Below are 144179 nucleotides of genomic sequence, written 5' to 3' on the forward strand. Positions count from 1 at the left end.
TAGGTTAAGTTCCTTGTTCCATCTTGATCCAGTCCCAATCATTGCGGGCATTTGGGGAATAAACCAGTGAATGAGCTTCTCTCTCTCTCTCTCTCTCTCTCTCTCTGTAGGTTGCTTTGATTTTGAACAAACAACAACCAATGAAATAAAAAATAATAATAACAACAGACTAAAGCAAAAACCATAATGGCAGGAAACATCACTAGAAATGAAGAAATAAATTTTCTAACAATAGAAACATTAGCATACTAGGAAAATACTAAAACTCTAAGCCTATATGTACCCAATAACACAACCTTAGGATATATAAATTAAAAAATTGGGAGAGTTCAGGGTTAGATTTGTGACATGGGGGTCAAGCCGCTGCCTGCAATGCCAGTATCCCATGTGGGCACTAGTTCATGTCCCAGCTCTCTGGTGATGGGCTGGGAAAAGCAGCAGAAGATGGCCCAAGTGCTTGGGGCCCTACTAACCTTGGTGGAGACCTGGATAAAGCTCGTGGCTCCTGGCTTTGACCTGACCCAAACCCAACCAATATGACCATCTGGGGTAAAAACCAGCAGATTTAATATCATCACTCTGTCTCTCCCTCTCTGTAATTCTGACTTTGAAACAAATGCAGCTTTCAAAATGAATGACAAAGTTCAAAGGTGAGGCATACAAGACACGTAAGTCCAAGGAACTTCACCCCTAGGTTTGTTCTTGAAAGAAATAGGATATGAATGTTTACAGCAGCACTGTTTGTAACAGCCTGAAATGGAAAATAAGCCAAATGTCCATCTACCATGGAATAAATTACTCTATATTCATACAATAAAATACCATATGGTAATTAAAGTAAATGAACTGCAACATAAATCAATCTCACAAACACGACACCAAGAGAGATTTACTCACAAAAGAATATTCAGCATGTATCTATTCATATAAAATTCAAAAACAGACAACAATTATCCATGATGTTCAAAATCAAATTGGTGATTACCAGTGGAGCAAGCAGGGTAGGAGACGGAAAGGAGTTTCTGGGACTGTTATTATTCTGTTCATCGATCTGGTTGCCAGCTTCTTGGAAGTGCCCACTTTGTGAAAAATTTATTGATTTGTACTATGATTTGTATGTTTCTAGGCCTGTAATGTATATAAGTTTTTTCTAAAATCAGCTAGAGTATCACCGATACCAGTATCAAAACATCTAAAAAATTAAAAAGAATAACACTTTACTAACATGTTGTCATGTATCTGAAATCATAAGTGGGAATTAACATTTGAGAGATTGATAAGGTTATCATTAAGCCAAAATAGAGAACCTGCCAAACGCAGGGAGACCTGGCCCCATTCTTCTGCCTGACCTAGCCCCAAACCATTTCAGCATTTGTGGAGTGAATCAGCAGATGAAAGATTCTCCCTGTCTGTCTCTCTGTATTAACCTCTCTCTGCGTGTAACTCTGCCTTTTGAATCAATAAATAAATTATTTAAAAGCAATGGTTATTGCACAGTATAGTGTTAACTGTAGGCATAGCATTGCACATAAATGAAATGTTACAACTGTTGAAGACAATATGTGGGTACCTCAAAAAATCCATGGAGAAATGAAATTGAAAGGAGTTTATTTTGATATAAACATTTTTGAAATATGTATACAGTTTAAGAGCCCGTGTAGAATTTAAACACAGGAGAAAAACCTTCACAGCTACCAATATACTAATTGTTTCAAAAGTATTCACTGTGAGAGAAATAAATCAAAAAATATTATTGACTTTTCTATGTTTTATAAAAAACAAATATAGAAATCATTTGCAAAAAGATATGAACTTCTTGTAATGAATGTATATGTGAAGTCAAGCTTGTTTGTGTTAAGTCTATGAATTTGTTTAGTAGCTACAAGCATTTTCATAAAGGAAGGAATTCAAAATGTTTACAGAAAAATGGAATTATGACAATGCAAATTTTCCATGAACTTTTTGAATTCCTATGTTTGTTGCTGGAGCTTAAGTCACACTCAGTGCTTCTAGTAGACATGGGATATTTTCTTCCCTGAAACTGCTACTCCTTCCTAATTTGTTCATTTCTATTCACGGTGTCATCATCCTCCCAGTCACTAATAATAGGAACCTGAAAATCATTCTGCATACCCTTCCCTTCCTTATCCCCATAACAAATGGAGTCACTGAGTCAGATCTCTCCCCTCATTAAATAAACATTTGCCATGGGCTGCTGTTTGCTGCATGATGACAGGCCCAGTCATACTCTGACAGTGTGAGAGTCACGAGTGCAGCTTGCAGGGCCTCAGGGCCGAGGACCCTGGTTTCACAACGTTCCCTTTATTGCCATTCTCACTGCACCTGCTTCGTGTCAAAAGCCTCAGACCGAGCTGCCTCGCCTCTCAGCTCTCCAGGCATCTAAGCTTCTCTGCACGTGCTGCTAGAGGAATCATTTATGTATCCTTTTATTCAGTGGTGTCTGTCAGGTACTGGTCAAAATGCTAGGAGTGCAGTGGCAAACGAGACAGCCAAGGCTGTCTCCACTCCCCCAGGGAGAATGTTTTAGTGCAGGAAGAGCGACACGTGTGTAAAGGAATGCATCGTGCCATGCTGGGAGTCCCAATTATCCCATTAAGTCTCTCTTTGTGTTTCAGTCCCAACTTTTATTTGCTCCTCAATGCTTGTAATAGACGCCTTTGGCACTCAGAGCCTTCATTTATTTGCCTTTTTCTCCCATGGTGACTTCTTTTTACAATTTATCTCCTATAGTTGGGCTAGCCTGTTCACAATCTCCATTTACTACTACTATACCCATGATTTATCTTTTGTAAATCTGTTTTTATTTATCTGAAAAGGCCTGAAAAGGAGAGAGATATCTTCCATTTGCTGGTTCACCCCTCAAATGCCAGCGACAGCATTAAGCCAAGCCATAACCAACACCTGAACACTCATCCCATGTCCCCTGCTGGAGAACAGGGGCTCAGCCACTTCAGCCATCACCTACTGTGTTTCAAGGTACAACTTAACAGGAAGCTAGGATCTGAAGCAAAACCAGGGCTCAAATATAGGTGCAAGTACCCCATGCAACATCTTAATAGCACCAAATGCCTACACTGACCATTCCTTCTGTGTCTCCCCTGTTCTCACTACATTCCTCCAACCTGCCTCATTCCATGCCCTCTCAAAGGGGCTGTGGTCATTCCTATGTCAGCCCAAGGTGCTTACCCTTCTCTGAGCATCCACCCCAGGTATTATATGTAACCTTTATTGAAAAAAAAAAGAAATGTATTATGTAGTCATCTAATCAGCTACTGTCATCACAGGGATTGCCAGCTCATGTAGGTCAAAAAAGGTTGCTCTTGCATCTCAGTATCTCAGACACTAATGTTTACAAAGGCATGAATGAGCTTTCCTTCATTTAGAATTCATATCTGGCCCAATATTTAGTCCCTAATGGTTTCAGTGTTAAGCCACCATTTGCAATCCCTGTAATTCCATGTTAGAGTGTGAGTTCTACTCCTGGCTGTTCTGCTTCCCATCCAGCATCCTGCTAAATGCACCAGGAAGGTAGCAGGATTCCCACAGTAAAAGCTGTTAATAAAATGAACTCACAGTCCAAAACTATGAAATGCACATGGTCCATCATGAGCTGATGTCAATACATGGTTAGTCCTCTAAGAACTTTAGAAAGTAGAATAGATGTTTGAAAACAAATTATGTTTCATATAATGAATGATATAGAAGGACATAAGAAAAACAAGAACCTATTACATTCAAACAGTATTAGGAAATTTTGTAAAACTCCCGAATTTTTTAGAACTAAGAAGTATTGTCAGTGAAATTAAATTTGTAAATTTTCAGTAAGTATTATTTGCCTAAAATCAGCCTACTTTTATATAGTGGAGCTAGAACACCAATGCTGCTCTACATAAAGATAAGGCCTGTGACCTTCGTCTTGCAGTGTGTCTTGAACTTACTGGACAAATGAATGAGCCATGAGGGCATTCCATATACAATGTCTCCTGCAAATCTCTAAAGTTCACTTGAACGAATGCTTGTGTTACTAACACTGAAATTAGCAAAGCGTGTTTATATTGGTGATGTTTACATGATTGGTTAACTTAGGTAAAGTTCATTTGATACAACTTAAAATTTGGATAAAGCTGGATCCATTTTACTTCAAGCTCAGACCATGTTATATTGTAAACTCATCTAAAATAAGCAGGTGTGAAAACAAAAGTAACTCAGGCATATTCTGATCACCCCTCAAAGATTTGCAAAGTTTTTACAATTTTGCATGCCACAGAGTTCTACCAAAATAAATCAAACAGAATCATGTGTGTGCTGTGTTTACTGCAAAAGGCCTCTACTAAACTTTTGGAAAGTTGTGGTGCCAGAAATCTCTTTGATACACAATCTTATGTCCATCATATTTCAAATATATTCATGGAGTTTTCTTTTTTTCTTCCTTGATATTTCACCCCAAAGTGGATGTTTGCATGCAGTAGAGGAAGGGAAGGGTATTTCAAGCCAGTTGTTCCTTTAAAAAAAATAAAATTTATTTATTTATTTAAAAGAGTTAGAGAGGGCCCGGCGCGGTGGCGCAAGTGGTTAAAGGTCCTCGCCTTGCACCCCCGGGATCCCATATGGGCGCCGGTTCTAATCCCGGCAGCCCCGCTTCCCTTCCAGCTCCCTGCCTGTGGCCTGGGAAAGCAGTCAAGGACGGCCCAAAGCTTTGGGAACCTACACCCGCGTGGGAGACCCAGAAGAGGCTCCTGGCTTCGGAATGGCATAGTATCGGCCTGTTGCGCTCACTTGGGGAGTGAATCATCGGACGGAAGATCTTCCTCTCTGTCTTTCCTCTCTGTATATCCGCCTTTCCAAAAAAAAAATAATAAAAATAAATCTTTAAAAAAAAAAAAGAGAGGGACACACAGACACGCGTGTGTACACACACACACATCTGTCATCCACTGATTCTTCCCAAAGTGGCTGCAACAGCCAGGGCTGAGCCAACCCAAAGCCAGGAGCCTGGAGCTTCTTTGTCTCCCACCTCAGTTCAGGGAGCCAGGTGGCACTTGGGCCATCTTCTGCTGCTTTCCCAGGCACATGAGCAGGGAGCTGGATCAGAAGTGGAGCAGCCAGGATTCTAACCAGCACTCACATGGGATGCTGATGTGGCTGGTAGTGGCTTAATCTACTTTGTCACAATGCCAACCCCAACTTCACTTTTTATGCTAAAATAATTCCAGATGAATCAGAGATGTGAATGACATAAAAACTGAAACTAAAAAAGCACCAGATGATAACTTGGGAAAATTTCTAAAAAGGAGTCTTGTAATGGAAATCGAGAAGGCACTTTTAACTAGGACTCAAGTCCTGAATCCGTGAAACATTCCAACTGGATCACATGTCCATGTTCGGTTGCAAAGGTAGCAGGGAAAAGCTGAGTTGGCGAGAGGAGAAGGAGCAGGATTGTGGGTAAGCAGCTCATAGGAACTGCTATGATCTCAGTGTCCACTCCTTACAGAATTCCTCCCTCTTGTCATGCCATTGCTTGATTTCATCTTCTAACATTTCATTGTAATTAGGTAAGTGAAGATGAGTGGTAATATGTCAAAGAAAATACTCAGAAATTATCACATGTGTTACTATAGAATATGGCATACATATTTTAGAAATACATAACTTTTTTTTCTGAAGATTTCTTTATTTGAAAAGCAGAGTTATAGAGAGAGGTAAAGAGAACAAGACAGAGAGCTCTTCTGTTCATTTGTTCATTCCCCAGATGGCTGCAGCAGCCACGGCCAGGTCAGGCCAAAGGCAGTAGCCATTAACCCCATCTAAGTTTCCCAGTTGGATGGCAGGGGCTCAAGCAATTAGGACATCATCTACTGCTTTTACAGGGACACTTGCCAAGAGTGGGATCAGAACTGGACAGGCTGGGACTGGAGCCAGAGTCACAGGCAGTGGCTTAACCCTCTGTGCTGGAACACCAGCCTCAGGTACTGTTGTTATAACATGGAAATGGATTAGTCCTATGCAATTATAGGAAACATGTTTATGTAGCCTAAATAAAAATGAAAAAAATTTAATATATCAACTTACAAAACATAAATTTAAGAAGAAAACAATTGCTATGAGGGATAGCAAATTATTTTTCATTGAAATTAATCATGGAATTTTATTCCTTTAATATTGAGAACTTTTTTCACACTAAACAGATCATATAATATGAAGATTTTTATACCTACAAGATATAAAGCAAATAAATACAACAACATAACTTTCAACAGTTATTTAATTAGGTGAGTCCATTCCTGAGGTATAATGATTGGTTTATTGAGCAAAAAAAGCCAAATAGATTTATATAGTCTAAGAATGAAGATTATGTAAGCAGTGTATTATACATGACTTCAGTCAGAACATTCAGGAAATAAGAACATCAGTACATAATGCATTGATGAAACTTGAAGCCAAAATCATCTTACACTTTGGTTAATGCCAAGTCTTAAATGAATGATTACTTCACTTGAGGAAAGCACAATTTTGAACAAGTCAGGCTGTGTGCATAAGTCATATATTTTTAGCTGACTAGGAAAATGTCATGGCATTTTTCAAACTCATTTTTTTGATTTTTCATCCAAAATACTTAATATAGTTCAAGCATTTCTAAATTGCACAGAAACTTGATGAATATCCTTGTTACCAAATAAGACTTAGAAATATTTATACCAAATGACAAAGTACAAATTTGGGAGTCAGTTCTCATCTTCTTTCAGATTCATTTAAAAAAAAAAAAAAAAACAGGGCCCGGCGCGGTGGCACAAGTGGTTAAGGTCCTCGCCTTGCACGCCCAGGGTTCCCATATGGGCGCTGGTTCTATCCCGGCAGCCCCGCTTCCCTTCCAGCTCCCTGCCTGTGGCCCGGGAAAGCAGTCGAGGACGGCCCAAAGCTTTGGGACCCTGCACCCGCGTGGGAGATCCGGAAGAGGCTCCTGGCTTCGGATCGGCATAGCATTGGCCATTGTGCTCACTTGGGGAGTGAATCATCGGACGGAAGATCTTCCTCTCTGTCTCTCCTCTCTGTATATCCGCCTTTCCAAAAAAAAAAAATAATAAAAATAAATCTTTTAAAAAAAACATACACAGGACAATGGAGAAATGAAAAAGTGAACATATAAAATTAATTATAATACTTCAGTCAAAAAGAACAAAGGTTACCCATTCTGAAAGAGAAATCTAGTTATCTAAATTGTCTCTATTGCTCAAATCCTATTGATAAAAAACTGTGGCTTAATACTGGCTGTGTCAACAGTCAACTCAGGCGACCATAACCAATGATCGGAGAGGGATGCTAGTTCCACATGAGAATGCCAGCATGCTGAGACCGCGCTGAGGGCTCAGCTCCTGCCAAGTACATCTGCTTTCTCCTGGGTTCCTCATGGGACAGGAAGCAGAGCGGGAGCAAGTTTTATCATGACTGCTGTAAGGCCACTAATTCCATTCATGAGGGCTCTGTCCTGTTTGGTCCATATGAAAATTCTTTTCTTTATTCAGCACAAATTCATAATCTTATTGAATATATTTTGGGCTATTTCCCAAGTATTGAAGTACTTTGAGGGCTCTGTATATTTAGAAACGTGACCTAGGACCAATGGGTGAAAGGCAACAGAAGCACTATTTAATATATCATTATGTACACCCTAGCCCTATATAATATATATAATGCCAAATTCTATGGACACTGAACAACGAAAAAGGTTTAGATTCTCAGCAAGGCCCTGTTTGTAGAAAGCTGCTTTGCATTGGGCAGAATTCTTACCAAATGACCTTCAACATCCTTTTCAATATTAAGACTTCAGACTCATCCTGACAGTTTCATGTTGGTCTTTCTTATTAAACAATTTTCAGCAGCTGCCTCTTGGTAGTCAGACAAAATCCAAAGATTTCTTACCAGCTTGGAAAAACAAGTGTTCATAAATTTGTTCTCCTAGCTTCTTACGTCTTTCCCACCAAAGACTGCTCTGATCGCCAGTCGCTACCACTATAGAATGTTCACATTGCCTCCTCATTGCCTCCTCACCTCTCTTTCTCTGCTCGCCTAGGGAATCGGCGCCTCTTCTTCCAACGTTAATAGGGTTGGCACTTGGTGAAGCAGGTAAGTGGCCCCTTGGAATGTTCATATCCTGCATCTGGAGGCCTGAATCCAGGTCCCTGCTGTTCACATGAGGCTTCCTGCCCTGTGCCTCCTGGGAGGCAGCCATGATGTCTTAGGTGCACAATCCCTGGGACTCACGTGGGAGATGCAGACTGGGTTCTAGGCTCCTGGGTTGGAGCTGGCTCAGGTCTGCTGTTGTAGGCATTTGGAGAATGACTTAGAAGATGGAAAAATCTATCTTCTTCTTTGTCACTCTGCCTCTCACATATAATGAGAGAGAGTTAGTTAATGGTAAAAGCTCATAGAAATTAAAAGAAAACCTTGCTCTTTTCTTGCCTGGCTCTCTTTAGCTGGCACTGCCGGGGTGGGCAGCTAGCCTGCCAGTGTTCCTCAGGATGCTTGGGTCCTACAGGGGAGTGCTGGGCTTGACTCCTGCTTCCGGCTCCGGCTCTCAATTCCAGCCCCTTGTGAGTATAGGCCCTGGGAGGCAATGGAGAAGGCTCAATGTGTTCCTGCCGCCCACACGAGAACCGCAGGAGTTTCCAGCCCCTGACCTTCGCCTCAACCGAGTCCCAGCCCTTGAGGGCATTTGGGGAATAACACCGGTAAATGAGAGTTCTCTCTGTTTTTCTGTCTCTCTGCCTCTCAGATGTATTTTTTAATTAGTAAAGGGTACTACAATAATGTATGAAACTTATCTTAGTGATTACTGCATTTTACATGAAAATGTATTGAGTGTTACCATTTCATAAAGTGGATGACATTCTCTCAAACCAGACTTTTGTCCAAGTATAATTTGTTGAGCTCCTATATTTTTCCACTAGTTCCTTATTTCAAAGCCTCATCAACACCTTATAAAGGTACGTGCTACACCTGCCAAGTGCCCCTCTTGTGACTCATATTTGGCTATAGCGTATGTCTTCTGCAATTTATCCTCTCAGGATTGTCCTCTGCTGGCATAGCAGGGAATTAATGAATCCCAAAGAAGCCTTTGCCAAAGATACAAGGCAGAGTAAGCATGTCTGGCCAGCTCCCTCCTCATATGGGACAACTTTTACAGGGTCTCCCAGAGTGTCTTCACGGGACTGAACCCCACCCGTAGCCCAGTAGAATGACACACCCTCTTGGCTTCCTTCCCTTCCCTGTTCCACTTCCTCTTTCTAAAATCAGAGCTTAGTAGGATCACCTCCCAAGTAAACACCATGCAATCTACCTCCAACAAAACCCAGCTGAGGCCAATAGTTAGTGCTACCCATGCGTATAACAGACAGGGAAACTGAGACTTAGAGAGGTTAAATAACTTGGTTTCAGAATTAGAAAGGGCAGAGGTGGCCCCGGAGCAGTAGCCTAGCGGCTGAAGTCCTCACCTTGCGCACGCTGGAATCCCATATGTTTGCTGGTTTGTGTCCCGGCGGCTCCACTTCCCATCCAACTCCCTGCTTGTGGCCTGGGAAAGCAGTCAGGGATGGCCCAAAGCCTTGGGACCCTGAACCTGCATGGGAGACCTGAAAGAAGTTCATGGCTCCTGGCTTCAGATCGGTGCAACTCCAGCCATTGCGGCCACTTGGGGAGTGCATCAGTGGACAGAAGATCTTCCTCTCTGTTCTACTCTCTTTATATCTGACTTTCCAATAAAAATAAAATAAATATATATTTTTAAAAGGGCAGAGGTGAGATTCAGTCTATCTGGCACAGTGTGCCAGATTTGGGGCTCATTTACTGGCACTACATTATTACACCGTAACACTTGTGTATACTCAGCAAAGACTGTTAGGTGTCTACAAAACCAAGGCACATTGTTATTCGTTATTGTCTCCCAAATACGCCTTAGTATTAAATGTTACATTTATTTATGCGGCTACTTAGATAAGTATCTGCCTCTTTTTGTATCACTGAGACCAAAGACCATGCCTGTTTGGGCTCACTGTGTTTTCTCTGGCTTTTTATGAACAGGTATGGGAATGGAATCGTGGAAGCTAGGTAGAGAGATGTATAAAGGGGAATGAATAGCATTGAAGCAGTGTTGGGGTGCTTGAGTCATGGCAATGGTGCAGTGCCTGAAGGAGATAACAACGTGACCCCATACCTCAGCCGTGACCACAGGTGTGTTGGTTCCCAGGAGCTGCTTCTGGATCCCGAACAATGAAAGATGTTACAGTTCTCTGTGACACTAGACCTTTCTGTTGGGAAGCAGTTTTCTTGTCACGCCTCACCTCTCCATGAAACCTGCTATTAAAGCTTCATAACCTGAGGTGAATTGGCTTCATCATTAGGACTCAAAAGGCTTACAGGTCTGTCAATAACAGACAATAGGCAGACTTCCTCAGCTACAAAAATAAACAATACACACACGAAAAACACTCCTAAAACAGGGACATGAGTCTCCTTAAGCATTTATTTATTGGAAAGGCAGAGTTACAGAGGAACAAAGAGAAGACAGAGACCTCCGTCTGCTGGTTTACGCCCTTCAGGGCTGCAGTGAGTGCTCTGGCCAGGCAAAGCTTGGAGCCTCAACCTTGAATCTCCACCTGGATCTTCCGCAGGGCTGGCAGGGGCTAAGCACTTGGCCCATCTGCTGCTTTCTCAGACGCATTAGCAGGGAGCTGGATGAGGAGTGGAGCAGCTGGGAGACGAACGGGAGCTCCTAGGGCATGATGGCATCACATGGTAGTTTCTGATGTACCGCAATTTCAGTCCCTGGCATGACTTCCTCACAGGGTCCTCAAAGTCTGTCACAGGAAGTACAGTCGCTCTCCTGTCCCTCCCTTCTCCTGGGATGCCAGTGGCCTCCCTGCAAGCACCAGTGGCTCTCCAACCAAGGACTTTCTTCTGCCATGAAGATGACAGCAGCCTGGAGGATCCTGTGCTGTCTCCCAGGTGGGACTGAGCCCCAGTAGTTTGTATCAATAAGTTGCTTTTTAACACACCCAGCATTAGCTTCTTTCTTTTCTCTGCTCTTTTACTAAATGTTCCTGGCATTGCTGTCCTATTCTCAGATAAACTGAGAGGACTATGAGCAGACATTTGGTGTAACAGGTAAAACGCCACTTGTGACACTCATACTCCACATCTGAGTACCTGGGTTCGAGTCTTGGCTCTGCCTCTAATTCTGTTTTCTTAATAAGTGCACCCTGGGAGGAAATAGATGTCTCTGTCACTCTTGTGGGAGACCTGGGTGGAGTTCCTGGTTTGGCTTCAGTTTGGTTCAGCTCCTATTGTGGGTATTCTGGGGATGCACCAGCAAATGAAAGTTCTGTATCTCTGCCTTTCAAATAAAATAATCAAATCAATTAAAAATTTCTTCAAGTCTCAAAAATAAAGAAAGATGTATGGGCTGTGCATTCGTGTCCTTTAAAAATAAATCCATGGTAAATAAAAAATAAGGACATGACAAATGGCAAACATTTCATAAAACTAAATTTATGTAATTCAAAGCATTTTCCTTTTTTTTTTTTCTGAAATGATTTCCGTCCCTTTTCTCTTCTTCCTCTCTGCCTGCTTGCCTTGAAATGCCCTTTCCTTTTATCAAATACAGTGGCAGGAAAAGGTAGCTAAAGGAAACAAAAAACCTCCACACTTCGCAAAATTGGAACATTCACAACAATCCGTAGTGTCTCAATTTTTCTTGAAGATTCAGTAAGTTCATAGAATTCATAAATCTGGAAACTCTTGCCTCATATTTCCATATCAGTACTACATGTTCTATTTTGTTTTTGAGACATGAATGAATAGAAAGTTGAGAAAAAGTTTTGCTAACAGGCAAAGTTGGAAAATTTTCAAAGCAGCATGTGAATCAAGAAATAATTATAGTTGGGAATATCTTAGAAAGCTATTTTTAGTTTAGTAAAGTTACATCACTCGTGCTTTTGAAGTATATAAAGCTCATACCTTGTTTATCTATAATTAAGTCAAGACTCTTCTTAACTCTTTCATTGCATAGTCATTTTAAGGGTCATTAAAAAGCATCATGTGTTCAATGTACTTCCTCAGTGTGGAGGTGAAGAGGTTAAGGACACTCTCAGGTAAAGCAAACTATCTGAGTTAGGAACTTTGCAGAACCCCTGAGGTGAAAAGGCCCCAATTCAGTAGGATTTTGGCCTGTGTTTTAAGTGATGTTTAAAATGTTGCTGACTTATGCAAAGAAGGGAGTGTAACAGTGAAGAAACTATGAACTAGGGTCCTACCCTCCCTGACTCACCACTTCCCCTGGCCTGAAACCATTCCACTTCCTTTTCTGCTTTGCTTCTACCATGGGGCATATTATGTAATGGAACCAAGGCATATGAAGGGAAATGGATTAATGTTCCTGTGTAGAACAGAATAATTGGCCCCAGCATTATGGTGTAGCAGGTAAAGCTGTCAGCTCTGACAACAGCATCCCATTTGGGTGCCAGTTCACGTTCTGGTTGCTCCATTTCGGATCCAGTTTCTTGCAAATGGCCTGGGAGAGCAGTGGAAGGGTCCAAAACGCTCAGATGCCCTGCCATCCATACAGGCTACCCAGATGAAGCTGCCAGCTGAGAGCTTTGGCCTGGCCCAGTACTGGCCATTGAAGCCATCTGGGGAGCAAACCAATCATGACAAAATCTTGATCTCTCCCTCTGCATTTTTTGACTTTCAAATCAGTCACTGTTTAAAAAAGATGATAAAACAAAGACAGTGTAGAAATAATGAAAGAGAAGTTTTCCAATAAAGGAAAAGGAACAACCTGCAAAATGAAGACGAAAGGATAAACTAAAGAAAAAGAAGACATTTTTCTTCTCTTTAATCGTTCAAGAGAAAGGGTATTTAGATCTAACCCTTGAAAGCCTCTTTAACCCTATGTAAGTTTAAATGTTCCAGTGAGGTCCTGGTGATTTCCTTTGAAGTCTGTTTTACAGCCTCAGAGCGCATATTCCTCTTTAGTTTCTTCGTGGTGTTTACAATTTTTATAAATCTTATTTCATTTTTATACCACATACTGTAATCCCTACGGATCTGCTTACTTTTTAACCAAAATATTTCCTTGAACCTGCATCTCCTCGGTGTTATCTTCTCCAAAGATCTTCCAAATAAGGACATTTGCACTCTGCAGGCTTTGAAGATGAGGTCAGCCAAATACAGTGGGGAGATGAGGTCTCCAAGTCGAGGCTTCCTTCCATGATGGCGGGGTCAACAAAGCCTTTTGACACGAATTAGATAAACTTGGATGCCGATTTGCAGAGCTGAGTAGGACATATTAGGACCGGGAATACAGTTTGGAATTCTTGAAATATGGCTATCAACTCTTAACCACTTCATGCTTGGGCCTCCCATCACGCCCTGCTCATCTATATGCAGGAAGCCCTTAGAAGCTCCTTAAAACTGCGTTCATAGTTATGTTACTGCATCAGAATTTCCATCCCACCCACACGAGGGAGCAACTGCAGGTTATTTTGGATGCACTACATTCAATTTGGGTAGCCAATGAAATCAGGATGAAAAAGTTCATTTTCGTAAATGTTCAGTTTCTTTTCACCCACACTTTATGTTCAGCATTCCTTACGATTTAAGTCTTTATTAAATACCGCCTTTGAATATCTTAAGTTCTGGTTTTAAAATGATAGATATAATTGTTTTGCTGAAGTTATTTTGAATTTTCCTTTTTTTAGTATTTTCTTACTTTTTTGGCATCTCTCTGTTTAACATTATCTGTGAATTTAGTCAGAATTATTTATTTCCTTTGGTTATATATCAACACTAACTCCTGTAGATGCCTCTAAGTAGATATATTATAGTTGGTTTTACTAAATTGTAATTCACTCTCTAATTCCTTAAGAATTAGAGACTTAAGACATGTATTTAGATCAGGAAATTTAGGAGCTTGAATTCATGGAAACATGGAAGTAAAATCTGATGGAAAAATAATAGCAAGAAAGACAGCACGAGACTATAAATGAAAGGGTGGTAAGTCAAGGTATGTGGGAAAAAAGGGAACAGATAGAAATAAAAGAAGTAGAAATGGCAATCCTTTTTGGAAGGGAACGGTTATTGAAGGCTCATTTGAGAATATGGAAATACACAAAAGCAAACAATCAAGATCTGACTATAATGTTACAATGCAGATACACAAAATACCTGAAAATATCTCATAAAAATACACAATAGTATCTTTGGATGAAAAAGAGTGTCAGCTTTAGAGCTGAGTGTAAACTAGGTAAGATACTGGCATTATTCAGATGTATACAGTAGATGCTTACTACTTGCAGTTTGTGAAGGACACAGATCTGCTTAAGGCAGGGTGCTGAGGATCCTTACAACTGCCTGAGGCAGTGGGGGAGACTGCAGGCTGCATGAACAGCGTCAAAAATATTCATGGAAAAAAAAGATATACATGGATTGCAAATATTTTTGGCCTAAATAACTTATCTTTAATCCTCTCTTCTGTGAACTTTTTAAAGAACTTTCCTCTGCAAGTTTTGCCGATCTTATACTCCAAAGTCTAACTAGAACATACCAATGTATAATTTATGTTAGGCTTCTTTAAGTGCCGAAGACTTTCCACTAAGGGAGGCAATTCTGTAATTAGAGCGAGCCTGACCGAGGCGCACAGGTAAAATGCTGGTGTGTGCGTTTTTGGAGTTGAGCAATGAAGGCAGAGCTGGTGGTGATCTATCTGCCTGCAGGGCTGACGGCGGTGCCTGGGGCGGCAGTGCCGCAGGACTGGGATGCTAACCTACCATAGGTTTTGAAGTGCAGGCTATGCGAGGAGCTGGGGGAGGGGATGTTTGTGGCGTTTACACATCAGTGTGCAGACTAAGTGATGGGCTAGTCTAACTGGGAGAGACTAAGTTTAAAAGGGAAAGGAGAGCTCTTGTCAGGTGGTTGAGGAAAGAGGTAGGCCGACACTCAGTACTACTGACCTACCTCGTTCTTTCTCATTCCTGACCTCCTTTCCAGAATGGAGCAGTTGAGCAATCCAGTACCTGCATCTCTTAAACAGCCATCTAAGGAATAATAATGACATGCGACCTCTCTTTCAGGAGCCTCTTAAGGTATTGTATATCTCCTTTATGATTAGCATTCTATAGTACATTGCTTCTTTTTTTAAAAAATGTGTTTTTAAAAAGATTTTATTTTTATTGGAAAGCCATGTTTACAGAGAGGAGAGGCAGAGATCTTCTATCCGCTGGTTGACTTCTTAAATGGCCACAGCGGCCGGAGCTGAGCTGACCGAAGACGGGAGCCAGGAGCCACTTCTGGGTCTCCTAACAGGGTATAGGGTCCTATGGCTTTGTGCCATTCTCAACTGCTTTCCCAGGTCTAAAGCAGGGAGCTGGATGGGAAGTGGAGCTGCCGGGATTAGAACCATTGCACTTAAGGGATCCTGGCGCTAGCAAGGTGAGGATGAGCTAATGCAGCCATCGTGCCGGGCCCAGTATATTGGTTCTTAAGTGGACATCCACAGGAGGGCTTCTTACACGGATTGCTGCAGTTTGATTCAGAAGGTATGGGGAGTCCATTTCTAACCAGCCTCTAGGACGCTGCTGGCTGTGCCTCCACGCTGAGCCCTCAGCCCCTGACTGCTCTACTCTGCCAGGTGGTACGTCTTTTCCCTGAGTTTCTGTCTCACAGCTCCTTGCCTTCCCCAATGTGCTTCCTTAGTGTTTGGTCATCCTTAGGAAACACTGATATGGAAGAACAATATTCAATCAGACTAGTGAGAGATCCACTGCCCTGCAGAGAATTTAAATTCGAAGAGCAGCTTTTGAATCCGAAAGGGAAAAGCTACCCATACATTAATTTCAGAGTAATGAGAGTAATCCCTCCATGTTTATGAATGTGTATGATTAACCTTTGACATTTGCAGGCTCGACATCTGAGGAACCAACCAATGCTGGGAGAAAAATAATTAAAAAAAAATACAAATAGTTTACAAACATTTGCTTTTATTTCCACAGCAACACAGTCTAGCAGCTGTTTACATAAACTTACATCGTGTTAGTTACAAGGAATTCACAGGAGTTGCCACTACACCGTTTTTTTTTTTTTAAGGTTTTTGAGTATGTTTTGCAGTATTGATGGAGGTCCCAGAATCAGAACGTAGTAGTTCATCTGTATATATTTTTAAAACAACAACAAAAAACCCCGTCTCTTCGGATGTTTCAAGGGTATGCTTCATCTGACTTTTTTGAAATGCCCTCGGTTCTGGGCCTGCTGAGGGGGCTCCACAGCGGTGGATCGCGGCCAGGTGAGGGCACAGGTGCAGCGGTCAGCGGCCCTTCCCCACACCTCTTCACCGAGTACACCTGTGATGGCACCGGTGTAGGTGGTGCAAACCAGTCCGCCCAATCGCGATCCTTCCCTTCCCCGCGTCTTCCTGAGCTCCAGAACCCGGCCTTGAAACACATTTTGCCCGCGTGGAGGTCACACAGCGTTGCCCGGGAAGCCACCGCCGGGACGCTGACAGCAGCAGCCTCCGGCCGGCCCGCGCACCGGCGGGTCTCCGGCCTCAGGGAGTTAAGGATTGGGCGGACGCCTCCCTTCCCCGTCCGAGCCCCGCGGGGCTGCACGCGCGCCGGCAGGGAGCCCCACGAGGGAGCCGGGCCGCGCTCGGGGCGCCCGGGGCGTGCGGGCCGCTCCTTCCCTGGCCGCTCTTCCCTTTCCTCCCGCTCCGCCCCGCCCCGCGCCAGCGCGCCTGCGCAGCCCCGCCGCCCTTCCTCCCCGGCTCCGCCCGCCTTTCTCTCCCTCTCCCTCCCCCCGCCCCCGGCCCCTCAGCTCCCCGCTCCCCTCTCTCGCTCGGGTTTCACCCAGGGCTGCAGGTAGTGAGCCGCCCCGCCGTGTCCCCGCCCCTGCTGCCCACCCCTCCCGGCTCCGGGCGCGGTGGAGGATGAAGCGGCGGCCGCGGCTCGGTGGCAGGCAGCGGCCCCGGCGGCGGTGGCTGCGGCGGGGGCGGCCGGAACTCGGGTGGTGAAGGAGCGGCGGGCGGCTGAGGGAGCGGCGGCGGCTGAGGGGAGCGGCAGCCGCCCCGGCCGCTTCCCCCTGGGCTTCCCTTCCTCTTGGGCGCAGCCAGGAAGTTTTCCGCTTGTGTGCGTGTGTGTGTGCGCGAGCGTGAGTGAGTGTGTGTGAGGTGAGGCCGGGGCCGGCGTTGGTGCCGGCGTCGGGCTCTTTTTGCCCACTCGGCGCTCCGTAACGCCAGGCGCCTCCCGAGCCGGGGCTGTGGCCCGAGGAGGGGGCGCGGCGGCGGGCTCCGTCCTTTTGTTGTTGTTTCCTCCGCCTGGGGAGCTCGAGGGGGGCCGCGCCTGGGTGGGGCGGCTCGGAGCCCGGGCCTGCCGGCCCCCGGGGCTCCCGGGCGGGCTGGGAGGGCTGAGCGGAGCGGGCTTCAACATGATGGCCGCCGAGGCCGGCGGTGAGGAGGGCGGCCCCGCGGTGGCTGCGGGAGCCGGAGGCGGCGCGGCGGCGGGCTCCGCTGCCTTCCCGGTGGTGTGCCGGGTCAAGATGCCGGTGGCCGCCGCCGCCGCCCCCTACCCCGGGCCGCTGGAGGCCGGCGTGGCCGCCCTGGGCTCGGGCTTCTTAGGCGGCGGGGCTCTGGGGGGAGCGGGGCTGACAGGGGGAGGCGCCGCCGCGGGAGACGTGGCCTTCGGCAAGGGGACCCCCGCACCCCCTGCCGCCGCCGAGACCCTCGGGCCGGGCGGCGGCTTCCCTCCGCTGCCGCCGCCGCCGCCGCCCCAGCTGCCCCCTCTGGGCGCGGGTCTGGGCACCGTGGACGAAGGTGATTCTCTGGATGGACCAGAATACGAGGAGGAAGAGGTGGCCATCCCGCTGACCGCTCCTCCGACGAACCAGTAAGTCAGCTGGCTGTGTGCGGTTTGCGGGGCCGGGGACGAACGCAGCTGTGATTTGTTGTGTAAAGTTGCGAGGCTTCCTTCGTTTCGGTGTTGCACGCCGAACACACTCGGTCCCCAAGGGCGTGCTCTCCCGGGCGTCTCTGCGGGTTTAGTGCCCCTTATGGAAAGATGTAAAGTTGTTCCGATGGGACCCCGGGGCTGAGGTGTGTCCAGTGAGAACCGGATGTGGGTCTGTCCCCCACTAGATTGCCCCGAGCTCGGAGCTAACCCCAGGCAGGCGCGGTGGACGTGAACTTGTGTGTGTTCGCCGCCGAGCTGGCAGTGTGTTGGTGTAGCCCATTGGTCGGGATGCAGTGTTTCTGTTGGCGCCGAGTAACCCCGCTCTGCCCCCGCGGAGGCAGGTGATGCCGCCTGGTGCGCGGCTCGCCCAGGAGACCGTGGGTCGGGGAGCCGGAGCCGGGGCGCAGGAGTCACACGTGTGGTGCTCGGCCCTGCGGCCCTGGGGCTTGATTGCTGTAATTGGCACTGTTAATGCGCTTGGATCGCTTAAAAATTTCAGCAGTATTCTGCCTCAGAGTTTCTGTTGGTGGGCCAGTAGACTGTTCTGTTTGGAAATGTTAACATTTAGAATGTACAGGAGAAATGATTTTTTCAATATAACCTAGTGTCTCTTTCCTAAATTTGCATTTACAATGGCTGGCTGGCCTTGAGGTGGGGGAAATGTTGGAATGGGAAGGGAATATAGCAGGCAGAACACCCCTCCCCCCCAACTTCGCACACCAGTCTTCAATGATTAGGATTTCAGCAACCTTGGTGAATGTCAGGAAAGAAGGTTTGGTTGTTGTATGGTAGTGAGGACGATTCGAGGGTTTTTGTTTTATTTTGCTTTGCTTTTGGATATGCTTCTGTAGAAGATTTAGAAAACACTGAAAAACTAACGAGGACAAGATTCTGTATTACTAACACGTTTTTTTACTTTATGCTGTATCTTTTGATACTTAAGGTGGGAAAGTAGGGTTCTGTAGGCATGTTGTGTTCTTTTTGTATTATTCAGGGTTCAGTTATTCACTTCATGCCTTTGGCTCGCTCACTGTCCGGGGAATGTTGTGCTTTTATAGTACTACTTTCACACCTTCCAGTCTTTAGGGGAGAAATGACAGGGATCAGAGGTCACTACTACTGCAGAGATGATAATAAACAGATTTCTAATATTTTTTTAATCTTGAAAGGACCCAGTCTTACAACAGAATTGATTTAGGAAATTGTGGTTCAAAACCCGTTGGTATTTAGAACAACTTTAGCTTACATTTAAAATTGAGTGGAAAGTACAGAGTGCTCTTGTTAAACATAGGAAAATATGGGTTGATGAGAAGTATGCATCATTTTATGTACTTAGAAGTAAAAATAAAATGTTCTAAAAGTGCTCTGCACTGTTTTAACGGTTTGCCACTTTTTATTTTAGCCGTCAACCCAGAGCTGGGAGGCAATATGGTGGTGGTCCAGGCTGCAAATTCTGTAGTTAGATGAGATTTGAATTGAATTCCTGATGCTTGGCTCCTTTCTGGCTGTGTGATCCTGGAACCGTCAGTTTTCCCATCTGTGAAACAGGAATTTAGCCAGTGCTGCTTCCCACAGGTAGTTTTAAGGCTTAATGAACCTTGGACATATTCAGCACAGTAACCGACCCGGAGTGAATGTTTAATAAGTAGGCCCTCCTCCATGTGTTAGCAATGGTATTGTCAAATTGCCTACTGATTGTCGATGTAGGACTTCCCTGCCTGTAGCTTTTTGAAGAGAATGTTTTGAACACCGTAGTAAGCCAACCATGATTTTTTAAAAAACATTTTTTGGGATTTATTTATTTGCGAGGCAGAATTAGAGAAGAGGAAGGTGAGAGCAGTTGTCTGCACTGGGTTGTCTCAGTGAGCAGACCTGGCTGCCCCAGAACCAGGAGCCTGGGCCCGAGTCCGAGTCTTCCACAGGGTTGGCCTTGGGGCTCTTCGCTTTTCCAAGTGCATTAGCGGGGTGCTTGGTCGAAAATGGTGCAGCCAGAACATGAACCAGGCTTAATCCAGTATGCCATAACGCTGTTGTGGCACAACTGTGATTAATTGCATTTTTAATTTTCACTTCTTGAGGACTTCCAGCAGTAGGTTGACATTTTAAAGGAAAAATTCAAGTGTTCTCTATAAACTTAAATGGAATGAAAAAACCTTGATAATTTGCCTAAATTATAGCCTATCATCTGTAAAAGCAGGGATGGGAAATGTTTTGGATTTTTATAGCACCATTTGTAGGCCATACAAAGCTAGCAGCCTAAAAATCGGTTTGCTTTAGATTTTCTGAATTTGTAGTTCCACCTGTCAGTGCCTTGTGGCAGTGCCAGGTTAAATAATCTTGTGGGGTTTATATGGCCAGTAGACCTTAATGTGTCCCATGCGCCGGAAGTTTCCCACACTTGTGTACTGAAACAAACGTCCTTGGACTACATTAGTGTCTGCCTAGCAGTTACTGGTCACCTTGGGTCATAGGGTTGAGTCCACAAGTCGTTTGTTAGACTCCCTGATCAGGGAGTTGAGCCTTGTTGGCAGCCCAGGCTGGACGGCCCTGATGACAGGTGGGTGTGATGCGTGCAGAGGGAGCGAGGTTGGAGTGGGCGCGTGGACACTGTTAGCATTAAGGATTTTGTGTCTGGTTTTCTTTGAGTGGAGAATCCTCACAGTTCCATGCTTATTGCTGAATATGTTCTTCAGTTTGGTGAAGACTTAGTTTCTATAATTTTAACTGCTTAGTTGGGTATTTTTCTTTTTGCAAGATTAGAAATGTCTCACATTTTCTTCCTGTTGTGAGAGCTTTTGTATCTAAAACTAAGAAATGCAGTGTTTCTGAAGAGCCTTAGACTCTGCTGGCCACTGAGACGCGTGCTGAGGGAGCTGCTTTCAGGGTCCTTGTCTTTTCTGTTTTCTTCAAATGCGTTAGGGGAAAGAAGTATTGGACCCAGTATACCTTTCATTATATGGAGAGATTTTTAACTGTTAGCCTGCGGAAGCGGAAGTCCTTGGTAAGAATCCAACCAGAAGAGGTAGATGGCTCGCCCTTACGGTGTGTGGAACGTTGAGTTGTGGCTGGCGGCTGTCACTGAAACTACGTTGCTAGAATAAGTACAGTAGTGGTTGCCCCTTTCAGGCCCCTGGCTCTTCTGCTTGCCGTAGTCTCTGCCTTCCCTACCTCCCCTAGCAGTTGTCTGGCACCTGGAACAGTTCTTAACCTGGAGCTAAGAGGCTTCTCAAGCCTGAAACTTTAAGGAAAGCAACAAAGTAAGAAGTATTGACAGTATTCTTATTATTTTACTGTCTTCACAAAAATAAAATTGTTAAATAATTACTAAAAAAGTTAGGGCAGGTAGTATTCATTAACTTTGTAACCACGTTTGCATTCTGGCCATGGGTGAGTTTTTGTTTCTTAATAAAAAGGGGAATGAGTGACTGCTGAGCAGGGCTTTGATGTGCCTGGTAGGTGCTTCAGTGGTTACCAGGAGTTAGATGTCCCCTTTCTTAGTGAGTGCCTCTTCCTGGGCGGTTCAGGTCTATAGGCAGTTCAGTAAGTGAATTAATATGATTGCAGTTAGATGAAGGTAGCTATCATGGGGTTAAGTGAAGGAATCGCAAGAGTAGCAGGTGTCCTTTTCTTACTGCTGAATTTGTCTTCTGAGTAAGTGCTTTTTGTTTTAATTTCCTTTACTTAATGATTCCATTAGGTCCAAAGGAATTACTAGTTTAGTGAATATAAACTTTTTGTCCTTAGTGAGGAGTCTTTTCTACAGACTTCGCTGTTGAGGGAAGGCAGTGCCTGAAGCAGCGCTGAAGGCTCAAGCTGGTCTGGGTGGTTGGTGAGCTGAACTGGAGAATGCAGGCTGACGTTACTGACAGAGACATGGAGGAGGACAGTCTTGAGTCAGGAAGAAAGGGCAAATAAAGAATGGGCCCTTCTGGTTGGTTTGCTCCTGTTTCTTTGCTGGCTTTAGGAAAATGAGCAGAATATCTTCAAGAACTCAGCACTGAAACACCCCAAACTACCTTTGAGAGCAAAAAGCTTATAGTGATAACAGTAGTTTATTTCCACTGACTACTGTTGGTTGCTTACTACCTAATAAGAACATTCTGATTGCTTTGCGTATATTGTGTTGTACCTTTTGCTGTTAATAAAATACTCTACAACTTAACTGCTAAAGCGACAGCATTCATTTATTTGATCTTGATTGTAAAATTCAGGGCTGAGTAGAGACTGCTCAGTGTATCGTTGGTCGGCTGTAACATCCAACGTGGCTTTTATAGATGTGTGTGTGTGTATGTACATATGTGTGTGCACACATGCGTGACTATGTGTGTATTTGAAAGTCAGGTATGGAGAAAGACCTTCCATCCACTGGCTCACTCCCCAGATGGCTGCCACAATGGGCTGAGCCTGGTGGAAGCCAGAAGCAAGGCCATCCATGTAAGTGGCAGAGGCCCAAATTGGGCCATCTTTTACTGCTTTCAGAAGTGGAGCAGCTGAAACAAACTGTTGCCCATGTGAGGTGCCAGTGTTGCAGGTGGCAGCTTTTCTTGCTGTGCCACCACAGCACCCCCAGGGTAGCTCCTTAGATCCCTACCTCAGCTGGTTGCCTGGAGCAGCTGTGGGCAATTGGGCATTTCTCCATGTCCCATCCTTGCTGTGTCCTCTCCATGCAAAGAAGCTTGGAGTTCTTCAGCAATGGGGCTCAGGAGAGAACCGTTCAAGATTAGCCACTGTGCTCCTCATTCTTGCTTATGTTTCAAGGTTAGTGCTGGTCCCATGATCCAGTACTGATACCGGGGAACTCTAAAAATGGTGTATGTTGGGAGGTGAGCCTTCTTGAGGTGCCAAAGTAGAGTGTGTCACATATTGCTCACTTATCTATGAGTCCAGAAAATACTGGAACATTGTGGGATGGGAAAAAGGGTAGGTTTGTGTAAATTCTTTCCATAGGTCCAACAGGATAAAATGCCTCTCATTAAATGATTTAAATATCACGCAGCAGCTGTTGCTGTTGGTTACCATTATCTTACTTGTGAACCAGAAATATTTGAATATGAGTGTTATGGCGCATTGCTTGAATGTGTAGGCATTAGTGATAGATGTATAAATTTGAAATTGCAGTGCATTTCAGTTTGAGTTTGGAGTTGTATTATGCCAAATCTAACACTATTTTTAATCTAATTTTAATTTTTGTACCTAGTAAATAGGTATCAGGTATAATTTATTTCCACAGGTGTTATCACATCAGAACGGAATGTGGTGTGTGATTTTGGGTACTCTGATTACATGATTTACAGTGACCAATGTAAGGGTCAGCAATTAAGAGAATACGCAGATTAGTTGGAAGGCGAGTATCATTAGTGGAATCAAGACAGTAAAGCCAGTCTGCAGATAATGTTGTATTGCTAAGTTCAGGTTCAGGATAACCATGGAAGAGTTGAGGAATGGGAGTAAATGAAAGGATGGTGTTAACACTTGATATCAAGTCTTCGTTTTCAAGTTCTAAAGAGGCATTTTTTCCTACAGATTTTGTAGCATTGATATTCAAGATTTTAGTCATAAAAGTTTTGAAGTTTTGAAGAGAATGTCGGAGTGCCTAAGGACAGAAGCAGACTCTTGTGGCCAGGTAGTAGTAGTATGGGGATAGATCCAATTCTCATAAATTTTCAGATGTGTTTAGGTTGTGCAATATTTATAACACATTTTATATAGTATAAAGAGGTATTATATGCATTTTTGTTATTGAAAAAATGCAGTTGCAATTCTGAAAGTTGAATATTCCTTATCTGCAGTGCTTGGGAACACAGTGTCTCAGATGTTGCAGTATTTGCATAGACTTTACTGGTTGTTCATCCCTGATCCAGCAACCGTTCTGTGCTTTCTTTGTCCTGCTCCTTTCCTGTATATAAAAGACAACCCTCCCCCGGCCCTGACACGGTGGCCTAGTGGCTGAAGTCCTCGCCTTGAATGCACCAGGATCACATATGGACACAGGTTCTAATCCCGGCAGCCCTACTTCCCATCCAGCTCCTTGCTTGAGGCCTGGGAAAACAATTCAGGACGGCCCAAAGCCTTGGGACCCTGCACCCGTGTGGGAGACCCAGAAGAGGCTCCTGGCTTCAGATTGGTGCAGCTTTGGTCGTTGTGGTCACTTGGGGAGTGAATCATGGGATGGAAGATCTTCCTGTCTCCTCCTCTCTATGTATCTGACTTTGCAATAAAAAGAAAGAAATCTTAAAAAAAGACACCCCCCAAAAGTTGATGAGAAAATGTAGTTAAAAGATACGATTAATGTGGTACAAAGAAGTTTTGAAATATGTTTGTAGTTTTTCATAATAGTGTGCCTTGGAGCTTGAAGTTGCTGGATGTTATCAACTGAAATCTGCCCGCAGCAGATACAGGTTGAAGCCTAATCTCCCCTTCCCCCCGCCCCAAGTGATCAAATCTGGAGGTAGGGCCTTAGAATTCATGAAGGTTGAATGAAGTGGTAAGGGGGTTTAGGGAGTCCAGTAGTTGTGACACCCTGTAGGAGCAGACCCACGGAGTGCAGGTACCCACAGAGGGCCGTGTGTCAGCGTGGTGCAAAGACAGTTTTCTGTAAGCCACTAGAGAAGCATTGTCAGGAACCATCCCTGGCAGCATCTTGCCTTGTTGCTGTCCAACCTCCAGAACTGAGAAAATCAAGCTGTGTTGTTTAAACCATGCACGCTATGGTGATGCATTATGGCAGCCTGACTTGAGAACACTCAGGTAACTTTCCATCTTTAAAAACAGAATTGGATTTCAGAGCAGATTAAATATGTATCAACTTGTTGAGAAGCAGGGTCCTCATTCTTCAATTTCTGTTTTTCACTGCATGGAAGAGAAACTATCTCCGCTCTTTGTTGGCTAGTGACTTGCATCTCTTTTGGTTATATCTGCTGCAAGGTGGAAAATATTATAGTGCATATCTACTTACTGTAGTGTGGCAGGCTCCTTTATCATGACCATGGGAACCCTGAAAAATCCTTTGGATGAGATGATATTTCTCCAGCAAATTTTCCTTATTTGTGTCCATTGTTGTTAGCATTCAGTATTACTTCTTTATTATGTTATAAATATTTATTAACTGATTGGAAAGGCAGAATGACACAGAAATCTATCAGTAGTTCATTTTCTGAATGGCTGTGATGAACAGGGCAGGAACGAAGACCATTTGGGTCTCCCATGTGGATGGCAGAGGCACAAGCACTGGGCACCCTGTGCAGCTTTACAGAGCACCTTCTCAGGAAGTTGGGTCAGAATTGGGTCAGTCAGAAGTTGAGCTGTCACTCAAATATGGGATGCTGGCCTTACATGATGAGTTTAACCAGCTGTGCAACTATGCCAGCCCAGTGTTAACTTTTTTATTTTTAGAACTTAATTTACATTTTTAAAAAATGTTTAGGCATTAACAAAGGGCCTGGCGCGGTAGCGTAGTGGTTAAAGTCCTTGCCTTGCACGTGCTAGGGTCCTATATGGGCGTCAGTTGTAATCCTGACAGCCCCACTTCCCATCCAGCTCCCTGCCTGTGGCCTGGGAAAGCAGTCGAGGACGGCCCAAAACTTTGGGACCCTGTACCCGCATGGGAGACCCAGAAGAGCTCCTGGCTCCTGGCTTTGGATTGGCTCAGCTCCAGCTGTTGCGGCCACTTGGGGAGTGAATCCTCGGATGGAAGATCTTCCTCTCTGTCTCTCCTCTGTATCTCTGACTTTCCAATAAAAATAAATAAATCTTTAAAAATAAAATTCTTTACTGTTTGGTTCAAGCTAAACCACTAACCTAGATATCCTCCCGAACTGAGGGCCAAGTTCTTTTTATAATGTGCTAGACTGGGTTTACTTTTAAGAGCTTTATGTTAAATATTAAAACCCTAACCCCTCTACCCCTCTTTTATCTTTATCTAAATATTTATCTCTTAATTTTTAAGTTAAAACATTTCTTTAGGGGCTTGGCGTGGTGACCCAGCTGCTGAAGTCTTTGCCTTGAATGCACCGCAATCCCATATGGGCGCCAGTTCTAATCCTGGCAGCTCCACTTCCCATCCAGCTCCCTGCCTGTGGCCCGGGAAAGCAGTTGAGGGCAGTCCAAAGCCTTGGGACCCTGCACCCGTGTGTGGGTGACCCAGAGGAAGTTCCTGGCTTCTGGCTGCTGGCTTTGGATCGGCACAGCACCGGCACAGAGCGTGCAAGGCGAGGACTTTAGCTGCTAGGCTACCATGTCAGGACCCTCCAGAACAGTTTTGTCAGATTTCTTGTATGGCACTTTTGTAACTGGGCTCCCCTACCTCTAGCCTTGTATTTTTCTTTAACTCTTGGACAGTCACTAGTTTGAGAGTTTGTCATGTACAAAGGTTGTAAAAATGCTGTCAGTCTCTGTTTAGCTCGGCCAGAGTCGCTTAGATAATTCCATCAGCATTCTAAGTTGTATGTATCAGTACATGGTTCCTTTTCATTGCTGAGTAGTACTCCTCAACAGGAAGATCCACAGCCATTGCTATAAGCATTTGTGTATATTCTCATGAACATAAAATTTCTGTCAGATGACCAAGAGTATTGGTAACAGTTACAACTTTTTTTCTTGTAAGAAATAGCCAGTATATTTTCTAGAATGGCTGTATCTGTTTACATTCCCTCCCTGCAATGTATTGAGTGGTGCACTTTCTCTGTACCCTCGCTAGAATTTGGTGTCATTATTAAAAAAAATAGCCTCTGTGATAGATACAGAAAAAAATCAGTCTGTGGTTTTGATATACTTTCTTAAAAGAGCTTATGAAATTGAAAAGCGGTCTGTGTTAATTTGCTGTTTGTGTCTCCTGATGGAGAGAGAACAAGAAAGAGAACTTGCATGGAAGGTGTGTTGTTCACCACCTTAGAGTTTAATTTGAGAAGCAGAGGGAGAAAGAGAACTATTAAGTGCATGAGCAGGCACCTTGTCCACTGATGCGCTGCCCAGATGTCCACAGTGGCTAAAGCTGGGCCAGGCTGCCCTGCAGGGCTAAGGTTCAGTCCAGTCCCCCTCACGCTTGGCAGACACCCAGCTACGTGGGCCATCGCCTGCTGCCTGCTAGAGGTTTTATGAACAGTAAATGGAATTGGAGGTTTCAGCATTTAAACCAAGGCTGTCTCATACGGGATGCAGGTATCTTAATTGCTTGCTAAGCAATCTGCCCCTCAGTTGAGTTTTAAGTTAGCTGCTAAATCCTGGGTTTAGTGGAAACTCATAATCACTGGGTTAAATACTGGTGGTTGAGAAATTGAACCCTCATTCTTACAGATGTTTTACTGCCATTTTCTCCTAATTGAGGAAAAATTAATCCAGGGACAAGTGCCATGATGTAGTAGGTTCAGCCTCTGCATATGATGCCAGCATCCCAAATGGGTACTGGTTTGAGTCCGGACTACTCCACTCAGTCCAGCTGCCTGCTAATGTGCCTGGGCAGCAACAGAAAATGATGTAATTTCTTGGGCCCTTACGCACACGGCAGACCCAGGTGAGGCTTCTGGCTTCCCAACCTACCCAACTTCTGCCATGGTTGCCATTTGGTGAGTGAAACAGTTGATGTAAGATTCTCTGATTTCTGTGTGAATCTGCTTTTCCAATAAAAATAAACAAATCTTTATTTTCATTTTTTTATTCTAAAGGCAGGGTTGCATAGAAGGAGAAATAAAGATCTTTCCACCTGTGGTTGATTCCCAAATAACCTTGGCCAGGAGCTGGGAGCTTCTTCTGGGTCTCCACATGTGTGCAAGGACCAAACTACATGTGCCATCAGCTGCTACTTTCCCGGGCCAGAAGCAGGGTGCTGGGTTGGAAGTGGCTGTAAGGGAAAGCTGGTGCTACAGGTGGAGCTGGTGCTACAGCTTAGTCTACTGTACCATATTGCTGCCCCAATAGAGAAATCTTAAAAAATTTAATCCATACATATAGGGTGGAATTGCTACTATATGTAATTCTTGGGGCACTATATTGTTTGTTGATGCCAAATAGAAAATTGTGACATTTTGTTAATTCATAATCATGAGAATTCTCTATCAATGCAATTAAAGAGCTGTGTGATTTGTTTTTATATGTTTGCCTTTTAGTCTTTGCCTACATTTGATTACTTTCTCATGAATTTGGAGGAAAGAAGCAGAAACCTCATACTGATTTGAAATTCCATCCTCCAGAAAATAGAATAACTGAATTTCTCTTTTGTGATTATTGGAAACAGGATCTTTGTATCATGAAGCCACTTTGGAAAATAGTAACATAAGTGAATAGGAAATACTAATCTATCTTTCTGCTATCTTGTATCACTTTATTTAGGAATAATGCTGATTGTTGCATAAGCACTGTACTGTTAGTTCTTTCGGGTTGCTGTGTCGTGGTCTGTCTGTAGATTTTGTTCCTGTGAGGAATGCCCTTCCTATCCTGGTTGCTTGAAGTACACTCATTCGTTCTGAACACAGCTGAAACCCTGCTGCAGAGTGGTGTGTTAAAAGACAAATAGAAATGTCTTCTCGGTGACTGTCATGTCGTCTGACAAGCTTGTAAGGAAGTGTTTTCTTAAGCAGTTAAGCCAGAATGTCTCAATTAAATAAACGTGTGATGGATTACAGAAACTTGTGGTTAGTAAGACTTGACAGTAACCTGCTGGGTGGCACTGATACTTAAATGATACGAATTGTGGCAGAAGATATAAGATAGTCATGTATTCTCAGAAAATGGAGTCTTGGTAAGGGTGTTTGTTAAAATGATTGAGTTCAATTAATATTTTTTAGTCCAAGAATAAAGCCTGCTTGTGTCTGGCACAGTTGTATAAATATATTTGTAAAATACGAGAGATTTTTAGGCCTGGCACAGTGGCCTAGCAGCTAAAGTCCTCGTCTTGAATGCACTGGGATCCCATATGGGCGCTGGTTCTAATCCCGGCAGCTCTGCTTCCCATCCAGCTCCCTGCCTGTGGCCTGGGAAGGCAGTAGAGGACGGCTCCAAAGCCTTGGGACCCTGCACCCACGTGGGAGACCTGGAAGAGGCTCCTGGCTTCAGATTGAAGCAGCTCTGGACATTGGGGTCACTTGGGGAGTGAATCAGCGGACAGATCTTCCCCTCTCTCTCCTCTGTATATCTGACTTTGCAATAAAAATAAATGTTTAAAAAAATATGAGAGTTTTCTCTATACCTTTGTCCAGATTGTGTGCATAAGCAGATTCCCTCACAAGTTTTATGCTGAAAAATTTGAAATTCGCAGAATTGGTGTAATATCATGCCAGGTAGCAATGTGTTGTACTTTTAAATTTGCCTTTTTAAACTTTATCCCTTTCTCTTTATACACATGTATATTCTTTTTGTCAAAATCTTTGAACGTTAAATGTAGACCTTTTTTTTTTTTTTAAAGATTTATTATATAGAGAGGAGAGACGGGAAGATCTTCGTTCACTGATTTACTCCCCAAGCAGCTGTAATTGCTGAAACTGTTCCAATCTGAAGCCAGGAGGCAAGAGGTTCTTTTGGGTCTCCCACGTGGGTGCAGGGTCCCAAGGCTTTGGGCCGTCCTCGACTACTATCCCAGGCCACAGGCAGGGAGCTGGATGGGAAGCGGGGCTGCCGAGATTAGAACTGGCGCCCATATGGGATCCCCGGTGCTATAGGTGAGGACTTCAGCCTCTAGGCCACCGTGTCAGCGCCCAGATGCAGCCATTTTGACGCTTTTGTCTTTAATACTATGTCTTGTTTCATAGGCGTAAACACAGTGCTCTACCAGACCAAATGTAATGAACTTAATACTATTCTCCTAAATTTTCTCAATAAGGTTGTGTATATCTTTAAACTTTTTAAGATTTATTTTTATTATTTGAAAGGTGGAGAGACAGAAGTAATTGGAGTGAGATCTTCCATCTGCTAGTCACTCCTCAAATTTTTGCAGCAGCCAGGGCTGGGCTAGGCTAAAGCCAGGAGCTCAGAACTCTTGTCTCCTGCAGTTGTACCTGAACTCTCATCCGCCTTCCTGGTGCCCAGGAGCGGGAAGCAGGCACTGTGATGTAAGGGGGGGTCCTAAGTGAGGACTAGCAGCAAAAGCGGGCACAAGATCTCAGTTGTCCTGTTGATGGCGCACATAGAGTTAAATTTGTGTAAGCACAGTCCCACTAGATCCTGCTTGTTTAAAGCTACCTTTCTCTTGTTAATAGTAAGTTCCCAGTTTTAGCAAACAGTGATGATTTTTTTTGTCTGATTCATTTGTCGCCTCCTTGTAAGGATGTACGTGTGATTTGGTTTTCCTATTTGTCATTCCCATGCAGTTTATTAGTGGGCATTCTGCATTACATAGCCTTGTGATTACAGTTTGCCGTCTCTGAGTTGGCTCATGGTTGAGGGTCGAGGGGGTGGTGATGTGTGCAACTGGGTTGCACTCCATGCAGCAGTTATTCTGGCTGTTGCTTACCTAATGAAGTCTATAGCTAGAAAGGTAATTGCCTTATTCTGGATAAAATGTTCCTCCTAGCAACTTATTTGTCCTCTTTTCTGTGTTGAGATTTCCAAAGCAGAGAGGGCAGTTGTATTATTAGAAAATTAGAAATTTGGAAAACTTAACAAGGCATTGTATTTAATGGTTAAAATGGTGATACACAGCTTCAGTACAACAGTGCACACTTCTAGATAGACTTGAAAAGTTTATTTTCTCCAATTGTTTTTATTATTTATTTATTTATTTATTTACTTTTTTTTTTAAAGATTTATTTTTTTTTATTTATTTATTTTTTTTATTGGAAAGGCGGATATACAGAGAGGAGAGACAGAGAGGAAGATCTTCCGTCCGATGATTCACTCCCCAAGTGAGCGCAACGGGTCGATACTATGCCGATCCGAAGCCAGGAGCCTCTTCTGGGTCTCCCACGCGGGTGCAGGGTCCCAAAGCCTTGGGCCGTCCTCGACTGCTTTCCCAGGCCACAGGCAGGGAGCTGGAAGGGAAGCGGGGCTGCCGGGATTAGAACTGGCGCCCATATGGGATCCCGGGCGTGCAAGGCGAGGACTTAACCACTTGCGCCACCGCGCCGGGCCCTATTTATTTACTTTTTTAGTGACTAAATTTTTTAGGACAGTGTTAGGTTCACAGAAAAGCTCTTAAGCTTAAGAGTTCCTCTTAAGGAAGAATTCCCTGTATGGCTCTCCATTCAGCCTGTCAAAAAATTGACATTCAGTGTAGTGATGCCTTTGTTGAAATTGATGAATCTGCTTTAGTATATCATTGTCTTTCTAAGTTTGTAGTTTACCTTGGAGTTTATGTATTTTCTTTGAAAGATTTATTTGGAAGTCGGAGCTACAGTGAAAGATCTTTCATCTTTCGGTTCATCCCCATGTGGTTACAAGGCCAGGATGATACTGGGAACTTCGCACATTGTCCGCTGCTTTCTCAGGCCATTGGCAACAGTAGCGGGGAGCTGGATGGGAAGTGGAGTAGCTGGGAAGTAACCGGCCCCTGTTTGGGATGTTTGCATCACAGGCATTGGCTTTAGCTGTTGTACAATGATGTGGTCCTCGAGGTTTATTCTTGCTGTTAATTTTCTGGATTTAGGCAAATGTACAGTGACACATTTTCCCCATTGTAATGTCATACAGAATAGTTCCATTGCCTAAAACTCCTCCACTCTGCCTTTTCATCCTTTCTTCCCCTGTGACCCCTGGCAACCACTCATCTTTTTACTCTGCATAGATTTGCCCTTTACAGAATGTCAAAGGTGTATGTGGCCTTTTTGAATCACATTCTTTTGCTGAACAGTATACATTTAAGATTCTTCCATGTCTTTTAATGGCTTGCTAGCTCATTTCTTTTTAACTCTGAATTATACTTCATTGTGTAAGTGCATCATAATTTCTTTTGTTGCTAAAGAATATTTTGGCTGCTTTCACATTTTGAAAGAAAAGTAAAAATGTTCAGGGTTTGTATGGAGGTTGGTTCTTTTTTTTTGGAGAGGCAGTTAGAGACAGGCAGATTAGACCCTCTGGCTCACTCTTCCACTGTCCTCAACAGCCAGGGCTGGGCCAGGCTGACACCAGCAACCAGAGGTTTCAACCAGGTCTACTGCTTGGATTCATAAATACGGGTACATGGACCATCGTTTGCTACTTTCTCAGGCACTTTAGCAGGGAGTTGGAATGAAAGATGAACAGCCAAAATTCAAACTGGTGCCCATAGGTAGAGCTGGCACTGCAGGTACTGAGAGCGCAGGCTCTTCTGGTTTGAATTCAGATGGGTACATACAAAGGAGCTTGGTTGCTGGATAGTAGAATATATTGCATTTTGAAAGAGGCCACCAAAGCTTACAAGGTGGGTGAGCCATTTGGCTTCTCAACATCATCTCCAGCGTTTTATGTGTTCAGTTTTTTAAATTTTTATCCATTCTGGTAGTTGTATCTTGGTGTTCAGTTTGTTTTATTTTGCATTTTCTAGCACCTATAATAGTGAATGTTCTGTGCTTATTTACCATCTGTGTATCTACTTTGCTAAGGTTTCTGTTCAAGTCTTTTCATCTTTTTAATCAGGTTGTTTGCTTTCTTCTTGCCAAGAAGAGTTCTTCCTGTAGTTTGTGTAACTGTGAGTTATGTGGTCTTTTTTGCATGTTTTCTCCCAGTCATGCTTGTCTTTTCATTCTGATAGACTTTTGCACAGTAGAAGTTTTTGACAGTCTGTTTTATCTGTGTGTGTGCTTCATGTAAGAAGTGACTGCCATACCATGGTCATTTATTTATCCTTTTATCTTCTAGAAATTATATAGTTTTCAATTTTGCTACTAGACTCATTTTACAGTAAAATTTGTGAAAGTTACAAGGTGTTTCTAGGTTTATTTTTTGCATGCAAGTATCCATTTGTTTAGCATCATTGATTCTAAAATATTATTCCACTGAATTGCATTTGTTCCTTTGTCAAAGATCAGTTGACTATATTTATTTTGATCTGTTTCTATATTATCTGTCTCATTGATTGTCAATTGCTTTGCCAGTCCCACATTGTTTTGGTTACTGTGGTAGTGTAGTAAGTCTTGAGGTTTAGTATTGTCAGTTCTCTGATCTTGTTCTTCAAGATTGTGTTGTCTCAGACAGGCCTTTCCCAGTCCATATAAATTTTAGAGTAAGTTTGTTAATATCCTCAAACATAGTTTGCTGTGGTGTGCACTGTGGTATTGTGTTGAGACTGTACATCAAGTTGGGAGTAGTTGACATGTTGACAGATCTGAGTATATGGTGATCATGAAATAATCTCAGTTCTTTTTCTTTCATCATTTTGTTTTCATCATGTAGATCTTATGTATGTGTCTATATACACATATCTGTATATGCACATTGTTTTGTACTTAAACATTTCATACTTTGGGGTGTTATAGTTGATACTGTGTTTTTTAATTTCAAGTTGTAGTTTTTTTTTCTGGTGTATATAGAAAAACCATTGAGTTTTTTGTTTTGGAACTTTGCTGTTACCTATTATCATTCGTTAGTTCCATGAAGTGGGTTGTTTTTGTTTGCTTTTTAGGTTTTTTTTTTTTTTAAGATTTATTACTATTTTTTTTATTGGAAAGGCGGACGTACAGAGAGAGGAGAGACAGAGAAGAAGATCTTCCGTCTGATGATTCACTCCCCAAGTGAGCGCGACGGCCAATGCTATGTCTTTCCGAAGCCAGGAGCCTCTTCCGGGTCTCCCACGCGGGTGCAGGGTCCCAAAGCTTTGGGCCGTCCTGACTGCTTTCTCAGGCCACAGGCAGGGAGCTGGAAGGGAAGTGGGGCTGCCGGGATAGAACCGGCACCCATATGGGATCCCGGGCGTGCAAGGCGAGGACCTTAACCATTGCGCCACCGCGCCGGGCCCTGCTTTTTAGGTTTTTAACATAGACACTTGTTTTATTTGAGCATGAAGACACTTTTACTCTCCCTTCCTGGTCAGTGTTTCTTAGAAATTAGAGTGTAATGTTGAAAACAGGAGTGAGAGTAGGTATTCTTGCCTTGTTCCCCTCTTATTTGGTAGCAAGATATTCATAGATTTTTTTTTTTTAATCAATCTAAAGAAATCCCTCTCCATTTGTAGTTTACTATGTTAGTCATCAGTGAACAAAAGCATTTGATGGTTCTGTGTCTGTCGATACAGCGTGTGGCTTAATCTGTAGCCTCTTCTTCCGGCTGGTAGATGTTAATTGGCTTTTTAAGTGTTGAGCCAGCCTGGATAAGTCCCACTTGATTGTTGTATGTAATTCTCTTTATGCTTTATTAAATTTAACTTGCTAGTATTGGTTTGCATTTTGTTGCAGTGTTTTTGACTGGTTTTGGTGTTGAGAAGTTCTGGCGTAATGGAACCAAAGGTGTCCTCTGTTTGTGCCTTCTGAAAGAAGCCTGAGAGCATTGATGATGTTTCTTGCTTAAATGTTCACTTATCTAGTGAACCTCTTGGGAGCTGGTGTTTTCTGATGGGGAGTAATTAGTTGCTGACTGAATTTAAAACATAACTGTTCAGATGGACTGTTTCTTGACAGAGTAAGCCTTTCATGGAGTTGGCCCCTTTCATCTAGGTCATGAAATTTGTGACTATAAAGTAATTGATAATATTTATCTTGTTAGTGGCATGGGATTATTAAACAGTACACCCTCTGTTACTGATCTTCACAAGTGAGTGGCTTTTGGTTTGGTTAAAAGTCTCTGTTGATATCCTGTATTCAATTTTGTTCATTTCTGATATAGTTTGTATTTGTTGTGTTTACTTTGAATTTCATTTGCTCTTATTTTTTTTTTTTTTTTTTAGTCCTAAGATTAAGTTTAGGTTACTGGTCTTGGAACTTCTTTTTTCTAATGTGTGATTCAACTATAAACTCTTAAGTCCTTTTTGCTGTATCCTGCAAATGTTCATTTGTATTTTCATTTTAATTTAGCTCAGGAATTTTTAAATTACTTTAGAGATTTCCTCTTTATCCTCTGGGGTATTTAGAGGTGTTTTGTATAGTTTTCATTTATTTTGGGATTTTTCAGCTGTCTTTTTTCCCTGATCACTGGTGTAAATCCATTGTGTCCTGATAGTAGATGTCAAGATGTGTATTAGAGTCCAGAGTTTGGTTTGTGTTGGTGAGTATTCTGTGTGATCATAGAGTGTGCGGCCTGCTGTTGGAAGTGGTAGTATATAGGTGTTAGTGACATGCAGTTGATGGATAGTGCTGTTGAACTCAGCTGGAACCTTAGTAACTTTCTGCCTGCTGGTCTAGTCTGTTTCTGGTAGAGGCATGTTCAAGTCTCAACTGCAGTTGTACAGTAATTCATGTTTTCATGTTAGTCTGTAAGTCATGTACTCTGTTGTTGCAATCATACACATTTTGTGCTTTCCTGAAATACTGACTTCTTTATTGTTATGTGGAACCTCTTCTTTATTCCTGACAGGTTTCCTTGCTCTAATGTCTTGTCTGCAATTCAGACATTTGCCCTGGAGCTTGGTTAGTGTCAACATAATTTTTCCCCATCCCTTTACTTGCACTCTATTTGTTTTTGTATTTAAAATAGGTTTCTTGTTCGCATACTGTGGCTTTGCTTTTTGACACACTATGTGGACTATTGATCTTTAAGTAATTAATGGTAGATGACTCATCTTTGTAACTTTTTTTTTATTTGTTACTATTTTTTTGTGTGAAAAATTTGTCTTCCACAATTTTTCTGTTTAATTTTAGTTGAGTATTTATGGCTCCATTTTTTCCTTTTTAGCATAGCAATACTTTTTAAAAAGATTTATTTTTATTGGAAAACCAGATGTAGAGAGGAGAGACAAACATCTTCCATCTGCTGATTCACTCCCCAAGGGGCCACAAGGGCTGGAGCTGAGCCAATCTGAAAGCAGGTGCTGCTGCTTTTTTTTTTTTTTTAAAGATTTATTTATTTTATATGGAAAGGCAGATATAGAGAATAGAGAGAGGAGGAGAGACAGAGAGGAAGATCTTCCGTCCAATGATTCACTCCCCAAGAGGCCGCAACGGCCAGTGCTGCCCCGAGCCAAAGCCAGGAGCCAGGAACTTCTTTCCGGGTCTCCCACGCGGGTGCACGGTCCCAAGGCCTTGGGCTGTCCTCAACTGCTTTCCCAGAGCACAAGCAGAGAGCTGGATGGGAGGTAGAGCTGGACCCTGCACAATAGCATAATGGTTAAGGTCCTTGCCTTTAATGTGCTGGGATCCCATACAGGAGCAGGTGCTTCTTCTAGTCTCTTAAGCAAGTGCAGGGTCCCAAGGCTTTGAGCCGCCCTCTGCTTTCCCAGGCCATAAGCAGGGATGGGAAGTGGAGCAGCTGGGTCATGAACTGATTCTGGTATTGGATTCTGATGCTTCCCGCTAGAGGATTTGCCAATTGATCCATAGATTCAGACTCAGCACATCAATACCAAAACCAAACAAATAAATAGTGTTTGTTTTGAAATTTGTAATGAATGCTTACAATTTATCAATGTTTCTTTTCAAATAACTTGTGATGCCTGACATGTAGCATAGGTACTTCATAGTCACAGCATTGTTCCTGGTTTGTATCATTGGTCACCTTTCTGTCTAGATGCATGTAAGGTGTAAGCACAGATTGCATATATTGTTGCTGTTCTGAACAAGCTGTTACCTATTATATCGATTTAAAAAAAAAAAGAAATGGCTTTGTCTTCAGTTATTCATTCTTCAGTGTTCTTTCTAACTTATATCATTTTGCTTCTCTGATGGATTACTTCTGAGATTTTGCAAAACGTTATCTACTGACAGCTAGTGTCTGCTTTTATTTTATTCCTAGAGTGTATTTCTCCTACACATTTGAATGGTAGTTTCACAGGGAACACCATTTTAGTTTGGTGAGGTTTCCACCTCAGCATTTTTATGCTGCTTAAATGGTTTCTGAGAAGCTATGTGGAATTTTTCATCTGTGGTCTTCCATAAATAGTTAACATGTGTTTTGTATCAGGTTTTATTGAGGATTTTCTTGTTCTATTTTTAATTTTAAGAAATTTATTGTTTATACCTTTGAAAACCCAAAGAGAGTGAGAGAGGGAGAAACACAGAAATCTTCGATCCGTTGTTTCATTTTCCAAATGCTGTAGCAGCTGTGGGGGTTGGCCCAGGTCAGAGCTGGGAGTCTGGAGTGTGCGTCTTCCTCATGGATGACAGGCACCGTAGGCCTTAGCCATCATCTGCCTCCACATGGACATGAGCGGCACTGGGGTTGAAGTGCAGTGTGACCCCGGGCACTTCATGGGGTGTGGGGATCCCAAGCAGCATCCTACTTGCTTTGCCCAACATGAGCCCCATGACTTTCTCGTCTTTGGTTTCTGACATTGGACTAGGATATGTCTTAATTGGTTTTGGCACCTGTCTTGTTGGTTTTAACATCTTGGACCTATGACTTCGTGTCTGACATTAATTTGATAGAATTCTTAATCATTACTATATTAAGTACTTTTCTGTTTTTATTTTGTAAATTATACTTTTGTAGTTTCACATTTCCTGAATGTTCTGTTCATTTCTTTTTTCAGTCTCTTTTTAAATTAATTTTAAGCTTTGGAGATAGTTTCTGTCATGGTTATCTATGTCATGTGGTTATCTATGTCATGGTTATCTATGTTGAGTCCATTCTGGTAATGAACTGATCAAGGTACTCCTAATTTCCATTACAGTGCTTATTTTTAGCACTTTATTTTCCTTGGAAGTGTCATATCTCTGCCTGCATTATCCATATATTTTCATTAAAATGTTTAGTTGGGCCAGCACCTGTGGTGTAGTGGGTCAAGCTGTGCCCTCAGGGTCATCATCTTGTATGGATGCTGGTTTGAACCCCAGCTGCTTTACTTAAGATCCAGCTCCCTGCTGTTGTGCCTGGGAAAGTGACAGAGGATGGCCCGATTGCTTGCACACCGCTGGGAGACCTGCAAGAAGCTCCTGGCTTCAGACTGGCCCAGCTTTGGCTTGGAGATTCATATTTTCTCTTTCTCTCTCTTCCCCCTCTTCTCCCTCTGTTCCTATTTCCTTTTCTGTGTAACTAACTCTGCCTTTCAAATAAATGTTAAGCAAATCTATACTTCTAAAAAATGTTCAGAATATTAATCGTGTTTTTAAAAAGCTCCCTGGGGTAATTCCCAGATATCTGCTATGTGTTTGTGATATTTGCGCTCAGTCTTCTAACGAAATTTTTCTGCTGAAAGCTAGACACAGTGTCCTGGGTAAAAACACATGCTGTGAGCAAGGAAAGTCAGGGAAGTGTCCTGGTAGGTGTCTGGCTGGTCTGTCCTTATGAGCCTGTGCCTCAGGGACACTGAACTTAAGCAGTGCTGCTTGGTGCCCTCACCATGCCTTTCCTCCTTGTGCGGCTTTCCGGGGTTGGAGTCGCCCTTTCCTCTCCCTCCAGCCGGGTGACAGCTTTGCCTGCTGAAGGCAGACCTAGTTAAGAGGATTAGAATGTTTCTTTTGCCCTCCCTCCCCACAACAAATTCTCGGGTATTTGTTGTGGGGGAGTGTTGGAGTTGGTAGTCGGATCAGGAGCCAGCTGTGAATGGGTTCTACTCAATGTTTTAGCTCCTAGCACTGTCCCTCATGAGTCTCCAGCATTTTCTCGGTCCGAGCTCTCCTGCGTCACTGGTTCCCAGGAGCTTTGTGTTGTGGGTTTCTGCCCTGATGAGTTAGGATTTTTCCGTATCTGTTAGTCCTTTTGTTGTAGGGAGTACTGGTTTGATCTGTGGTTTTTCTGAAAGCTCTAAGAAGAGTTAACTTTTAAGTTTGTTCAGCTTTTATTTGTTAGGATAGATCTGTGACTTCCAATTGCCTTATGTACCAGAAGGGCATTGGAAATGGCTTAGAACAGATTTCATCTTTTAAATTTTAAAGGAGTTGAAAGATTGGTTTGTGGGAATTTGAGGCTGACCATTTAAAAGGGAATAGCAAGCACACAAAAGGGAGCAGTTTTTCCAAAATAACAAAAAGATGCCATCTGGTAGAAGATTTCTTAGACATCTTTTAAAATGTCATTGAGCTTAGGTTTCTTGTTGTAATTGTAGTGTTTTTTAAAAGTGATGCTTAATTTCCAGTAATTGTTTATTTGAATCAAAAATCTAAAGAATTAACACAGACAATTTATCAGAAGAAAGCAGTTTTGGACAATTGCAAGCCAGTTACTAGGGGTCACCTTTTTTATAAACGTGAAGGAATTTCCTAAACAGTTAACAGTGTTCTTCAGTTGGAGGAGTTGGTGTTCTTTGGCCTTTTTGCTGGTTGAGGGATTGGAGAATGTCTTGTCTGCATTCTGTCTATGTTCTTAGAAATGTCGAGTGCAACATTAGTACAGGAGCTCTGAGTCTAATATCTTTACTTTTTTGTTTACTTTGGCTGCACTGAAGTGTTCAGTGCATCCTCTGCAGGATGTGTCTTAGAAAACATAATAATAGAAGCAGGTAGGTTTTTGTCTACCTGGTGCTTGCAGTGCAAGTACTCATAGTCCACAAGGCGAACCTATAGTTGAGGCTTTGGAAAACTTGATTTTGTGGTTTTAATGCTTTTAGTGAATCATTATGTTGGAAACGTAACTTAACATTTCTCCTGATTCAGTGTTTCCTTTTGTGAAATAACGTTAACATCTTTCTTTTTAAAATCCACTGTGATGCTGAAGTTTTATAATTGTCAAAAATGGTTTTGACTAAAGTACTTACGCAAATGTCTGTGATCAAAAGTTCACAGAAAATTCATGTTAAGGTAAAGCTGCATGAATCAGATGTTGTTGCCTGAGACAAGCCTGTCCTTTAGTTTTCTATAAACATTTCCAAGACCTTCATATATGAGGTTTGTAAATGGTGTTTAAGATTTGTGTATATTTAGAGTATACAGACGCTCATAGTGAAGTCTAGTTGTGTGTGGTGCTGGGAAGAGGTCAGGATTCATTTCTTCAAAATAAGGAATTTAGAGCTGGTGCAATGTCTCAACTGGCTGATCCTCCTTACGCACGTGCATTTCATGGTTGCAGGTGTATGTCCCTACTGCTCTGTTTCCACCCAGCTCCCTGCTTATGGCTGGGGAAACCAGGGGAAGATGGCCCCAAATTTTGGGATCCTGCACCTGCATTGGACAGGAGGCTCCTAGCTTCAGACTTCAGATTGGCTGAATGTTGGCTGTTGCAGCCATTTGGGGAGTGAACCAGCAGATGGAAAATCTGTTTTCTCTCCTTTTCTTGGTAAAATCTGCCTTTCCAACAAAAATAAATAAATCTTTAAGAAAGTAAAAATGGGGCCCGGCGGCGTGGACTAGTGGCTGAAGTCCTTGCCTTGAACGCGCCCGGGATCCCATATGGGCACCGGTTCTAATCCCGGCAGCTCCACTTTCCATCCAGCTCTCTGCTTATGGCCTGGGAAAGCAGTTGAGGATGGCCCAAAGCTTTGGGACCCTGCACCCGCGTGGGAGACCTGGAAGAAGTTCCTGGTTCCCGGCAGCACCGGCTGTTGCGGCCACTTGGGGAGTGAATCATCGGACGGAAGATCTTCCTCTCTGTCTCTCCTTCTCTCTGTATATCTGACTTTGTAATTAAAAAAAAAAGGAAAAAAAAAGAAAGTAAAAACGAAGGTAGCCTGTTGACCAATTTTCATCTACTGGGAAATTATTTTTTTCACCCTCACCATTGCCATAAATCAGTGGTAATATATTTGTGAATCTGTTACATTAAATTATGTTCTAGTGATTTACTTATTTTTACAATTTTTGATAATAAAACAATTATTCATTTTTGAAAGGTGCAGGGCAGGAATCATTGTGCAGCCCTTGCAGGTGTAGGGTTAGCGAGTTGAGCCATTGCGCTGTTCCAGTGTCCAGGATTTTTAATGGGCATGTGTTATTTAGGGCTGAAGTAACAGCGTGGCTTACTTTTTAAGGCCTTTTTAAACCCCTGGATTCAAACTGATAGTGTGTCGCTCAAGGCCTTCACCATGAATCATATTGTTGGTGTAAAAGGCAGTAGGGTACAGGGCTCCTAGTAATCAAGAGTGCTCCATTTAGATAGCATATCTCAAGGGCTTGAGCTTCACCCTTAGAAGTTGCACAAGAGTCAAACCTCCCTTCCACTCCCCCACCCCCCTTTTTTTTTTGCAATATCCTAAAGCTTAATCATGTTAAATTTTTCATATATAGTGTTGATATTAAGATGTGATAATTTGAAATTAGAACTGAAATGTGTTAACATCCAGTTTTAGATCTGAATAGGTTAGTGAAACTATTTCTCAAATGATCATTGCATGATGCTGTGAAGTGAGAAAGAATGATAGCTTAGTATATTTCAGTGGAATTGTGTAACCTTTTTAGGGTGGTCATTTCCTGCCTTCCTGCCTACCTACCTAATGTTTACTTGAATGGCAAAGTGAGAGATGTTAAGTCTGCTAGCTCAGTCCCCACTCCCAAAGAGTCAAGGCTGAGCCAGGAGGAGCTTGTAGTTTCATCCTGGTTTCCAACATGGGTTCAGGAGCCAAAGTACCTGGGGGCATTTTCTGCTGCTTTCCCAGGCATATTAGCAGGAAGTTGTGTCTGAAATAGAGAAGCTAGGGCATGAATTTGTGCCCATATGGGATGCTAGTGTTGCAGGCAGAGACCTAAACTGTTTGAAAAATTGGCCCCCAGAGATTCTGCATGAATCAATATTCTCTAAAATTACTATCAGTATATAAAGATAATTTTCAAATGCTATGAAGCAAATAGTATGCAGCAAATTTAAGATTTTTTTTAAAACCTGATTTCTGTTAAATTAGAAACTATAGTTACACAAAAGTATAAAATAGTGCTGTTCTTAGAAGTGAAACTTTTACATAAAATTGTTACCTATATTAATAACTCCATTATGATATTTTAGAATTAGTAAATATTTTATATTTTTAAAAAGATTAAAAAAAAATTTGCAAAGAGAGAGGGAGAGAAAGAAGGTCTTTTCTTCTGCTGGTTTACTTCCCAAGTGGCTGCAGCAGCCAAAGATGAGACAGGAGCCTCCACTAGGTCTCACTGTGAGTGCAGGGTCCCAAGTCTTTAGGCCATCCTCCAGCTGCTTTCACAGACCACAAGCATTGAAAGTGAGGCAGCTGGAACACGAACCGGCAGTTCTGTAAGGAGGATTAGTCTGTCACTGTGCTGGCACCAATGAACATTTTATTTTGAACTGTACAGTGTGCAACCATTAAAATAACTGGGATGCCTAAGTGAGCACACTGATTTAGCGGCCCTGGTTTTTCTGAGAACACGTTGTTATCAGGTCATTTTATGCTTATGGTTTGAGATATAAAAATTATTTTGGGCCAAGAGGTTTTGAAGCGGTTATCCTAGAGCAGGTTAGATTTTGGCTGTTCCTGGAGGAAAGGGTAGTAAATGATGCAGTGGACTGGGGGCTGTGGAGACACCTTACGTGGGAGAAGGCCCGATCTCATGAGACAGATGGGTTCCAGGAAGGGATTATTATTATTTCTGTGTAGGCACGAATGTCTCGCCTCCCACTTAGCGTGCCAGCTGTTTTCATGGATTTGTGCCAAATGTTGACTAAAGAATTGTGAAGGTTTCTTAAGTATCTAGTATCCTTGGGTATCTTTAATTTCTCTTGCAAATGTAAGAAATAAGTTAGGAGTGTGGTAGATTATGATAAGAGGATTAAGGGTATGGCACCCAAGCTGAACACTAAGAATGAGGTGGATTTCTGTAGATAAAAGGATGATCATAAGGTTATTTCAAGTGAAGGGATGGCATGAACAAAGGAATGAAAGTACTTGCTTCCTTGCTGAGGAAGCAGTGGTGCAGTGGAGACTGGCAGGTTTGATAAAGATTCTTGATTGAATGCATGCCAGCAATTTGAATTGTAATCTATAAGCACCTGGACTCCTTTCTTTATTGTGAGAAAAAGGTGCGTCTCGCATCTACTAGTTCTCTCCGCAAATGTCTACAAGTGGTACCTTGGCCAGGACTGAAGCTGTGAGCTGGGAATTCCATCCAGACTTCCATGTGAGTGGCAGGATCCTAGCTAGTGGAGCTAGTACTGCTGGCTTCAGGGTTTGCACTAGCAGGGAGTTGGAGGTGGGAGATGCAGTGGGACGTACTTACATGCTTGGGTGTGGGGTGCTGCTGCTAAACAGAAACTCAACTGTTCAGCCAGATAACCCCATTTCAATTTTTTTTATTTGTGCTGCAATCACAAACTAAAACTATGATATTACAGATTTTATAGATCTAATATTATGATGCAGAGATATAAGGACATCGAAGACAGTGGAACTAGAAGACAGTGCAAGAATTTCTTTAGGACATGATGATAAAGGATATTGACAGTGGAAAGGGGAAAGATGGATAAAGGATCATTGGAGGTGAAATTGTTAAGGGTGTTTTAATTGTTGGATGGAACACTAACAGGATGGAAAAGTGAGAGGTGGTGGGTTGGTTCTACACTCATACCTCATGTTAATTGATTTTGTACTCATGAGAGATGGTTCTTATAGCTTCTGTTACTGAATTGATTTTACTGCCAAGTGCGTATTAAAAACAGAGGATAAAATAGAGGTTAACAAAGAGGCTGAGGGAAGAACAATAGTGTCTTTTGAGTTGTTGAGATGTCCAGAGAGGTCTAGCAGCTGTTAGAAATGCAGTTCTACTGTTAAAATCAGTGGAGTGTTGAGAATGATTTACCTGGTAAATAATCTTTATTGGGATAGTGGAAAAGTATGACATATATATAACCTAGGTTATGTAACTAGTGCTCCTCTTTTTGTTTTGGCAATCTTAAACAATACCTTTTTGAATACTTTACCTTCTATTTAAAAAATTTTTATGATGTTTATTTTCATGGAAAAGCAGATCAGATTTTCGGAGGGAAGGAGAGACACAAAGGTAGTGAGTAGCTTATTCTGATTGCCAAGGAAACAACAAACTCACAGTTAAATCTGACCGAAAAGCATTTGCCTCTTCTTTGGGTCTGTCTTCCTGAGATTCTTTACTTCTCTCAGCTTTTGCAGCACTCCATCGTGTGTCAGAAGTGCTGGCAGCTTTGCGCACACAGGGTGGGAATACGGACATCTGCATGGCCCTTGCTCTGTCCGTCTTACTCCCTTGTGCTACTGCATCTCTGTTGAGCTTCCTGCACATAAGTTCTCATTTTGTGTCACTGTAAAGCTTTCTCTGTTCATCTGTAGATTCTTTTTTTTTTTTTTTCCTATAGGAAAGGAACTTTAGCAGTTAAAACTATTCTGTAGTGACAGAGTCCAAAATTGTTGGAAAAGTTAACTGAAGGTGCAGTTGAATACCAAAAATTTGAGCTACTTTTAGTTGTACTTTTACTGGTGGCTGGTGGGTGTTCTGTGCCTGTCTTCTAGATTTATAACGTATGGTCTGTAACTACTCTTCCTTGGTATAATAACATACTGGCTTAACTTGTATTTCCTTCCTCATTTACTGGTCTTGATTACTACTTGATTGAGAGAGTTGAGTACGTGAGTCTATATTTTTAAGTTCACGGATCACTTTACTTATTTGTGAGTTTATGGGATTAGACTATTTGAAGTTCCTTCTTGCATAGGAATTTCTTAAAACAATTTTCTCTAATGTTTATCTTGAAACAATGGTGTATTGTTGTTACATCATGTCAAGATTGTATAGTCTCTTTTTTTTCTCCTTAATTTTATTTATTTATTTAGAAGGTAGGGAGCCTGTGAGAGCAAAGGTGTGTATGTGAGAGAGAAAGCAAGCACATTGCTGCTAATTCACAGATTCGCTCTACCAGTGCCTAGTAGGGCTGGAGCTGGTGTGACTCAATCTGGGAGTCAGGAGCTCACTCCAAGGCTCTCGGGCACATGGCAGGTACTGAGGAGGTAGCCAGGAGCCTCATTAGCAGGAGGCTAGTCTGGAGCCAGGGCCAGGAACTGAGGGCAGCAAATCTCCTGGGATGAAGGCATCTTAGTCATGGGGCTCTCAGTTCTGGCTTGCAGGTGTTTATCTGTTTGCCCCACATCCTACTTTCTATTACCAGATTGAGTTGTTTCATAAGCTTTGTTCACTGGATCATAATCTTTCAGCTTGTGGTATCTAATATTGTAGTGTTTTTTTTACCATATAGTTTGGTAATGCTTGACATGTATATTGTTGAAGGTGGATCAAATACTAAGTTTATCTTTAACCTTCAGATTTAGTGGCTCAAAGATATATCAAAATAGAGGTTAATAAGTATTTTTTGTTACATTAAGTAGGTATTGAATTAGTGTACCCTCCAAAGAGATAATTAACCACTGTTCTTCTCTGACCTGCCCCACATACCACCCCCTCTTTTTCTTTTCCATTAAAGCACAAGCTTGCTTCAGGTAGTTTATAGTTATGTGGAAGTAATACATTGGACCAGGTAGCCACACGTCATTTCATGCATGTAGCGTAATGGCACTGTAATGGTTGAAGTTCTTAGAAAAGTCCAGCTGTTGGAAGGATTGAAAGCACACAGATGGGAGAGATTGATGTCAGGCTCTGGGGACTGATGCTGGTGTGTTGCTAGTAAGCATTCCGCCTTCTCTTCGTTTCCTCCTTTTCCTTTTGCACATTTTTGGAAAGGTGTGGCTTACTGTTTTTTCGTAGCCCTCACTTTTTGTTTTCCAAGCGGATGGGTATTATTGAAAGCAACACAAAAGGTGGCAGTGGCCAGGGCAGGTGCAGACCAAGCTAGGAGCTTAGGACTGCATCCCAGAGCCCCCGCGTGGGTGACAGGAGCTGGGGACCTCTCACTGCTGCCTTCCTGAGGTGTGTTAGCAGGGGGCGGAATGGGAAGTAGGGAGCCAGGACTTGAACTGATTAGCATTGCAAGTAACTACTTTAACCTTCTGTGTGCTAACACTGGTCTCACCGGAGTCTACTCTTTTTTTTTTTTTTAAAGATTTATTTTTATTATTTTTTCATTGGAAAGGCGGATATACAGAGAGGAGAGACAGAGAGGAAGATCTTCCGTCCGATGATTCACTCCCCAAGTGAGCACAACGGGCCGATACTATGCCGATCCGAAGCCAGGAGCCTCTTCTGGGTCTCCCACGCGGGTGCAGGTTCCCAAAGCTTTGGGCCGTCCTCGACTGCTTTCCCGGGCCGCAGGCAGGGAGCTGGAAGGGAAGCGGGGCTGCCGGGATTAGAACCAGCGCCCATATGGGATCCCGGGCGTGCAAGGCGAGGACCTTTAACCACTTGTGCCACCGCGCCGGGCCCGGAGTCTACTCTTAACCATTATATTGGGCAGCCTGTGTAGTGTCCTTGGTTGGTTGGTTTGTTTAAGAAGTTTGGAAGTACTATTTAAATGACTTTGCAGTTGAAACAGATTTTATTCCCTATTTTGCAAGTGATAGTAATGACTTACACACTGTAGGCTTTGTATTGGGGAAAAAATCCAATGCGTTAATTAAGACTCCTAATTTTCAAACTCATTGTTTACTTCAAATTATCAGGTAAATCACAGTATCAAGAATATTTTCAGGGACCTGCATTGTGATGTTGTGGGTAAAGCCATGTTCTGTAATACCAGCATTCCTATGGGCACCAGTTTGTGTTTAGACTGCTCCATTTCCAATCCACGCCCCAGTTTACAATCTGGGAAAAGCAGCAGAAGATGACCCAAGTGCTTGGACCCTTGCCACCCACACAGGAAACTTGGATGTGGTTCCAGGCTTTAGCCACCATGGTGGCCTGTTCTCATCTGAGAAGTGAACCAATGGGTGGAAGAGAACTCTCACTCCCTCTCCCACTTCCTCCCACCCCTTGTCTTCCTCTTTCTCTGTTACTTTCATGGAAGTATTTCTTTAAAACTTTCTAAAACATTGGGACCAGTGCTGTAACAAACCACCTATGGCACCAACATACCCTGTGGGCTCCAGCTCAAGTCCCAACTGCTCTGCTTCCAATCTAGCTCCTTCTAATGTGCCTGAGAAAGCAGCAGAGGATGGCCCAAGTGTGTGGGCCCCTGCCACCAACTGGCGAGACCCAGATGAAGATCCTAGCTTTGGCTTCCAACTGGCCTAGCTCTAGCTGTTGTGAACCAATGAGTAACTCTGGGAAGTGAGCCAGCAGATGACCTCTACCTTATCTATTCTTTCTAACTCTGCCATTCAGATAAATAAATCTTTTTAAAAAAATTTCAAAGATGATTTTCAAAGCTACTGTTAAGAGTAGAAAAAACTCTTTAATTAAACAGATATGCCACTGAATCTTCACTTCAAAACATGGACATCAGGAAAAGCTCAATTATATATGTAGTGTGTGTATAAATAAAATGTATACATACACAAACATATATATACATGTACATGACTGTAGGTTGATTATTGGATCTATTAATAGTAGTTTATGTTTGAAACTTAAGAGCTTTTGTTTTGAAAAGGACAGAATTGTTACTATTCAGGAAATCAAGTTTTTAAAAATAATGTCTGTCTTCTGTTGATTATCATTTTTAGTACACTAAAACCTCACAAAAATACATAAATGTGAAAACTGAAATCCACAAATTAGTACATTTTTTATATTTTAGAGAAGGTCAGGTATTTATCATAAGATCATTGTATAATGTTACCTATACCTTTTTGTGTATCATCTTATGGTGACCTTGTAAAATGGAGATTAAAGCCTGTCATTGTGCCTAAGCAACATAGATTTTAATAAATATCACACAAAAATATGAACTTGGTGAAATGCTCCTTAAATTTGTTCTTGTTATATATATGTTGCACTGCATTGATCATAAAAAATTTACATGTTTCATCTAGTGGTATCAGAATTGCACCCCTGAAATGGAAACTCATAACCTTAAATTTCAAAATTTTAATGGCAAGTGCCATTAAGTTTTAGTTCTTTAAAGATCTTTACTGGTATCCAACTTTTCCTTTTAGATAAAACAAAAAACTCAGAGGCAAGTTAAATTTCTGTGGTGTTTATCTCAAAGATAATGGTTCAATTAACTAAGATAGGATTTCAGAGAAGTACAATATTGAATGTTCTTTCTGTTCTACTCCTAATACTAATGATTTTGCTGTTAGGTTGTAATGAAACTCTGGGAGTAGGTTTTTATTTATTTTCAGTATTATGTACAGACTTCTGAGTAGGCCTATTTTTTGAAGGAAGCTAAACATAATTCAAGATTATACTTTTGTTTTTGATAAAGGAGAGAAAGAATAATAAGCCTTTATTTTAACCTAGCCTACAGAATCAGTTGTATTCATATGGTAGTGCTACCACTGGCTTACTGTGTAACATTTGTCAATGTAATAATTCCTCTGAAGCTTCAAACTGAAGTATCAAAACACATAAATATTCAAATAGTCACTTTGTGGATTTGTTATCCTCATATGACAGTTTCAATCTAATATGCTTTTGTTTTGATCAGAGCCTATGGCTCTTAAAGGCATAATTTAGTAACAGAATAAAATGTTTTCTTATAGGTTCCGTGTGACCTATTAGGTCAAGTTTTGATTTAATTATTCATTTCCATTTGCCCATCCTACTGTTATTTTTTTTCTTTAAGGATTTATTTATTTTTATTGGAAAGACAGAATTACAGCAAGGGAAAGACAGAGATCTTCCATGTGCTGGTTTATTCCGCAGATGCCCAAGAAAACCAGAGCTGGCATGTCTGCAGCCAGAAATCAGGAGGTTCTTCTGCATCTTCCACTTGGGAGCAGGTGCCCAGGCAGTTGGATGAGCCTCTACTGCTTTTCCAGGCCCCAAGCAGGGAATTGGGTTAGAAGTGGAGCAGCCTCGACTCAAACAGTGCCTTTTTGGGATGCCGGCACTGTAGGTGGAGACTTAACCTACTGTGCCACTGTACTAGCCCCAATCCCGTTATTTGTAAAAGAGGGTTTAATTGCAGTGTTTGTGCTTTTGGACAATCCTAGAAGTAGAAATGAAAGAAGTTCATATATGAGGTGATTGGACCAAGGCTTATGTAAGAGATTTAAATTTGAGTGAACAGATTGAGAAATAGTTAAAATTCTAATAATTGATTTGGAGTAAAATCTAATAACTTATGTTACATGTACAGTTTGTTTTTCAGCTACTTCTAATTATATATATTTTGAGTCAGCATAGTTCATTTTATGGTTGCTGTTTTAACTCTAGTAATTTCCCTTTTTCCCCTAGGTGGTATCATGGAAAACTTGATAGAACCATAGCAGAAGAGCGCCTCAGGCAGGCAGGGAAGTCTGGCAGCTACCTTATAAGAGAGAGCGATCGGAGGCCGGGCTCCTTTGTGCTTTCGTTCCTTAGCCAGACCAACGTCGTTAATCACTTTAGGTAAGTCTGTAGTGCTCACTGAAGGCTGTACATTTAGCTGTTTGGATATTCATAAAGATACCTGCTTTCAACAAACGTGGATGATCCAGTGATACCAAACAATAGAGAAACCTGTCCTCAGGTAGGGATTTACAGTGATTTAGAGTGATTTCTGTTGAACATTTTTAATTTAAAAGCATTACTATTAGTCCACCTTAACCTGAAAATCCTCATACTTTTAAATTGTAAAAAACCTGCAAATAAGCTTGAGTATTAAAGTAGAAATTAAAGAAGTGTGAACTCTTAGATGGCAGAGGAGGAAATACTGCTTGAAAATCAAGGTCTGAGCCTTTAATTCTTAGCTTCACCATTCTGGAATTTTGCAGTAACTTTAAAGGGACATGTTGATACCACAGTCTGTGTGTAAATACCTTTACATTTCTTATATCCTTTTTCATATTTATGGGAGAAATGAAAAAAAAGTAAGATAGTGCCTATATTAATTGACCAAGGGTTTGTGTACCCTTGACTTTTAGATTTTAAAATGAGTTTAAAAAATATACATATACTTACATATGTGTTGTTATTGTTATATTTTGTATAGATATTTTAACATGTGAGCTACTTTTAGTAAGCGTTTTAAAACTAGCTATGTAATTCAGTCTCCTATAGAAATGAAGAGAAATAAGGTTAGATTTCCAGGAATTAATTGAATTATATATATGTTCGTGGGTCTCATAAACCATGTTAAATGTATACACAAACTAGTATTCGTATATGTGATTGTTACATGACATTATGTTCGTGTGTTTTAAAAGCAATAATAAATAATACCCATTGTGAATATGCTAATGCTATTTTATTATAGGAATATTGGTAAAAGGAAAATATGAAAATTGTGAATTTATAATTTATGAAATTGAGTTTCCTGCTGGCTGTAACAATTTATATGGTGATGCGAGATTTTTTTTTCTCATCCACTTAGGATTATTGCTATGTGTGGAGATTATTACATCGGTGGAAGGCGTTTTTCTTCATTGTCAGATCTAATAGGTTATTACAGTCATGTTTCTTGTTTACTTAAAGGAGAAAAATTACTTTATCCAGTTGCACCACCAGAGGCAAGTAAAATATGGATAAAATATCATTGAAAACTTTTTTTTTTGCTTTAATTATGGGTTTTAGTTTCTTTGGAGAAGTGTGACATTAAGTTCTGCTTGTAATGTTACTTTGAACAAAACTGAGTTTTTTGAAATAGAGAAGGCAATTTTTCAGTAATTTTATATTTAAGCAGGCAGATTTTTTAAAAAGTAATACTGTATGGTGATGACTTAGCAAATATTTTTCATGTTTGAGGAGTAATAACTGGTTTCATATCCTGAAGAGAGATTTCCTATCCCTGAAGATGCTGCAAATATAGGATAATTTGTATTTCCTACATTGGTTTATTTAAGCCACAGTGGTCATTCCGATTACCTGATAAAAACACTGATAATACTTTTAAAAGAGTTTCTGTTAGTGGAAGAATGGGCTTTTCTAGGCCGTTGCTGCTGAGCGGCTCGGTAGAAATTAGTCTGGATGATTCTGCAGGATTATGAAGCACTGACTTTACTCTTCTGTAGACCTACTTTTGACATGACAAAGAAAGATCTAATTTTTTTTTTCAATTGATTCTAGCCAGTGGAAGATAGAAGGCGTGTGCGAGCCATTCTGCCTTATACAAAAGTACCCGACACTGATGAAATAAGGTATTTTATAGTATATTCTCATGTATAAGCGTTGAAATTGGCATTGCAGAAGCTGTGCTTTGAAGTTGTTTTGATCTTTGTGTAGGAGAATTTTGAAATTTCAGGAAATAGAGTGAAGTGAGGTTAATACTGGATCTGCGTTGCCTGTAGTGCTGCGTTGGTTCAGGCTGTAGATATGGTCTGTAGGAGAAACGGTTTAGCTTTCTTCCCATGGTCTCAGGTAAGCGGAGTCTTCCTGGGCTGCAGCTATAAATGACACTGAGAATTATTTGCTTTCTCTGATGTAATAGGTGAATAATTTTAAATGTTAAGAATATCAAGGAATTATAGAACATGATAGTTTGTTGTTTGTGCGGTGTACACTTTGACTTTCATGTAAATGAGAAATTCTCATTCTTTTTGTAAGCCATTTAATGCAAAGGAACTGTGTCTTAACCTTAAAATAAGAAGGCACCATCTGGTTAAATTACTCATTCTGAGTTGCTCTTTGAAATTGGTGAGAATATTAAAAATGTAGTAAAAATTTTTACACTGAAAATCTCTGGAAGTGTTTTTTTAAAAATCAAATTAGAGATTTAACCCTCAAATAGGAATTATATTTATTTATAGTTGTCCTAAAAGTAATTATTTCTCATTTAAATTTCATGAACTCATGTCCCATCATTTAAGTTGGAAATTCCAATAAAAGAAAGGAGAAAAGTATATATCATAACTGAGAACATTGGTAAATTCAATTTAGGGATTATAAATAACTTGTCAATTCCCGGAGGGATCTCAGAAAGTAGTTCTGGAAGTATGATCCATGTTACCGTGAAAATTTTGCAAGATCTATTTGAGCTGGTTCTTGCCTGAAGGGCCTTGACAAAGTTCCGAACCAGCGTGCATTATTTTCTCTCCCTTTTACTCATTCACCCACCAGCAGCCCACAATGACCAGGCCTGGCTGGAACAGAGCTGGATGTCTCAATTCACCGTCCAATGCTCTTCAGTGGGCGGCAGGAGCCCAGAGCCACTGCTTGCTGCCTCTTAGGATCTGTTTGGTGGGGCACACAAGCAATTAACTGAACCCAGAAGCTCTGAGGTGGGAGGGATATCCTAACTCAAGTTTAGCCTCCCATCCAACTTTTTTCTTTTTAATTCGCTGTTTTCATGAACACTTTGAAGTTCCCTTAGGATTATCTAGAGATTCATTATGAGGATCTGATTCCCGTAACTTGGTCCGTGGAGAAGCCCTGTGGTCTGCTTTCTGTGAGCTGGAGACTCAGGAAAGCCGGGATCTAACTTAATCCAGGGCAGAGGCTTCATACTCAGGGAAGTGATGGTGTGAATATCCCAGCTCAGCCAGGGAGGCAAAGAAAAGAGGTACGTTCTGCCTTCCACATGTGTCCCATTCAGGCCCTCACTGGACTGGGTGATGCCCTGCCACACTGAGAGGGCAGGATAATTTATAGGTAGTTCACTGACTCAAATGCTGCGTTGACTCACTACACTCTTCATAGACAAATGCGAAAGTATTTATTCTGGGTGCTCTGTGACTCAGTCGGTTTGACATGTAAAGCTAATCATCCTACTCCTTGGCATCAAAATTATTTCTAAGACACCATTTGCATTTTCCACTGTGATTTTTTAAAATTGATTTATTTTTATTGGAAAAGCAGATATACAGAGGAGAGACAGAAAGATCTTACATCCGCTGGTTTACTCCCCAAGTAGCCACAATGGCTGGAGCTGAGCTGATCTGAAGCCAGGAGGCAGGAACTCCTACTGGGTCCCCAACACGGTCATGGGATCCCAAGGATTTTGGCCATCTTCTGCTTTTCCAAGCCAGAAGTGGAGAGCTGGATGGAAAGGAAAGCAACCAGAACGTGAACCGATCGGTGCCCGTATGAGATCTCAGAACTTGCTGGAGGGAGATTCAGCTAATTGAGGCATTGCGCTGGCCCCTCCACTGTGAAGTTTGCAGTAATGGTACAAAGGGTAGAACTACTGGCCCTTGGATAGAAATCAGGCCAGTGGTCGACACTGAAGTGCACAGTGTTCGTCACTGCTCCAGGCTTGCAGTCAGTCAAGAATAGTTGCACATCAAGTGTTCTTGGTGACAGCCTGTGGTGCAGTGGATTAAGCCACCACTTAGGACAACTGGAGCTCCTAATTAGAACACTGGTTAATTCTTCTCTTTCATTAATACTGCAACTCCTCACTCGTGTTCCTGGAAAAGCAGTGGAAGTGGCTCACGTATTTAGCACTCCTATTTCACATGCGGGAGACCTGGATGGATTTCCTGGGTTCAGCTTGGCTCACCTCTTCAGTATTGCTGTTTGGGGAATGTACCACAGGATGGAAGATAACTCTGTCACCTTCTCTTTCCCTTCCTGTGTGTCACTCTGCCTTTCAAATAAGTGAAGATCCTGGTGAGGCAGAGAAAATATTTTAGTAAACTTCAACCTTCAGCTACACATTTTTAATACTATATTTGATGAAATAGGAGGTATACTTTTTTATAACAGAATTCACTGTCTTAGGGAAAAGAGAAGGTTGAAACTGTTACTTTTTGCACACTGTTTTTACTTGAGAGAGTGACTGACAGGCAAACTATGGTTATTCAGATTCCAGTTTTGACATCTTTTACGAATAAGAACAAAATGAGAATTTTATGTCAAGAAAATAACTGACAATGTTCTTACCATTGACAAAATGTGAGTTTTTGAGCAAAATTTCAAGTTGAGGAAACCTTGTATCAGGCATCAAGAATTTGACATCTCCCCAGCAGTGCCTTTCTGGTACAGTCAATTGTAATATTAAAGAATGAGATGTTTTGATGGTGTTTAATTTGTTAACTGTAAGATACGCATAGCTCAGTGAGCCAGGGTTTTCTGAATGATTAGAGAAGGTTGCTTAAAATTATATGTAGGGAACAAATCCAGAGTATAAAATAGTCTAATTGATGTCATTGTAATGCATACAAAATGTTCATTGATAACAAAGCTGTAGAGAGCTCGTTACAACTAAGCTTTAAGATAAAATACTGCTTGTGTTAGTTTAATATAGAATATTTATATTTGATATCATGGAATATCTAATTGAAAAGGTTATTAAGATACTTATTCTTGTCCTGCCAACATATTTGTGTGACGCCACATTTTCTTCATCTACTTTAAGAAAAATTTTATAGTAATAGATGGAATGCTGAAACATATGAGAATCAGTTTTCAAGTAAGATTTGCAAAAACGTAATGTTACTGAATTTGTAAATCCTGTAGTACTCATGTTCTTCATGTAAGAAGATACATAAAAAGAGATGAATAAATAATTAAAACTTTTGAATTCTGATGTGAATGAGTATCAGCACATATGTGGTAGATAAAAGCGATTTAGGATATCAGTGTTTCAGAATATAGATGAGTCCTAAGATTCAGAAAAACAATTAGAACTGATTATCTAATAAGATGGGAATTTAAATAATTAGAATGTGTAAATTTTGATATTATTAATTTATATGATGACTTTAAGAAATTTTGTATAAGAAATACTTTTAAGGTAAAAATATCTGGAAATTAATGATATTTAGCAAAGTACTTTAACTTCTTTTGGGGAAATATAAAGTAGTATGAATGAATCTTAGTTTGTGTTGGAACTGATGATGTTTTTTAATTTTTTGGTTTTGCATCATAAAATGTTGGTATAGCAATAGTAATGGAGCTTAAATATGACTCACTAAAAAATTATTACATGTCTATTTCAGTTGTTGTTTATATACTTTGTTTTTACATGTAGTAGGTGTTTTAATGTGCTTTTTATGTGGTTTTCAAGAGGAATAATTTATCTTGTTAAGGAATAATGTCTGCTGCCATTCAGTTGGTGATACGGTGGCCACCATTGAGAAAACTAGTATATCAAGAGAGCATGTGTTACTTTGTGATCATTCTATTTTACAGGGAAGTTGTGTGTGAGTTTTAATTTCTCAGATTTGTTGAAGAAACAGTGAAAGTTAAGAGCTGGTATACAGAAAATACAACTTTAAGGATATGAGGAGAGATTTACTTAATAGCAGCTTCTTAATATTAAAACAGGAAAATTGCTAAAGGAATATGACAGTATGTATGTAGGTACATAGCATCCTACAGATCTTGAAGCATTACATGTTTCTTTCAAGACTGAAATGAAAGATTTACGGAATTCCTGATGATTCTGTATTGAGGACATATGTGAACAATTTAGGATTGTGAGGATATTGAAAACACAGGTTGCAACGGGAAGACTAAGTTGTGCATGCATGCTATATTCTAAAATTGAAAAATGCACATCTTTTAGTAATACATTACTTGATGCCACATTCAGAGAAAGAATTTCATACTCATTGAAAGAGAGGTGATTGAGTGAATGACTTAAACTCTCATCAGTGATATGAAGGTTAATTTGACATAAGGATTTATATGATAAAAGTATTTGTGCTACCTAAAATAGACTTTTCTAAGTTAACTGTCTTGTATAAAGTGCAATGTGTTCATTGTATTTATTTTCTTTTTTATTTTATATATAATGCATATATGAAAGGTTAATACCATTGAAACCTAGATGCTTCATTCCCATTTTCTTGGAGTTGTACCCCAAAGCCTACTGCTTACCTGTCAGTTAGTCAAATTAGCTTACACAAATTCTAATTTGTTTTATTTTATTTCATTTTATTTTATTTTATTTTGACAATCTTTACATAGTTAATTAGGGTAAAAATGTTCAAGGGCTACAGGAAAGTGGATAAGACTAGTATTTTTTCCATATTGTTTCCTTCATGTTTAAAGGGGGGCATTAAGGGAGAAGGCCCACCCAGTTTCCCACCCTCCCTAGGTCCCGGATATAGGGTATGCTCTGAGGTTCTTGCTCAAGTGGTTTTGATATTTTAACAGTTATGAATTGCTGCCAATCTTGCCACTCCAAGCACTATGAGGTCTTTGAAAAATCCACTGATTGACATAGTCCATCATAGCTGAGCTGGTTGGTTGACTCGTTTTGTCTTTTTTTTCTTGGTTGGGGTTCTGAGTCCAGCATTTAGATTAGGAAGATCTCCAAAGAAACTTCTTGTATGTGCTAGCAAGTACAGGGCCCAGCACCATCCATTGCCCCAATCAGCTGGTGGTTGCAATTGCTCAGTTGGTTCTGTTTTCACTCCTGACTTCCCCTCGAACCAATGGGTGTTGCAGTCCAGCCTGGTTCTGCCCAGCACATACTTGGCCCTCACATAAACCAGTGGGAGCTGCAGCCTAGTTGGAGCGACCTGCAATAACCCCCACCAGGCCCACCCCCTACCCTGGATTGCCAGTATGTGCAGCAGTAATCCAGTCTGTCCCAAACCCCATTCCACCCCAACCGCTGTCTTAGTTTTATGTCCTCCTGTGGAAGTGGAAACCCAAGAGGGATGAGCCCACTATTTCCCTCCCAGGCCTCTCCCACTCCCAGATTCCAGCTGATGCTGTGGCTAAGCCCAGACAACCCTCGCCCACTCTAATTTTGTTTGCACCAGTAGGAATAATCAGCCCAGCCCGGCTTTTCCCTGATCCAGGCCACATGAGGCGCACAGGTGTGGTATCCCTGCCTAGTCTGGTCTGCCCCCATTGCAGCCTATGCTCTCCTGCAGGAGTAGCTGTCCAGCATAGGAATCCTCCTTTATTCCCCTGCCGGCTCTGCCCACTTCCTTTCTTGTTCTCAGGCTGGTTGGGCGCTGCGGTCCCTTGCTGTACAGGCAACCTCACCTTGGCATTCCGTATTGTGCACTAGTCATTGTTGTGACCGAACCTGGCTCGACCCACACTGGTGCTTGGATTTGCCAGTGGATGACGTGGACAGATTCAGCCTGGTCTTCCCCCGGCCCATGCCAATTGTATGCCAGGGGGTAACTTTCTGTGGCCTGTTCTGCGCTGTTTCCTATCATGTTTCTTGCGCTTACCTGCTGGGTCTGTGTCCTGCCAGAGGAGTTGCCCAGGCTCCTCCATCAGAACCTCTCCCATGCCTGATTTTGCGCATACCAGGGGGTCCATGTGCCAGCCCTACTCAGTTCACCTCCTGTCCTAACAGGAACAGTGGCTTTTCCTGACTGGCCTTCAACCCAATCTGGTTCTTGCTATTGGATGTTTCAGCCCAGCCATTATTTGTCCATACCCACATATGGCTCACACATGGCTCAGTAGGGGTTTGAGACCTTGCCTAGTCCATCGCACATCTGCCCTGGTCCTCCAGGACACCAGGCGGTGTTGGGGTCTGGCCCGGTTCGGTGCATCCAATCCCAGTACACACTTGTGCCAAGGGAGACTACAACCGTTTCCAGATCAGAATGCAGCCCCCATTCCAGGTCACACGCCCCTTGGCAGGAACCTCAACCCAGCTAGGGTTGTCCCCTTAGCTCCCCAACCGGGGCTGTTCCCAGCCATAGTTCACTCGCATGCTGGTGGTTGCTCTGACTCAGCTTGGCTCAGCCCCTCACCTGTCCCGACCTCTGCCTTAGACACTGTAGCTTAGCGTCCCTGGCTCCCGCAGACCAGTAGGTACAAGAGCCTAGCTCAGCATGACCTGTGCTCCCTCCTGGGTCTAGTTTTGCTTGTGGGCTAAGGTTTGCTCAGACCTGCCTGATCTACTCTGTTCCATTACCAGTTGACACATTAGCCAGCTGTTGGAGCTACTTTTGCAGGACAAGCCCCACGCCATAGCTTCTGCATGGCCTGGCATTTGGTGGTCGGCATTGTTCAGTGATTACAAGTTTTACAAAGGAAGAGTTACTGCCAGTGGGAATCTTTACGCATGTTTCAGGTCCTAGAAGCACAATGGGTTCAACCTGGAGCTAATTAAGCAGCGACTCAAAGAACCAAATCCCCAGAGTTCCCTAGCCGGGCGGCCAGCAGGTGGAGTGTGGCACCAAATGGCGCACTGGCCGCCTGGGAACAGCTCAACACGTGCACATGGCGGCTGTCTGGGATCCAGGCATGAGACGCCTTGTCCTGAGACCCACCAGCAGCCGGGAGGCTCACAAATTCTAATTTGAATCTAGTAATAATCCAATGATGAAGATAGTGTAGGTATACTTTATCCTACGAATTTCATGTATGAATGTATCAATTCAGATTGTTGTCTTTAAAGTTTTATATGTATGTGAAATGCTAAAAGAAGGACAGTAACTTGCCTGTAATTTCTTCATGTTTTTCCAGTATTGCAATGATTCTGCTTGTGGTAAATGACTATGCAGAACTCTGTATTTAAAATTATTAATTTTAATAATTTCATAATTCCTGTTTTCAGTTTCTTAAAAGGAGATATGTTCATTGTTCATAATGAATTAGAAGATGGATGGATGTGGGTAACAAATCTAAGAACAGATGAGCAAGGCCTTATCGTTGAAGACTTAGTCGAAGAAGTGGTAAGTTTTGTTCTTTTCAACTTGGGATCCTAAATATTTTGTAAGAATTTGAACAACTTCGTAATTGAGGAAACTATGAATAATTCCTCTTTAAGGACTTTTTAAGAAATTTTGCATTGATATGTTAATACTTTCAGTAATTACTGCTTATTTGTAAATAAAATAGCCATGCCAACTTGTTATAATATGTAAGTGCCAGTTTTCAGAAAGTTTTCTTGAATTTCTGTGGATTACAATTTTGTAGTTTTTATTAACCTCTTAGTCTTACTCATAACTGAAATTGTTTCAGATTTCAGCGTATATTTGGTTTTAGGGGTTTTTTGTTGCTTAAGATTTATTTATTTTACTTGAATGAGTTAATAGGGAGTGAGAGATATCTCTCATCCACTGGTTCACTACTCAAATAGTCCGAAACCAGGAGCTTTGGGTCTTCAATGTGGGTGCAGGTGTCCAAAGCCTTGGACCATCCTCTGCTGCCTTCCCAAGCCATTAGCAGGGAGCTGGATCAGAAGTAGAATATCTGAGATTCGAACTAGTATATATGGGATGTTGGCACTGCAAGGTGAAGACTGGCCTGATAAGCTACTGCACCAACCTCCAGATTCTTTATCTTCCAAATGTATAGTTTTCTAGCAACCTTGGAAAAATTAGTTTATAATCCTCATTATCACACACTGTTCAGTCTTTTTAACTCCTCCTTTTGCTGCCATTACATAATTTGTTATTAATCATCTCATTGTACAAATGATCACATGTGTATTTTTAAATAATGTCAACATTTTAGCAATATTTGTGCATCAAAGATAGGGTTTGGTACTACCAGGATATGCCAAACATTACAATTTTGGAATTCTTTCCTCGGATTTGTCTAGCATGAGGGATGGCTTTTTGTTTTGTAGTTCTCAAAGGCACTGTTTTTAAATTACACTATGGATTGGTAACATTTTGAAACCCATGCTCTGATTTTCTCTAGAAAGAAAGCAGCAGAGAATATTTTGTGTGTGTGTGTGTGTGTGTGTGTGTGTGTGTATTTTAAATTATTGGCCTATTGTGGCAGTCAGATCTTGTGCAGAAGAAAAACATACTGAGGAAAGACGGGAGGGGCTAAGGAAGTGATGTAATATATTCCACACTCATAGTCACATAGAAGAGTTGGTTAATACTCCTAATTGTTGGATTAATAGTCTGCACCTAATAGTGGGAGAGATACTTACTACATATAGGCAAGAAGTATTGAAGCGAAGACAGCTTATTCCCTTTGTTGATTTTCCCACAGATTTTGTCTTTTAAAAAAATATTTAAAAAGGGAGTTCAGGGAATACAGTTAAAACCTCAGTGTTGTGTTTTCATCTCGCTATACCATCCTCTTCCAGATCCTGATTACTTAGAGGAAATTACAGTATAGTTAAACTACCCTTGATCTCTTAGAATTCTAGATCAGATATAATAAGATAAGCTGTAATAAGGGTAATTGAATAGTGCCTAGTGTTGGCAGAAAAATACTAATTAACAGCCCAGTCTAGGATAAGGAGACATGAAAAACAATGTGGGTTAAGAGCTCAGTATAAATGAGCAGTGTGGAATGGCTGCTAAAATGAATATGACCCTACCTGGATTACTAGTGAGAGAGTGTCAAGTCGGAGTGCTGAACCCGTTTTGTTCCAATTTAGAGTGATTTTTGAAAATGGGATTCATTAAAAGATGTCAATTTCTTGTAGGTTGAAAAGTCATTTGGATCTTATCTAGATTGTGAATATATTCCAAGCAATTGTGTTAATGGTTGGATTTAAGTTTCCCCTATTGAATTTAGATTACTGTTCTTTAAGAGCCTTTATAAATTTCAGAAAATGTTTGAGGGTGAATTTTTGTGTGTGTGTGATTTGCTATTGTACCCCACTGCTTTTAATTGTCTGCACTGAAAAAAAAATAGGCATTGGTTAGATGTTGTTGAGGGAATCATGCCTCTCTATTTTCCATCTTCCTTTTTAATGCCTGCCTTGTAAAATGTGATTCCTTTTTAAGTGACTCAGTTGAGCTGTCACACCTTTATAGAGGCTTTATGTCTGTAGATTCTCTTGGGGCTAACTTGTGTCATATGTTCATATAACACTTTGTGACGTCTATTTTGCATCATGTGAAATTCTTGTGTAACAAATATGTGAATTTCTTTGGATTTTTGAAGAAAGTATATTATTTGAAAGGGAAATGACAGAAAAGTATCAGAGGGACAGACAGAAATCTTCCATCTGCTGGTTCACTCCCCAGATTACTACAGTAGCCATGTCTAGGCTGAGCTGAAGCTGGGGACCAGGAACTTCTAGGTCTACCATGTGCTGTCTGAGGCCCAAGCAGGTGGCCCAAACTCAGCTGCTTTTCTAGGCACTGGAGCAGAACCAGGAGTGTAAGCAGAGCTGCCCGCATTTAAACCAGCAGTCTGGTGTGTGGTGGCAACTTCGCATGCTGCAGCTTAACCCAGCACACTTCAGTGCTAGCCTTCTATTCAGTTCAGAGGTGTTTTTTTTTTTTTTTCATGCTACCTTGGATATGGTAGGTATTTTGTGACTGCTTTTAATTTGGTTAGATATTTAAATGAGTGAGGACAAAATTGAGAATTAAATACATGTGTAGTTAATTGGTTTTTTATTCTTCACTGTGTGTTCAGTGGAAATTCAGCGCCAGGTGTTATGTTAGGACAGCAAATAACTCAGTGAAATGTGTACTCAGCATTGTCCCATGCTTGTAATGATTGTTTGTGGTGGTGGATATTAACCAAGAATGACTAAGACCTTAAGATGTTTATAGCCGCTTTCTGGTACACACTAATGCATCTCAAAAATGGAAATAGAGAAAAAAAAAGGATAATAAAAAGGATGCCTTTTCTATACTTCTGTTTTTAGGAGTTCTACATATCTGGGGAGATTGCATTTCAGATGGTTGGTTTCTTGTAGCGTGTAGTAAGAAGTGACTAGAAAGAACAGGCTGCAGTGGTAGGGAGTGTGGAGAAGCCTGTCGCTGGCTCTGTGTGACCTCCTGCAGATGTGTACAGATAGTTGGGGACATCAGATGAGCAACATTTGTTTTGGTAAGGGACATGGGTTGTAGAATGAGGACTTTATTGATAACAAGGAGATGTTACAAGTTTAGTTTAAAGAATTTGTTTTAATTGTGTTTTATCAAAATGCAGGCAAGCTTCCGTGGTGAACCCAGGCTGGAGTTGGGGAGTGGGGCTGGGACAGAGAGGTCAGCTCTGTCTGTACAGTTTAGCAAAAAGGGGAGGGGATGTGAAGGAGCAAAGGCAGCAAGTGAAGGGAAGAGTAAAGGAGAGTGATGGAAACACGACTGGGACAGATCTTTCCTTGCATGAGGATAAATATTAAGGACAATGTGGTTGGAAGTACATTTTTAAGTTTTAGTAAAAGGAGATAGTTAATTGTATAATATACTCTCTTAATGTTTTCCCTTTAGGGTCGAGAAGAAGATCCACATGAAGGCAAAATGTAAGTTTGTGTTAATTTTAAAGGAAAAAATATAGTAAACCTACTGATTACAAAGCTAAATGTTTTCTCAATATACTTAATTTTTTTAATTTGGTCCAGAGAAGATCTAAATATTTTCTTAGGGACTTTGATAAAGTCTTATTTTTAAAACCAAGAGTGGTGACCTACATTTGGATTGGTGTACAGAAATGTTTCACCCAACTGAAGACTTTCTGATAAATATTACATGAATAACATTATTGTTACAATTTCTCATATTTTCTTTTATTGTAAGCACATCTTTAATAAATTTTACAGTTCAGGTTTTTGTTGTCAACTGTCATGTCATTTACATTTACAACAATGCCACAATCATTTTTTGAAATGATGTTTTTATTTTTTAAAATAAAGATTTTTAAAAATTTTCTTGAAAGAGTTAGAGAAAGAGACAGAGACATAGAGATCTTCCATCCACTGTCTCAGTCTCCAGATGGCTGACAGCCAGGGTTAGGCAGGCCAAAACCAGGAGCCTGGAATGTCCCCCATGGGGTTCAAGGCCCCACTTACTTGGGCACCCTGGCAGGGAGCTGCATCAGAACAGCGCATCCGGGGCTCCAGCCAGCACCCATGTAGGATGTAGATGCCACATGCTGGGCCCTAACTCCTTAGTTTAAGAAGACAAAAGATAAAGTATGTTAGTAGTTTAATAGGTACTGCTTCAAACAAAAAATGAACACTGTCCTTTTCCTTGAGTTTGTCAGGTTGGTATAGTTCCATGCTCATCACTCAGTCTACTCTCAGGTTTTTTTTTTTTTTAAGATTTATTTATTTTTATTACAAAGTCAGATATACAGAGAGGAGGAGAGACAGAGAGGAAGATCTTCCGTCTGATGATTCACTCCCCAAGTGAGCGCAACGGCTGGTGCTGTGCCAATCTGAAGTTGGGAACCAGGAACCTCTTCCGGGTCTCCCACACAGGTGCAGGGTCCCAAAGCTTTCCCAGGCCACAAGCAGGGAGCTGGATGGGAAGTGGAGCTGCTGGGATTAGAACCGGCGCCCATATGGGATTCCAGCCTGGGTTCAAGGCAAGGACTTAAGCTGCTAGGTCACCACGCTGCCAGGCCCTACTCTCAGGTTTTCATAGAGAATGCATAAGCCTCATGATTTCATTTGAGAAGACGACTTCCTATATGGCATAGGAAATTGTTTTGAGAGCAATATGAAAAATGAATTTGTCACTTTACAAGGAAGTGGGCTTACCTTCACTTGCCTTTGTACTCTCTGCCCCCACCCATACTGCCTCTCAACTGAAAAATGAAAAAGAGCCAGCTATGAAGCAAATCAGGATCAAAATTGTTGCCATTTTTACTCATAATTGCTATGAAAATTGTAGCTTGTATTCATTCCTAATGTTTTACACTTTGTTGCAATTGAGTATGTTTACTAATTGTAACAAGCTACAGCAATCGGATAATTTGATCAGTTGTATTTTCAGTTTGGATTTGTTGCTTAGTTTTGATCTTAAGGTAACAGCAAAACAGCTTTTGATTTCTATATGTATTAATTTGCTCTCTTTTTAAGATGGTTCCACGGGAAGATTTCCAAACAAGAAGCTTATAATTTACTAATGACAGGTACGTACTTCTACTTTTTCCAATGTCTTCATTTTAAAGAGTAAAAAAGTTAAACATTTATCGTGCTGTTTTGCCTTTACTCTTCAGTTAACGTTCATGGATATTTTAATGTCTTACAGAGTTCTCAGAAGTTGGTGTTTTAGAGTATAGTTGAAACAAACCTGTTATAAAACAAAGGGGTGCTGCCTTGGCTACCTTGTCCCCTTGGTCTCTCGTTTCTTCTGCGTGTTTGTGCACGTTTTCTGTCTGCGTTTCTCGCGGCACGTGCCCAGGATGGCACCGTGCACTGCGTTTGTTAGTGTATGTAGTGGGAATCGCTGCATATGTGCAGGTAGAAAGTTTCATTTGTTCTCTTTAATGGCGATAAACACTCCAACTAAACTAACCTAGCGCCTCTTGGAGATATATTGTGTCGTTTTTATCCTTCGTCCAGTTAACTGTAGCAAACTAACATTCTCAAATTTGTCTTTGTGAACTGGCGGAATTATATAATTGGATGTTACTTAGAATCTATTAATTTCCATGTTTGCCAAAATTTGTGGTTATAGAGAAAAGTGAAAATTGGCTGCTATTGTATGTTACTTTAAACAAAAAGCCATTCTAAAACAAAAAGTCATATATTCTAACTAAGTATTTGGGCTGATTTAAGCACCACATAGTTTTTTAGTTAACTGTTATCTTACAAAAGTTTGAGCCAAGTTTAATTTGTAATGTGTAGCTCAAGACTCTTAGTTTTTGAAAGATGACTATTTAAAAATTTCTCTGTTCAGTAAAATAAATTCTGATGATGACAAGCCCAGGTGAGATCTGCGTGTTTGTCTCAGAGCAAAGGGCACTGTGCTTTAACACTTCACTCTTCCAGAGGATTAGAAGTGGTTTTTTAAGTGCTTAATTTTACTAAGCTATGTTAAATAGTTTTAAAAGCTAGAACATGGTAATTCAATATGGTAGTAGCAGAGACCAATTGTTAAACCAGAAATACAGCTTAGGAAATGGGAACAAAAGTGTGCATTTTAGTGACTTTGCTGAATTTTGGAAATTAGTTTAATTTTGAAACTTGTTGCTTTGGGTAGTCGAGTCATGCACTCTTGCTGTAGACATGTAAAGTTGAAAGAGGCTATCCTTCAGTTTTTTCCATTTATTTTCTTTTGGTCACAAGCCATTTTGAAAATCTACTAGTAGGTTTTTTCTTCCCTGAAAAATATACATAAGCATTTTTATATATAATTTTAGGTATAATTCCTGTTTTCCATTATACAAGAAATATGGTTTATTCTTTCAGCTTAGAAACAGATTCCTTTTATTCTAATTAACTTAAAACTTTTACAGCTTTTGTTTCCACTGTGTTTTCAGCTTTGAAGGTTGTTGTTTTTTAAAATTATTGTTATTGAAAACGTGTATATACATATATAGAGAGAGAAGGAGGGACAAAGAGAAAGATCTGTCTGCTGTTTCACTCCCCATGTGGCCACAGTGGCTGGAGCTGAGCCAATCCTGAGAACCCAGGAACTTCTGGGGTCTCCTCTGTGGGTGGGTACAGGGTCCCGAGGCTCTGGGCCATCCTCAGCTGCTTTCCCAGGCCACAAGCAGGGAGCTGGATGGAAAGCCGGGAAGCCGGGAAGCCGGGACATGAACCAGCACCCAAGTAGGATCCTGACGGTGCATGCAAGGCGAGGACTTTAGCCATGAGGCTACTGCACTGGACCCTGAAATACTTAATGTGAAAATATTTATGATAATTTGCTTCTGCATTTCTTTATAGGATTGGGGCTGTTGTGTGAAATATAGTACATGAACACTGATTTTGATAATTCCACAAATATCTTAGTCTACCTTTGTAAACTTTATATTTTTATTAGTCATTACTTTAAACTTAACTGAAAACACTGATTGGTCTGTCCTAAACAGAACTGATTTTAATTTTTAGAATCTTATTAAGGAAATTACTAGCAGAATAAAACAGTTTTAGCAATATATGCTAGCCGCAGTGTTTATTCTTCCTAATTTATGACAAATATAGACATTGTTGAGCAGAATTAATTGCTGTAAAATTTCTGCTTTGCATGTTTATGTCATTAAGCTGGTAAGACAGAGAAACAGAATGAATACTTGCAAATCCCAAATTAGAAAATACAGATCTTGTCTTAGAAGACAAAAAGTTATTGGTGAAAATTTCCGTGTTTATTTTGTGTGCTTTTTTTATTACACTGTTTAACTCCCTTTCTTTTTAACTTTATAATTAGGAAATAAAACTAACAGCTTAATTTTTACAGTTGGCCAAGTCTGCAGTTTTCTTGTGAGGCCCTCAGATAATACTCCTGGGGATTATTCACTTTATTTTCGGACCAATGAAAACATTCAACGATTTAAAATATGCCCAACACCAAATAATCAGTTTATGATGGGAGGTCGATATTACAACAGGTAAGTCATGAGAATGTTTAGTTACCTTTTGTCAAATAATTGAGATGTTTGGTTCTATATTACATTGGATTTACATCTATATTGAAAGTTCCTAGCTTCTTAAAAGTATAACATTTAATGTAATTAATGATAGCCATGTCTATGAATTTGCTAATGACAAACATCAAAGTTTATGTAATTTTAGAAATTGTATATGCTGATTAAACACATGCTAGTAAAATGACCTTAACCATTGTTTCACAACGTTGATCTTCAGCGTTCTTAAAGTGTATTGTATGTGAAATAATAGTAAACTTCTTTCTTAAGAAAGATTAAATTTTGTTCTGATGCTGTCAAAATGGCCTTTTTTTAGTTCTTGAAACAAAGACTTCCGCTTCAACATTAATGTTAGTAATAGTTTAGTAGTAATTCCCAGGAAAGATGTACTTTTGTGATTGTTATTATTTATATACATTTATGGAAAATAAGATTACTCAGTATATCTAATGCTGCCATTCTTTGCTGTCATAGCCCATTTCCTCCTGCTTCTCCACCATCCTTCCCTGCTGTCACCTGATGTCCTGTCTTTTCCTACCTAAGTGCATCTGATACAACAACGTGGAAACGTTCCAAAACAAGCATTAGTTTACCTGAATTTTGCTTCGTAAATAAATGTGATTTTTTTTTTTTTTTTTTTTTACTATTTCATCTCAGGATCTCAGAAATGCTCTTATGTCAAAAGGAAAAAAAAAAGGGTAGACTGCAAATAATTTTTACAGTTTATGATGACTCTTTATTCTTCTAAAATAACATGACTCACATTCACTTTTTCTGTTTATGTTCACATTATTTGCCTTAAAAAAAACCCTGATGATCTTGGTAACAGGATTTATGTATTTTTATATATTGCAGTTTTGTAAGATTATGTCAATATAGTAATTTTCATTTTAACAGCATTGGGGACATCATAGATCATTATCGAAAAGAACAGATTGTTGAAGGGTATTATCTAAAGGACCCTGTGCCAATGCAGGTCAGTGTTTTGGCTTTTTTCACAATTAAAAATCTTTAGTTTTAAAATCCACTCTGATGGTTGCTGTGTTTACTCATGTAATTAGAATTGAATAAAAATTAAAGCTTCAGATTATTCGGGTTATTTCAGAATAATAATTGTAAGAGAATCTCTTAGTGTTTGTATATGTTGATTCTAGATAATTAGCAGTCTTTGGTGGCTTTTTGAGAATAAACAGTATTGCCAAGTTGCACTAAGTCAAGGAATGAGTTTGCTGGAGGCAAAATTGGAAGAAACAGGGATAAATCACAGCCAAGCTTATCTAGGTAAGCTTGGTAAGTAAAGAAAAAAATAAACATAATTATAGATGAGGATTAGGGCCAAAAGAATTTTAAACTATGTTTTGTTTTTCCCTTTAGTTGCCTATAGTAGTGTGATTGAGAGTTTGATCATGCGTGCATCCTTTGACTAAAGTTTGGCAAAAAGCCGAGTGGTCGTGGGATGGGGTGGAGGGGCAGGGAGATGGATGGCCGCACTCTCACATGTACAGATTCTGGAGAGAACACGAAGTGAATGCAGTCCAGGTCGGAAGAGAAATTGACTGGCCTTTGTTTCCTTTTCATCGTGTATGGAGTTGTCGGGGAGCAGGCAGTGGGAATTAGAAAAGGGGATTAAGGCTGTTCCCATGTAGGAAATGAAGGTGTTGATATCTCAGGTGTATAGGGAATCATCCAAGAGGTTTTTGGTACCCAGTTAAAGTTGTATGATGATGTCTTTAATGTCTCTAGTGTCTTAATTTTTTTTGTCCTCTTTACAAGTTTTTTTTTTTTTTTGGTGGTTATATGTATAGTCTGTTGCAGTGACTGAAGGGAAAAATCATTCTGAAACTGAACATGAATTCAAGAATCATCACAATTCTGTCACATTTTTAGTGTCTTAATTTTCTCATGCTTTTTTAGTAGAACGTAAGGCATGTGAACAGAGGTTTTGCTTCCTTTGGGCTGTTTCCTCCCCATGCTTGAAATAGTACCTGACATTAAGTCTTTAGTAGATGTTAATTGAATGAATAACTGCTCTCCAGCAGAACGCACCTACCATATCCTGCCTGTGTTGTGTTATATTGCAGTGTGAACTTTTCTCTTTGTCAGTCTCTGTGGAAATTCTCAGTTAAAAATCATCCCAACTTTCACTTTCTGGTTGACAACCTCTTAATAACTAGTCAACACAAATCAGCCATTTTTGTTGGTAGTTCTGATCTGTAAAACATGGTAAAAGCAACAATATAAGGTAGTATTCACTTTCTAGAAGGGTGTTTTTTATTAGGAGTCAGAAGAGCCTTTACCTCCATATAGATTGTATCAGAATACCACTGTTACATTCCTAATTCAATGGCTGTTTGAGTTAGTGAAAGTTTTGTTCCTAAGTTCATTAATATTTTCAACAAACTAATTTGAAAATTTTCCTATCCTGAATTTCTGCTTATAATTTTACAATTTAGTTTTTGTAGTTACAGAAATCAATTGCATGTTTTTAACGTTTTAGTTTTATATAAAGAGGACAAATTCCATGCTTCGTGTTTGCATCTTTAAGAAGATAATGCTTTGCAGCCTACTCTCTTTCACGTTCCCATCCTTCACCTCCTTTTAATTTTGTAATACACTTTCCGTTTACTTTAGAATCAGAAGCGCCATCTTCTACTAAATGAAGAACTCAAGTATAAAGTGAAGAACTGTTCCTCAGGAGTATAGACTATAGCTATAAACACAAGTTTCCAAATATCAGTCTAATTCATTTATGTTACTTTTTCTTGTACACTGTTAGACACAACAGATCAGAGAAAACATAGTTGTCTTTTGGAACTAATTTATTTCACTAATGGTAGTTGCATGTATTTTGTTGTGAAAGACAATAGAAAAGTTTCATTCTTCTAAGTGGTGTTCCATCATGCTTATATACCACACTTTGTTTACCCAGTAGTAACTTGATGGCATCTGGGTTGATTCCATATCTTAGCAATAGAGGATTGAGAGTTATTTCTTTTGGGTAGTTTCCCAAGCATAGGATGACTTCTAGGCCATGGTAGATAAATTTTCAGGTTTCTGGTTGTACTACTTTGTTCCCATAGCATGTATTAGAGTGCCCCTTGTTTCACATTCTTAACATTTGTTATAGTTTGATTTTTGGATGATAGTGCAAAAATCACACACACATACACATAGAGGTGTGTCTGTGTGCTGGTTCACTCCCCAAATGCTGGCAACAGCAGAATTGGGCCAGGCTGGAGACAAGGAACCTGGAACTCCATCTAGGTGATCCATGTGATCCAAGATTTTGTGCTACTGTCTGGAATGCTGCCTTCCAGGGAGTACATTAGCAAGATGCTGGCATTGGGATCAGAACTAGGACTCAAAGCCAGGCCCCCAGGATGGAGTGACGGCATGCCTAGTGACGTCCTAGCCTCTATGCTACATGCCTATCCTTGCAATGAAATATTAAGTGTTATAAGGTCACATTGAGAATGACCTAAATACTTAGTGTACCTCAGTCTTTCGTTGTTTCGAAGCTGAAATGAATTTCAGAATGTTGCCCTTTGCAGTTGTGCCTTAAAATGCATTGAATACCTAAAAATTACAGCTAATACTAATTATAAAACCATTTGTTTATTGCACAGAAAGTGTCATAGGAGAAGTTTAGAGAGTTAAAAACACTTACTGTTCTTCCAGTAGCATTCCACTCTGCTCTATTAGGGAAGAGACGAGCTGACTGTCTAGCAAAATAACATCAGTCCTGTGAGGTGACTTTAGTGTCCGCGGAGTCCCAGCAGTGTCAGCTTACCGCTGCACACAAATATTTGAGAAAACCTGTAGACAGCAAGGATTCTCTGCAAACCACACACCTCAATAGAAACAGTTCGCATTTTTCTGTACTATAAATTATTCACTTTAAAAGTACAGTAATCTTTTCTCTCAGCTTAATGAGGTTGACATTAGGACTGTTAGTGTTTGGGTGAAAGACCAAAATGGTGGAGTAAATGCCTTTAGGCATTAAGTAATCCCTGGCTGGACTCCTCTCTTCTTTATTCCCCCACCTTCTCACCTCCTTCTCTCACTCTAAATTGCATCTGGAATTTTAAGTCCCTCTTCTTCAGAATATATCTGCATATCGGGAATGTGAGTGAAGCTGACTCATCTCCATGCGTCTTCAGTTTGCCCGTTACACCTCACAGCTATAAGAGGGTTCCCTTTGAAATGAGTCAAATCATGTCCTTCCTGTTGAACCTTGGAAGATGTTCCAGATTTCATTCAGAGGAAAATGGAGTCTTTACAGTGGCAGTTATGTTAGTTATAGGAACTCTATCTGCTATTCCCCTCACTAAGCTTTTTTGCATTTGCTTTCGTGCTATTATTTGAAAAATGTGCTGGGTTCTTTTCATCTTTAGCATCTTTGCTATGTTTCTTAGGTTGGCTCAACATGATTTGCTCCTGACTATCTGTTTATCTGTCTTCAAGTTTTTGTGATTTTGTTCCCAAGTTAAATTCACAGTGTAAGTTAACTCTAGACACCTTACCTAAGACTGCAACATTCTGCTGCTTGAAAGGGGCTTAACCACCTTAGAACATTCAGTACAATTTATTTACTTTATCATTTCATTCCCTGGCATGAATATGGGCATACTCTAAAAGTCTAGGCAGTCTGGACTTAAAAGATAAGCTTTCACTGGTTTGTAAGTATTTAGAATCTATATATGATGTTGCATTAGGTTTTCCACGAACTTTTTGAAGAGCCCTTGTGTGAGTTCCATGAGGATCTGATTTGTTAACTGATGAATCGCAAGAGCTAGAACAAAGCCTGGCACTCGGAAAACATTTAATGAGTAAATTTATTACATGGAGTTTTTGTAGCCATAGCTTATAGTGAAGTTGGGCTTCAAGGGCCTAAATACCTGCTTTACTGAGAAAACTGCTTCGGCCTCTCACCAGATGGCCTAATTGCCTTGGAGAGGCATAGTTAAAAACCAAGGCCTCCCCATTCAGAACTGATGTTGAAGACAGGGAAGTTAAGGAATGTAGAAAAGAAATGGTCCCCACTATCTCACAATGATTTACTAACACTTGGAAAGTAAAGATACCTTCTTATGTATATTTTCTAATACATTGGAACATTTGAGTGTTTAAGGTCAGCATAACAGTTCTGCCTTAATGTTATTTTCTAAAGAGCTCTATATGTTGTCTTGAAACATTTAAACTTTAAAATACTGGTTTTGTAATCTATTTTAAGGGACAGACTACAAACATGTTCCATTCTACAACTGGTACTATCTACCATCTTTGAAAAGATGTCTGATTAACAAGTTTGCACTGTCAGCATCTGGATCCAATCCAGTGGCTTTTAGTTTTTTATCCTCTTAGGTCATTTTACATATAACTTACAGAAAAATAAAGGACTAACCCCAAAACAACTTCATTAGAAAATGTAATCAGAACTTAAATATAGCAAGTTTTGTTTCCCATTTTCTGGTACAGTCTTCCGTCCGTGAGGTGCTCGTACCTGGGAACTCTCCCCAGATAAATGCTGCCTGTAGGGTTTAGTCATTTCTCTCATGCCTATGCGTGCTCGGTTTTTCTTGCTTGTTATCAAATTGCAACTCCAAATTTAAGTCACTACTGGATTCTAGGTTACAAGTCTGTCCTTGTATTATTAGAATGCAGTACTTTGGAAAACTCCAAGGACTCATGATTTTGTTGGAGATTATAGTCTTCCTGAGTCCATAAGCAGCAACTATTTTTGCTTGGATTTGTAGAATTCTACTATTGTCAATTTTGTGAATTTTTAAGTTATCTACATTATGCATTCCTTTACTCAACTTTTATAACAAGCACAATGAACTTATGACTAGATACAAATCATATTAAGTAAATTTCGATCTAGCTCCCCTAAATTTAAGGAATGGTGATTTATGAATGGCCAACTTAATGAGATTGCTATATCCTGTATTTCTCTTGGAAATAGTATGGTTCATTCAGTGATTGTTGAATTTAGAGATTGAGTACATCACCAGCTGAAGTGTTACAGCCTGAGATTTTGCTTGTGAAAATCAGTTTTTCCATCACAATAGAATCCAGAGTGCTGTTCTTTTTTCCATTTGTCTTCTGATTTTTCTAGTAATTGTCAAACATCTTCCTCAGTATTTTCACTAGTGTCAGCGTAAAACCAAGAGTTTAATTCTCAACTGTTCTATCAAAGCTAATACAACAAAGATGGCTTTTTATTTTTTTCTAAGGTGTGGCATTACTTGGTAACAGTAAAAATGTGAAGTAGTGATGCAGTAGAGATAATTTATTCGTTGTGGAATTACATGTCAGGCTACGAGTTGGCAAAATTTTTCTGTAAAGGGCTAGACAGTAAAAGTTTTGTGTTGTGCGGTCCTTTCAGTCACCATCTCAACTATTGAATTTTGCCTGTGTAGTTGAAAGCAACCCAGACAATATGTAAATAAAACTTTATGTACGAAACAGGTACTGGACTAAAAGTCATAAAATGTAATCCTTGTACATACTGAGAACTCAAACTAAAAAAACAGGATTAAGTGCAGTGGATCCTGAAAATAAAACTGAAGATAGATTCTGGGAAGGCCCTCTTTATAGTTTACCTGACATTTTTTGTTATTGTTAAAGATTTGTTTTTATTTGAAAGGCAACCTTAAGGAGATAGAAGGAGAACAGAAGGAGAAGGTTCTCCATCAGATGGTTCACTCCCCAAATGGTCATCAGTGTTCCAAGGAGTTGGGTTTTCCTCCATTGCTGTCATAGGTCAGAAGCGGAGAGCTGGATCAGAAGTGGAGGAGCTGGATAGAGACTAACGCTCGGTGGGATGCTGGCCACAGGGAGGAGGATTAGTGTGCTGCTCCACCATGTGGCCCCCTGACATTTTGAAGGTTTTAGCTACTAATGTTAGCTCTGTTACAACATAAAGTATGCATTGCTTTTTTAAGATTTATTTTTGTTGGAGTGTGAGATTTACAGAGAGAAGAAACAGAGAAAAATGTTCTATCGGCTAGTTCACTCCCCAAGTGTTCACAACAGCCGGAGCTGAGCTGACCTGAAGCCAGGAGTCAGGAGCTTATTCCCAGTATCCCACGCAGATGCAGGGTCCCAAGGCTTTGGGTCATCTTTGACTGCTTTTGCAGGGAGGTGGATGGGAAGCTGGGCTGCTGGAACATGAACCAGTGCCCAAAAGGGGTCCTACCACATGCTAGGTGAGGACTCTAGCCACTAGGCTACTGTGCCAGGCCCATCCCCCCCCCCTTTTTTTAAAGATTATTTTTTATTGAAAAGACAGATTTACAGAGACGAAGATAAAGATGTGGCATTCACTGGTTTACTCCCCAAATGGCTTAAACAGTTGGAGCTGAGCCCATCTGAATTCAGGAGTCTCTTCCAGGTCTCCCATGTCGGTGCAGGGGCTCAGATAGAGCCATGCTTTACTGCTGTCCCAGGCCCTTAGTCAGGAACTCGATGGGAAATGGAGCAGCTGGGCCATGAACCAGTTCAGAGTAGGATGCAGGCACATGCAGGTAGAGGGATTAGCCTATTAAAAATGAGCATTTTCAAAGTCAAGCAAAAAAGGCAGGACCTTTGGGAGAGTTAAAACTTCACCCCTGACATACTTATAAAAGAATTGTACCATCATATTTGAATGCTGGTTACCGCACACGGTAAATACCCGGATGAGCTGCTAGGCCTCTCTTCTGTTTGGGTTTTGAATCTTTCCACATGTCTCAGTCCAGCTGGGTACACTTTTTATGTTCACTGTTTCCAGTTAAGATAGGACAGACTTATGTTTTTAAAATTAAATTAGTTGCGGTAAAATATACCAAAGCAAACTTTAGAATACATTGCATGTTCTAGAGAAATGGTAAAAAAAATCTTTGAGAAGATATTTGAAAGTAAACACTTAAAAATTTGTTATTGTATGTCTAGATTTAGTATTGCATGTATTCTATGTGGTCTTTAGCCAGCAAATTTTTAAATTGATAATTTTCCTTAATACTGAAGATTTATTCCAAAAGGATACTTTATTCTAAAATCAGGATCTTGAAGATTTTATCATAATGAAATCTTAGACCTTTGCTGCATTTCCATCAAGAATTCATAAAATAATTGTAATATTTTTGGAAATTCAGGATCAAGAGCAAGTACTCAACGATTCAGTTGATGGCAAGGAAATCTATAACACAATTCGTCGTAAAACAAAAGATGCCTTTTATAAAAATATTGTTAAGAAGGGTTACCTTCTGAAAAAGGGTGAGTAAGCCTTAAAGGTCAGAATTCAGTTTAATTCTTTTCCTAATGGCCTAGTTGATATAGAGTAACATGGTTTAATAGTTGCTGAGAAGTTTTTAGAGCTTACGTCTTCATATCCACTATCCACATGAAGTCCTCCCTTCCTGCAGAATTGTAGCAGAGTAAGCTTGCCGCTGACAGGTGTGCTCTGGAGCGTGCTGGGCGTCCGGATTGATTGATCGCCTTCTCTCCCTGTGCTGCCCCGCCCCCTACAGCAACCAGCACCTTCATGCTGTTGAAGTTTTCATAGATTTTCTTGAATTTGACATGTTAGAAAGTTAGGTGGGTGTTGATTAGAATAATTTTTTCCTTGAAGACCTGAATGACTCCAAGATGAATATTTGAATATTTTGATTATAGTGAAATCTCTGATAAAGGTATCATTAATTGTTGGAACTGATTAAAGTGGTAAAATGCATTTTTCTACAAATATGTTTTCATTACACAATATTTGGCACATTGATTAAGCTTGGAAATAAAAATTGAAGTACATACTTTTGGTAAGCAGTTTTTATGATTCTAACATATATGCTCACAGCTTATTGGTTAAAAGAAAAGGTGTTTTTTTTTTTTTAAACAGGAAAAGGAAAACGTTGGAAAAATTTATATTTTATTTTAGAGGGCAGTGATGCCCAACTTATTTATTTTGAAAGTGAAAAGCGAGCTACAAAACCAAAAGGATTAATAGACCTCAGTGTATGTTCGGTCTATGTTGTTCATGATAGTCTCTTCGGAAGGTAAGAAATTCATTCTATTCATTCTTTTTCTTTGAATTTTTAAAACAAAAATAATGTTCAGATTATTTCAGCTGATGGTGGATCAATTAGAGAAACCTAATATCATCTTCTAGAAATTTCAGATCTAAACGTAATTTTTGTGCATAAAATCCTTTGCTAAACTATAAAGTCTGCAGAATGCCGTGTCGTGTGGTGACCAGAGCCTGTCTCGCCGTTCCCTCCCTGTCCTCACCAAGTTTTGCAGTGACCTACTTCGGAGTCTTTCCACCTTTTCCTAATTTCATCACATTCTCCTGTTATGGTAATAGGCACACTGAGTTACACTATAAACCCTATGTAGCATGTTCCCAAGAAACTCGACTTTCAAAAGCAGTGATAATATGAAGATGAGAATATTTCAAATTTGAAGTACACATTTTTATCTTAAATTGAGCTCAGTCCTGAAAGTCCTAAGACAGTCACATTTTTGGTTCAGGCTTTCTTTAATAGTAATTTTCCACTTAGAATTTTTTCCATAATTACCTTTTATCCTAATCTATTAAAATGCAGATGTAATATTCCCCTTCCATATGTGCTTGTCACAAATGTAATATGAAAAAGTGGCCCTAAAATGAGTCTTGGAAGAGGGGTGTGAACATATCTGTATAGTTGATCAGAGCTTCCCAGACAGTGTGCCCTGCTTGTAGGTGTGCCTTGAGATGCTGATTCTTCTAAAATGCTGCAGAATTGCAACCGTTATTTAACATAATAAAAATATTTGCAAGGTTAGTTGGGAAGACAGCACATCTTTAAAAAGATATTTTACTATCTAATATTGAATTTGTGTACCAAATTATTTATAGTGCTTTACCACTGTTAGGTAATTACATTTGTTATATTTTGTTATCAGGGTATTTCTGGTCTTTTTCCAAGGGAATGCAAAAAAAAAAAGTAGATTAGTATATTTTGCCTCAATTTCATTTGTAACTTCTCTGTAATATCTTTTAAAATCAATATGTGCAATGCTTTGTAAAATTTATACTTTGATACAGTGGTAAGGTTTCAGTAATGCAGCCATGAAATTTTCTAGGATGTATGCAGCTAACATCTTACAATGTAACATGCAACAAAAAGGGTTTTCACTAAAAATTAGGATAGTTTTACATAAATTATGTATAATGATTGTTTTAAAGATTAGGGTAAGTGTTTTGATATTTTGATAAGCTCCTTTATAACTGTCTTGTTATTTTATAGGCCAAACTGTTTTCAGATAGTGGTTCAGCACTTTAGTGAAGAACATTACATATTTTACTTTGCAGGAGAAACTCCAGAACAAGCTGAGGTAAGATAAACTACTGTAAACCCATGTTTTACAGCTAGAATAGAAAAATGTTGTATTAAAAATAGACGTAAAAGGTTGCCTAAAAACTTTTAATTTTTAACAAATGAGAACTTTTTTTGTATAAAGGAAGAAATGCAGAAACACACTGAACAAAAACTCCATTTTAAACAGCCTTTAAATCTTGAATGAGGTGGAGTTCCGTGAGAATGCACGTTTGAAATCCTGTCTGTGGGCAGACCCTTGGTAGATACTCTCAGTACACGTTCAAGCGAAGTCAGGGTTGTGAAAAACCATTGTCATTTTTTAGTAGTTGAATCTCATGTTCAACAATTAAAGCTCTCAGTCATCAAGAGGAAAAATATCTTAGGAATTTTGTATAAACTTTATCCTCCACCCCTCCCCCAACTCTTCTGTACTTGTAACAGCCTTTTAAAGCAAAATGATGTGGGCACTGAATGTCCCTTCAAACATGTAAGTTTTGATTTAGTGATTCCTCTGCTATCAGTTGATCTGTGTGCAATTTATAACTTAGATCAAATAATTCTGTGAATGAAATGTTTTAAAAATGTTTTCTTTCAATCATAATTTTGTAGTTCTTGGTTATATTTTGTGCAAAATGGATACATTTCTGCTTCTACTCAGAATGTTCTTTAAAGGGTTAAGAGGAGCAAGGAAGTGGCTTTGCTGCAAAAAAACGTAATTTCCAAATCCTTGATCCTGAGGCAGGTGCTGTTAGGATTTTGCATCTTACTGCTGACCTGATGAATACGCCATTGTATTATTAGGCTCATAATTCAGTGTCATATCTCTGGTTTCCATAAAGCATCTCAGATATTTCATACATAATATACATACAGCTTTGTTTTGTAGAAACTTGTTTTTTTTTTTCCCCCTCATTTTTAGATGAGAGAAGGCAGGCTTGTAACACTGGACCAGAATATTGTTTTAAATGTTAGGGAAAAAAAAAATAGAAATTTAAGCTTCAGTCTCCTTTTATTTTACACTATTACTTATGTTCAAATAAGAATATCACACTTCATGACGTCTCACAGTGTTTTTGCTAGTCTGACTTAGGACATCTTCTGATTTCTACTTCCTTTTGGTTTTATTGGCATTTCCAATTTTCATTGATTTTTGGTGTGCTTTGTGCTTTCTCTTCAGTTTCTATAAGCTATGCTAATTTAATTTGCTGTGCTACAAGCACAGTTCAGATTTATAGAAACGTCAAGAAACTAAAGATGTAATTATAAAGCAGTAGTATGGAACCTTCCAGAAACCTGTAAGACAAAGTGAATATTAGATTTTTTAAAAGGCTGAATTGCTTGCTTGCTTCTCCAGAGCACTTAAACAACTAGAGTGTTAGGCTGACATTATGTCTTAAATCCTAGGTTTTAACATTCTTACCTCATGCCTGTCTTCAACTCAGACATCACATTACCAGTTGGTTTTGTAGTCTGCCCTGCACTCTGTTCAGTGTTGAGGTTCTGCTCCGCTGCAGTCGGCCTGAAGCGCTGTAACCTCAGCTGGTGGGTAGGGCTTGCACCCAGAGGGTGCTTGGTACAGTTTCTTCATCTTCATTTAGCAGCTAATTCGTGGCTAGTCATTGAGATTCTTACTCGTTCAAGGAACTTTTAAAATTATTTTCACTATTACTTTATGCAGCACAATAAAACATGTGTTGCCAGAAAAGAAAATGATAGTGTAGGGAAGGAAAAAACTATTGATTTGGAGAAAGAAAAATTGATGATTGGAAACCAGATAGATTTTTAATACCATGATATTTTTTTGTAGGACTGGATGAAAGGTCTGCAGGCATTTTGCAATTTACGAAAAAGTAGTCCAGGAGCATCTAATAAACGTCTTCGTCAGGTGAAACTTCACTTTAATTTCTTTATTGTCACACTATATGCTACCACTTTTTGTTTTTTGAGCTATTTTGAACATTTCTGGGAAAAATGTTATCAAACTTTGTAAAGTCAGAGAATTTCTATTACACTTTGTTTTTTGTGTGTAATACCAACTTTTGAAGAACTACAGAACACTGTTGTTCCTCCACTTATAATATCAAGCCCAAAATAGCAGAAAAATATTCTGTGGGCATTTACTTCGAACTAAAGGTGCTTTTTGGAAAGGTCATCTGATTTATACAGTACTAATCCCAATGAACTTTTGGGGGGTTTGCTTCTGTGTTGTTAGTCTGAAACCTACTACGTATGACTTCTACATAGTATTGCATCTTAGTAGGCAACTTACCATGCCCTAGATTTTGTGTGAAGTTAGAACTAGGCTTGCTTTTTTCTTTCTGTAGGTATATGAGGATGACTTTATAACCTTATTTCTTGGCTTATTTTTCTATTTATAATAACCACTAGATTATTATAATCAGGCAGATTTCAAAATTTGTGCAGTTTTGAGAAAAGTATAGTGTAGCATGGTGTATTTCTATTGACCAAAGTGACTTGCGTTATTCACGAGCATTTCTAATTGAACAATATAACATGGTGTTTACTGCGAGTAGACAGTGGTTAAAATTTAACTAGTCCCTGTAGCCAAAAACCTGGCCCTTCCTCCTCAGGATTTAAATTATGCATAGACACCAGGTATACTTGCACCTGTCACCTCCTAGTGTCCTGTGTGTGCCAGATGCTCTGCTGCACAGTGCGCGTGTTTCCGTCTGCAGCGTAGACTTCATTCTGAGGGCAGAATCTAGGTTTAAATTAAATTTTTTTGGAAACATACAGCAATAAAATCTTCTGGATAAATGTTAGTATTTCATCCAGGATTCTTAGTGGTAGTTTTTTCACTGGAGAAATCTCTTCTTAGCTTCACTTCTTATTGTTTTATGATAGAAAAGGTATATTTCATTATGTCTGCTAGAACACAAAAGGAGTAACTTGCAAAATAGAATTGTTTTAAATCAGAATTTTTTTACATGATCTCATTGTAAGTAACAATAAGGGGGAAAATGTAATCAAAACTCTTGATTTTCTGAAAAGAAAGGATAAAGCAAGTTATTTGGAGGTTTTGTTTTATAGTGATAGCTTTTGAATTCTGCATACTTCTTGATATCTGGAGAAACAATTTTTGTGTTTGTGTGTTGGTGGTTTATTTATTTATTTTCTCTTTAGGTCAGCAGTCTTGTTTTACATATCGAAGAGGCCCATAAACTCCCAGTAAAACACTTTACTAATCCATATTGTAACATCTATCTGAATAGTGTGCAAGTAGCAAAAACTCATGCGAGGGAAGGACAAAACCCAGTGTGGTCAGAGGAGTTTGTGTTTGAGTAAGTCCTTTAATCACATTGCATTCTTTTCTGGTTCTTTCTGTCTACACTTTTAGAACCAAGGTGTCACGTCTAGGTATTTTCATTACACATAATTTGTCCTCAGTTATACGTTTACCTTTCTTAGTAATCCATGCCCTTTGCTTTTCACCTAGTTACCAGAATGGCTTAGCATTGCTTCAAAGCCCAAGATACATTTTCTAATGCACAATGTGTTTATATTAGGGTTTCCAGATTTGAATAAATGATCAGTAGTTCACAAGTTTAAAGCTGATGGTAAAGGTAGTAACTTGCTTGTTTGGATTTGTTTATTTTACCAAAAACAAACAACAACAACAAAAAAAAAACAACAAAAAATGGTGAATCTAATTTTAAAGCCAGCACACTTTTCCCAGCATTGACAGGGGACTTAAGTAACTTAATGCCAGAACATTTTATTAATTCTTGTTCTTTCTTTTTTCTTTAGTGATCTTCCTCCTGACATCAATAGGTTTGAAATAACTCTTAGTAATAAGACAAAGAAAAGCAAAGACCCCGATATATGTAAGTTGACATAAAAATAAATAAAAAGAGGCATGTTTTAATATAGTTCCAAAGTTTGTAAGGAAGTATAGTCTTAACATAGCAATAATAATAAAAAAAAATACAAGCACTATAATTTGAGAGTTTCTTTCTTTCTGTACTTTTAAGAACAACCGACTGTCTAACCTCCCTTCCACAGTCATACAAATAACAAGAAAATAGCACTGTGGTCATCCTTGTGTAGGGCCTCTCTCAGTCCCTTCTTTCTGCTGCTTGGATTTTTCCTAGTTGCTTGTTTTAGAATGCAAATTAAAAGGTGATCTATTTAAACATTTCTTAAAACTACAATGGGCTATTAATTACCTTCCAATAGTCGAGTGCTCCCAGTTAAATTCTTGCTGTCAGCAGCATGCCTCTTCCTGTCCGCTGCTCACAGTGGGCAGTGGGATCAAGCAGCTCACAGCACTCAACTAGGTTAATGCCTTCTTAACACACATACACTGAGACCAAAGCTGAGTTTTTCTCCATAAATGTGCTTAATCTGTGTTTAATGTAATTTCTGTGTTATTTAAATGCTTAACATTGTTATTTTCTGATAAAACGCAAACCTCCAACTAATGACAAGGGAAGGGCATTCCTTCTGTCTAGACTGCCTTTTTTTGTCCATTTCCTTAGCTATATTTCCAGATCCTACAAATCTGCTCATGGGTTATTAATTTGGAATGGATTTCTACCCATCTAGGATGGATTAAATATTATTCCTCTCTATTCCAAAGGCATTAAAAGCACCTACATGTAACTTAGGTCTTGCTGCCTTAGCTGGTGGCATTCAGTGCCACAGGGGAGACTAGGGGACTGGGGAGAGTGTGCTGATGTAACTGACTGCTGTTATCTCAGACAGTGATCGTTTGTTTTTCTTTCCAAGTATTTATGCGTTGCCAGTTAAGCCGGTTACAGAAAGGGCATGCCACCGATGAATGGTTTTTGCTCAGCTCCCATATACCGTTAAAGGGTATTGAACCAGGATCTCTGCGTGTTCGAGCACGATATTCTATGGAAAAAATCATGCCAGAAGAAGAATACAGTGAATTTAAGGAGGTATTAAGCATTTATTGTTATATGTAAAATTATGGGGGAGAATTTTTAACAGAAATTAGAGTTAACACAAGGTCCATCACACTAAATGCTGTAGTTGTAAACATTACTGGCATACTAATACGGGAAAATTGCAGTAAGATAAATTTTGGTCTTAAAGGAATAGGAGACATGTACCCTTCAAGCTAATTCTATTTATTTGTTTTCAACAAAGATAGAGACAGGAATCTTCCATTTATTGATTTACTTCCCCAAATCCTTGTTAGGGCTGGGCTTGGCCAAAGCCGAGAGCTGGAACTCCATGTGGGTGTTCCGTGTGAGCCACCAGCTGCTGCCTCCCTGGGTGCCCAGCAACAGCACACTGGAGTGCACTGAGGAGTCAGGACAGAGCCAGGCATTCTAGATGGCATGCATGCATCCCAGCAAGTGACCGGATCGCTGTATCAAATGTATGCCCTTATTTAAAAATATTCCTAAGTTTTAAAGTTACAAAATGACATACTTCCCATTTTAGTGAGATTGCTTAATGCTGTAAGTACTTACAGTCTTCCTGATGTCATTTCTAGCTTATACTGCAGAAGGAGCTTCATGTAGTCTATGCATTATCGCATGTATGTGGACAAGACCGAACACTACTGGCTAGCATCTTACTGAAAATTTTTCTTCATGAAAAGCTTGAATCGTTGTTGTTGTGTACACTAAACGACAGAGAAATAAGCATGGAAGGTACAGTATTGCTGTGTTAGTGTGATACTTTTATTAAAAATTGAGTGTAGTATACTCCTACACCAAGAATGCATTAATTCTGTGTTTGAACTCATTAAAGTGAAATACTGCAAAATTATTTGTTCCAAATGAATGGACTAGCTGTGTTTCAGGCCAATCAGTTTATTTGTTTTGGGATTTTACTTTCAGAAGTTTAAAAATGACATTTAGGGTTATCTCTGAATTAGGTGGGCTGATGTTTCTAGTACAGGTTTTAATCATGGCAGATTAGCGGCCCATGCAGCCTAATTATTAAGAATAGCTGTGTGTACCATATTTGCTTTTTAGTTTTTTACATAGTGGTTACTGCCAACTGTTGTATTTCTGGCTTCTGACAGGTCCTAGGATGCTGGAAGTATTTGTTCCTATTCAGAAAAAAAAAATGTAAAAATGCATATGTTAAGAAATAGATAAAATAGTGGAGCAAATTTTATACCAGGACTGTTGCTCCTAACACTCTGCTTTTAAAATTTTATTAAAACAGATCACCCATCTTTTAGGCCAGTTAAGCAGTCTGCTACTGTAATGTTTTTGGTGATTGACTCGGATTTTTTGAAGCTTGGGGTCAGTGAGAACCAACTGGAAATGTTTTTTATTTGAAAGGGTGAGTTTACAGAGAGGGAGATCTTCCATCCATTGACTTTACCCCCAGGCCCCAAATGGCTGCAGCTACCAGAGCTGAGCAAACCTGAAGCCAGAAGCTTCTTCCAGGACTTGGGTGCAAGGGCTCATGACCTTGAGCCATCCTCTACTGGCTTCCCAGGCCATTGGTAGGAACCTGCATTAAAAGTGGAGTGGCGGGCCCGGCGCGGTGGCGCAAGTGGTTAAAGGTCCTCACCTTGCACGCCCGGGATCCCATATGGGCGCCGGTTCTAATCCCGGCAGCCCCGCTTCCCTTCCAGCTCCCTGCCTGTGGCCTGGGAAAGCAGCAGAGGACGGCCCAAAGCTTTGGGACCCTGCACCCGCGTGGGAGACCCGGAAGAGGCTCCTGGCTTCGGATCGGCATAGTATCGACCCGTTGCACTCACTTGGGGAGTGAATCATTGGACGGAAGATCTTCCTCTCTGTCTCTCCTCTCTGTATATCCACCTTTCCAATGAAAAAATAATAAAAATAAATCTTAAAAAAAAAAAAAAGTGGAGTGGCTAGGGCATGAACTGGTGCCCTTGTGGGATGCTGGGACTCAGCCAGCTGAGGATCAGACTACTGAGCCACTGGGCTGGCCCCAGCTGGTTTAATTTTATCACTAACTGGTCTTGACAAGTCATATAACCATTCAAGCCTTCATTTTTTCACATGAACTGAATATCCATCTACAAAGAACTCTTCAGGAAATGCAAGATGTCATTATAACCAGTACTTAAGTGCTGTATATAAAAAAGTACATTGGTATGACTGTTGAAGAAAATGACTGCATTACCAATTTGTTCACATCAATGTAGCCCTTTATAAATAATTGAATATAAATATTTGTATAGATGAAGCCACTACCCTGTTCCGAGCCACGACACTTGCAAGCACCTTGATGGAGCAATATATGAAAGCCACAGCTACACAGTTTGTTCATCATGCTTTGAAAGATTCCATTTTAAAAATAATGGAAAGCAAACAGTCTTGTGAGGTGAGAATTTCATTTTTTAAACATTTCTGGAAAGAGTGTATTTTAATATGAAAACTTCATGTAACTAATTATGGCTTAAGTAGTAACTCCATTGGTTCATCATGAGCCTCATGAAGGATGGCCTAGAAATGTGACCCATCTCTCCAGAGTCTGGCTTTGGGAAGCAGGCTGGGGCCTTCATGGCCACACTCCTACTGGCCGAGATTCCTAGAAAAGCTTCCAGGAAGGTTTCTGATTCTTTCACTTACAGCACTTGTCCCCTTGGAATGAATGGTAAAAACCATTTGGAAGGAGTTTTACATAGTAAATTATTCATACAAAGAAAAATAGTGATATAAATTGGGAACTGGAAATAGAACCTTGAACTGCAGCTTCTTGCTTGCCTTGATTCATTGTGTTGTTACTGCCAACATGCATTTATGCTGACTTACTCCTTCTCAGTTAAGCCCATCCAAGTTAGAGAAGAATGAAGACGTGAACACTAATTTAGCGCACCTACTGAACATTCTCTCAGAGCTTGTGGAGAAGATATTCATGGCTTCAGAAATACTCCCACCGTAAGTGGCGAAATTTTTTTTGACAAATTAGATTTTGCAAAAATCCCTGTTTCTCTAGAAAATGTGAAAGCTTTTCTATTAGCCTGATGTTATTTATACCCTGGACAGTCATTTTTAACATCTGCTCATGGTGAGTTACCTTTAGAGTCAATGTGGCTTATTCAGCAGCTTGGGGGAGTGAATAACATTTTGTTTGGAGGAGTCTGAGTATGTGTGCACTCTGTATTTGGATTTTATTCAGAATGTGTACCACACTGTCACTCGGCAAGCTTGACAGCCTCCACTGCAGTGCCCAGACTTGATGTCAGAGTCGTGTTAGTCCATCTGTATCTTAATTCTAATAGCTATCTCATACTTTCCTAACACAGAAGTTGAACAAAATGGTTAAATCTTTCCCAAATTAATTGTCTCGACATTTGAGTTTTCCTTCCTTTAAAAGTGAACAATTGGGTTGAAGTGTGATATTTATGTAAATTAAACTTTGGCTGCCATGAGATCAAAGTGTATCTGCTTTCCTTTTTGAGATGACTGTGTTATTTTGGCAGGACACTGAGATATATTTATGGGTGTTTACAGAAATCTGTTCAGCACAAGTGGCCTACAAACACCACCATGAGGACCAGAGTTGTGAGGTAAGGCTCACCCCTCAGCTCGTCTCTTCTTTCACTGTTCATGCTCCAGTGCTAGATTGATCACCGACTACAATTCAGAGCCTTGTTCTTTAGCTTTTAAAAATATTGAAGTGTTGCTGAGTATTTTCTGTTTAGATGGCTTTAAAAGTTTTTTCAAAGTTATGAGAGTTACTATAGCACGTTGTAAAAACCTGAATACTTGTAAGTAGTTTTAAAGAGCACACAGGATTGCACTGGTGCTGGGGAGCAAGCACAGTCCTGTATCGCCCACTGACTGACCTGGAACGCAGGCTGTTACTGTGGCTCATCTCCCCGCAGAGCCTCTCATTCTGGAACTGCTTGTTCACTGCATAAGCATGAGGACGAAAGGCTTTGGCAACTCATGGGGTTTGAGGAAGCAAATCTGGAGAGGTTCCTTTGCTTAAGATTCTATGTCAGTGGCTGGAGCAAAGCTTTGGAAATTCAATGACCTTAACATTGCATTATGCTTTTTGTTAAGCATACCCCAACCAATTCAAGAAACTGAAAGCATACTGATAAAATATTGCAGAATATAACATTTTTCTAATTATACATTAATACATACATTGCCAGTTGGATTTCTGTGAAAAAATTAAAAAGGAAACCACTAAAGGAACTAAACCATGAATCTAGAAAATGTGTTAATCTTCCAAACCTATCTTTTGTCAAGAGGTTTCTAGAACTCTGCATGCTATAGTCTCCTTGGTTAATTATGCTGTAAATATTTCAGAATTGTAGATTTTTCATAATTGGAACAGAAATAACCATGTTCAAATATTGTCAGAATATCTGTAAGTGCTAGAACACTTTCAAAACTTGCAAATAAAACTCATGCAGAAGTCCTCATAATTTAAGAGTTATGAATGAAAACACTGAGTGAAAATTCAACAGTTTGGTAATTTTTTAATTCCTACAAACTGGCACATTTTCTAAAGTATATGCTGAGAATTTGGGTTATTTCGGCAGAGGCCACCAGTTATTTAGTCTCCAAAAGGAATTTTATGGACTGTTTTAGAAGGGTGTTTTACATGGAGTATCTAAGAGGATAATTAGAACATGAGACAACAGGCATCTGAAGCTTCTCTATTAGGTAGCTGTGAATCTCAAGTTTCTAAGGACACTTAGTGAGGAGCCTGCCTGGGGTAAGTCAACAGAAGGCAAGAGAGGAAACACCGCTGACGAACTGAGCCTCTGTTAGAGTCGGTGTGACCTTGCAAATTTGGGAAAAAAGTAATATGAAAAGCAGTGATATGTTAATTAAGTAGGATCCTTTGGCTTGCTAAAGTTTTTTGTGTATAGGTTTCTCTATAAGAATTCAAATTAGAAGTTTTATGTTCTGAGTATGAAATTCACCTCTAATGTAACATGTAAGTAGTTTTCTACAAAAACAGCCGACCATCTTACTTCCCGTCTAGTGGTTTTGTGTTCCTGCGGCTTATCTGTCCTGCCATCCTGAATCCTCGCATGTTTAATATCATCTCAGGTAATCTTTCAGGTTTGGATAAATACTGAAGTTTGATGCTTTAAGAGTACAATTTGGCTTTCAAATTTGGAAACTCTGTGTGTTTAGCCTGTGTTCAGCTGCTTGAGCGGGAGTTTAAGATGAGAGTAGAATTTGCCTTTTCTCTACTTAACAATGTAGCCTGGCTGCTCCCAGTGGATATTAGAGTGGCCATCTTCCCAGTGAACCTGATTTGGTATTGTTACCTTGAATATAATAAGGAACTATCACTAATAGCAACTGGAACTATTTATTATTTAAAGCTTAAGACCAAATATGACTTAGAACCACCTATGTAAGATTACTGTTTTACCTTAACTGAGTTGTGATTTAGCAACCACAGAATGTTGCATTTCTGTCCTGTGAAAAGTGTTTCAGTTGGACTAAATAGTTACTGCAGCTGGAACAGGCTGGAATTCAGCTTTGTGAGTTGTACTGAAAGGAAAAAGAAAATGGAGTTTATTAGCAGTGAAGTGTTGCGATAATAAGTTTTAAAAGAACCCTTTTCATATAAAAATTACCAATAAATTACTTACTTTTTTGATAGTTCAGATTTGAATTATGTAGGAAATTGTAAGTCCTGAATTGCTAATGGTATTAAACTGCTAAACCTATAACGATGTGCAGTGTCTGGAGCCTGTGGCAGTGGGTATACTTGCCTCTTTCAGATTCGCCGTCTCCCATTGCTGCAAGAACACTGACGTTAGTGGCCAAGTCTGTGCAGAATTTAGCAAATCTTGTGGAATTTGGAGCTAAGGTAAAAACATCCTGATACTAACACTATAGAAGTACAGCTTAAAAGTTGTACAACAATGTATATCTCACAAAGATTACCTTTGTTTTCATGTTTGGATTTTCCATTTTTGACGCATGGAACTTTGAAATAGGAAGGCCAGTAAGCAAGAATTTAAGTGTACATTTATTTTACTGTAAACATTAAATTGAAACAATCAGGATCAGTCACTGATCAGATTACCAAAAATTCTGTGGCCGGTGCTCGAGCTGCTCCTGGGATCAGCCTGCTGGCCGGTCGGCCCTGTGGCCAGCCACTCTGACCTCTTCATCTCTGCTTTTAAGGGACAGAGTGACCCACAGGGAAGTGATTTCTATCTCATTCAGACCCCTGTACAGGTGACATACTTACCAAGAGATGATAAATGCGGAGAATTATCTGTCAAGGCAGTCCATGTCTTGCTGATTTTGCCACAGTCATGCTTGTAGATTTGTTCATCTATTGACTTTAAAGATTCTGGTAGCGCTCTGTATGACATGGCTGCCCTGCTCATCCCAGCCAGCAAAGGCTTGTTGGCACAGAAGATGTGGCCACAGGGTTTTTAAATACTCACATGGAACAACAGTTGCTATAGAATTGTCTCACTCTGTTCACTCACTCGGGCATTACCCTATAATAGCCGTGCTAATTATTTCACAGGTGGAGTAAAACTGATAATTAAACATGTATTATAAGCTGCTCTCTACCACCTGCCCAAAAATCGGACTATTATTTATTTTTGCAGATTTCTGAGGTATATTACTTTCTCATTACTGTATTACTCGTAGACATTCTGGACCTGCCTACTGAGACCCTTTTTTCCTTAAGGGTCTAGTATTCCTATTTTGTAGCGTTTTTTTCTCAGTGAGCTCAGGATTCCTAGCTAATAAACACTCACTACTGTGGCTGCCTGTGGAGTCCGTCTGAATAGCAAAGCAGGGTATGAATAACATGTTCTCCGGTTAAGGTCCTTATTACAATATCCATTCCTTCCAACCTTTCTAGCCATTGGTCTTGGTAAGTAATAGCTCTTTCTTTATTATGATTATTAAATGTGTAAGTATAAGATTTGTGTTTAGATCCAGGTTTCCCGTTCTTTCAATAGAAAGAACCGAGTTCCTCAGGGTCACTGTCTGTTCAGAAAGTAACTGCCACCGCCCGATTAGGTTAGCTCTGACCACAGGCTGCTGAGGGACGCTAGATTTCCAGTGCGTTTGCTTAGAGATCCAGGTTTCTTATGCAGCACTTTTCTTCTAGGAGCCATACATGGAAGGTGTCAATCCCTTCATCAAAAGCAACAAGCACCGAATGATCATGTTTTTAGATGAACTTGGGGTATGTATATAATTGTCAAATTCCTGATCTAGTCAGACTTTATACCCACATCTGGAGAAAGTCTTTTCCCTCCCTTTCTGGACAACAAAGATTTGTTGCTTGTATTTGTAACCAAGTAGTATAATAAATGGTTCATGCAACACTGTGGCTTTTAGACTAATGTCACCTTTTGTTTCTGCTTGGGTCCTGCATTTCTTAGCTAGTTCTGCTGGCAACTGTAACGTTGCTGTTTTATCTGAGATTTGAAACATAAATGACCCACATTTCTGCAGAGGCCATGGTTTCCCTAAAATAAATGGATTTGGTGTTAGGCTGATTCATTATGAATGTCCCTGCCCCATTTGGGCATTTACAAGTAATAAAACTGATCACAAGACAAAGGACGGGAAATATGTTCTCATTTTTAAGACCTTTTGTTTGCAACAAAAATATCAGCAGCTCTAGTAGGTAAGATAAAGCAGTAAAGTAGCACAGATGTAAAGTTAACTAGCAGAGCTTGCCTTGCACTAGGTCAGCATTCCGGTCAGCACGTTATGCCTTGAGAAGGTGTCATTCCATAGTGGAGCAGTCACTGTAAATCTTACAGCTGCACATGTGCCAGAAGATGACAAAGTGTTGGGGCTGTGCCACCCACATGGGTGACACAGATGGAGTTCTAGCTGCCAACTTGAGCCTTTTGGAGAGTAAACAAATAAATGGATGGTTTAATCCCTTGAAATTAGTTCGAGATGCTTTTAATGTCAGTAGTTGCAACCTCAGGTACAAACTATTACATAGTTCCATATTTATAATAAAATTTACGAATACAGAACATAAATCTGAATTACTAGCAAATAGTGAAGCCCTCTTTTATTAGAAAAAAGTAAAAAGTTAATGATTGGCTATAAACTGGAAAAATATTTGCCTGGTAACTTAAGCTGCCTTCGCGTGTTTTCAGATTCGCAGAAGGATGTCTTGGCCAGAGCCGTGACCCCACGCGCTTGCAGGCCGGCGTGCTGCTGCCTTCCCCTTTAACAGTCCAACTGTAGAGGTCACGGCCAGCTGTCAAGGCCCTAAGCCCGACAAAGTTCTTTTTTGTTCTGCTGCCTCCTAACCCTGTTTTCTCAGTTACAGACCATAACCAACACCATAGTATCTTTTGTGCCTAGAATTCTTTAGTCATTCTGCCTAATTATATTTCTATCATACAAAATTCAAGGTTTTTATAGTTCTTAACTTATGCAAGTATTGTAACCATTACGGGCAGAGTAAGGATCGGCATTGTGGGTAATCCACACCTGTTACCCACAGTGCTTAGGTGGGGTTTGTGTCCCCATCGGGTTCTCACTGCCTTTTGATAATTGTTTCTACTTTCATGCTAAACAGTGCTCTTGATGCATTTTAAAATTGTATGGGTCATTGAAGAAACTAAGTGCAGTCTTATGATTCCCTTTTAAGAATGTACCGGAGCTTCCAGACACTACAGAGCATTCTAGAACTGACCTGTCCCGTGATCTAGCAGCCTTGCATGAGATTTGTGTGGCTCACTCGGATGAACTGCGAACACTCAGTAATGAACGTGGCGTGCAGCAGGTATGGTCCGACCAGCCTGTATTAACAATGATGCTTCATTAACACAGCTGAACTCCAGTCACCTGGCAGACAAAGATGCACTTTAGGCACTACAGATCTTAATCAGGAGCCTAAAAGGTTAGCTGTGCGATAGTGGTATTCATTGCACATGTTAAATGGGCAAGGGAATTACCGTTCGTTCTTGTTGGCTGTACATCGTCTCCCCCTCACGCACCCAGTGACTGTCAGTCACTGTGAAACGTGAGAATTGTTTGGCGAGGTTGACAGGTATCTAGACATTGTGGAGTGTAATCTGGAGTATACTGCATGCTGTCATCGCATTGGCTGCCATGACAAAGCTACTGTACAAGAGCAGAACTGCTCTGTAGCCCCTTATTCTATTCTGACAGGACACGTTATCCTAGAGATTGTTAAGGCCAAAAAGAAATATTTTGTTCTCAATTTTTTCATGTTTGACTTTCTAGCATGTACTGAAAAAGCTCCTGGCTATAACAGAACTCCTTCAACAGAAACAAAACCAGTACACAAAAACCAATGACATCAGGTAGCAGCCTCCACACCGTGTTCTGCATGGATCCAGCATGCCCATTCACATCAGTATGACATCTCCTTTGCTCTTGCCAAAAAATAGCACACCTTTCCACATTCCAGTGATGTGTGAACTATGCAAACAGAACTCAAGACGCTGGTAAGGGTGCCAGCAACTCGGTCAGCTGTCTGTGCAGGGAGTTAGACTTGTTCCATATGGAATCTGTTTACCAGCCTCAGCCTTGGTGTGCAGACGACCTTTCAGGAAACAAGATGCTAGGACTACCGGGAACTCTGAAAATCTATTTTCAGTACATCAAATTGCCAAAGTTCTGCTGTCTCTTGGAGAAAGAACTATGGACTCAGCTGACCAGATGAAGCCTCCGCAGGGACAAGTGAGGGTAACCGGACCTCAGACTGTCCCTCCTGATGAGGACGAGGACCATCTGACTGTTCAACGACTATTTGTATTTAGTTTCCAGACTTTGTCATTATAATAGGAACAATCTTTACTGTATACTTTTTTAAAATACTGTGCTATTTCTCTTGCTGAAACTGTTGAAAGAAAATATATAAGAATGGATCTATTTCATCAGCTTTATTTTTTAAACATACCACATATTTTGTTGGAATTGTCAAATGCTTTTGTTAAATGTTTACAACCGTAAATAATTTGAATTCAATAAATATTATTGGTCATTGTACTGATCAATGCATGTTATCCATTCAACCACTTTACAGGTTACCTACTTTTATGCAAGAAAAGATCAGCACCTCCAATGCTTTTTGTTGGAAGCTCTGTCACCCCTAACAATGCAGACCGCCTCACTGACTGCAGCTATCTGCATACTTAGTTTTACTGCACAGTTTTATTTGCTTCTGTATGAAGTGCTTGCAAGGGCTAAGTTAAAGCCAAGGGATATCTTACATAGGTTAATTACTTCTTCCTAAATCTATAGTGAGGCCTCTCATTTTGGGGGACGCCATGGGAGAAGAGACCTCAGGTTAGAACGCTGCACGTGTTAGGCAGCAATTTACAACAGAGTGTGTGGCAGTGCCTTCTCTACTAGAAGGCAAAGGTCGTAAAATAGAAATTCTCACAAATGTCAATATTTGATTGTACTTTAAAATACAAGGGGAAAGGTTATCAACTAGTAGCAGAATGTTGCATTGTTTTTGGACATAAGTAACTTTGGATGTCACTGCTGAGCCATGATTGAAGCTATTCCAACAAACTTTTCGTTAGTATCAACTCAGTTCATCCCATCCTTTCTGCTTTTCCTGATTCTAGCTTGAAAACAGCAAAAAGGCCCTAACCCTTGCGCTAACCATCCTGGTTCACGTGCATTGAGCACACTGCTGTCTTTCCACCCTATGTGCCTTTTGTTGCAAAACACAAACTTTAAAGTCTCACCCTGCCTCTATAAACAACATTGTATTACATAAGGTAGATGGGAAAATTTGTCACGTACCTCGTACCTCCGTAGGCCTTGTAGAAACTAGCTGGGCACCTGACAGATTTGACTAATTTCTGTTACTAGGGCTCAATGGGCAGTTTTCAGAAACGTGAGTAATCTGGAAGAGAAAAAGCAGAGTGTGTGAACGGCCGCTGTTCCCTGCGGAGCCCAGCCGCGCTTCAGCTTTCCCTCTCTCTGGTCTCGTGTTTTTGTCTGAGTAGTAAGACCTCTCATCTCATATTCAAATATTCAAGCCTAAATTGTAAATAGTAGAAAAAGTGCATAAAACTCTGTTCAGATACCAAAATGTAATGAAAATGCTACCTACCCTCACAGGAAGCGTAGGTGCCGAGTTTGTTTTCTTTCAGATAATCTAAGCAGATCCAGTTGCGCTCTTCAGAATTCCTTCAGGCTGGTTTTCCAGGAGACATCTGTATAGACATCCACTTCTGCTCCTGGCTAGCAGCTAGCACGCATCCAGTGCTTGGTCGGCGCACGCACTACGCTCCCCGGTTCTGCGGGAGTGGCACCATCATTTCCCCTATCTGCCAGCTGGGCAACGCGCCCACAGGAGAGTCAGTGATGTACCAAGGTCACACAGTGACAGAGGCGGTCGTGACTCGGGCAAGGAGTTGACTGCCATGGTCTGTGCTAACACCAGCTCATTTCCACTTGAACGTCTAATGATTAAACTCAAAATTCCTAGTATGACTTATTTACACGGATTTGCTTATAGGTAATTAATAAAGTATACCACTTGCTAATATCTACTAATTTACAGCAACTTAGGATTCTTAGACAGCTAATCAGAAGTTTTTAAAAACTCACTCAGAAATGCTCGCAGTAACTGAGGACAGCAGGTCAGCTCCTCGTGCCCTGGAAGGGCGCTGCGCTCCTCAGGAGCCATGCACACCGAGATGCCGGCACAGCAGCCGGAGGCCCCATCCACCTTCCCACCAGGCGCCACATTCCTCAACATTGCTAAAATGACTCATTTTCCTGTGGTGCCTTTTCCCAAAAGGAAATGTGTGATTGTTACATTTTGTATGAAATCAAGGCAGATTAATTACAGTTAGTTCGCCTACCACAGAAACACTAAATTAGTTATGGTGGGGGCAAGAATATCCAAACTTTGTATCATTCTGAGCTTATTTTATTCTTTTATTTTACACATGGCTGCCAAAAAGAGTAAACAATTTAAATAACTTAGAAAATATTTTAAAAGTATGGTGTGAGAACACCCAATAAAGAGCCAAATGCTTCCTACTTTAAGCACTGACTAATTAACTTGGAAAGGTTTAGATGGAATCTACTAGGTCGTCGTCAGTCCAGTCTTCCTAGGGGGGAAAATGCGGTAGTTAACATCGGTGCATATCCAGGACTGCCGGCCCCGGGCCTCCCTTAGGGGAATTCTCATCACCCATGCTGATTAAAGAGAAATAAACCAGGAAGATTGGCAGTAGTTGCACCTTACAGAGCCCTGACATGTCCTCATCTGCTGTTCACTGAGGAACACAGCCTGACCCGCCCGCGTGCATTCGTCTCAACCTGCCAGCTGTTTTCAAAGGGGAGGGGGCTGGGACAATCTTCGAGGAATAAAATAAAGCAAAACTGGCACTTGTGTGTAGGCCTGCTTGCTTCTATATACTCAGAAAGGATTCTTACCAACTATTAATACTTTCCAGAGAAAAATCCCTTTACTAATGCACAATGTACATTAAAAAGCATGCAATAAATGAAGACTTCAAGAGGCCACACCTACAGAATGTCTGTGCGTTTAGAGCAATAAATCCCCAGAAAACAGACATACCTCCTCCTGTCTGGCTTTCTTTGCAACATAATCATCGTCTTCATAGCCTTTTCTCTTCTTCCTGGAATGAACGCCAGCAATGAGGAGTCATGCAGTGGTTGTGAAGAAAACTGACAAGGCTCTGTGCATCACATGCATGGCCTGGACAGACAGGAACAACTCACAGGAGGGTGACAGGAGCCATCGAGGCAGTGGGGCTGGCTGACTCGAGGACTGAAGCCCCACACCGCGTAGGAGACCAGGGCATGGTGCCCCGCTCCAAGGTCCTGACACCGGGGAGTGAACCAATACATCAGGACTCTGTTTCTCTAACTTTCAGGTAAATTAAAAAAATAAAGCATTCTGGCATTTAACAAACACTAATGATTAATAAGCAAAAAATGACTATACATACGAGTTTAGTCTTTGTATTTCTAGTTCCTTTGAATGATCAAAGAATAGTAAATTAATAGCCAAGATGAAAGTTAATATTTATAAATCTTGTTCTATACATGGCATTTACAATAATTCTGTTTTCACAAACCTAAAACAAATATTGACTGATTTAAACACATTAACATAAAAGCATAAGGCCAAATATTCTCCACCAAAAAGGAAAATGACTCACATTTAAGAAGTTGAATATTTAGACTATCAAGCACTACACATCAAGCAAAGCATGCGAGTAAATCGGTGAGGGTTCTAAGTAACCAGGATAGAGGAATTAGGACTTGAGCGTCAGTGTCAGCAATCACTGCTAACACGAAATGTAGACGAGGATATAAAGTGAAGCGCGCAAGCTTTCCTTCACGCTCAGAAAACGTGGGTCAACAATGACACGGGCTCCGGGTGCGCACCGGAAACCTGCTGGTCAGAAGGAACCTGCACATCACACAGGCATTTAATGCAGTTCTTATGAAAAATAATATTAAGAGAGACAAATAGTTTGTCCTGAGTGATGCTCGTGTTGGTGCATGAAGCACTGCGGTGCAAGCACACCACGGAAACGCCAGCAGGCCGACAGAGTGACTTCAAGGGTGCTGAATTAGTAAGATTTGGCCCCATGTTTCTGCATGTCTTCTGATTTTCATTTTTCTATCTGGGAATTCATTTTTACTGTATCTTATAAAAATATATGTTAGTAATCATTTTTTAAAAGCCCTTCAGACAGCTTGGACAATTTCATTCAGAAACATTTAGGTTGGTCCAATTACAAGAGAAAATCTGTTTCCTTACTAATCATCAGTAAAGAGTTTGAATATGTTGAATTTCCTACTGTAGCGAAACAGTACTTACCACTGCACTAGTTCTTCACAAACCCAAGACCCGCAATGAGACCAAAGGTGAAAAGGGCAGGGCAGGGCTGAGGGTTCCCTAGGGAAATCCGACTCCTACGCCCGCACAAAGGGCCACAGGACACGCGTGCCCAGAAGCGCCTGAGGACACCCACACGGCTCACGCGGGTGTCATCCTGTTAGCCACGTGGGACAGATGCTGCCCCCCCAGGACGAGCCGCACTCAGGGAGTGAGAAATCGTCACTTACATCGCCACGTTGAGTGCCAGCTCGGCTGAGTGGCAGCGTTCCAGCTTCTGTTTCAGAACCGCCACCTCCTCGGGTCTAGGCGGCTCATACTTTTTCACTAAGTTTCTCATGCCTATATGGAGGCAACAAAGGGTTTAATTTGAATAATTGCTGACTAATAATTTCCCAACTTATCATAGGAGAAAGGAAATGGCTTAAAATGTTCTATTTAACTGAAATTTTAGCATGATCACTTTTTTTTGTAGTTTTGAGGCTTTAAATATTTAAAAACTTCAAATGACTTAGAGAATATGCTTTTATCCTTTACCCCAACCACATTCATAACCCTCTCACAGAGGGCAGGCAGTGAGTCTATTTCTCGTTTCCAAAGCAGATGTGAATACGCCCTGAAAGGATTCCTTGGAGAAAATGCACAGGAATTGTGAAGACTGTGCTTCTCTACATTAAACCAGCTCACCAGAACTTTAAGCATCCTTTAGCCTATCTTGTTCCACAACTACAGTAAACCAAGAAATATCTGAACATTTGCTAGCAGATAAGTTGGGTGCCATGGTGCAGTGGGTTAACTTGCCAGTTGGGGTGCCCACATCCCAAACAGCAATGCTGCTTCAAATCCTGGCACCTTCACTTCTGACCCAGCTTTCCTGTGGCGCTGGCTCCTGCCACCCCTACGGGCGACACAGATGGCGCCCAGGGTCATCAATCTCAGCTGCTGTAAATATTTGTGGGAGTGAAACGGTGGGTACAAGATCTTTCTCTCATTCTCCTGTTCCCTCTGCCTTTTAAATAGATGAAAATAAACTTAAAAATGTTTTCAACAGATCCCCGAGCGGAAGGATGGAAGATCTGGGCTGATTAGCCAGTGTCCCAACTGAATAACCACACTACAGACTTTGCTAATATTGTAAACAAAGCAATGTTTTCAACAGAATCAACATCTGTAACTTAACACCTTAGAGTAATACCTGTGTTCTAAAAAATTATGAATATCACTAAATATTTTATGAACAGTAATTCTTTTGTATCAAAATGCCAAGTAAAACAAAGGTTCTGAGACAGTAAGATTAATAACGGTGTAAGCAGTAACAGGAATATGATAAAGCATTTTGTGGGCACCTTCGACCTACTAAATTCTATGGTCATGTCAGTTACGGCCAAATCAAATTTCGCTTTCACAGTGAACCCCCTAGTGGTTTAACTGGAGACCTACAGCCATGGACTCAAAGCACGAATCAAGGTTCAAAGACTCAAGGCGCAGGATCAAGGACCGCCACCAGAACCAAGAAATAACTGTCCCGAAGCACATAACTTTTAAAATAGAAAACACAAAAATGTATACCTAGGTACTGTAATGCAGATCAACCTTAAATTCACTCTTGATTCACTCATACTTTAATTACATTTCAAACTTAAGAATGTTTGAAAACACAACACAGGACCTTTAACCTTACAGAGAGGACGGCCTGGCAGCTATGAGCAGGATAGGGGCACGGCCAGGGGCAGGATGGAAAAGGCTGGCACATCCAGCTGGACTTCACATCAACTTTCAGAGCTGTTCCTCAATGCCAGCCCCCAAGATAATAAACCGGGCCGGACTTGTTTCCTGGCGCAGCCATAAATACTATCCCCAAGAGGGTGGATAAAGCACCTGATGTAGTCCCCGACATTCTGCAGCTTACAACGTCGCACTGAGCCAGCGACAAGGCCTTGGGGGCCCCTCCTGGAGTCGTGGGCAGAACCCCAGCACTGTTGAGTCTCCTCTTTCTCAGGACCCGTGCATTTAGCCATCACTGCAGTAATCAGGGCTGGCTGTTCCCATCTCCACACCCTTAAGTGTTCTGCAAAAATTCCTGCACTCTGGTTGGCTTGCCATAGAGGAACATTCCTGTTCTAGGGGTTAGTAGGAGCGTGTTCCCATCTGTCAGCAGTCCCCGTGGGGTTCCTGCCCCCCAAGAAGCCAGCGGCAGCCAGCACCACCCCAGGCTGACGGCCAGCAGGTCTCCAGACCAACACTGGAGAAATTTGGGGCATCCACTAAATAGGACTATAGTACAGTTATTCCAACTAGTTTATAAAAGTGAATTTCCACTTTTAAACACTATCCTTAGCTCCCTTTAGATTGTGTTCGTGCCTATTACACACACACACACACACACACACACACACACACACACACAACCCGCATGAGCAGCCGCCGCCTCTGCGCCTGCTACCTCTTCTCCACAAATGCATTCATGTCTTTCCTGCTTCCAGCATACAGTGAGTGAGAGGAAACAAAGAAATTAGCATGTTAGAGAAAATACCAAAATGGTATTTAAAAAATTCATTTGGAAAAATGTTGTTTTACTTACTTTTCATTATATCCAGTAACTGGGACAAGCAAGTTCTGTTTTCTCTCAGCATCAGACTCTCTGATAAGTAACTGACCAAGAAAGGAATGGTTTTATTCTTTTGAAAACACAGAGCATACTGAGAAAATACGACATCGGAAATGATTTTCCTCTATGTTTACTTCAGTGGCAATTCTAAAATGAATTCAGTTTCAAAAGTCTATGAAACCCACTGAAGTATACTCTACAACCTTGACAATGTTAAGGATCCAACCTTACATTAGAAGATATTTACTGTTTAGAGTCAAATTATTTAAATTTTCTAAGTTTTCACAGGAATAACAGTTTAACACCAGTAACAGTCGATACTATAATGTGTTTCCATTACAAATCCTTTCAAGTTTTTTTTCCTAAGAACTGGCCGACCAGAGTCTTACCTTTGTGAAGTCTTCTGAATTAACAACTCAGTAATGAGTTAGAGTTTTAATATTTGTTTTTTTAAAAAATCAACAGGCAAGATTATCAAAAGATGAGAAAGTTCAAACCCACAAGAACAAAGTAACAATAAAACATCTAGATAACAACCAGCCACATTTCCAAAAGGTTTTCCCTTTTTGAAACCAGCAGTCAATGCAAACACAACACTCCTACACCCCCACAGCCAGCTGCAAAGGAAAAACTAGGAAGCATTTCTCCAGAGGAAGGAAAAAAAAGCCAAGACACCTTATAGTCTGAGAATGCCACAAAAGTCTATTTAATTTGCAATTAGCCCAGATTACAATTTTGTGTTGCTAGTATTATAACTCAAGTTCTAAGAAGAAATCAACCCAAGTATGCTTCCTGTCACTGTAACTACACAACTCAAACTCTCCTGCAAGACATTGTGCACCTACACACACCCCAAAAGACCGCACCCCATCAGCCCACGTTCTGGGCAGAGGAGCTGCAGAAGGATGCTCCCCCAGGAAGCGAGGCTCCGCACCGCAGCCCGAGATCCTTTACGTGGCTGGCTCCCAGACAAGGACAGGAGTTTTACATCCTGTGCATTCCGAGAGAAGGCAAAGCGCACAGAGACATGGAGCAGAGGGCTTCAGCCTGCTGCCGTCCCTGAAGGCCACCACGACTGGAGCTCCTCAGTCTGCCCAGAGGGCCGCCTCTCAGCATGGGCACCAGCAGGAAGGATGCGAGAGCACAGCTGGGTCCAAGGAAAGTGCTTGGGCGTGCCATGAGCCTCCTAACCCACGCCCTGCGCACTGGGCCAACCACCCGCACCTGTTCATTCTGCAACTCAGCCCAGGTACAGCAGCACAAACGGTACACTCAACAGTTTCTGGACAAATAAATGGAAGTATACATCACTTCAGAATTAAGCATATATTTTTATAAAATTAGTGAGCTGTATCGGTAAAGAGCTACACCAGAAATAAAATACAAGTGCCCATTTCCTCATCTGAGATGCAGACATGCGGCGACATTAATAATTGTCTTAGGAAAGCATCCTGCTACATCTGTTCCAAAATGTGAACTATTACTGCCCACGCAGTCGCCAACAAGGAAACATATCAATATTCCTATTAACTGTAATAAAAATTAAACATCTGTTCCTATCTACTATTACTTTACACATTTTGAAATTATGGAGATAAGAATTATAAGCCCACAAAACAGTTTGGGTTTAGAAAATTTTATCCCTCTTATATTAAGCCATATCTAGCAACAAAATCAAACAGAGGTTCAATGGTCACAAATGGAAAAATTCAATAAAGAAAAAAAAATATTGGTTTTACTTGCTGTAAGCCTGTGCTTCAGTTATGTATGGTAACAGTAGTACGGGCAAATTAATATTTGATCCATATAAAGATACTGTTCTAAGGATCAAGTGAATTTAAGGATTTGGTTCTTTGTGAACACCTATGTATTAACTATATTATTTTATGGCTCCATTGCACGCAATTCCATTGGACAGTCCCTGAAGCATTATTGACTCAACACATCTTTGCTGAATATCCTGTGTCAGACACTCTAAGCAGGGAACAACTACTGTAAGGCAAACAGCTGCTCAGCAGTTCAGGAAACTTTCCAACATACACTTTGCCAAGAGGAACTATTCTACATTAATCCTATGTATCCCCTTGGCCCAGCAGCATCCGCTTCATTTTTAGTAATTTCAGCCAAGCTGGTAGCTGAGTAGAAGCTCTAGGGACCACTACCCTGCACACACAGTGCCAAGTGGTAGGCACTCCCCAAGTCTCCTCCTCCAGAGCCAGTGACACCCTCTGGACTCGCTCCAAGATCAGGCAGGGATCTGTGCTATAGGGAGACTTGCTGCGGCAGGCAGCACCCAAGCTCTTGTGGGCCAGCAGGTCCCTGAGGACTCTGGGCCCCAGGTGTGACACACCCAGTGCTGGCCGCCCTGAGTCGCTGAGGAGATGCCTCGATCCGTCCCCCCTCATCCCTGGCACACAGAATCACACTGCTGCTTCAGATCTTAGGACCGGCCTGACAGAATCCACCCCTGAGCACATTCCTAAGTTCCTGCCCCAGGCCAGCACCTGCAGAAAGAACCTCTGGCAGAGTCCTTGGTCCTGACTGAGCATGCTCACAGCAGGCCACTGGGATCCTTAGGGCAGCCACAGCAATGGCTTGCAAGCACCACATCTCCTATGGGCGCCGGCTCCACTGCTCCACTTCCTATCCAGCTCCCGGCCTGTGGCCTGGGATAGTAGTGGAGGATGCCCAGGTCCTTGAGACTGTGCTTACACGGGAGACCCAGAAGAAGCTCCTAGCTCCTGACAGGTTCAGCTCCAGCCATGGGGCCTTTTGGCGAGTCAACCAGCAGATGAAAGGTCTTTCTCTTTGCTTTTCTCTACAAATCTGCCTTTCAAATTAAAATAAGTAAATCTTTGCCAAACATAAAAACCAGAGATCCACCACACCCAACCTGGGTGACCCCAACTCTCACCCCACTCCTGAGCACAGACCACACATGCTGCCTACAGCTTCTTCCCATTTCTACTTGCAAAGAACAGTGATCCCACAAAGTCTCAAAGACAAGCTCAAAAATAAAAGCTCTAAGAGGAATAAGTGGTGCTGGCAGAAATGACCAAAAATAAACACACACACACACAAAAAAACATGAATAAGGGAGACAATATGATTCCCTCAAATGAAAACACCGCATTAGAATATAAAGACAGATTGATGAGATGCCTGAATTCAAAAAATGAAAGATTACTCAAAAGCAAGAAGCAGATGCAGGAATTCAAGACATGCAAAGCTCTTCCATCAAACTGAATCATTACAAATAAAGAATATGCCTTCAAAATGGAGAAGGCAGGCTTTATGACAGAACTGGCGAGGCAGAAGAAATTCTGGGGTAGAAGACAATTCTTGGGAAAATTCTCAGACAAAAAAAAAAAAAAAACAAAAAACAACCAACAACAACAACAACAAAAACCCCAAAACTGAGTAAAACCAAAAGAAGTGTCCAACAATTACATGATATCATCAAGCAACAAATGTGCATTTTAAGAATTCTTAAGAGATTGGATCAGAAAGCCTATTCAGTGAAATCGTAACTGAAAACTTCTTAACAGAAAAGTGGAACTACAGGAATCAAAGAACTGGGACAGGCAAGAGCACAAACCAGCTTCACCACGGCACATCAGATGCAGCCTTCCAGTTACAGTGCACAAAGACACGACACTAAAATGTCATATGAGAAGAGGAGGCTCTGCAGTCACAGCTGACTTCTCATCAGAAGCCCTAGCGGCTAGGAGAACACACACACACAGTCCAACACTCAGAAGTAACTGCCAAGCAGAGGGCTACATCCAGTGAGGATCTCAATTTCATATGAAGCCAAAATAAAAATCTTACAGACATACATTGAAAGAATTGGCCACGATCCACCCAGCCCTTCATGGTGCTTAAGGATGTATTACTACACACAAACAGAAAATGACAATCACCATCATCAATGAATGAGACGGTAGAAAATCTCTTAGAAAAGGCAAAAGGAAACCCAAAGCAAACAATGGTATTACATGTCGCCGTCCCGCAGCGACGGACTTGGTGCACAGAGCCGATAGTAACGCGCGTGGACCCTGACTGATGGCCAAAGCCAAAGTTTATTAGGGGCATCAGACTTTATACACTGAGAGTCCGTACTGTTTCCCTCTCTTGATTGGAATTCCTTTTGTTTTGTATATTACACCAGGTGTTCTCATTTACATGCTGTTTATACCAAAGGTAGCCATTTGGTTATTGTCATGCAAATACTGTCCAATGAACTGCAAACCTGTGCTCGCTGACCTTCCAGGCTCACAATGTCCTCCTACAATTACATATGAAAAAAACAGGACTGTCATTTGCTTTCAACAATATGTAAATGGTGTGAACTTTCCAAAAGATATGGGCCATCTGAAAGGATGACAGAATATGACTCAGCTGTTTGCTGTCTACAAGAAACATGCAAAGACACACACCGGTTCAAGGAGAATGGATGAAAAAGGATATTGGTATGACAGCAGAAAACAAAACCAAGCAAGTGCAGCCACTCTAATTGCAGACAAAATGCACTGTACCATCATTAAATCAACTATTAAGAGATGAAGAAATATTCACATAATGATCAAGGGATTCGTTAAAAAAGTAGTAACTACTGTGAATGTATATGTATCCAACACAAGAGAATCGGGTTATTTAAAACTGTAGCTAACACATCTAAAGGGAGAAATGGATTCCAATGCTATAATGGGCGATTTCAACAGCCCTCTTTTACCAATAAACAGACTGTCTAGAAATAGAGTTAACAAAGAAATAACTGACCAAATAAATGCTATGGGTCAAGTGAACTTGGTATCCCCAGGACATTCAATCCCCCAGATGCAGACAGACCTTGTCTCAGTTCATGGAACCTTCTGAAGGTCAATCCTCAGCACATTTAAACATAACTGAGATAATACCATGTATTGTTTTTAGCCATCATGGAATGGAGCTGGTAATAAGCAAGTCAACTCCAGAGAGCATGCAAACACAGAGACTGAAAAACACTACTGAATGAACAGTGGGTCATAGAAGAAATCTCAAGAGAAACCACAAAAATTCCTGGAAACAAATGAGGATGCAAGCACAAACTATCAAAACCTATAGGATACAGGCCTGGACGAGGTCCCTAGCATCACTGCCTGCATCCAGGCAGCAGGAAGGCAGCAAGCGGGCAGTTCGCCTAAAGCAGCCGAAACAGCAGCAAACCGGACCCAAAGGTAGTAGAAAGAATGAAAATCAGAATAAAAGTTTTTTTGAAACAAACAAAAAATGACACATAAGTTTAGTGAGTTGAAGAGCTGCTTAAAACAAAATGATACATTAGCCCAAATAACCAAAGGAAAGAAAAAGAGGCAGAAGAACTGAATCAGTAAATCCGAGCTGAAAGGCAAACAACAGACACTGCAAATAAAGAAGCTTGAGGAACTACTAGGAACAGCCACACCCACACACTGGAAGAAGTGGACTTCTCCACATACACCACCTACCTAAATTAAGTTAGAGGACACAGAAACCCTCAGCAGACCAAGGACTAGGACACTGAATTGGTCCTAAAGATCCTTCAAAGCAGAAACAACACAGACCCAGGGCTGAGTGGCTTCACGCTGAATCCTACTGCATTTTCAAGACCTAATTCCCAAGTCTTCAGAAACTGTTTTTAGCATTTCTGAAAGTAAGGGATGCTCCCAAACCTTGAGTGAAGCATCAGCATAATTCCAAAACCAGAAAGATACAAGAGAATGATGCTGTCCCTGATTAACAGATACAAAAATCCTCACCAAAATGTACCTAATTGAACCCGACAATGAGAAGGGGCTTTCCCCTGCACCCAGTGGGAATTTATCCCTTAAATGCAGGGATGGTTCAACACACACAAGACTATGATACATTAATAAGCTAACAATGAAAACATTACCTCAGTAAACACAGAAATCATCCGATAAAATCCAACATCCTTGCATGAAAAAAAACTTAAGCAATCTGGGTATAGAAGCAACATTCCTCAACAGTCAAGGCACTACATGAAAAACCCACAACATCATGTCGAATGAGGAAAGGCTGGAGGCATTTCCACCAAGATCCAGAACCAGGTGAGGATGGCCACTCTCATTGCTGCTATTCAATAAAGCCCGGGGAGTTCTAGCCAGTTAGACCAGAGAGACATCAGAGGGATACACATGGGAAAGGAGAAAGGCAAGCTGGCTCTCCTGGCACGTCCTAGTACCCTCTAAACAGAGGAACCAAAGCACTCTGACTACTGGAATTCCTACGAGTTTGGTAAAGTTGCAGGGTATAGTCAACTCACAAAATCTCTCTTGCATACACAAACCTCACAGCTGAGCAAGACCCTGACAGGTCAGTCCCTCTCGTGATAGTTACAAAAAATTTTAAGTGCCCTGGAATAGCTGTAATCAAGGCTGTGAGGAATTTCTATGGTCAAAATTACAAAACATGAAGAAACAGAATACGACCCCAAAACATGGAAAACCTGTCATGATCATGGATTGACAGATCATCAAAATGTTACATTAGTGAGAGCAATTTACAGATTCAACATGATCCCAATCAAAACACCTATTATCAGATTTAGAAAAAGTGTTGCCAAAATTCATATGGAAACAAGAGACCTTAAACAACTACAGCAACCTTAAAACAACAAAAACGAAGCCAGAAGCATCACAATGCCAAATGTCAAGACACACTATGGGTCAGGTGTAATCAAAACAGCCCAGTATTGGCACAAAAACAGATCTGAAAGCCAATGGAACATAACAGAAACCCCAGAATGAACACACACAGCTACAGCCAGCTAATTTGGCAAGAAAATCTAAACCAATCCTGAAGGGCAGTGCTGGACAAATTGGATATACACCAAGTGTGATACAAGGCCCTCACCTCCACCTTTTACAAAATCAACTCTAAATGGATCAAGAATCCAGGTAGATGACCCGATATCAAATTACTTGAGGAAAATACCAGAGTAATTCTACAAGACATAGCTATAGGCAAAGGTCCCTCGGAAACAACCTCAAAAACATCAGTAATGAAAACAAAAATAAACAAATGTCATACATCAATTTAAGAAGCTTCTGCAAAGTGAAAAGGCACGCAACAGAGATTATCTGTAAACTCTAAAATAGAGGATTACTAACCATGATCTATAAGGAGTTCGAGAAATTCAACATCCACAAAACACACAGTCCATTTAAGAAATGGGCACAAGACATGAACAGTCATTTCTTAGAGGATGAAATTCAAATGGCCAACAGATACATGAAAAAATGCTCAGGTTTACTAGCTATAAGAGAAATGCATTTTAAACCACAATGAGGTCTCACCTTACCCCACACAGAATTGCTATCATCTAAAAATCAAATTACAATAAATGCTGGCAAGGATGAGAGGGAAGGTACTCAAATCCAATGCTGGTGGAAATGTAAACTAATGAGAAAGACCGATTCCTGAGATATCTGAGACAGAACCTCCACATGTCTATGCTAACATGAGCGTCCAGATAACCCTCTCATGCTGACTTCATTTCCATTGGGCAAATTCCCAGGAGCGTGACTCAGTCAACCCAGATGCAGATCAACAGATGAGTGGATCAACAATGTGGTACATGCGCACTATGGAATACTACTCAGTCATATAAAAATGAAACTGTCTTCTGCAACTAAATGGATGCAACTGGAAATCATTATGTTTAGTAAAGTCAGTTAGATCCAAAAACACAATATCCTGCGTTTTCAGGAATGTGGTAACTAACTCACAGAATACAAACAAACCTAATCTAGAGGTATAAGACTGACACTCTGGGATCATGTGATTGGGTAAAGCTTTTGTTTACACATCTGAGGAACTTAGGCTTTTAAATTTTCTGTTTTTCTGTTCTTTGTTGCCATTAATTTCTATTTACCATTGGTTGATACTGTCATTTAATGGAATGTTAAACACGTGGAATAATAAATATATAGAATAATATCTATTAGAAAGTTACAGTAATCAAATTAGCATGCTACTGGGGAAAAAACAGAACTACAGACCAAAGTAAAGGAACCTAACCCTAAGAGTAAATCTACAAACAACTGGAGCGTGTTTTAAAAGGATGGTCTTTCTACAAATGGTGCTGTTAACAAATTTTTTACCTGGAGATCAGAATTATAAGTCTCACGTTATTGCTAAAATCAAGTTATAGGAACAAATGACTGAATCCCTTCTGGTAGCTTTCAGGAGAGGTTATATATATCTATATATATTTTTTTTACACACTCTAGCATCTGCTAAGCATGTTTGGTACAGTGCTCCACTCTTCCATTTTCCAAGCTGGCAATGTGGGCTGGCCCCCTCGTGCTCCCACAGCACTGAATGTTCATCTCCTCTACACGTACAGGACCTTGTGATGATAATGGGCCCATGCGGAAAATCCAGGAATACTGTCCTAAATTAGGATCTGCTAGTTAGCAACCTTAATTCCACCTGGTACCTTAATTCTCCTTTGCCACTTAATATGACTTAAAGATTTTGGAAATTCAGATATGGACAGATTTTGACAGGCCATAATTCTACCAACCAGACTGTCACACACAATGATTTCTCCAAGAACTTCCAGATCACTTCACTGGAGAACAGCGTGAGAAATCAAGATCCGGGCACAGGGATGCACATTACCTCTAGCTGCAGTTCCCTTCAGGCTCTCTCAGTAAGCAAGAAGTGTGAGTATACGTGCGCAACTGCATCCCTAATATTTCTGTGTCTTCACCTGTAACATCATGTAGGATCTAGCGCTTTCTGGGGGTCCAGCGTTATACTATCAACTCTGCATGGTCCCCTCACCCCAGTCAACTTTCCTTCAAGGCCAGCTTTATCACGGGGCTATCCTTATAAACAATAAATGGTATTTCACTCAACAACGTGTTCACACGTTGAAAACAAAAAACAAAATAAAAAAGACAAAAACATTTAATCTTGTACAGTTCTCTGTCAGCTTCTACATTAGGCATTCAACTTGACAGCCCAGAATTCCCTACTTTAAACACTGTCTTCTCACCATTCCGTTACTATTCCTGTTATTTATTAGTTTAGACAGTTTTATGGCACCCAAAATGTAACAAACTAATATTACATTTTTGCTTTTCTAAATATTTTGTTCTCTTGATATTACATATTGAGTTCCACTTATCACCAAGAATCTAATTCCAACCATCAGTAAACAATGCCAGCCAACATGAATCTGACTCATGTAAACTCTAACACTTGGGAGAGCTGAGTATTTCCATATGCTCAAGAATATAATGGAAAGCCTGTCTTTTACCATATAAAAAATCAAGTCAATATGAATTAAGACCTATACATACCTGAAGCTTTCAGACTATTAGTATAAAACATCACAGACCATTAGGCAAGGGTTTTACAGATCTGACCCCAAAAGTACAGGAAATATACAAATGGGATTTCATCAAAACAAGGAGCTTTTGCAAGGCAAACAATGAGACAGTCTACAGAACAAAAAATGTTTACAAGCCATACAACTGACAAGGAGCTAATCCAAGCTATACCAAAAACTAAAACACCTAAAGAAAAAAAATACAATTACAAAATGAGTAACAGTTTTAAACAGATGTTTCTCAAAGGAAAACATACAAATGGCCAACAGATATATGAAAAACAATCACTCACCAGAGAAACACAAATAGAAACCACAACGAGACAGCCAATTAGATCAGCTGTTACCAAGGACAAAGGGTAGCAAGTGATGGCAAGGGTGTGGAGAAAAGGGAACTGCGGATGGGAATGTAAATCAATACAGCTATTGTGGGAAACAGGACGAAGGCTCCAAAACAACTAAGACAGTACCACCGCGTTACCACCACGTTACCCAACGACCCCAGTTCTGGGAATATGTCCAAGGGAAACAAACTCCGGCTGTTAGACAGTTGCAGCCCCACATTCACCACACAACTATTACAACAGCCAGGAAATGGAATCAATTTGAATGCCCGGCCACCGATGAACAGGTTAAAAAGGTGACACATATACCAATGGAATACTATACAGCCCCCCAAAGGAATGAACTTTTAATTTGCAACATGAAGGAAGTGGAGGTCATTATGTCAAGTAAAATGAACCAAAAACATGTGTCTAAAAACAGATGATCTCACAGAAGAAATACAACTGTGGCTGCCAGATGCTGGGGAGACGAGGGAGGAGGAAGTGGGAAATGCCGATTTACGGCACTACCGACATCGGCAGACAGGTGAGAACTTCTTGGATTCTACTGCACAGGAGGAGGACAATTTTTACCATGTAAATACTAATTTTCTTCCAGTTCTTTTTACTCTGGCCTGTGGGAGGGTGTATTTTTTCTCTACTAAAGAAACAAAATCGCAACACAGGATTTCTAGATCTTCCCACTATAAAATGTTAAACGTGTGAAAGGATACGTTTACCCCAGCAGACACTACACAAAAGCTCCATGAATACACACAAGTTTGATGTGTTAAATTTTTCACATTAAAACAATTTCATTTTCTTAAAAACTGAGAATGCATGACCTGACCTAAACACAGGTGAATACCTTTCCATGGCGATTCCAGCCCGGGAGGCACTGGACAAGATGGCAGTGAGGGCGATCTGCGACGGCGTGTACAGGAGGTAGGCGTCTGTCAGTGCGATCCTGTTCAGGAAGTCGTCAGCTGTTTTCCTCAGCATTTCCGGATTCTCCACCATGGGGTAGCGAGTCTGGAAACAGAATTCTCAGATATTACCACGTCTGGGAATTTAGTGGATTGACAAACGGTCAACAATATTTACATTAGCCAGGAAGTGCTTACCACAGAACATTCCCATAAATGTTAACTCCTCTTGCTGTGTCCCACCAAGAAATGATCTTACAATATGAGTTTGTAGACATGATCACAATGTAGCAAAATTGCAATCATTAAGTTACGAATGTTTAATCTGTCCTCTTCAATGTTATCCTTTAACTCATGACTTTCAAATTTTTCTGAACACAGACCACAACAAAAATAGATGCTCAAAGACAACCTAAGTGAAGCTCCTGGCATATGACATGCTGCTCGCAGGACCCCGTCTCCAGGCACCTCTCCGCCAGAGCAGGGCAGGAGAGGCACTCAGGTGACACGGGGCATTCCCAGGCGGACGGCTCACTCAGGTGTAAGGTCACACTCGGAACCGCACTGTTTCAAGAAAATTCTATGGAAAAGTTTACCTTTGTAAAGAGGTAAATGGAAAGGAATCTTGCTTTGATTAAACAAACTTCACAACCAACCCTGCAGTTCCATTATCCCCCAAGGCTTACCCTCTGACTTGACAAATTCACACACTCTGAACACAAAGGCCCTTTGCCGAGCCTGCTCTTCGGGAGTCATCCGTCAGCTCCCCTCTCCCCAGGGCCTCCTGGCCTCACCTTCTCACTGAATTCTCTGCCCCAAGATGCTGCCAACACTTCATCTAAGCAAGCCCCTTACTTTGCAACCGCACTGATTTCTGGGGGCAGTCAGAAAAAGCCACGTGACGTTACCCATCATCTAACATGCCAAGCGACGATACTGTTTACAAAATGTGGACGTCCAAGTCTCCGCGACTATGGAAAACATCTTCACCGTCTCCACCTCTCTCAGAAAACAAAAAAATGTGGCTTCCTGCCATGACCAAATCCTTGGTGTCCTCCAACACTTTCAGCTCTCCCCTCCATTACAAGCAGTCACTCTTCCGTCTAAGGCCCGTTCTCCAACTCCAGCCCCCCTTACTCCGCAGGAAACCTAAACTATACATTTTCTGTTTTTTACTTGACTAGCTTCCTGCTTGAACATTTAAATACACATTGCTCTCTTCTATCAAACAAAACCAAAGCAAAAAAAAAAATTAAGTCTCCTTTCCCCATATTTCTAACAGTTCCCCCATCCACTTCAACCACTTCATGTTTTTTTCCTACAACACAGAAGTTGTTGAAGCCAAGTGATTGTAAGGCTAACCAGAGGCCAGCTAAGGCAGTGCTCCCAAACCTCCAGAGGGGGCGCTGCAGCCAGAGCTCCCTCCAGGCCACAGAGGCAGAGGACACTCTGACCTGACCCTGGGTAAGCCTACTGTGTGCTTGCCTGTAACAATCTTACACACACGAGGTACCACTTAGGTAAGTGTGAATTCACTGCATCACAAGTGGGCAACCTTCTCTTTGCACAAATTCACATTATGTGCAATTACTGTATCGGCAGGCTGAGCCATGAGTTTGCCATCAAGATTTATAAAGCTGTAAAGCCCAGCAGGCCATCTGCTAACCCTGAACAGGCCTCCTCTGCTCAGATCTTGCAGCACCGTCTCTGCAGCCTGGACTCTGCCTGCCACGAGTGGCAGCCCTTGTGCCTTGTCGCCCGGGATCCCTAGACTAGGGCTGGGAACTCGGGAGCACCATGCCTTCCTGACGGGACCCTCTGGCCAGGAAGGTCTCTCTGCCCAGGACGCTCACCTTCCGCAAATGCCTCCCCTTGCTCTGCACTTCACTGTGAACAACTCTGACCGTTTCCTCAGACCACCCAGCTTCTCAGGACCAAGCACGGCAGGTCGCCCTTGCTTTACTTACATGTGTGATGCTTGCTTATATTTTGGGACAGGATAACTCACACTACAGGAGTAACCTTGACTGCTTAAAAGCATACCCCGGTGGCCGAGTTAGAATTGCAGGTCACTTTATCAGCAACTCTGCAAACCCCATTCAGAACTGCGTCGGCAAGTTCTCCAGGTGATTCTGATGTCCTGAGTGTGAAATCCAGAGGTCCAGGCAAGAGTCACGCGCTGCATCCACAATCCAACATTACAGGCCATCAACTTGGATTTGGGGCCTGATGCGGTAGCCTAGTGGCTAAAGTCCCTGTCTTGCATGCACTGGGACCCCATATGGGCACCAGTTTGTGCTGCAGCTGTTCCAATTCCCATTCAGCTCTCTGCCTGTGGCCTGGGAAGGCAGTCGAGGACAGCCCAAAGCGTTGGGGCCCTGCACCCCCATGCGAGACCTGGAGGAAGCTCCTGGCTCCTAATGAATTCAGCCCTGGTCACTGCAGTCATGTGGGGAGTGAACTAGCAGATAGCAGATCTTTTTGTTAAGTCTGACTTTCCAATAAAAATGAATAAATCTTAAAACAACAACAACAACAACAAAGTGTGGCCTTGGCATTGTGGAGTGAGTTGGCAGCAAAGGGGCACATTCTGATAGTTCACCTTCACCAGCATGCTTACCTTTAGGTCAATGAGGAAGCCCTCAAATGGCCTGTAAGGATTGTGGACAATAAGATGGAAGTTCAGCTGCTGTATGAGCAGCAGCTCATATTCCAGAATCTGCTCCAGTGCCTTCTCCTGCCCGAGAGGACTCTCCCGCAGGTTTCCAACAAACTGGGCACTGGATACATTGAATTCATCCACTTTGCAGGCCAGGAACACGCAAGTGAGCCTAAAGGGAACAAAATAAGGGGAGACGAGGGTGAGTGAAGCCACATGGACACGTAGCAGGAACTATCTAAATATTTTGTATCTAAAAACACTTTCTAAAACAGCATGATGCTCACGAGCAACCATTCTAGACACAGCAGGAAATCTTTTAAAAACCAGTTCAAAACTTTCATCTGTTAGGAAACATTCAACAAACAATAAAATGAGGAAAAGACCCAATACATTTCCCAGCACTCAACCTCAGCCCAAGGGCCGTCTCGCCGCTCCATCCCCCTCCACGCAGCGGAACAAACGGAGGGGATGAGGGCTCTGCACTGGGGCGTGCACACACACTGCACCACAGGGCAGGCAAGGGCAGGGCCTAAGAACGCTGGGCGAGGTTCTCAGTGAGGGCTCTCCAATGGAACAGAGGGGGTCCTGATTAGGCGGGGCCGGCAAACTCACCTGGTCCCTGTCTGAGGTTTACAGTGGGAAACTAGGAAGAAAAGCTACTAGAAAATCCATATCGGAAGTAAGAACCAGAGCCTAATCCTGACTGCTGGGAATAGGGACAGTGACCGACGGCAAGTCTGATGACACACGGCACGTGCAGAGCCGGGACACGCAGACCTTCGCTCCTCTGACAGCAATGACGTCATACAACCTGGGAAGTCGGTGAGTGGCAGAGCCAGCGCACCTGACCTCAGAGAAGCTGGGAGGGTGAAGGTGGCACCAGCGAGAAACAGCCAGTTTGAGAAAAAGGCATCTCAACTCGGGCAGGATCAAGTGTGGATGTCATCAGTCTGACAGGAGTCAGAGGTAAGCAAGGATCTTGGGTTCTGAGTAGAAGAGAGAATGCAGATCCACAGAGGGCCAGCTCTCACACACACCCTCCCCCACAAACAGCATTAAAGTCCTTAATGAGAGAATTAAACTCAACTCACATAATTGTCCGGGGATGATATTCCATTACTGAGTTATTAAGATAAAAACGCTTGAAATACATACAAGCTGTTCCCTGGGGTAAACAAACAAAAAAACACATATTATGATACTATTACACATATGCTGCATGTTTCTTTAAAAAAGTTCTTTGTACAAATACCCAAACTTGTTGATTCTTTAATCAGAACCTGCGATGAACTGCGACAGCACCGGAGCCAACAGCCTGGTCCGCTGCTCCTTCCTGGTGCCCACAGCAAGCTTTCCTGTGGCTATTGCATTGCAAATGCACTTGGGTATATTTATACTTCAAACTAACAAAATTTTCCTAAATTAGAAAAACAAAAATGCAAATGTACCAATCTTGTACAAACACATGAACAGAACGACCGTGCCTGTGGTAATGTTTTCTCCATAAACGCACTCCGGTGTGTCACCTAACCCTCAGCACTGCCGTCAAGCCACGGATCTGCACCCCCGTGCAGTGAATGCCAGCTCCGTGCCCATCACAGGACCATCACCCTGGTCCAACCCTCACCGCAGCCTGGCTAGCCATCACCTCGCCAGAGCGGAGACCTGAGTGCTCACACGGCAAACCGACCAAGCTCACAACATGAAAGAACGCACAGTGCCGGATTCACTATGACCAGTCCATACTCGCAACCAGTAAACTATTCAGTAAGTACAGTGAATTACCCGCTTATTTCACAATGAAAAAAAACCATTTTAGTTGAAAACAAAATCTAGTTTTGTCACTTAATACAAAACAAAATTCAGTCATAAATATACGTGCTGTATAAATTCTACAAAGTTGCTCACTCGGGGACTTCACTGTTTCATCCGAAAAGATCGCTTAAAGCAACTACTTCATTTGCAGTTTTCTCATAATGAAATGGAACCAAACACGGAGACAGAATGAAATCAACTTTTCCTAAACTCCCCGATCCTGGCTCTCCTTGACGAAGGTCTAGCAAGCCAACACTGTAAACGCCTTTAGCCCTGTCTCGATACACTTCAATCTTTAATTACAGAGAGAGTTATTCTACAGTGGGACATGAAATCACTCAGTATAACTTTAAAACTTAGGACTTTCGCATTTGATCTTCACAACAAATGAGTAACAAGCACAGCTCTTTTCCATTTCCACATCCCCTCTACTTCTACTCTGGTTTTTCTCCTTTATCTTTCAGCTTTTTAAAGGTAAGGTTTATGTACTTCCTGGAAACAGTTAACAGAGAAAAGAGGGCAAAGAGATCCATCTTCCGCCTGCCTGCCGCGGTGACCCAGGCCGGGCCGGGGGAGCTGCACCGGGGGCTCTCATGCGGGTGGCGGGCCTCAAGCACTTAGGCCTTCGGTTGCTTTGCCCAAACTCTCAGCAATGCAGGGGCAGCAGCCTGCACTCCCAATGACCACCCATACAGGGTGCTGGTGCCGCAGGTGGTGGTTTTATCCACTAAGCCAGCATCAGCCTTTATCTTTCAGCTTTGAACCTTCAGCTATCTATTTGTCTTTATCCTTGTACATTATCAACAAAAGCTGGGTCCTCAAAATCAGACACCTGAAACACCATGAGACAACTCCCAACGCCAAAGCCAACTGTCCAGTGCTTGTACTCATCAATTTTTTCAAGAGACCATATAGGGGCCGGCGGCGCGGCAAGCGATGGCTCGCAAGCTGCCATGCCGTTTAGGAGTACCAGCCAGCTCCTAGCTTCTCTGCTTTCCATCGGCTTCCTACTAATGCGCCTGGTAAAGCAGCAGAGGATGGCCAATTATCTGGAACTCTGCTGCCCATGTGGGAGACCTGGGTAGAGTTCCCAGCTCCCAACTCCAGCCAAGGGAACCAATGCATGAAGATCTCTTCCTCGCTTTCAATTAAATGAAGCTTTACAGAAAATCGTGTGCGTGGCCTTCAGCTGGGGACTCCGATTCCAGCTGATGTCTCACACCTGCACTGCGCCCAGGCCGCATCGGCCTGCTCCAGCGCTACTGACCACTACGAAAGAACTGGAAGCAGTTTTTAAAATTTTGCTGTGAAATAAGCCATCACAGCACATCTTAAGACCTTCTGACTCTGAAATCTGAGTGGGAACAGCACAAACTAATACAATTCAAGGCAAAATCGCTGAGAGTGGTCAGAGTTTAGCTATGAATTTAGAAAAGCTCAGATTTTCAAAGTCAATAAAAGGACATTAAACTCCAGCACACCAGAACTTACCACAACGGACCTTGGCATGGCTGGCTTAAACACGGAACAGAATTCCAATAATCTTTTCTCATAGTATTTGCAGAGTGTCATTTCTTCAGGAGGTTCAAGAAAGACTGGATCATTTGGGAGAACCTTTGGATCGAAATTACAACACAGGTTCAGTGAACTAAACACCTGTTAAAGCCTTCTATGCCACAAAAACACAAAATAAACCAAGGAAAAGCCTCCTGTGGCAAAACGAAACTTAGTTTATGTTAGTTATTTAAGAAGTTGGAGTCCTTACGTTATTACACGCGCAGTTAATTCCTGCAGCCTCGCTCTTCTACCTTGAGCCGAAAACACCAGACACAACCAGGCGCTTTAGGAGGGTTATTCCAGCAGGACGGGGGGTGGGGGAGGGGTGGGGGAGGGGTGGGTGGGTGGGTACAGCGAGGGAAAGGGGAACATGGAGGCACTTCCAGCGGGGCAGGACAGGACTGATGTGGCGCTAAGGCAGCGAGGGGAAGGCCAGATAGAGGCACCTGCGGATCTTCACGTTCATGTGAGCCCGCAGGGCGCAGGGGGCGGCATTGGGAGGCAGTGAAAGAGGTGCCAGGGGATTGGTGCCTGCAGGTGAAAGCCTGAGGATAATTGACAAGTGGGCTGGGAGTTGGGGGATGTGATTCTCAGGTGATGCCGGATTATCTGATCCATGGACAGGTGGAATGACTCCGGGTCCAGGGTGACAGGGTCTCCATGACGATCTTTAAATTGCTCCCTACAGTTTATATCTCCAACAAAGGCAAATACCCTAGGCCTCATTTTCTCTTTAGACTTGTTCATCATAAACTAAACAGCTTCAAGAAAGTATAAAGTGGTGACTGCGATTACTCAGAATCCCAGTCGCCCTGCGTGAAGGGAGAAATGACTACGCGATTGTATACATAAGCCCACAGCACCGGTGTCATTATTTTTAAGATTTTAAAAAAGCAAGCACACACTGTTTTAACGGCTGGACAATTTCCAGCATCTCAGGTGGCCAGCCACGTTAACACAGCTGAGACGGAAAGCAGTTGCCAGGTTTTAGCAATTCACGTTAATGACGGACGTTAATGGAGCTGCGAACGCCACGGTCGGAGACAGACGTGGGTCAGGACGAGCCCTCGTGAGAGCCGAGCGTGCCTACAGGTGGTGGAGCTGTGGGGGACTGAAGCGGCTGGGGCCGCTCAACGACCACAGGTTTGGCTATCCCTGGGCCAAGACACAGGTCTGGCCAAAGGCCTCCTGCCGGTCTCCCTCGTCCGACCCACTCAACCTCCAACTGGCCGGGGGAGTTCCTTAGAGACCCGAACCCCGATAAAGTTCATTTCCCCGTTGAAACCTTCGCACGACTCCCATCTCCAAGTCCCTGGTCCTCCCAGCCGTGGGGCACACACCCCGCTCCGGGCGCGTTCTCGGCCGCCTGCGCCCCGCGGGCTGCCCGCATCGCCCTTTCCCCGCCGCGAGCCCCACGCCCCGGTCCCGCACGCCGTCCTCCCCGAGCTGCCCCTGCGAGCCCCTCGGCCTCGACGGCGGGGACGCCGCTGTCCGCCTCGGGCACGGCCGGGGAAGGTGGCCGGCTCGTCCGCGCCGCGGAGCCGGAGGTTGTGGCCGCCGCCCGCGCTCGGGACGCCTCACCTTGCCGTTCGCCACCACTTTGCACTTGAACTTGCGGTTGGCGTCGGCCCGCAGGCGGGCCAGCTGCTCCTCGCTGGCGAAGGTCCAGTGCCGCCTCTGGCTGCTGTTGTGGTACATGGCGAGGCACCGCACGCGCTCCCGTGGACCCCCCGACTCCGCGGACGCGGCGGCGCGCGGGATGACGTCACGATCACGTGCCGACGGCCTCGGCCCTCCTGCGGCGCCGGTGGGCGGAGCCACGGGTCGGCCCGCCCCGCGCTCCGGGAGTCGGGGACTCGGGGTGTCCGAAGGGGGCGGGCTTGAGGGCCTGCGAGGACTGACGTACCCGGAAGTGGGGTGACGGCGTCCGGGGTGTCCCTGGGTGTCCCTGGGTGAGGGAAAGATGGCGTTGGGGAGTAAGGCTTGGGCTCGGCTGAGGGAGCCGTCTTCGCGGAGGGAGGTGGAGATGGGCCGAAGCGGAAGCAATCCCGGGGCGGGGGCTTGAGGACAGCGCTGTCCGCTTTCTCGGAGAACTGAAGGGGTGGAAAAACGAGAGCAGGGGATGGGGGACCCCTCCCAGTCCTGCCTCGAAAGGGCCTCCTCTGTTCCCTCCCTGCTGCCTCCTGTCCAACTTCAAGGGCCACGGTGTCCCTAGAGTTTCCCTGAGAATTCCACCGTCATTATCAACTCTATGAAGTCTCGGTTCGTGTTTTATTAAGACTGTCAAAATTGTATTTGAAATTCCAAAGTGCACCCTTAGTTCTAGAAGCCTTTACTGGCTTTTGATACTCGTTGCCTTAAGGGATACCTAACACAACTGTGTATCCAGCACCCAGGAAAAACATTCATCGCCCTGAAAAAAAAATCAGATGAGGCACAAACTCTAGGTCTTGAAAAACCCACAGGAATAAAAGCAGGTGTCCATATGACAGCTCCGCTCTCTGAAATTGTTTTACAGACTTGCGAAAGGGAGAGCTTTTTCTTTCAGTGCATTGTGGATGGGGTTTGCTGTGGTTGTTAGAATTTCTCGGATTTATAGCGTGTGGAGTTGATTGCTTCTGAGAGCCACACACGTCTTGAACATGAAAACAAAGACGGGGAAGAACATGGGACATGGCAGCTTTGAGTCCAGTGGACCACAGCTAGGAGGCGTTGGTCACTGGGACAGAATTCACAAGAAAGACACAACACATAGGAACAGAAATAATCCAGAGAAGTAGAGAAGGTGTATGAAGTCTGAGACGTTTTTCTGAAAGGTGTTTGACTACTTAGTTTTAAATAAAGGAGATTAACAATGGGCATTGGCAGAGGTGGCAGAGTGTGAGTCCCATGGGGGTTATAAGTAAAATTGTGGCGGGTCATGGTTCATTTAGCAAGATAAATATGAAAAAAAAAATGAGTGGGGCCAGCATCATATCTTAACAGGCTTATCCTCCACCCTCAAGAGTTGGAATCCCATACCAGTTCCTGTCCCGGCTGCTCCACTTCCCATCCAGCTGCCTGCTTCTGGCCTGGGAAGGCAGTGAAGTCCTGCACCCAGGTGGGAGACCCAGAGGAAGCTCCTGGTTCCTGGCTGTGATTTGCCTAACCCTGGCCGTCCTGACCATTGTGGCCATTTGGGGACTAAACCAGCAGATGGAAAATCTTTCCTTCTCTGTGTCTACTTCTCTTTTGTAAATCTCCCTTTCCAATAAAAATAAATCTTAAAAGTTGGCGTTCCTGATCTGTTTTTTAAACTTTTAATTAATAGTCTAAGAAAATGAATACTGTCTTTTTCAGCTGAGGTAGCAATTGGACTTTTCTGGACCCATCTATGGAATTAAGTTGTATGTGATACAATAATGGTAGTGATGGGCCTGGCACAGTAGCCTAGTGGCTAAACTCCTCACCTTGCATGCACCAGAACCCCTTTATGGGCACTGGATCAGGTCTTGGCTGCACCACTTCCCACCCAGCTCCCTGGCTTGTGGCCTGGGAAAGCATTAGAGGATGGTCCAAAGTCCTGGGACCCTGTACCTATAGAGGAGACCTAGAAAAAAACTCCTGGCTCTTGGCTTGGATCGGCTCAGCTGAGGCTGTTGTGGCCACTTGGGGAGTGAACCAGCGGATGCAAGATGCCTCTCTCTGTATCTCCTTGTGTTTGTAAAAATAGGATTTTCCAATTAAAATAAATTTTTATAATGTTGGTGACACAGCAATGTTAGGTGCATGCATGATTCTTGCTAAATGAGCAGGCTGGATGTTGCATTCATCATTCAGCCTGAGTGGCCTTTCCGAGTCAATCCACTGAACAACCAGTTCGTGTCTTTGCACTTCCCTAACAGAAAGTGGAGTGGGGACTTACAACTTGCTCTCTACAACCTATTTTATTTATGTATTTATTATATTTATGGAAAAGATTAAAGAATAGACACTTTTCAACAGCTCTGAACATGGCAAATTGTTCTCCACACCCCATATCACCTCCATTACTTTTGCCCCTTATCAGTTTTTAGTTTGAGTTTGAGCAGCAGAGAGACAGAGTCTGAGTTCCCGCATGCTGGTTCATCCCCAGATGCACAGAGCCGGGGCGGCAGCAGGCACTGTCCAGGTGTCCCAGGTGGATGGCTGGAATCCAAGTTCCTGCGCCATCCCACCTCCCCTGGGGTCTGCAGTGGTGGGAAGCTGGCGTCAGGAGCCAGGTTCAGGAGCTACCACTCCAATGCAGGATGTGTGGTTGTGGACATCCCAACTGCTGGGCTAAAGGCATGCTTCTCACCCACCACTTTCAAATTATAATTCACATGCGACTCAATGTCTCACTCAGGAATGAAATGGCAATGGGGTCCGGGGGGACTTCAGAGACTCCCTGTGGTGCAGTTGTTGTACTGTGCTATAGCATGTGTTCATACACAAATTCTAAATATTTTTACTGCGGCATTACCTGGGTCCCCAGGGCTACAGGTGACCCAGGGGGCTGTGGACACCACGCACAGGCTGTGTGTCCTTCCTTGTGGTTCCCAAATTTCCCAAGAGCACAGTGTTAGGATTCCATTCTCCCACTTTAGAACTATCAGTACAGTAAAAGTAAAGAGGTCACTCTACTTAATCTTAGGAAAAACGATAATAAGGAAGAACCACAAGATGAAGGCATAAACCAATAAATACGTGTGTAACTTGGAAATACTTGGCAGTGTTTAAGTGACTTGATCATTTTGGTCTTTATCTCCCAAACAGAGGAAATCGCAGCTGTCTTCACAAAAGCCTGCAATACTGTTCTTTAAAAGCTCACGGGAGGCCAGCACTGCGGCATAGTGTGCTAAGCCATTGCCTGAGACGCCAGCATCGCATATGAGTAACAGTTCAAATCCTGGTTGCTCCACTTCAGATACAGCTCCTATAAAGGAGCCTGAAAAAACAACAGGGAATGACTGAGGCACCTGGGCACTGCCAGCAATGTGGGAGATGTGTGGATGGCACTGCAGGCTTCTTGCCTGAGCCTGGCCCAGCCCCAGCTGCTGTGGCTATGTAGGGACAGAACATGTGGATGTTTCTATCTGTTTCTATCTCTCTTTCAAATAGATAAATAAATCTTTTTTAAAAAATAAAATACATGAAATTATATTCCTTTATATAAAATATGTGTAGACATATTTTGATATTTTAAATATGGATTTATAATGAATATTCAAAATTCATTAAATCTGGGTCTGGCATAATAGCCTAGTGGCTGAATCCTTTCCTTGCATGTTCCAGAGTCCCATATGGGTGCTGGTTCATGTCTAGGCTGCTCCACTGCTTGTGACCTGGGAAAGCAACAGAAGAAGGCCCAGGGCCTTGGAATCCTGCACCCACATGGGAGACATGGAAGAAGCTCCTGGCTCCTGACTGTGGATCAGTTCAGCTCCAGCCATTGCGGCCACTTGCAGAGTGAACCAGCAGATGGAAGAGCTTTGTCTCTCCTCTCTGGAAAAAACTGTCCTTTCCAATAAAAATAAATAAATCTTTTTAAAAATCCGTGACATCTTTTGCAATCTTATTTGGCTAGTACACCATTAGCATTGGCTCTAAAATCTTCCTGGTTTTACTCTCAGTTGTCTGATTATAATCGACACGAGTTAAGGAGGTGCCTAAAGCATAACCGTAGTTTCTGCAGAACAGAATATTACTTAAGTAAAAGGAGTAAAAGAAATACTTAAAAAGTCTCCATATGGGGGCTGGCGCAATAGCTCAGTAGGCCAGGTAGAATATGGAATGACACCAGCATCCCATATCCACTTACCCAGCTCCCAGCTTATAGCCAAGGAAAGCAGTGGAATATGACCCAGCTCCTTGGGCTGTGCCTATATGTGAGACCAGGAAGAAGTTCTGGCTTCAGATCAACCCAGCTCTGGTCATTGTGGGCATTTGGGGAGTGAACCAGCAAATATAAGACCTCTCTTTCTCTCTGTAACTCTGTCTGGAAATTAAAAGTAAATAACTATTTAAAAAAAAAATCTCTATATGGATATTTTTGTGTTCTAGATGTAATGACACACACATGAACTACTTGTTTTATTTTGTATTAGATTTATTTGGTTAAAATTAGGGTGTAAAGAAGTCTTGATCACACTTTAATGAAAGGACAGGGAACATCCGGGACATGGGCTATATGAGGTTGGTAATGTCATTTGGCACGGTCCTGTAAGGTAACTGCCTATAGGACTCAAAATTCAGTAATCCTTAGACAGAGGGCTAATTTTTAAGCTGTTAATTTTGTTTAGTCCATGAATAGTGTTATAAATATCCAGACAAAGATGCTCGCTCTCTCACCATAGCTAGTCAATATATAACCCTGGAAGTTCTAGCCAGCGCCAGAAGGCATGGAAAAAACATTGAAGGGACACAAATTGGAAAGGCAGATGGCAGGCGATTCCTGTTTGCTAATGACTTAATTATTCTCTATATAGAGGAACCAACGACTCTGTTAAGAGACTATTGGAATTCATAAGAGCTTGGCAAAGTTGTAGGTTATAAAACCAACCCACAAGCTATCTTTTGCATACACGAACAACTCCACAGCTGAGAAGTAACTTGTAATATCGGTCTCATTCACAATAGCTGCAAAAAACCTCCAACGCCTTGAAATAGATTTAACCAAGAATGTGAGGGATTCCTATGATCAAAAACAGAAGACATCAAAAATGGAAAGATCTTTCATGTTCATGAATTGATAGAACTAACATCATAAAAATGTCCAGACTACTGAAAACAGTCTACAGATTCATTGTGATCCCAATTAAAATACCTATAAAATTCTTCACAGATCCAGATAAAATGATGCTAAAATTCATGTGGAAACCATGAATAGCTAAAGCAATTGTAAACAGCACAAATAAGGCTGGAGGCATCACAATACCAGATTTGAATATGTACTCCCTGTGTGCAGTAATTCAAGCAACCAGGTACTGACATGAAAACAGACATACGGATCAAGGGAACAAAATAGAAATCCCAGAAATTAACTCACATGTCTACATTCAACTAATTGTTGAAAAGCGAATTGAAATCAATCCAAGGAGACAGTCTCTTCCACAAACGGTGTTGGGAACATCGGATCTATCTGTGTAAAGGTATGATATAAGCCCCATATCTTTCACCTTATACAGAAATCAACTCTAAACCGACCAAGGATCTAAATCTATGACCGGATACCGTCAAATCAGTAGAAGAAAACATTGGGGGAGTCTGCAAGACTCAGGCACAGGCAAAGCCTTTTTGGGAAAGTCTCAGGAAGCACGGGTAGCTAAAGCAAAAATAACATCAAGCTAAGAAGCTTGTACACTGCGAAGGAAACTGTAGGAGGACATTGTGACCCTAGAGGGTCAGCGAGCACAGGATTACAGTTGATTGGATAATATTAGCATGAGAACAACCAAATGGCAATCTTTTGTATACCTGATTAGATATCATTTGTATAAGAACAGTTGAATGGAGAGTATGTGTGTGAGAACACTTGGTGGAATATACAAAACAAAAGGAGTTCCAAACAAGAGTATGGAAACAGTTGATGGGTTTTGTTGCTAAGCTCAATACTTCCTCCCTTATCCCATATGACCCTCAGTGTATAAAGTCTGATGCCACTAATAAACTTCGGCTTTGACCATCAGTCAGGGTCCATGCGTGTTATTATCGGCTCCGTGCACCAAGTCCATCGTTGCGGGACAGTGACGGGAAACCACAAACAAGTGAAGAGGCAACCAACAGAATAGGAGAAAATCCTTTCAAATTAGGCAACTAATAGAGGAGTAATACCCAGGATATATAAATAGCTCAAGAAACTCAACATCAAAGCAAACAGTCCCATTTAAAAAATTGACAAAGGACACAAAGAGGCAGCTTTCCAAGGATGGAATAAAAGTGGCCAACAGACATGTGAAAAAAAAATGGTCAGGAACCCTAGCCATCAGGGAACTGCAAATAAAAACCATAGCAAGATGTCCCCTCACCCCTGTGAGCATGGCCATCATTCAAAATCAAAAAATAATAAACGTTGGCAAGACTGTCGGGGGAAAGGTGCCTGAATCCACTGTTAGTGGGAATATTATTACCTTGTTAAAGTGTAGGTTGGGTTTAGAAGGTCAGAGTCAAGACTCTGCAGTCAGGTTCCTGGGTGAGTTCAATGCTTGCAGACACCACCCCACACCCGGTTTTCCACATTTTTTTTTTTTGAGTTTATTTTTTTTTTTATTACATTGCATCATGAGACACAGTTTTACAGTTTTCCACATTTGTTCCTGCCCTCATGCCTGGCTGCCAGGCTTCAGCCTCCTGCCCAGTCAAGTGTCCTTTCAGTCTGTCCAACTTGAATTCCATGACTTCTGGGCATTCTGCAGCTGGGACCTCTCCTTAATTGTATTTACTTGGATTCACTCTTCTGCTTTTGAAAACTGTAAGGACTTATTCCAAAATCCCACCCTGGACCCTGCGCCATTTCTTCTTCCTCACAGCTCACGAAATTCGCACCAGTCCAGCCATCCACCAATCAGATGTAACCTGGCATTCCACCTGAGAATCCTACCCCCAATCTCTCAGCCCCTTTCCCAACCCCGCCTACTCACCAATCATCCCCAGGCATTCACCTGCAGGCACCAATCCCCTGGGGCCTTGACCTCAATCTCTCCGAATCCCTGCCCCCACACCTGGCAGACAAAAAAGGCCCCCATGTGCGGCTCTCTCCCCTCTTCCTCTTCCCATCTCTCCTCCTTCTGGCCTCCCTTCCCCCTTCCCTTTCCCCTTTTCCTGTTGGTTCACTCCCCACATGCCCACAGTGTCAAGGGGCTGGGTCAAGACAAATCTGGGAACTAGAAGCTCAACCCAGGTTTCCCACAAGGATGGCAAGAACCCTGCTACTTCCCAGGGTCAGCACAAGCAGGAGACGGGAGCCAGAAGAAGCAGATGAGGGAGTGATCTCAGATACCTCAACATGGGACAGAGATTTTGAGCAACCAGGTCAAGCGCCCACCCCTGCTTCACTTCCCGTGTGTCTATCTTAGCTCTCTCAAAAGAATTAAATTTCCTCAAAGCAAGGATCTTATTCTCACAGGTATCTATCACCTATTACAGTCAAATAACACTCATATATTAGAAATATTCAGAAAATATTTATCAGGTTAATTACTGTCCCAAGGGTAGAAAAGACATTTTTTTTTTTTTTAAAAAATCAACAGTATATCATCATGGTAAAGAGGTAATAGTCTTGTCTGTTAAAGCATTTTTAGAACTAATTTGTGTCCCTCACTGTAACAGATTTTGATATATTTCAGTGGTAAGAATTATGCATCTTTCAGAATAAAAATCATACTGAAGAAAAACACAAGTTTTTGGATTGACATATTAAATCAAATCAGACATTAGAATTGAAATTTAAGCTTGATTCAAACTCTGAAATGAAAAGCACACCTTAATTATGAATTGAAAAATGGCATGTTGTGCAAATTTTCTAGAGGCTGGAAAATTAGAAATGCAATGTTAATTTTGCTAGTTTAGTTATCTCATTTTCAGAATTTTTTGAAGAGATATTGAAAAATTCAATAGCCAATCATGTATGAAAGTTTACAGACTATGAAAATGCTTTATTTTGCCATGAAGATCTGTACATTTCAGCCTTTGAAGAGAATTATGTGTATACCTGACAGACAAGAGAAATTTCTGCAGTCATAAAAATTAGTTTATTTTGTTTCCTTCTAATCAATTTAAAATTTCTATTTGAATTATTTCAGCATACTGCAAGAAAGAGAGTGGTATGGTTTTTAATATTCTTTCAAAGAATATTACAAATAGTTGTGAAAGGTAATTATTATTATTGAATGTTTCTAAGGTACTTGAAACCCTACTTTTCATTTAGCCAATATTTGTCGTTATTTCACTAGTCAATACATTCTGGACTTACAGATGTAAATAAACCCCTTTTCATAAAGGTTGTGCCCAGGGAAAATTATTTCAAAATTGTGTATGTAAAGCATTCTATTGGGTTTGAATAAAGTATTTAGAATCTACATGTTTTCAGTCATCAATGTGTATTTTTCTTGAAATTAATGCATTATTTTCGGCTTTGGGATTGATTTCTACAGTATTGTGTAACAGCAATCAGGATCAGAAGAAAAACAGCAGCCAGCGAGGTGCAGCACCGTTTGTCCACACGGTGGAGCCATGTGGTTGGAACCTGGAAACACCCGTTTCATTATCCTCATTGTTTTGAAATAATCCATGGTAAATCCAGCCAACCAAATTTCTCCTTCTTGCAGGTAGTTTATCATGGTACTATTAGTGTAATTCCGTTTTATCCCTCATGTGAGCATAGTGCATGCTGTTCAATCGGGTTTGTGTTCTGTAGCAGTGGTTTTCCTGATCTGCATTTTCAAATCAACTGATCTGCTGCCAGCCTTACCTGGAACCAACTAAGCAGGCATCTTTCCTGGTTGGCACCTTAGTGCCGACATGCTGATGAACTCCACAGGCGATGCTATCCTCAGAGTAAGGCAGCAATCCAAACCCTCGCCGCTCTTGATAGCTTTCTCAATGGTGAATACACTATTCCTCCAGTAAAAGCCGGTCAGTGGCTTCTCACCAGCTTCAGGTTAACCGACTACTCGAACAGAGCAAAAAAGACCTTTAACCTTCATCATTGCCTTTCTGGCAGTAACATCACTGCCTCCCACCTCCACCATTCACAGACCCAGCCTACAGGATTTTCGTATCTCCAGACTTGTGCTAAGATTCCTAAAAAGTAATGCCATGGACATGAATCAATGTTTCCGGGATGATGAAATGACTAATATAAACGGTGTCATCTTCTATAGGCGCGGAGTTTTGCTTCTGTCCAGCCACTCACAAGCGTCTGCTTACCTGTTGCTACTTTGGTGTTCAGAACATGCCATCAGATCAACCAAGAAATGCTTATTCTACAGAAAACCCTGTTTTCCGGCAACTTACTCCACTCAAGGTTAGTATTGCTTCCTTAGGCATAGCTATCTGTATAATGTACATCGTTTCACCCTAAATTATTTGTTCTTTATATGATTTTTTGTTTGAAAGACAGAGTGACAGAGTGACAGAGGGAGGATAGGAGACCCACTCACACACACACACACACACACACACACACACACACACACACACACACAATTTCCTATCCACTAGAGAACTCCCCAAAGTGTGGCGATGGCTGGGGTTATGCCATGCTGAATCCAGAAGCCAAGAACTCTGTGTCACATCGGATGCAGGGACCCTGGCACTTGGGCCATCTCTGATTGTTTTCCCAGGTGATTATCAGGGACCTGGATCACAAGCGGGACAGCTGGGGCTCAAACTAGGCTACTCCACAATGCAGGCTCCTCAACCTCAAGTTCTTAACTCTGAACTTTTGTTGTTTAAGTCAGCACAAAATTCTTGCAGGAGGCTCTGTTGTAGACATCAGCTTTACATGAGTGGATCCTTGTCATTGCTGATGAGTCATCTGGAAGGTATGTTCTTACAGGAGTTCTTACTACAAATGCCACGAAGCTGAGGGAATTAGAATTTTTAGGGTGGATGTCCTTGAAGGGTGCCCAATATGATTTGATCCTGGGTCATCCCCGTTAGGAATGGTCAGCACAGTGTCCAGGGGCCACAAAGCTTGTAGGAGTCCATGAATATGTTTTAGCATCTTTTAAATAAGAAGCAATGATCAAAGAAAGTATTTTGCTATAAAATAGTCATATTCATATTTATTGCCAACACTGAAATAAAATATAATCTAACTAGCTTTTAATCTTTTATATTTTATAATTATCTTATCATTTTAATGTTTTTTTAATAGGAAAGGCAGATTTATATAGAGAGAAGGAGAGACAGAAAGAAATATCTTCTGTCCGTTAGTTCACTCCCCAAGTAGCCATAGTGGTTGGAACTCAGCCAATCTGAAGCCAGGAACCTTGAGCTTTTCTAAGCCTCACACATAGGTGCAGGGCCCTAAGGCTTTAGGTCATCCTTGACTGCTTTCCTAGGCCACAAACAGGGTGCTGGATGGGAAGCAGGGCCGCCAGGACAGCAACCAGCAACCATTTGGGATCCCAGCACATGCATGCCAAGTATTTAGCCACTAAGTTATCACACCAGGCCCTTATTACTTTTATCCACGAATACAAAAATGCCTTGTCTAGGGAAATCATGAGATCTTCATTTCAAAAAAGCTAGAAAGGAACCTTCCAGCTCAAAAATGTCTCCTCACGTGTGGCTGTAAGGTGACAAAATGCTGACCGAAGCTGTGATAGAACACAATATGTGTTCAGAGCAATATATATCTCAAGATAGTCCTTATCCCCTGTCGCAAACCCTCCCTATGGAAAGTAGAGTTGTTTGCTGGTGTTCCTATGCCAAACTTTGGAAATCTAATCATCCCTTCAACCCTATTTTTCACTGTGGCAGGTGGATTTTTAATCCCTGAGTTAGTCACTTGCTTGTGAAAGCTCCTGTTCTTGAACAAATATGTCTTAATGTGCTCTAATACAAAGCTGCCAATATTAGAAATGGGTACAGTTACACAAATAATACTGCCCTGTCACATTTACGCCGTGGGCTCTTGAGGCAGTGTTTGAAAAGACCTTCTAGTGAAAGAAGGTGCCATAGTTACTCAGTTTGTGACAATGAGTATTTTTCAAAGTGCTAATCATTGCAAAGAGCTCACATTTAGCTGAATCCATTTGACATAAAAATCCATGATTACAACATGGGTGATATTCATGTGCAATACCAAACAAGAAGTTTGTGCCTTTCTAATGTAAATTCAAATATGCTGCTGAATCAATTAGCAAGAATTCCTGAGATACTGAATAGACATAATTTTTTTTATTAAGGATGAATAATAAATAAACCCTGCTGCTTTTATTGGCATCACAAGGGAATCTCTTTTTGGTAGGAATACTTCGCAGCTGATGGTTCTTGATAACTGCAGTATGGCTAGAATACATTTTATGGCTCTTTTTCTGATCTCTGCACCATGCTCATAAGTGGTAGGAGGTTCTCACACATGTGGATCCAGCCCTTCTAAACGCCATGCAATTTGCACACTAGATTAACAATGCTGCTTTGCTTGTCAAAATGAAATCGATGGCATTGATATGATCAGTTCACAATTCTAAAGGTTACCCAGATTCATCACTGTTTAATCTGCTGATGTTTCCTTCGTTGATTTGCCTGGCATCTTCTTTTTCTTCTAAGAACAACACCCTTCCTTTAATAATGGTCTCATTACCTACCATCTACTGTGCCACAGGGATCAGGCCAAGGAGCGGGCACTTGACAGCTGTGGTGTCGAAAGAGCCCTTTTCTCCCAGGGGACGGGAGGACATCTACACTCGGACAGTGGCAGCAGTTCAGCATGGACTGAGGATTCTGAGCAGACAGAGGTGAAAGAAAAGATGACATCAAAGAAAAGAGGACCAGGAGCAGCCCCAAAGAGAATGCTTCCATCCCCGGCTTCCGTTCCTCAGGTCTGGGAATGCCCTGAGGCCATTGCTGGTCTTTTTCTCACCCACTCCATGAACTCACCTAGTGCCCTTCAAACACACTTGCAGCGCATTTACCTTCTGCTATAACATCCTCCTTGTCCAAAGCCTGAATCTATACGTACTTCTGGGTAGAATGTTTCAAAATATTCCCTAAGTGAGAAACTTCATGCATGTCATTAATGAGCTGAAAAAAAACCTGAAGATTAGTGGATTCTGGGGTTAAATGAGTTATATTATGCCCAACATTTGACCACTGCTTGGTATAGAATAAATAAAAGCTTGAATTATTATTTTAAATTATTATCTTCTTGATCACTTGCATTCACATGCTTTGAAATCTGTGACAATGCTAAACATGATCATATTAGAACTCGTGGTTTCACAACTAAACCAATTTGGATATATTGTTTTTTATCAGCACCAAGCAGTCATTAAATAACGAGAAATTAGATCGATTCCTGTTATATGCTTTCTGAGTATATAATAAAAGACTTTCTTCTTCTTCTTCTTTTTTTTTTTAAATCAGGCTCTTGCATGTGTGTGTGTGTGTGTGTGTGTGTGTGTGTGTGTGGTTAAACTATGCTATGGAATTCCTAGGCCCATGTGAATTACAGTGAAATACTAATGAAGATTTAGAAACGTGAGTAGAACATGATGTGTTTATCTCCTAAACAATGCAGCTGGACATTCTTTGTAGTATCTTCCCAGAACTGTGAGGATGTTGGTCCATGTCTAACAAGTTAGTTTGCTACTATTTCAATGATTCTGGCAAAAGCCAGGAGGCACCTGGCTCAGACACAAGGAACTTGAATCACTCATGGCACAGCAAGCAGCAGCATGCATCAGGATATTCACATCAGTTCTCCTGCCGGGTGTCACAGTTAGATGAAATGGGCCAAGATGACATCTGGACACATACTGGGCTGTAACAGAGAAGACCCCCCCAAACCAAGGGTCCAGGACTTTTTGAGTAAACTACAACAATACTGCATGAACCATTTAGTACTCCTGTCTGCTCCCGTGCTCAACCTGACCTGTTTAGTGCCTCTATGGCCACTTACAGAAGCTAATTAATGGTAGAGGATGGACACACTTAGTAGTCTGGTATACAGAACAAGACCATGCAGGGTTGCTCACAAAAGCATGGTGTTACTCTGTTGATCCACGGCAAGAGCCCTAAGGATTATCAAGCATTGGGCATTGGGTTGAACTTGTGCCCTGGGGAGAGGAAGCAGCTTCCCATAAATGCCCAGATGGGATTCTGGCATGTACAAGGCGAGGATTTAGCCATTGAGCCATCACACCAGGCCTCACAAGTGGAATTTACCTATCATGGATACATTATTCTGCCAAGCCACCATACCAACTGGTACTTTTGTCAGAGTTCACTGGGGTCATGTTCATTTTAACTTTTAAAATTTGCCCTTTACATGAAGCTGAAAGGTACAGGAAGACCACATAGATAACTGCCTTGGACAGCTGAGGAAACCAAGGTTGTCTAAGGTTGCCTGCTTGGTGGGACAGCCCCAGGGAGGGCTGGCCTCTGGTCCCCTCAGGAGGGCCTCAGCATTTTTAGTGAATACTATGTGCTCTCCTCAGGCACACCTGTCATGATGCAGACAGTATTTATTCTGAGTTTTCTTCAGCGCTCACGGAGTAAAAAAGATAACATGTCATTTTTCTTTCTTTCTTGATGTGCCTCCACTGCTTCAAGGGAATATGGTTTTAATATTCAGTAGTGAATATTAAATATGTCTATTAAACATGATATATGACAAGAAATTTATATTCTGCATTCAGAGTTACACTGTTTTCCAACATTCTGATCTAGGTGTCAATGCAGAGAACGCAGCGGTCCTCTTGCCAGTCACCTTTTAACACCCTCCACTTCTCAGCGTCTTAGGGCTGCAATGGGAGGGCCTGCCTGCCTGTTAAGCCGAAGACGCCCTTGTCCCTTTCTTAATGCTAAATGAAGGACAAAAAGGTTTAGTGTCCTTTTGTGGTTTGCAACTGGCAAGTAGAACGCTGGTACACATTTTCAACAAACAAACCAAACTTTCAAACCAACAAACAAAACCAGATGCACTTTCATAGTCTGCTCACAGGTTTATAGAAAGGATTTCCTGTCACCCTGGAGGTTCCATGGAACTGACAAATTCATTCTAATAACTTAGGTGTGAATGCCAACATTATACAGTTCCCCATACCATGGCAAACAAGAGTCCTGGGCAGACTCCTACTTTTTCCCATTTATGTGACGTGGTCCACTTGATAAGGTCATTTGATAAGGTCCATTTGTTCTTATGTAAATACATTTTTCACTTTTTTATTTTTTATGATATAGTTCCCTAGGCTCAGGGATTCCTTCCCTTTCAGTCTCTGTTCCTTCCTCCATTGATTCCCCCTACACTATGACAATAGTATAGTCCTTCAACAACAGTCGAAGTCCATCATTCTGCCATGTAAATACATTTTAAGAGAAATGTTTCCATATGAAAACCATTTCGTATTTTTCTTGCACCAACTTGAAATCTTGGTTTCTTATATATTTTTATTATCTTGGGACAACCCCTGCTCATCTCCAGAGGATTATGGGAGGGCTAATTTTATTTATTTATTTATTTATTTTTTCTTTTGGGCTAATTTCTGAGACCAGAAAATCAAAGTTATATACTATTTCTCTGTAGTTACTTTTTGAAGATAAAATTTCATTTAAAAATATTTGTGCTCCACAGTATCTAACATAGTACACATAAATAAAAGATGTGGCTAGCAGTGTCATCCATAGGAAAAAATAGATGCAAGAATTTATTGTTGCTTGTGGGACTTGAGGGGGCATTGTTTGTTTTGAGTCATGCTCATGAACATCAGCCCCTGGAAGATGGCACTATCGGTTCTCTGCAAAAGGTGTGTGTTGGACAGCACAGCAAGTCCAACCTGTCACTATGGCCCCCCGTTTTTTTTTTTTTTTATGACTTCTTCACCACAGCCACCAGAAATAAACACAAAGCTACACCTGCAGGAGTAAGGGACATCCAGCAGGAGAGGTCTCGTGAGTTTTCACCTTTCCTGCAGGGCCCTTGTCAGATGTCTGGATGTCTTAGGGCTGCTCCATGTCATCCCCTATGTCTACTTTGAGAAATTCTATTCCTTTCCCACAAAGGTTAATCACACTCTGTGAGCTATTTCTCTTCTTGGCAGAAGTGTATTCTCCTAAGTCAGATTTTTTAGAATAATCCTTTGGGAGTGCAAGAAGAACAGTTCATATTTATTATTCATAGCTCAGCTCCCATAGAAATGGCCAGAATGGGAGTTTCCTTGACAATCCTGGTCTCTAAGGGTCTCCCCAAGGGTGTATGTTGCAGAAGAAATGTATAATTTTAGTGTGCAGTAAGCAGCTACTAGATCTCTTTGTCTCTCTGTCTCTGTCTCTCTGTCTCTCTCTCTTTCTCTCTCTCTCTCTCTCTCTCTCTCACACACACACACACACACACACACAGCTCTTCTCTGGGAAAATAGGTCCAGGCACAGGAAAGAATAAATCCATAGGAAGAAGAGATATAATTTATTTCCCTACAACCTTCCAAGTCGCCATTATGCAAAATTTGGCTCTAGTGGTATTAATTCAGTTGATACTTTCGTTTTCTCTTCTATTCTTTTTTTAAATTTAGAAGCCAGAGTTAGACAGGGAAGGAGACACAGAAAGTGAGAGACCTCCCAGCCACTGGTATACTCCCCTGATAGCCATGACAGCAAGGGCTAGGCAGGGCAAAGCCATGAACCAGGGTCTTTAGCCAGGTTTCACATGTGGGTGGCAGGAGTCCAACCATTCAGGCCATCTTCTGCCACTTTCCCATGTGCATTAATACGGAGCTGGATCAAAAGTGGAGCAGTTGGGACACAACCTGCACCCATATGGGATGCTGGCATTGTAGGAGGCTGCCTAACATGCTGTGCCAGGCCCTACTTCCCCATTTATAAACTGTATCTGTCAAGGCTACTGGTAAGGCTATAGATAATTTTTCAGATAGTTCTTCATAGCTGCTTCTTGAGGTGCAAATGACCAAACCAAAACATGGTCATTATGGCTCTTACAGTGTCAATCTCTTATCAGTCTTGTAGAGGCAGATGGTAACAAGAAACAAAGCATGGGGGAAAAGGTCTTATTTTCCAGCTAATGGGCATAGAAATGTTTCTTTGGAATAATGTTTGAAATAATAGCCAAACAACATTTATTTTCATTTAGGAACTTTAGAGGGCGAAGTCTTAGTGCACCTGACAGTCTCAGATAAGCCCTGAAGCTCCATGATGAAGTTGGCTGTGAAATTAGAACTTACTAATACTAATTCAGCAAAGAGGTAGCTCAATGATCTTTATTTTTAATGAAGGATAGACTTCTGTTTACTGATTAATTATTGAAATAATACTGAAGAAGTAATACACTGTTTGACACTGTGTAAGCCTAGAGATTGTGAATCTGCTGTACTGAAGAACATTTATTTTCCATTTTCCTTACAGCTTTCCTTTTTATAGAAATATTACTGTTTAATTTATTTAATTTATGACATGCAAAAACATGGATAAAGCCAGAACACTGACTAGCTGACAAATGTCAGGACAAAAATAGGATGTAATTATAGCTTCAGATGATGTCTAATTTTCCCATAGCAAGGAACACAAATCCCTGAGATCAGGGCCACATGAAATCTCAATTTTTATGCGGCTAGGGAGACATAAAGTTCTTTTGATATTATATCATCCATTAAATCTTTTCGAAAATGTTACATAAAATATACCTAAATTTGAGATTTTCACTTTTACTTTTCTTCATGCTGGAATGAAGGTCAGACAGAAAGTTCAATTCTTTTTTTTATGGAGCTATTGATTTTAGAAATTTATATTTCTGTCACTCTTGGTGTTTGGGTTAACTATGCACACATTTTATCACTGCTTTTCTGGAATGAATATATTTTGGTGTATGGAAAAACTCTGGCCCTTCCAGTGACATGTATTAGAACTACAAATAATCTTGAGTGTTTTTCACATGAAGTTTTCAAATTTGAATTCTCTGATCTAGTTGTTTCCTTAATCCAGGTAGATACTACTTTAAATGGCCTGGGTTTATTTGTGGATTAGAATGGTTTGAGTTTCTGGTACAAAGTAAATCACTCACACAGATGCAACTTACGAAAAAGGACTGAATTCAAAACCTCCATCCTGCAGTATCTGCTAAGACAGTCCATTATCACATGAGAAATGCCTACAGAAACATGTAAACACAGTTCAAGCACTTCCATGCTTAAAGAGTTCTCATTTTCACCCCCACAAAATTGTAAAACAACAATTCTGAAGGACTAGAATCGTTTTAACGGGTGTCATCTGAGGAGCTTCCACATTTCTCCCTGCCCAGGCCACAGCCTCCACCAGGTAAAAGAGAGACCTCAGAGGGTGGCACCTGGACACCCAAAGGAGAAGCTGACGGTTCTGACCAAGATGGCTCCAGTCAGGTGAGGCAGAATCCCTGCACTGACTGCTCCAGCCAGGTGGAGTTAGTACCTGTCAGAGCTGGGTCTTGGATCTAAGCAGGACTATTGCCTAATGGCTGGGTGACCTTCCCAGCCTCTGAAATGAAGCTCCTTGTTGTCGCGCCCCTCACCACGCAGAGATGTCACCTTGACTTAACTTTTCTTCCATAATTGCCCATTCACTCACAGGTGTGCTTCTGTTAGGCCATGTCCACTGGGATGATTTATTTTGTTTTATGATGCTTTCCTTTTGGGGTTGTGAGCTGTCTAAGGAAAATTTTTTACTCAATCAATAATCTGTTTCTGAGACTGATGCCTTACACATAGCCATGTTCCCTAAATATGTGCTGATTTAAAGTACAGCCGGCTGAGAATTGCTTCAGTAGCTGTGGCGCTGTAAAGAGATTAATATTTCAGTTGCTTCTGAAGTCATGGCTTTGGCCATTTCTGACATCAATTGTTGTTTTAATATTTAAATTCAGAATTATTTTTGAAACAAAAGTGCTTAACCCCATCCAAAGTAAATCTAGGTTTTTTTTGTTTTTAATGTGATAGTTCCTTTTTATAATAGTTTTTAAAACTCATAACAATTAACAAGATTTAAAACAGCTTGCCTCTTAAATTGGCTGACTCAAATCCACCTTTTTGTTGTTGTTGTTGTTGTTGTTCCCAAGATACACCTAATATTCCTTTGGAGAATTTCTCTAGTATAAAGCTTAAACAATTCTTAAAAATACATAGCTCCTGCACATTCTGTAGCTACAAAGTAGGTTTTATGACATATGGGCCTAGAAAACCAACAGAAATTTATAGGCCAAATGTGTCTCCTATTGTGGATACTTAAAGTTTGATTCAAGAGATACATGGCTTTGCCAACATTTTTACTGGGCCATCACATTTTTATTAGCCTCATCCACTCTTTCTAATATCACACTCGTGTTTCTCTAGTGGCAAGGAAAATCACCCAGATGTTGCCAAATCAGTTAAACAAATCATTTACTCAAACACCCACGTTCATATACATGTGTGTATATTAGTTCATGTTCAGCAGACATAATATAGGCTCTGCACTGCAAGCATATAAAGCTTTGATGTGACATATGAGTTGCAAGAAGAACTTTTAATCAAATGATTAAATATTTAGTGTAAATGTACATTTAACATAATGCAGCAATTTATAATATGTGGAGAGACAATAATTTGGAGGACAGGATTCCATGCCAGTGCAAAACCATTAGCCAGCTGTAAACCTGTGAGAAAGCTCTAGGAACTCCAGGCAAAGGTCTTGAGGTAGTTGGAATGGAAATGCATGGGCCGAGAACTAACGCTTAGGTAGTGGACCAATGAGATGCATCTTCTCCTGCATGCTGTTTCATTATTAATAGCCTGCTAGAAGAACACTCTGTTTACTAATTGGAACCCCCCAAATGCCTGTTAAAAAACTGTGTCTCATTTCAGACCCTCCTTCCTCACCTACATCACCCTCAGTCTTAAAATTCTGATGGCTATTGACCATCAGTCAGTATTCCATGTGTGCGATTATTGGCTCTTTGCAACAAGTGCATTATGCCAGACAGTGAACAATAAGAGGTTAGTGTAACTATTTTTAGCTGTGTAGATCAAGGAAACCTTGATGGAAGTAGTGTTTGTGTTGAGACTTACATGATGGACATTTAGATAGTCAACTCTGAGGTAAGTTATTACGATGAAAAAATACAAACAGTGCAGCTGGTTGTGAATAGATCCATCTACTTAATTCCTTCATTTACTCATCTAATTATGAATTAAGCAGAAAGATATTGAACACGTGGTTCCAGGTGTAGGTACCAGGTGCTCAACAAATCTGTAAGAATAACGTGACTAAGGTCGGTGAGCACAGTCCCTGCCAATGGAGTTACAGCAGGGAGTAGGTTGTGGCAAGGGAGGGTGGGAGTTGGCCTCAGAGGCTTTTGGAGTAGCTTTATCTTTTTTTTTTAAGATGTAATTATTTATTTGAAAGGCAGAGCAATGGGCTAGGGGACGTGGGGGTGGGGGAGAGAAAGAGAGAGAGAGTGAAAGAGAAAGAAAGAAACCTGAATTGCATCCAGTAGTTTGTTCTCCAAATGCCCACAAGAGCCAAGGTCTCGGGCCAGGCTGAAGCCAAGAGGCAGTCATTCCACCATGGCCCCCACAGTGCGCAGGCTCCCAAGCACGTGAGCCATCTTCTGTTAACTTCTCAGGCACATTAGTAGGAAACTGAGTCAGAAGGAGCAGCCAGGGCTTGAGCTGCCACTCCGATACTGGATGCTGATATTGCAAGGGGTAGCTTAACCACTTAACCTGCTGTGCTCCAATTCAAGCCCCAGAAATGTTTCATCTTTATTGTAAAATTGACAAGAAACAATTGAAGGAATTTAAGCCAGGCGGTGATACGGTCAGATTCGGCTCTAGTATGGTGACTGGATTGGATGGTGATTATAGTAAATACAGTTTTGGGGGAGGTGAGCATAGAATAACATCAAAAGTTGATGAACAACATTGTAGGAAAGACCATTATGGAAGTGGAGATAAACAGAAAGAGGAACGTATTCAGGAGGCATGACCAACATGACTTGCTGATAAATCGGATACATGAGATAAACAAGAAGAAATGTTAAGAATAACTTTCAGGTTTCTCACTTACACAACCGAATGGATACTAGTACTGTCAGCTGATAGGGAAAGCAGAACAGAAAAACATTTAAGAGAAGACTGTGAGTTCAGTGTTGGCCATATGCCACCTAAAATATCTTTGAGACATCCTGGAGATGACTCTTACTACACAATGTACAGAATATGAGCTGCAGATCCAAGACTGACCGGTAGAGGACTCCCTCATTAGCCAGGCTCTGGTACTGTTTAGTCATTGGCTGGGTGATTGTCAGGTAGTCTTGGCTGAGATCCTGGCGAAGCTGAAAAGGAACTGCTGTTGGAGGCCGTCCCTTTAATAGCCCTTCTCACTACCGAACAGCAAGCTCTTTCTGGAAGGGAGATCTGAGCGGCAAACCTTCCTGGCTGTCACATTGAGTACAGGCGTTAATGGAAGACATGCAAGTGGATGAGATGCCCTAACAGAAAATTAAATTGAGAATATGTTTAAAGACACACTTATTAAAGAACGATTGTATTTAGGTTAAAAGTGAAAAAAATGTGAAAATCACGTTTAGATTCTCATAATGACAAGAGTTCTGATTGGCACAACTACGTATACCCACAGGACAATCTTCCAAATTATTCTAAGGAGTAATTGAGTCAGTTTAGACAAATACATCTATCCTGAAAATACATCACACTCCAAGACAAACAATGGGGGAAAAAAGAAGACAAAAGAACAAAGTGGGAAGAAAATAATTTAGCAAGAGTACATTTCAAAAAGCATGTCATAAAATCCTGTATACTAAATGAGAAAAGTAAACAAGGCTCTACCTTTCTATGGACTCGAGCAAGATGAACAGTCAGCTTTTCGACCCACATGTCCACAAGACAAACATAAATCCTTTGTATCAGAGAAATTTCTTTTCTGTCACTTTGGAATGACCAAAGTAGTGTACAATATCTGTGTAGTTTTGTCACTAGACACTGGAAGGAACTACATAGCTCCAATGGTTAAATTTTCCTCCAGGTTGATGGCTGCCACTCTAATGTAGAGCCTCATGCTAATTCTGAAATGGATTGCAGTACATTTGGAGGAGAAAAAAAGATAGTGGGTACAAGTTAAATAATCCCCAAATAGGCTCAAATTAACTCACAAAATCTGAAGACCCTGATAGAGAAACATGACTTGGGGTATGGGGGAACTTGTAAAAGTTTATGTAAAAATTGAATTGAAAGATGTTATTTTGGCACAGATTTTTAGAAGTTCATGCTTAGTATTTTTCATAATGCATTTTCCATGAATTTGTAAAAATATCTTTTTTATGTCTTTTGATTACTAAGGCAAATTGCTAATCTTCTTAAGGAGTAAATTTTGCTTGTAGATTCACGCAAAAAAAAAAAATTCTTGCCAGAAATACTTTCTGCTCATGCTATAAAATTTTCACTATTGAAAAAATTCAAAGCTGAGGATCAACTGAGAATAAACAGGTCGTAAAAGAAATATTTAAAATTAAAACCCTTTATCTCAATGAAATTGTCATAGCACATCTTTTTTTTTAAATGGTTTTTCTCTTTAAAATTTCCTACTTGCCAAATGTAGCAAGTTTTTAGGGTATAACATGATATTTGAACACATGTATAGAGTGCGTACTTGTCGATTTACAGTAATTCTTTCAGTCACCATGCTTTTCTTTATGTGTGAAGGTTTTGGCTCCTGTCTCCTGGTTCTTCATAAAAGATATAACGTCTTGTTGTGTTCTAAAGTAGTAGCACCATGCCAAGGAACACTGGAGTGCTTGAGTGTCCATGCAAACAGGGGGTAAGACTGCTCACAGTAGTTGCCAAAGCCATCTCACAGGGGCAAACAATGCCTCAATAGCTTACAGAATTCTTAGTGGGGTGCTTGAGTGTCCATGCAAACAGGGGGTAAGACTGCGTCAAGGAGGCCAGAGAGAAATCCGCTGGGCCCTGCCAAACAGCTGGAAGCTCCCCAGGCCCTGCCAAGCAGGGAGCTGTTCTCTTCACACCTTCATGTCATCCACACCTACTGCACGGACCCCAGCACTGGAGCCCAGTCCTGTGATCTAACTGCTTTGGTACTTATTATCCAACCTCCAACTGCTCCCCTCCCCCAATCTCTGCTTCCCAGGCCCCAGTAATCACAAAACCACCTTCTATTCCTGATTATATGGTTTTTTTTAAAGTTCCTGGATAGAAAATGTGGAGTGTCTTACTTCCTGTTTTTGGCTTAACTTTACATAATATCTGGAAACTCTTTTCTAACAGCCATGGTCAGGGGCCACCCAGGATTATTACTCGAAAAGAAAAGACAGCATAATACTTGATAAGATCACCAAGTCTCATGCGCTATGGTTTATAAAGTAACCTTTTTGGGATCCTAAAATGTAAAAAGGTGATGTAAGTATTTGTCATGATTTATTCTTACTGTTCATTAGTGTATTTTTGGTAAGACTAGACGTTTCAGTGGGAGGGAGGATGGTTACACAGAAGCATTTAGAATTGCAAGCCACTATCATCGGCCAGAAAACAGCTGTGTGTTTAGAGACAGTAAAGCAGCAGAGACCCCAGTTTCCAAAGCACAGGCTGTGTAAATAAAGGGGCTTTCCACAACGCCAGGGCTTTGAGCTGAATCCTCACTTGCCACCTTCCAACTCCGTAACTATGTCTTTGTGCTTTCTGGGGAGCCAGTTTTCCACTTGCTGACTTTTTCACTGAAATAACCCAAGTTGTCATTGGGTTACAGCAACCGTTTCATACAGGATAAGGGGAAGAGTAGGTATTCCGCAATCCTCTTAATGAACCTAATTAGTACTCACTCGCACTCTTGAAATATTAACAAGAAAATCATTTCTGTGACCTCGAATTAATGAGAGCCAACTGTGCAAAAATCTAATTTTATAACTCAGGTGGAGTGGGTGTGTAAATGATAGCTCACATGACAAAGACTATACCCTCTGACTTCTGTGAAGCAATACCACCCTCATTTGCTTGGAGTCCTTCCAACTGGGATGACCCAAAAGCCTTCTAGCAAGATTCTGCCCTTTTAGGACTGGATCGCACACTACTAGGTGCGCTGGGGGGTGACCGGCTGATAAGCCAGGATGCAGCGCCACGCCACCGACTCTCTGTGGGCAAACCCAGACAAAGCAAAAGCAAGTCTGAGCGAGTCACTAGGAGAAAACACATTAGTGAACGTGACTGCGGTAAGTGATACCCTTGGGTCCTTGAGGTTTTTTATGCGTGAGACTCAGTAATATCCACAAGAGCCACATAGATACACGTTGGCAGTGGGGTGATCTATCATACCCTCCTTGGGTGACCACCTGACCTGTGTCATTGTAAGTAGAAGGTTAGAAAGTGGAGTGTCTTTAAGCCCATCCTGGGGGTCACGTTTGCTCACAAGATTGGTTTGCTGAAAGTGGGGGATGGGGAAGCTCCAAGGGGCCCGTGGGAGGATCCAATCTTACGCTGCTGCGTGTTAGCAGTCTGAATGCTGCATGTCAGCCATCGGCTGTGAGAAAGAAGAGAAGCAAGGCAGGCAAGCACTTGCAGGTTACACGGCCTTGTTCAAAAAACAGAGCAGGAGGGAGGCATTAGCCCCTTGGAATTCTTGTTTACCTTCTTGACATGGCAACTTGCGCAGGACAAAAGGGGCAGCTGGCTGAGCTGGAGGATAGGTGGAGCAGAAGCACAAGGTCGAAGCCCAGGCAGCTGGCGCTCCTGCACGCTGCCCACTTTTCTGATTCTGGACGCAGAGGCAGGCGCCTAAGGGGAGCCAGAGTGCTGAAGAGACTTGATTGTGTTAAAATGGCAAGTTATTGCACAACTCAGCTCTAGAGGTTCAGTAGTGTCAGAGACCCTCATGCTTCAAATGACAAAACCCAACGCACTCCGCAAGGAAACTGCTTTTAGATGGGCTAGGAGTGCACGGCCACTGGTTTTAGCTGTTCTAGGACACAGGCCCTCCTCTGTAGTACACAGAGCAGTTCTTAGGGCGTTGGTGCTTATTTTCATTTCCCAGGGGGCTTTTCTGAGCGAGGGATGCTGTGTGCAGCAGGACAATGCCCCTGGTTCTGTCCCTTTTGCTTCCTCGTCTCATGCCATGCTGTGATGTCGCCCTCCTTCAGAAGACATGATAGCAGACAGTGGGATGGACAGGCTGAACACAAGGATTAGAAGGAAGTGGTTTCCCTGGCAACAATAACCATGTAAGGGGAGCCACACTACTTATCTACCGCTCGTGTCTCTTACCCTCTGGTTTAAATAACGCAGATGGAGAATCTGAATGCTACGTGTCTGATTTGGAATCATTTCTAGTGGATGGATTACAGCAAACAAGCATGGTTTAAAAAGAATTTGGGAATCTGAAGAGTGTGCAATATACTTTTGATGCTAGGAGGCACCTCCAAAACCATCTCTCGTCTATTATCTCTGTGTTGTTGCTTTTGTACCTTTCATTAGGTGCTGTAGCAAAGTTGTGCCTTCTTTCAAAGACAGAGCCAGTAAAGAAGTTGTGACCTCCAGAGTAATAAAAACGGTAAGACCAAAACTCCCATCGTATCTTAGACACTTAAAAAATGATTCCTTCTCTACCAATGGCTCAAAACAATCTGTAGATGAAGGGACTCATGTCCCTCTAATTTAATTTTGCTATTTTAGTTCTTCTTCATTATTTCCCTTCAAAGACTCTCGGCTAGGCCCCTCTGAAGTTTTGGCTTGTTCTTTGGGTTCTGACCACGGTGTGTTCTATGTCTGCAGTGATTCTCAGACACTGATGGCTATGAGGGGTGTGGCCTCAGAGTGTGGCTCCCCACATTGCTGCTGGTACTTCACAGTGTTTCTCTGCTTTTAGCACCACACAACCAGGCCTGGTGGCCCAAGGCAACGGATTATCATGAGATCCAAAAACAACTATTGATGGAACAAAACTTCTCAGGGGTGGACGATTGCAGGTAAGGGGTGGCACGATGGTTCAATGGCTAAATCCTCACCTTGTAGATGCCAGGATCTCATGTGGGCACCAGTTCGTGTTCACTTCCCATCCAGCTCCCTGTTTGTGGCCTGGGAAAGCAGTAGAGGACGGCCCAAAACCTTGGGACCCTGCACTCACATGGGAGACCTGAAAGAAGCTCCTGGCTTAAGATCTGCTCAGCTCTGGCCATTGTGGCCACTTAGGGAGTGAATTAGTGAACGTAATATCTTGCTCTCTGTTTTTCCTCCTCTCTGTGTATCTGCATTTCCAATAAAAAAAAATACATCTTTAAAAAAACTAAATAAGTCTTTAAAAATTTTTTTCTAGTGACAGGTAGTAGAGAAACAAGCGGCCCACTTTGCTAGCTCTGTTCATATCATGAAACCTCAGAAAACTTCCCTGCCGGTGTAGCATATCAAGATATGGGCTCAGCACAGTAGACTCAGATTCTCCTAGAGCAGCAAGTGCCCTGTGACTTCTTTTACAATTACTGGTTTTTGGAATGTGCAGGTAGGCTGCGTGGATTCAGAGTGACTAAGCTGAGGAAAAGGTGAGTTTTCACAAGGAGGTTCTATTCGAGCATCCTTGTTTACAGAGAGATTCCTGCCCTCGCTCAGTGACATTACAGAGAAGAGAAAGCACAGAAGTCCATGAGCGATTTCTCTCTGCAAGCTGGAAGAGGCATGCAAAGTTCTTTCTCCTAACTTCCTGTACTACTCAGCAGTCACTTTGACTGATTAGCAAGAATTGCTACTACATCTTTACAGATGGCTGTGGATGAAGGTATCCTAATTACAAAAATATCTGGAACAAATAAGGAATGAATATGTGTGCTCACAAACTCACTTATAGGCTTTCAACTGTCTATAAAAAGCTTGAAACTCAAATTTCGAGCAAGTGCCTCTTTCTCAAGAGTTTCATTTGGAAAGTATGTCCCTTGTTATTTATGAATCCTGTCAATTGTGAAAGTTTTGACTGAACTTGAAATTTCCTGAGATATATTCTCATTAGGTAACTTGAGCCAATCCAATGGTCAATGATTGACAATAACCAATTTATGAATTAAAGTGCCAAATTGCCTCAGACAAAAAGGACCAGCAGAACAGAATTTGTTCATGTGTCAGGATTAAAGTGGCCTGTAAGACACAGAAACAAGTGACAAATAAGTTATGGCAGTGTCCAGTATAGAGGCATTTGTTTATGTAACTTTTGAGCCAGTAAATATAGTTAGAACTCTCACTACATACAAACTGGTTCCCCCCTCTTCTTCTTCTTCTTCTTCTTTTTAGGTGCAGTAAGAACTCAGAGACAAATCAGAGGAGGGTTCTTAACTTACTATGTGTGGGCATGTTGGGGGACTGGCATGAGACAAGGACACAAAGAGTAGCAGCAGGGCCTTCCAAAGTTGAGAGACCTGAGGACGAAGAGATTGAATCCCAAGGGTGGGGATGGTGAAATGAGAATAGGAGATGGATCAACTTCCCCGCAGAAGCAGCTTTGAGCTGCTGTTTGATGAGTGGCAAATATGTAGTCTCCACAAATACAGGAAACGACATGCAGATAGAGAAAACATAACAAAAATTTCAGGGATATTGAGGTGAAACAGGAACATGTTGAATCAGAGGTGTGAGTGTTGTCCATGCATTTTGCAAAGATTATATTCTGCATGGGCAGGAGTTTCCCATCACTGCTGCTGGTGATGCTCCATAGCTTTGCAGCATCAGTCCAGACCCAGCTATCTAACTAGCTAGTCTCGTTGGATCACAACCCCTGGTAAAACGCATTTCATTTGCTTGATTCTAACTCAGATACACAAACACCTTTTGTTTATGATATACTGCTTATAAAGTTGGCTTAAATCTCTCTCCCAAAATTTGGTAAAGTGTTCAGTTGGCTTTATTCTCACTATTCCAAGGCTTAATTACATATAATTTATAACCTGTATCTCCTTGTCAGTTCCAGTGCATCAAAACCAGAGAGCAATCCACTAAGTGCTGATCCCTTTTCGTCTTCTTGAAGATGTTATCCATTCAGGATTTTGGGAATTGTGTCTGCAATCCCAACATTTCCCTGCGGTAGCAGTAGGCCAAGACACAGCTTGCCTGGGTACTGTCAGCAAATTAGCACCTCCATCCTAAGCTCAAGGTTGTCCATGCAGTCCCCAGCAGGATGGTACTTCCATTGCCCTCAACACGAAATTGCTCCAACACATTCCTATCACTTTTCTCTTTGTCCCTGCCTCAGTTGCACTCCCTTCATCCCGAACATCACCTTCCAAATCAGCAACCCACACCTAGCTCCTCAGATCTGGCTCTGCTTAGTAAAGAGTCTGGATTTTAGAATTCTGGAAAAGAATTATGCACTTCAAACAAACTCAAGGGTCAATAACCACATGACAGAACACATCTCAGGGCCCTCCATAGAAAGTGGAGTTGAAACAATCCACACAGATAGATCAGGGTGTGTCCCCACGGTTCGTGTCTCTTGAGGCTGATTCCCTGGCTTGTAGAGGGAGGATTTCCCATTCTGTCTTTCACAGGCTTCCCTCACTGTGTGTCGGTGTCCCACTTGCCCTGCACACCACATGCGCTCATTTCAGCCTTGTTACCTCTGCAAAGAGAGAACATGTACACTTGCATTCTGAGGATCTTTAGATTATGATGTCAACATCTGAATTTTAGGGGGAGGCACATCTCAGCCCATAACATACATTGATCTTTACACTCTTAGATACAAAGTACTTCATACACATAAGCTAGTAACATACAACAGCAAAAATACACTTCAGTTTAAGAATTACACCATTGTGAATGTCCTTACCAACATGTATTCTTTATGAAAATAGCCTAATTTGATGTGACATGCTTTTGCTTTTTAGTAGAATGTCTCAAGATTGTCCCACACTGACACAACTAGGTACAGTTCATTTATTCCACTGTTGTGTTAATATTCCTCAGGTGAATAACTTCACAGATATGTGTCTGTTAATTTTCCTGTTGCTAGACATTGAGTTTTTGGGTCTGGCGTGAAGGCTTAGTGGCTAAATCCTCACTGTGTGAGCACCAGATTCCCATAGGAGCACTAATTTGTGTCCCAAC

The 144179-nt window shown here is 41.5% G+C and overlaps 2 protein-coding genes and 1 long non-coding RNA gene across 10 annotated transcripts; 1 reads left to right on the plus strand and 2 right to left on the minus strand.

The window, feature by feature from the left end:
* Positions 1 to 16875: 16875 nt before the first annotated feature.
* On the plus strand, positions 16876 to 91250 carry RASA1 (RAS p21 protein activator 1). Of its 5 annotated transcripts, XM_040986008.1 has the most exons (26): positions 20703 to 20716; positions 24480 to 24492; positions 49133 to 49285; positions 50250 to 50385; positions 50942 to 51012; positions 58296 to 58413; positions 61879 to 61910; positions 63471 to 63523; positions 65797 to 65947; positions 66881 to 66959; positions 74122 to 74242; positions 74862 to 75018; positions 76252 to 76339; positions 78131 to 78208; positions 79468 to 79625; positions 80092 to 80168; positions 81073 to 81245; positions 81809 to 81968; positions 83486 to 83628; positions 84070 to 84185; positions 84731 to 84817; positions 86254 to 86321; positions 87008 to 87096; positions 88369 to 88446; positions 89884 to 90018; positions 90483 to 91250. In XM_040986008.1, exons 2-26 carry the CDS (start codon positions 24485 to 24487, stop codon positions 90564 to 90566), a joined length of 2613 nt encoding a protein of 870 aa, XP_040841942.1. In that variant the 5' UTR covers positions 20703 to 20716; positions 24480 to 24484; the 3' UTR covers positions 90567 to 91250. The 5 variants fall into 5 exon arrangements, with proteins under 5 accessions (XP_040841945.1, XP_040841946.1, XP_040841941.1 ...); XM_040986007.1 differs by lacking the exons at positions 20703 to 20716; positions 24480 to 24492 and adding an exon at positions 16880 to 17945; XM_040986009.1 differs by lacking the exon at positions 20703 to 20716 and having other exon boundaries at positions 24228 to 24492.
* Positions 88184 to 92077, minus strand: LOC121160315. The gene is made up of 3 exons (XR_005884531.1): positions 92019 to 92077; positions 89929 to 90080; positions 88184 to 88732 (listed from the first exon to the last, which is right to left on the minus strand). It is a non-coding gene; the product is annotated as an uncharacterized LOC121160315 (long non-coding RNA).
* Positions 92078 to 93246: 1169 nt separating this feature from the next.
* Positions 93247 to 116126, minus strand: CCNH (cyclin H). 4 transcript variants are annotated; one of them, XM_040986016.1, is made up of 9 exons: positions 115964 to 116126; positions 114317 to 114439; positions 112102 to 112175; positions 110969 to 110999; positions 108291 to 108454; positions 97688 to 97758; positions 95337 to 95448; positions 93814 to 93874; positions 93247 to 93340 (listed from the first exon to the last, which is right to left on the minus strand). In XM_040986016.1, exons 1-9 carry the CDS (start codon positions 116078 to 116080, stop codon positions 93302 to 93304), a joined length of 792 nt encoding a protein of 263 aa, XP_040841950.1. In that variant the 5' UTR covers positions 116081 to 116126; the 3' UTR covers positions 93247 to 93301. The 4 variants fall into 4 exon arrangements, with proteins under 4 accessions (XP_040841950.1, XP_040841949.1, XP_040841948.1 ...); XM_040986015.1 differs by having other exon boundaries at positions 108291 to 108346; positions 110969 to 111179; XM_040986014.1 differs by having other exon boundaries at positions 93247 to 93336; positions 110969 to 111179.
* Positions 116127 to 144179: the final 28053 nt, after the last annotated feature.

This window comes from Ochotona curzoniae, unplaced genomic scaffold (assembly GCF_017591425.1).
Source record: "Ochotona curzoniae isolate NIBS_2020 unplaced genomic scaffold, NIBS_Ocur_1.0 contig_4501, whole genome shotgun sequence".
Classification (NCBI taxonomy): domain Eukaryota; kingdom Metazoa; phylum Chordata; class Mammalia; order Lagomorpha; family Ochotonidae; genus Ochotona; species Ochotona curzoniae.

Coding starts and splice junctions, on each gene's coding strand:
- CCNH (XM_040986013.1), bottom strand. CDS start 116,080: ATGTACCACAACAGCAGCCAGAGGCGGCACTGGACCTTCGCCAGCGAG. Junction 114,440..115,963: donor AAGTGGTGGCGAACGGCAAG/GTGAGGCGTCCC, acceptor TTCGATCCAAAG/GTTCTCCCAAATGATCCAGT. Junction 112,176..114,316: donor CCATGCCAAGGTCCGTTGTG/GTAAGTTCTGGT, acceptor TGTTTACCCCAG/GGAACAGCTTGTATGTATTT.
- RASA1 (XM_040986007.1), top strand. CDS start 17,488: ATGATGGCCGCCGAGGCCGGCGGTGAGGAGGGCGGCCCCGCGGTGGCT. Junction 79,626..80,091: donor TCAGAGGAGTTTGTGTTTGA/GTAAGTCCTTTA, acceptor TTTTTTCTTTAG/TGATCTTCCTCCTGACATCA. Junction 87,097..88,368: donor TTGTGGAATTTGGAGCTAAG/GTAAAAACATCC, acceptor CTTTTCTTCTAG/GAGCCATACATGGAAGGTGT.